We start from the raw sequence: 130,383 nt of genomic DNA, 5'->3' as shown, positions 1-130,383 counted from the left end.
ACCCACATAGTCTAACTGCTGCTGTACTCGATTAGGCTTCCTTTTACTTTCTATAGGAAAAAGGGTTGATGTAAGTATTCAGGGGGTGGGGAGGACTTCCCTTGGTAATGCTGAGTTAGTATCTTTGTTTGCATAACTGAATGGCAAAATCCGACAATCACCAGTGAAGGCTGCTTGGCTGCAGTGATAAGGTTATTGACAAGAGTGTGTTTTATAAAATGCTGTAAAATTGCATGTGTCAAAGCAGACTGGCGATTTAGCCAGGGTCCACTTTGTCTCCTACTTAGTTCGAGCTGAGATGGCCCCTAGCCCGTTATCACTCTGCAAAGGATAAGCAGGTATGGATAATGGATAGATGGAGGCCAAATGGACACCTTTGAGATGAATTAGAACACTGACAGAGTGTCACCAAAGTATCGCCAAACATTGACGCCTAACCTCTTGGGGCTGAATGGGAACATACGCCTGCAGCCATGTGCCAAAATCTAAAAGCCTTACCAATAGAGTGGAGGCTGTAACATCATATTAATGTTGTGGTTTTGGAAAAATATGTCACATACTGCTGTAATGTTCAGATTTCCACATAATTGTGTGCCACGCAGTGGTGCTGCGTCTATACAGGAAAGAGTGCATATCCAACATTTATCCCAATTTGAAAACCAGACAAATGAACAAAAAGTACGAAGCGAAACTATGTTAATAAATACTGAAAATGAAAACACATTTTTCAAGGATATTTGACTTACTTGACATATGTTGACACTGGCAAACATGACGTTAATAGCAGCATTTAAGTGAACGAGGTTTGTTGAAATAAGAGGAGATATTGACTTAATTAGATTTTAGTTTTTGAACAATATGAAAAATGCCCATATCAAAAAAAAAATCTCGATTATGAATCGCTCTGCTGTGACTCAGCAGCAGCAGCATCATTCCTCTGGGCTTACTATAGTACTTACTGTAAGCTGTCTCCATTTCCTTGGAGGCACCTGAGTAATATGGAAATGCCAGTCATCCCAGCTCCTCTCTCTTGTGTGAGCTTCATATCAAAAGAAAATCACACTTCAGAGAAGCCATAGCATTAAACATCGGGGTTTCGGAAGAATTCATAACCCAATATGCATCTACTATGGGTGGACAATACTTTTTCGGCATTCTTCCACAGATGCTGCTAATATTATTCTTTATAAGGATTAGAATACAGTATCTAATCAGAGAACATCTTTTTAATAATGTTTTCTTGATCAAAATGCCAAATATGGCCCTAGAGAAAAGCATAGAGTATAAATACATTTATTTTTTAACCATTTTTCTTGAGTTCATGTAGACAGAACAAAAAGAACTATTACAATTGTGAATTTTTGTGAACTTTTGTGAAAAAAACAGTAGACACCCTATTTTTATTCAATGACTTCATTTACCTCATAACAACTTACAGTACAGCATGAAAAAGCAGATTACTAATTTATGCCATCTTTCCTGTAATCCCTTACCCTTCATTGACGTAACCCATATCCCCCAGGACCAGCTACTTTACGTACTACACTGCAGTTATTTCTCCAGAACCACAGTTCAAAGGACAAAAGCAGAAAAATCCCACCTATGCCATAACGTCTCCCTCTGATATTTCTCTAAAGGCATCTGTCATAATGATGCAATTTTAGCAGCAAGGCTGAAAATTAATGTCATTCATGAAAACAACTAAGCGTTTTATGGCTGGCTACATACCTTCATATACTGTATACATAATACAGCATGGAAACATGTTTTAGACCAGACTTTAAACTATAATTGTGTGTATGTTGTATGTTCTTTCAGGTATCTTGTACTTGACCTGGCGATAACTTTTCATCTAAAAATACGTAGAAGAGTGATTTTGCTGGTAAGAGTGGGTTTGGTCCCTCAGTGGGTCTTTCTGGCTTATTGATTTGTTTGGATGAGTCACCTCACTCACAGGACTGTGATGTTCTTTCATAAAGACAAAGAAAACGAAAAGAAAAGTTCACTTTTGTGGACCCAGAATTAAATCCTAACAATTTACTCCCGGCTCAGTGTTGACCAGCCATTGCTGTTGAAGCAGTGATTGCTTGTGATGGGAAGGTGATTTTAATGGTGACTAACTGTGGTAGGAGATGCAGTAAATGAAGCAGACTGCAGATCATCATACTTGTGGTTCAGACTTTCCTTATTGCTAAATGATTTCTCTTATGACCTCATGGAAATATTGCAGTTATTATATTTAGACTGAACCTTTACCAATCCTGTCCCATAGGACATGCATTCAGATGCTGTAATTTGCACATAGCAATTTTATTTTTATTGGAAACATTCAGTTCCACAGAAGGAAGTACATAGTGTGTGATGCTCATTAGAACAAAGAGGAACCATGAGTTAGGAAGCCAACCTCTGGTTTATATTCCATCTTATAACTTAGACAATGTTTACAGTTTCAAATGTGCAACCAAGGACACAATCATATGCTTAAAGGATGTGTTCACATGTGTGCTTTTGTCTGACAACAGTCTGGTAAACAGTGTACACTAAAAAAAAGCTTTCTGACTCTCACAGTTCCTCTTCTAACTTTCTGTCCACAAAGGGAACTCTTATTAAAGCTCTGTCAATGAAAGTGATTAGGGCCAACATCCACAGGCTATGCTCTGTGCAAAAATGTACTTACGTTAACAGAAAAAAGCAGAAAAGAGACACAAGAATACAAAACACATGTGAATGGAGAGAGAGAGATGCGAGGGCTTGTCGTATCTTGAGGGCTATCACAAAATTACCACAAATGAAAAACAATTGTTGATAATCAAACTACAGCGTTTGCAGATGATTCCCAATGACTTAACTGTTATGTTAAAATATAGTCCATGTTTTTTCCAATTCACTCATTTCTTAGGAACAATAGTTGATAAGACATGAGTGTGAGAAAGCTGGTTAATCTGGGATTACTAATGAACTTCTTTAGTATAACTCTGCCACTAGTTTCTCCAAAACTGTGGATGAGCTTACTTTGAATCTGTTCTCAAATCAGAGCCACCTTCTCCTTACTACAACATCACCTTTATTAACATTTTACATCCAACAGCTGCTCTTGTGGGGCCAGATCCTACAGGGATACAATCAATAATAAGAGTCCGACTGTAAGGGTTCCCTTCAATTTTCAGCTCTGTAGAAGGATTTCAGTGTGGTGTCGCAAGTCTAAACAAAATTGAATGCAGCATCAAGCCCTCGCGCATGACACCAAATCGGATGAAATTTTCCAATTAACATTTAATGACTATAACACCAGTGTTTTCAGTGTGGCTAGTTAGCATTTTCAATGTGCTTTGCTGGTCTTTATGTGAAAAGTACACAGTGAATCCAAAAATCCCAGTGTGTTTAGCATTGCTTTCCCTGGGGTCACTTGGATGTGCACATGTGTCATGAAATTCCATGGGATTTCAATTGGTTCCCATTTGTTTTATTGAGAATTGTTTCCTTCTTATCATATGTTCTGAATTTAGCCCGGTTTTGGCAGAAATATTCAAACTGGCACACTGGCATCCAATGAGGAAATGAGTAGATTAACAGCTTGTTTACTGAGCCAGGATTCACACCATGAATGCCTCCCTGGACACGTTTTACAACAAGTGGAAACAGTTGGAATTCATCAGATGTATTTCTTTGCACTGAGGGCACTGAGTTTGCTGTGTTTGTTAGGGATTTACTGTGTTTCCATGTTTGTTTCTAGGAATCAGTCATGTGAGGATTTGTTTTGTGATGTTTTATTTTTAACCCCTTTGAAAATAATGCGATTTTTTTGTAAGAAACCCACATGAATAAATGCAAAGACAACAAACAGCTTATAGTATTCATTATGCTCACTGCTACAAATGTGGTGGACAAAATATTGTAAACAATCCTTGTTTAACCGATTATAAATACTGTAAACAGCACTACAAATTCCAGCTTTCAATGCGAGCATAAAACTTTCTTGGGTTCTTGCAGTGCTGTTGTTTGGATACGATCAGTCGTATTTAGCGGGGGCAGGTTAACGAAGGGGCACAGGGCCGTGAGTCCAAGAGTTCAGGGGGTGGTCTGGGCCGGAGCCTCTGTATTTAGGGAGTGTAAATATTTCTTCTTTGCACTAACAGAGCTCAGTTAGGAGATGCCAAATAACAAAAAAAAAACCAAAATCAAAACATACAACAAAAGACACAAAATTACTACATAAATAGACACAAACAAACCCCCCAAAAAGATGAAAAACAGCCAGAAATAGATACACAATTTGACTAAAAATATCGTTACAGTCTCATTTGTATTTGTTTTGTGTCTTTTTTGATCTGGGGTCTTATAAAAGAGGTTCGGGAAATTTTCCTACCTTTGCCCAGAGGATTAATTTCTTATTATCCATCCATTGGTAGTTTGATGTATTTATAAACTCACAGCTTAGAAAGAGATAAAAAAAAATAAAAAAAACCTTGGAGGGAATTATAGGCATTTAGAATTCTAATCTGATGGACAAAACTATCCCATTTGATCTATTTTTATTTTCAAATTTAAATAAAACTACGTCTTATCATCAAAGTTGAGAGGGTAAATTTTTTAAAAAAATATATATATTTAGTGAAAAATTGGAAAAGTTAAAGCTACTGAAATTCACTTTTGTTTGTCTTATAATATGACAAAAACAGTTATGGTTTGCTGCATATTTACGCTTTTCCGTACTCACAGGATATAAATAAATCTTCCTGCTTTCTCACGCCTGTTTGCAATATTTATACACAGCAGTTCAAAGCTAGTTGCTCAGTTGTCATGGAGATGACTCTTGCTTTTTTAATTGTACAAACCATTAAGCTTGTACTGTGAAAACCTGAATCTTTATTTATGTCCTCTAGAACTTAATGGTCCTCTTTGTGGCCACAATTATGCTATATGCCAACATTTATTATTACTAATTTGTCTATAATAGTAATAGTAACCTATTATGGTAGAGACAAATTACTTTGTTTGCCTAAGCACAAATTGGCTTGCATGGTGTTAGTCAAGATATAGACTGAAACCTTGCTGTTCAGTGTTGGCCTTTGTAACTACTGAGAGACCCTGCAGCTCTGTGGCATATTTTCTCATGGTCGGTGATTGACTCATTAAACTTTAATGGTTCCACTGGATGTATGACCACACTCCCCCCCACCTTTTTGATCCTCAGCTGATGTGTCTTGGGCTATTGCTGTACTTTTGTCACTACAAGCCCAATTCCCAGCCAAGGAGACGATGAGAAACAGGCAAATTCTTTCCAGATGTTCCAACCAGTGGCCCTCACTTATCGGCAGAGGAGTCCAAAGAACAGGCGTAATTCCCCTTACTGCTATACAGTAGTGAGACCTGTCCCTGGTGTCCCTGATTATTGGTGGCGCAAATATATAGCTGCAGTATGTTTGTAGCCTCCAACACTGACCCTACAATTGAATTAAGACCATCCCATTATTTAAAGAGTTACTATTTATCCTATTTTCTTATCCCACTTCTGCTGGCAGGAAAGTGTGCATGATGCTTTCTCCAAATGAAAAAGATAATGGCGCTGTTTTAATGTGGATAAAGCTCTATATCCAAGTCATTTGAGAGGATTAAAGATAGATAAAGAAAAATAAGCAAACAAACCTAAAAACTACATTGAATTGTCGAGCAAAGATGACTGAAACGCTGAGGCTGAGAGTACAAAGCACAATTGCCGTCTACCCACACTCTAAACATTCATGTGGGAATTTTGCTCTTATATAAATCTCAATATACAGCTTTTTAAAACATTGTTGAAAGCATAGTTGACTTATTCATATCAAATGTTCTGATTTGAAATCTTTTAACTTGAAATTATGAGTTCAGTGAATTAAATATTGTGCGTTCACTTAATCATCAAAGAACCTGCTGGCTGCAGCCTTTCCTTGTAGAGCTTTTAAATTGACATAGACAATTGTCATTGTTTCTTTTTATAAATATGAAAATTGATTTCACGAGAATTTCCAAACCGTTCAAGCCTCGACGACCGTGTTTATCCTCCTCTTCATGGCAAAAATGTTGAAAATGGTGCAATCTGATTATGATTAATACACTAGCTACTAATGATTGTGGTTGTTTTGATCAACTTCTGCTTTCAAGGTAAAGAATGAATATGAATATTAGTTACCATTACCATTAACTCTAACTGCTTTTTTGCATATTTGGGTTGTGTATACAATTAACCTCGCTGTGCTTCCAGTACAGTGCAAACTAAATAACATATTTGTTCACAACTGAGTGACTGCACAATATTTTAAGAAATTTCAATTTTCTGTTCATGAAAACAGATTCCTCACAGAAAAAAGACATAGTTTAGGTCGGGATGTTCCAGAAAAGTATTTCTTGGGAGAGTTTCAAAGTGTTTCACATCTTTCCATTCTGCAATAACCCAACACAGCTGCTACTGGTTCCACTCTTTGGACACACTCCTCAACCCAGTTAAACCCCAGATAGCAAACCATCAGTCATTTTTGCATGACACCCATTCAGCTTAAATCAGCAGAACTCCCAAATTTACATGCCATGGTCAGTAGAATGGGGAAAAAAAACAAAAAAACTGAATGCCAAAAGCCAAAGTTACACCTCAAACATCACATAATGAAATATCCAAGTCTATTTCAGTCTCTGTTGTGAAATACAGAATTAAATGTATAACGTAAGCAAACATATCAGATCTCACTTTAATTCATCTGTTTCGCTATGCTAAACATTCATTATCAAATGTCACACTTGACTTTAGTAAATAATAGCCTGATATAATGTGTCATATTGTTGAATGTTTTTCTAGGCTTTTTCTTCTTGCAAAGTTTTGCTCGGAGAAGAAGAACAGGAACAAATTTACCGCTGCATGAAGAGATAACTCTGTTGACACCAGCTTCAGTAATTCCTGCATGTTTGACAGAATGCATAAACCCAGCTTGCATTGAATCATTTAAACCACCTGCCATAAAAGTGAAACATAAGCTTCCTTCATATCCTAATTGTATTGTGTATTGTGTCAAAGAGGCAAGAAAAACCTCAGGGAAGCTGTGCTGAACACAAAGGAATCAAACTGAAACCAGCCTTGAGGAGAAGACAACCAAGGAAGAAGGACAACCATAACATTACAAAAGAAGAGCCAGGATAGATTGACTACATCAGCCCTGTGTCTTTAATACCTGGGATGACGTCACCAAAAGAAGACACAGGACCCATTATGCACAGGAGCAACACCATGGAGACACAGTACGACATGGAGGTTAGATAGAAAGTTGACATTCATTGAAAAAATTTGCATGAGTAAAATTAATCATTAAACAAGTAGATGAAAACAGCTATGCGCCCCTCGAGCGGCGCTCTGTTTTAAGCAACCTAACTGTCCATAAAATAGCCTACAGAGAACATAAATAAAAACTACTCCACTCAAATATAATCAATAACAGCCCTGGCAATTCAATACAACTTTTTTTCATAATAAATCATCTGCTCAAAACTCAACCCCCCCCCCACTTGCAGCAATCTTACAAAGGAGCAGTGCAATAGTTTCATTGCACACTTCAGCACCAAGGTAGCACCAAGGTAGACACTATTATTCATCACCACTGTATGACATTAACTTTGTGTGTTCTTTCTCCACCAGTTGTCCCTTTCTGCAGGTGTCCCCGCTTTGGAGCTGTGTTTCCAGTGTGCAGCTACTGGTCCTACCAACCTGCTCAATATTTTGTTGTTACTTTTTTTTTTTCCCTTTCTCCACTTTCCACTCACCCCAACCGGTCAAGGCAGATGGCCACCCACCCTGAGCCTGGTTCAGCTGGAGGTTTCTTCAGTAAAAGGGAGTTTTTCCTCTCAAGTGTTGCCTTGAGTCTTCTCTATATATCTTTATAGTCTTGACTTTATTCTGTAAATTGCCCTGAGATTACTTTGTTGTGAATTGGCACTATATAAAGTTAGTTTGCACTGAATAGATACCCATGACATTTCAACTGACCCCTGATATGGCCCATCATCAACTCAACAAGTTCACTTGTGCAGTACTTTAGTTTATGATCAAATACTAGCAGAATCAGACTGAATGATGTGCAGTGAATGTACTTTGATATTTTTAAAACAACTTAATTTCAGTGTTTTAGCATGTTTATAAATGTTTGATTTGTGATGAATAGTGTATTAAACAATTTTCTTTTACCTAATTGGAAATAAAACCACTGAAAGTATCATTTAACGTGTTTATTTTCATGTATTACATTCACTTTTTTTCATACATTAGGGAATTAGAAATGTTCACTATTTAACGGCAACTGATTAATACACTCCTTGATAATTTTTTACTTCTAATGAAAAAGGCACATTGAAGCTAGTTAAATGTGCATTATCACAATATACTGATCATAAGCTAAGTTAAAGGCTAGTATATGCCAAAAGTCAAGAAAGGTGAAGTAACAGGTTTATGCCTAACAAAAAACTATTTACTAATTTTATACTTTCTTTTTATATTACATTTTACATTTTATGCGCCCTAACTGAGTTGACAATTAGAAAAATGCACGTAACCATGACAGCAGCCAGTTTGAATGTTGAACTCCTCAGATCGTACCTCTTTGCCGTTGACAAGCATATTATTTCAAGACAAATGTCACCATCTTGTGGTTACCACTTGTCACAACACAACATGGCTTCTTCGCCTCACAGAAATGCCTCGTAAACCAACCTTTTACACAAAACGAATCTGCCCATTGGTCAATAGAGGTAGTCGTCAACCCAAACTCGTTTCTGATTAGTGCGTTGGGAACCTATCAGTCAGCATGCTTATCTGTACATCCTTAGCGTTAGCTTTGTGGTAGTGATCTGACTCTTACAATCAACAGGTTTGTTTAGAAGTTATTACTGTAAATTACTATACTTAACAGAAATTACACGCATGAATTGACGAGTTAGAATATGACAATAGTGCATATTTGTTTTGTATGACGTTCAAAGTTATGTACTCACCTCATCTTAGATTTTCTTTTAGCATTTGCTAATTAGCATTAAGTTAGCTGGATTACCGTTTGTTTTTACGTAACGTCTCCTACACGCTAGTTGGAAGAGCAGCAATCTTTGAACCGAGCCGAATCTTGCAAATTAGATTTGGCAGTAAAAAACATGTGGCGACAGTCCCCGCTGTGGTCGACGCGGCTACAAATCCTGTTTAAATGTGGCGGCTTGCATCATTTGTAAAGTGACGACGTGGGAGGCGCAGCACGGAAGCTAGGTAATGTTGCTAGGCAACAAATACTTCGAAATGGAAGCTTTACATTACCATGGGCAAAACGTAGGTTTTCTTAAAATACTGCAATAGTAGGTGTATTGTGTGCTGCATAAAAGCGCTAAATCTTTTAATGTTTATGTATTTCTGCACATTAGCAAATTTGTTTAGCATACTGTACAATTTGTACCGTCAGTTACCATGGTAACATTCCACAAGAAAAAACTGCTACATCTATATATATGTATATATACAACGCACAGTAGCGTAAGTAAACTTGGATGTGTTCGTTTCTGTGCATGTTAATTGAATCAAAATCGGTGTGTGTGTATGAATGGAAAGCGTACACGCTTTGTCAAACCTTTGCGCTAAATGACGTCCGGGTGTAAGGTACGGTCAAAAAACTGAGAGTCCACGTAGCTTAGCTTTTCCTGACGTAGACCTTTAGCTAAATGACAACTGTGTTTACTGTCACCTTATGCCACGTTTAAGTAACTAACAAGCTTGGCCCTCCATAGGGCTACATGATCTAAAGCTTCGTCACTTTATGTTACTGTGTGAGGAACAACATTCGTGCTACTTTGCGGTACGATTTTAATCCGCTTTGCCCGCTTTATTTTTAGGAATGGGAGAGACTCCTGCGGTGATCCTCCAGCACCAAATTAGTAGCAGGTAGTGGCAGTGCAAGGGCAATGTTGTGCTGCTCTGTACAATGAAGAAAATATTCAGCTTTACAAAGAAAAAGAAGCACTCGTTTGGGACCCCTGACAGTGGAAGTGTTCTTTCTGTTGGCTATGAATTGAAAGAAAAGGACCTTGGGAAGGTTCACAAGGCTGCTTCAGTAGGTGATTTGGCAAAGTTGAAGCATCTTGCTAAAAAGAATGACCTCAATCAACTTGACAAAGAGAACAGGTAAGTGGGGTTGAAACACTTGCTCCTTTAATGCTGCAGCATCTTTCAAACGTTCATTGCTTTTTCTGCTTCATCTTTGTAATGCTGTCCATTTCAGTGGTTTAATAAAATGTCATAATCTCTTACCTCCTCTCACTTTTCCACAGTTTTCATGCGCAGTTCAGTGTATGTTAGTCAAGGAAGCAAATTAACTCTGTTAACTACTACTTATAGGGTATAGTTACAGTCATTCTTTGTTTAATGCATTAGTTGATTAAAATAAAAAAGCAAACTGCCAGCTGTTTTAAGAACAACGTAAAATATACGCAACACTCCAGGGTTATTTCTACTTATGTTTCAATGTAGGATCCAGTTACCATTTACAATTAGTGTATGTCAGATGTAACTGAGTCGTGTAAGTGGAGAACTTTAGGTAATTTGCACAACACCTTTTAAAGGGGGAAAAATAGGTGTTGAACTTCTGTGTCTTCGAAATATTTCAACAACCAAGATTTATTGACCCATTTTAAAATTAAAGCCATAAACGTTCTAAAACACTTAAATAAACATTATGCAGTATTCAAAACAATGTTGCATACCAGTAACTAGCATACTAGGTATTTCCTAAAGAAATTAAGAGATTTTGAAACAGTTAGTGAAACTATTATTTATGGTGATATTACCTTTGAATGTGCTTATTTTTAGTTGCTAGCTTCATCTGCTAGATAAATGAAAGGTTACATAATTAAAACTATTGTGATTAACCCTGGAACCCATTGTATATATCATGAATACAATGTGTCAGGTTCTGCACTAAAATTAGGGAAATTTGAAAACATTGTGTTGTTTGTATGGAAAAACTAGCAAATCAAGGCATGTGTTAAAATAGCTGTAAAAAATAGCTCTGTGCAAGTGTTTAGAAAGAACAAGAAAGCTTTTATTTGAGAAACTCTACTATTCTGTTACAGGACTGCACTTCATATTGCTTGTGCTAGTGGACATGTTGAGGTGGTCCAATTCCTCGTTGAGAACAAAGCCAAGCTTAACTTATGTGACAATCAAAATAGATCCGCCTTAATGAAGGTAATCTTGGTTGATGCCACTGCAAGACAATGTGAAGTTTGCTGTTTTTCTCCTACATTGTTTTAAGACTTGTTTTAGCATTTATGTCAATTCTTCACTATGTCAGGCAGTACAGGGCCAGCATGAGTACTGTGCAAGTATACTGCTGGAGAATAACGCTGAGCCTAACCTGGTGGACATCAATGGCAATACAGCCCTACATTTAGCAGCCAACATCCCATCCATCTCCACTGCTGTCCTCCTGTTGCAGCGTGAGGCTGCGATCAATGCACCAAACAAGGTGATTTGGGGTTTTTGTTTATGAGTACACAATTTCTCAGCCTCAGGCCAAATATGCAAACTACTGTCATATTACTAAATGTTTTGGAATTGTCGGCACAATCAGCTAAGACACCTTGGGTTTTGATAGCATATGGAATATGTTGCTATACGAAATATTTCAACAAAAATCAATGAATAGCAATAAATAAATATAGTTATGTAGGACCTCTTAATGACTTCTGGTTTTACACCACAATGGTATTGTGCACTGCACATGGTAAAGTACACGAAAATAGAACAGAGCCATTAATAATATTTAAATTATGTAATGATGTACAGATTTGTGCCTTTACTTAGAAAAAATATGTATTGTGCTTATTAAATTCCTAAATAGATCTCACATGCTACGTAATGTGTGTCTGCAGGCTACAGTAAATAAGATATTCAAAAATAAAATACAAAGATCTCAGCTGTTGTTGTTGGTCGGGGGTTTATTTTTAGGAGGGATTTACCCCTTTGACTGTGGCAGTCCGTGAGGACCATATTGACATGGCTGAGTTTCTCCTAAAGGAGGGTGCTGATGTGAATTATAGGGACCAAGACCAAAGGTTGGTGCTAAACAATGACACGTTTTTGGTACATGGTTAATAATTTGAATGTTGCACAATTAAATTTAATCAGGTTTCTGTGATTGATTTTTAACTTAGGTCTCCGTTGATGATAGCTGCTGGCAATGGACAAATTTGCATGTTACGACTTCTCTTGCGGTTTGATGCAGATATTACACTAAAGGACACCAAAGGGTGGTCAGCTGATGATTATGCAGTGACGAATGGGCATCATCCGTGAGTTATCTCCTTGCACTTGTTTTCCTACAGTTGTATTTTTTTGTAATTTACTAACTACCAGAGCTAAAAATTTAGCAATTTAATTTGTTTTGAGGTTTATTTTGTTTATCTATATGAAAATCTTAATGTTTGTTGTTGTTTTTATTGACTTCTGCCTTCTGTAAGTTTTTTTTGGCGCCTAACTACTTTTGCATACTTTCAGCAAGAAACACCATTCAAACTTCAAAACGTTTAGTTTATAAAGGACATTAATGTGTGTATACGGCTTTTTTAATGTTTTATACTTTTTTTTAGAGTTTTATACTTTTTAAAATTTGCTTTGATAATATAATCAATGACATAATCTCTGACGGCACACAATTAGTAAATAAGGAAGCAACATTTTGTTTCTGCTATTTAAGCAAAAGCAAAACTTTCAGCTATTTCAGCTATTTTAAGCCTTTTTCAGCTTTGCATGGAAATTCAGTGCTTTTTCTTTTTGAAAATGCTTTTTCTAGTTTTAAGTTGTTTCTTTAAAATTGTATCCTTTGCAATTATTGCAATTATTTTTAAGTGTTTCGACTCTCTTGTAGGTGTTCCCTCCTGATCATTGAGCATGGCACCCAGATGAATGATGGGTCCTCTCTGTTACATCCGGGTCTGAGCAAAAAGAAAAAAAAAAACCTGTTGGGTAGCCCTTCCCAAGATGCTGAAGTAGGATTTTCTTTGGGAGGCCCGGCCACTGACAAAGATGGTTAGAAAGTTATGTTTTCAATACTATTAAATGAAAGTTGTGTGAGGACATTATTATTGTTGTCTGTTCATTATTGACTTTGGTTATTCCATTTATTCCTCATGCATTACCTCTTGACTGGATCTAGAGCATGGAGAAAATGAAGCAGGGGGAGGTATTACCTTGCTTAGATGAGCTTTGTTTAAAGAAATCAGTCAGAGGCTGAAAACTGTTTGTCATTTAAGATCATAAGTGATTATGATAATGTTTGCTTTCTATCTACACCTGTTTTCAGGAAAGCACATTTTTATGCTGCTTACATTGTAAGCACCATAACTTGTGTTCTTTTTAAGTTTAGATGTGCTTAATATCTTGATGTTTGTCAGTTTTAATATGAAAATATGACACGTACATTTTCGAGGTTAAGTGTTAAGTGTAAAACTTCTGTTTTATTGCAGATTTTGAAGACAATTCTCAGTCCGAGTCACTCAGTCGGTGAGCACAATCTTTGTGTTGCTGCTGCAACTTACCGTCACAATAAACTTCCCAGCTGAAACTTTTGTTTTTCCTCAGGGTTTCTAAAAGTGTTGCAGATGAATGGCCTTCGTCAGAAAATGAAGATGAATCAATTTTAATTGAAAAGGTTTGTAATAGTTTTTTTAGTGTTTTTTTTGTGTGTTTTTGCTTTATCCAAAACTCTGTTCTGACCAATATTTGATGTGCTGACTTTCAGAAACGACAAAAAGTAAACCTAAAGAAAATGATTGCATTTAAAAAGGGAGAAGGTAATGAGAAACTTTTAGCTTAATTCACCTCTTAGTGTTTCTCCATACTTGATGATTGTAATCTTTTATCCCCCATCTGCCCTGTAGCATCTGTAATGCCTGACAGATCCCTGAGTGGTACAGAATCTGAGCCAGAGAGTGAGAATAGAGACCAGAGATTTCCATCCCTCCTAAAAGCTTTACCACCCAGCAAAGCTCTGCAGCACCCAGTAGATCCTTTTTCCTCCCTATCCAAAACACATCAGATGACATCCACTCCTCTTCCAACCTATAGAGAGGTATAATATTTGTGTTGAAATTGTGTCATTGCATTTCTATGACGTCTTTCTTTCCTTCTTCTCTCTTTTATTAACGCTTAACACAAGGAGACAGCACAGCTGAGCAGGGGAGTAGCAGACACTCAGGACAGATTTCAAGCTGTAAAGAAGGATTAGGCTCCCATGTGGGAAGCCCGGAAGCAGAGGATGAAGTTGGAGGAGAAGAAGAAGAAGAGGAGGAGGATGGAGGAGAAGAAGAAGAGGAGGAGGATGGAGAAGAAGAAGAAGAAGATGAGGAGGACGGAGAAGAAGAAGATGAGGAGGAGGAGGATGAAGAAGAGGAGGAAGAGGAAACTGATGAAGATGATGATGAGGAAGAAGAGGAAAGTGAAGAGGAAGATTGTATAGAGGATGATGAAGAGATTGACTTTGAGGAGGAAGATAATTATAATAGTGTGGCTTCTGTTGAGGCCAGTTCCACTGATTGTGAACCTATAAAAAAGGGTAGTGGTGCCCTTGAAGTTATCGAAAGGGCTGATTCTCAAAATGTACCTACTACTGTCTTCTCTTGCAACAGTGGATCTAATATTGATAATGTAGATGCTTCAGAGAAAGACGCCATAACAGAGACTCAAAATAGTGACGTTGTTTGCCCAGCTGGAAGTTATTTATTTCCTGCAACATTAAATGTCAAGGAGGATTGTGTCGTTTCAGCCATTAGAGTAGAGTCAAAATTTTCTGATGAAGATGACAGCGTTGGGAGGGAATGCACATGGTCACCAGACCGAAACATAGATCCCAGCCTGGGTGCAGCACAAGGCCCCATACCATTCATGCCTTGCACAGGGATTAATTCACCTGGGAAGGTTAAGGAGGAAGATTTGGAAAGCGAGGAGGAGGATGCTAACTCCTGGAGCAATAAACAAAACAGTGGTGAAACGGTGTGGAATGACAGTGATGAAGAAGAGGACAATCAAATAGAGGGATTTTGTCCCACAGTCTATGCTAATCGAATAAATGTGTTACCTGAGGCTGAAAGTAGAGATAGTGTTCATGTAGTTGATTGTAAATCAAAAAAAGAGACATTTAGAGACAAGAAACAAAAGTCCTCATGGGACTCCTCATTAGAGGACAGTAACACTGATTTAACCAATGAAGATGATGTTAACAGAGAAACTGTTGATCAAAAAATGAATGTTCAAGCATTGGATTTACAATTTGAATCATCACATGAAAACCAGCAGGACACCTCATGGGATTCATCAGAAGTTGTGAACCAAATGACAGAAAAGCTTAAATCATCTTTAGGATTATGCTCACCTAGGTCTCCTCGATCAAAAAACAAACTAGATCAAGCAACAGTAGATGAACCAGAGTGGGATTCTTCATCTGAAAATAATGACGAAAATGATAATGGCTCTAAAGATGAAGTGGTGTCACCAGTTTCCAAAGCCAGTGTTGTAACAGCAAATCGGACAAGAGAGCGGCAGTGTCCAGATGGTTCCTGTGAAGATGAAGATGAAGATATTGAGAGAGAGCCAAATAATCCTTTCCCTGCAGTATTGCTAGCACCTGAGGATGAAAAAGCCAGAAACCAAATACTTGTTAACAGTGATGTTGAATCTGAAAGTCCAATATCAAAAATGGGTGGAAAATTTGAGTCAGAAAATGAGAAAGGTTCTGATAGTAGTTGGGATGATGAAGATGAAAGTTATGAGTCAGGAAAGCAAAAAACAAAGAATATAGTTGTAGACTGTAACGATGTCTTGAAGAAAGAAGCTGGACCAGGTGATAATAATGGAGATGAAGACACTGAAAATGAGGCTGTAGAGTATAACAGGCCAGAGGAAGACATCCCGGTTGGCGTTAAGAAAGACGGTCCCAGCAGACACATTGAGACAAGTGAAGACTCTGACAGCAAGGACCAAAAGCTGCAGTACGATTTTGTCAGTGCCAAAGCGTCGGTTGTACGAGATTCAGATAACACTGAAGAGCCTAAGGATAAATTAACCGCATCGACTACACTTAAAAGTATAAGTACAGTCATTTCTCAGCCAAGAGTTTCATCCGATGACCATGATGAAGAACCGAATCAGGAAGTGATTTGTTGTAGCCCACCTACTAAAGATCTCACTGCACGTGAAGGCCTTGATCCAGACGGCTCCTTATTTTCATGTGAAGCTATACCTCAGACTGACATAGATGATGTGGATTTAAAGTCTCCTGATGAGGCAGAGGGCATAGGCATGACAAGCCAAGAGCAACCAGACCTTGAAGGGCATGTTAATGAGGTGAAATGGGGGTAGAACAGATTATAGTTGTATTGCGGTTGCTCAAAGAAGCCTCTGTAAACACCGTAGCTGTGCCAACACTTTCAAAACACCCCATTCATTTATTCAGATGCTTGTTTCAATTTGCCTGCTGCTATGCAGCTCATCACAGACGCCATGTCAAAATAAAAATATATAACCATAAGTGCATTTTGTTTGTTTGTTTGTTTTTTACCCAGAAACAAGACTCCTCTGAGGGCGAGGATGATGATGATGATGAGGAAATAGAGGATGTGAGAGATGTGGGGGAAGGTGGCATCTCCGATCATTACAATCAGCCTGAAGAAGGTAGAGACTCTCTTGACACCGCATCACCTGTTCATGAGACGGAAGTCTTTAAAGACAAGAAAAGAGGTAATAGGCAAATCATTTTCTTTGACGACATGGATTTTATGCGATACAATATGGCTTTGCCCTACACATGCATGCTAATTTGCAACAACTGCACATTCCTGAATAATTACTTTTGAAAACAGATATGCTAGCCCATATTTAATGACATTGTAAAATGTTCATTTTGAAATGATCTTTGATCAAACCTAATTGGGAAGTGACTGCATCATTACAGTTTTATTTCTAAATTATCTATATCTGCTGCCCTGTGTAAGAAATTCTACCCAGTTTTCAGTGTTTCTTGTCCAGTTTTTCAGTTTAATTCATCTACACCTGTTGAATAGATTTTCTGTCTGAGCTGGGTCTAGAGAAGGGCGAGGAAGAGCAGGATTCTTGGGACTCGGAGGTAAATTAAGGACAAAATTGGCAATGCCACATAGGTTGCCATTGTTGCCCAAACCTTTCTCACAGACTGATTTTCTCTTTAAGACCCATTCTGAAAACCCCAGCATGCCATATGAAGAGAAACAGCATTTGCATACACGGGCTCAAGATGAGATGATCACTGTCACAGAAGATAATAAAGAAAGTGGGTCTATTTTATTTATTTCTCTTCTTTCTTTCTTTTTTTTTTTTTTATTTTTTAAGTTATAATTGGCAGCAATCATTCCAGGCACCATTTCATGCTGCAGAAATAGTGCAACCTTACCTGATAGTGCTTGGGTGTTTTGAAAGCATTCAGTTAAATTTTTCTGTTTTCATTCAAAATAATATGTTATTGTAATGCGGTATCTTGCAGTGTATCTGTCAATTAAAACCACCTTTCCGATGTAAAATTTCTTTTCTAGACTTGTTTTATATTCCCTCTTTTTTGAGAGGGGGAGGCAATAGGATGACAGTTCTAGAGCCTCGGTGGAGTGTAGGCAGGACAAGATGCAGCCAGGGAGAGGGTATGCAATGTCTTGACTCATAGGTTTGAGGAACAGCATGTTAACTGTTCAAAAAGCCTGACCATCGTTTCATGTTCACAAAAAGAGAAAGCATGCAGCGTACACCTCTCCATCATGCCTGCTACATTCAAACCGTTGTTCTGTTTGGGTATTTTTGTTTGTTTGTTTGTTAGTTTCCTTTCTTATTTTAACTCAAGGTTCCACAGGTTCTTATTACCTTTCATGGATTTTGTGTGTGTTGCCTCAAATTCTGTGAAAAAGTGACTACGGTTTTTCTTAGCTTTCTTGGCTGATTCGGAACTTGTATCCAAGTAAAACCACAAGACAGAATTTAATGCTTGTCCTGCCTAACCATGTATCTTCATGCTTATTAATCATGAGCTTATTTGCATGGGAATGCATCCAGGTTCATCAGAATTCTTTTTTTCTAAACAAAAAAGTAAAAAAAAAAAAAAAAAAAAGTATTGTCTAAAATATAACAGACATTTCTTCTTGCAGCTGAAAACAACAATAATGATGATAATGGAGGCAAACCTGTTTCTAAAGATGATATGGTACAGAAAGAGGTAGGCTTAGCAACGAAATGGCTTAGATGAGACATTTTGGTCTGTTTGAATCAATGTCATAGCAATGTTCTTTCTCTACTAGACTGAGAGAACAAAATGGGAACCACTTAGTGTTATGAGCAAACTTGAAGGGGATAACAACCAGAAATCTGGTAAATAGAACATTATTTAATGTCATAATTCTAAACGCTGGAGAAGTTACAATATTTCAAGCAGGGCTATTTGTCTTGAACATGACACTGTTCTTTTTTAACAGACTTAATGGAGGAGCTTGGTCTAGGTGATGTTGATGATCTTGAGGGTAAGCTGACATATATTTTAACTTCTGGTAGATTTCTGTAAATAGATCAGTAACCACTTGTGTTAAAAGGCTGAAACCCACCAGCATTATTCAAACTTCATGTTCACATACTTAGAAGCTACTTGATTGAAGTGCTATATCTGTTTGAAATACTGACTTTTCTGCCTTTGGGTATGTTGTCTGTCATCACACTTTTTGAAGCTCATAAGGCAGGTTAGTAGACATGAATGATTACATTAGAACTTTACGCACTGTTTCTGTACAACCTCCTTTAAAATCCTAGTTTGACAGACTGCTGTGCGGCAGTATAGTGGATATCCCAAACTAAACTAGCCTCTTATGTTCACAAAGCTCATTGTCAAATTGTGCTCACTGACCCATATCTTTTTGGATTAATTACATAGATGCATCAGACTGGGACTCAGCAAGTACCACTAGTAAGAGAACCCTGCCTGGCTGCAAAATGGCTGCCTCCCCTGGATTTGAGGAGCTACCAGAAAACTCTAATTCCCCTGTTAAGGAACAGGATGAATGCATTGCTCCAGAAGCACCCCTGAAACCTCAAAGGTTCCTCAGCTCTGACAAGAAACTGCCCAGTACACCCCCTCATGATTTGCCTCATCCTCAACCACGAGCAAGAAAGGTGTTGCTTCAGAAACCAGACAGTGAAGAAGGTAAATGTAGAAAGATTGTCAGTGCTCTTATTTACATTGACCGTGCATAGTTACAGTGTACCTTTCTTCCAAAAGATGTGAACATGTAATTTTCTGTTTTTCTCTTTGAATTGCCATTATTCAGAATCTGATTGGGAACCAGACAATTCAACATCCTATAATAAAACAAAAACTGACAATCATCTGCAACAAATAGCTGATATTCATGCAACTAAACCAGGTTAGGCTCGTTAGCCTTTATATAAAAGTATTTTTGTGTACACCTACCACATGCTCTAGACAAAGTCTCCCTGTCTCCTTCGTAGGTTCCCCTGAACTCTCATCGATGGCAAGAGACAGTAAAAGTAACATAGAGACTGACAATCAGCAACAAAAGGTGAGAAATATCCAGAGATTATAGTTACTATCATATTATTACCATATGTTTATGGTAAATTTGGTTAATTTTGCTTGTGGTCAGTTGTGCTGATTTACATAATGAAACAGGTTAGGTAATTTGCTAGCATCATACTGCAAATACGGAGTGATATGGATGTGAAATATCATACTTTTACATAATTCATAATCATTTTCATTTTACTCAAAATCAAAATTAGGATTTTCCATTGTTGTCTTTTCTGTTTTGTATTTTTCCTGTCCACTCATGCCATCAAAAAAAGAAATATGATGCAGTAGACACATGTGAGTTAGATAAGCTATGCTCGTCTGGCCATGCGGACTCTGGCAGTGGAGAAAAGGATAACGATGTAAGAGATCAATGCAGTCCAGAAGGAGGTGAAGCTGGGGATAACGCACCATGGGAGAAATGTTACGAGAAGCTCTGGGTAGAGGTTGAGAAAAGGGAGGTAAAAGCCACCTTCAAGAATGTTGCATGTGAATTAAAGGAGAAATTTGGCGAACTGTGCAAATCAAGCCTTCCTGCCAAAGATGTCACTGAAGAGCAACAGGCCACAGCTGAATCTACTTCTGCAGAAGAAGACTCAAGTGATGAAGAAGCAGGGGAAATCATTGTGCGCCCCACAACCAGAGCAAGGAGTACTGTCCTTCTCACGATACCTGAGCAGAGGGAGTCTGGATTAGAAGACTCTGAGTCAACTGACAACTCTGTGTGTGAAGACAGGTCACAGGTTAGTGGATCCCGGGCTTGTAAGAGAAATAATTATCGGGAACCAGATGAACTCACTGGTGTAGGGCTGGAGGAGAGTAGTTCTTCACCTCACCACACTACAGCCGAGAGACAGAGCAACGTGGATCATGCTACCAAAGTAATTACTAATGTTCAAACAACATCCATGTCTGGTGTTGACTGTGGCTCATTCTTTAAAAATGAGCCCAATCTTGCGCTGTTTCCCAAACAACGGATGGACCCTATGTGGAAAGATACCATGTCTGATCTAGATGAGTCTGAGAAGAACAATGTGTGTCCAGAAGAGGATCCTGAGGAATGTTACGCGTCTAGCCTCAGCAAATTAAGAAGACATTCAGCATATGCCCCTGGTGTCTCTGATGAAGAGCTAGAAGAGGACAAGGAAAGACTTAAACTTGAGGTAGGGATGCTGAAGGTTGTCTTCCTGGATTTGGAGAAAGAAAAGACCCAACTCCAGAAAAAGGTAGAAGATGGCCGCCTCTCCTATAGTCCCTTTTAGATTGCATCTCTTCCTCTTTTTCTTCTTTTATTCATGAACTCCAAACTGGCCATAAATAGGATCTCATGTCTCTGTTTATTAGACAGTTATGTACAATGTCTAAATACGTCTGTTCCATATAAGCCTCGATCCCGCATGTCTCTCCTTATAGTTTCACGTAAACCGCCTTAATGATATCTTCCATTTAACTAACATTTTTACGTGCATTTGAACTCAGAAAGACTTGTACTGCCATTCTTGATTTTGCACCATAACTACACAAAGGTCTGTGATGTAATTTAGAGGTGACTTTCATTTTGCATGGATTTGCATGTATCTTTACACTGAATATTGCTGTTATATAAGTTCTCTCTTTCAAGGTAATGTGGTGTGAAGAATGCACTAAGAATGGCCTTTTTTTTGCCCTTAAATAGTGCTGCTGTGATGGTTATGACATGTTGATGTATTAAATGAATCTTTTCCTAAAGTTAGTCTTTTAAAAATTCCCTGATTTCATCCACTTTCTCTGTTTGCACCTTTGACTGCATTGTAAATATAATTTGAATTTGGAATTCAGTTTGAGTTTTTGATTATTAATACATTGGCAACAGTTTTAAAAAAGTGTTTTTACTTTATTATATGGATTATTGCATGCAGAATAATCAACATTTATTTTAATCCAAATTTAAAATGGAGATAAATGTGCAAAATATGAACAGCTGTTCCTAAGCAACTTTTTGGCTACATACAGTATAATTTGTTAGACATGAATTAAAAGGCGACCATTATTCTATCGTATACATTTTATTGATATCATAATATTGTAGTTTTAGAATTGAAAAGATCTCTGCTAGAATAGTATCTTCGTAGTCTGTAGTTTTTAATGTTTGCTACAACATTCCAGTGAATGGAATCATATCCCTGTAAGTGAAAAAATTTATATAGAACAACAAATAGAGAAACCACACTAAGGTGTTAGGTCTCTGTAGGGAAGGGTGATGATAAATTATGTATGGTGAAGTAGCTGCCCCAACACGCATCTTACAAGGCTGGCTCCAACAGCTTAGGGAGTTTTTTTTGTCAAGTCCAATTATTAAATGTTTGCCCTTGTCTTTTCAGTTTGGCCAAGAGACAACAAAAACTGCAATGCAGGTGGAAAAATCCAGTGCTTTATGGGATACTGCTGCTACAGCATTTGAAGAAGTAGGTACGGAGAAACCTGAGACCAGTTTAGGATTCCTGTCAAGTCAAGCTTGTGCAGTTCAGCAGGAGCCGCCGCCTGCAGCCATCAAAAGGCAAGAATTATTTGACTTTTGCATATATTTAGGCCATTATATTTGTCAATTGTAAACCATTGCTTTTATGTTTTTAAAACATCCACAATCCTCATCTAGATAAGACATTACAGTCCTTGCGATAGCTCAATTTAATTTTCAGGGACACCTTCAATAGCTCAGTCTAAATTTCTGATTTCTGAACTGATTTCATTTAACAAACTTTTTCAACAATGCCTCCAATGACCCCAAATTATATCTGTCACAACTCATTGACTGTCAGGTTTATTGCTCTCCATAGCACCAGCGTGACACCAGTGCAATTACATCTCCCACTCCAGCAGACCTACAATAGCAACAAACAGGAGGGAAAAGCTGTAGAGGGGAACTTACAAATGGAGCTGGTCAGAGGGGCCCAGCAAGGCCGAGCCCCTCAGACCAACACCCTTGTTAATGGAGATCCCCTCTCTGTGTTTGACGATAGCACTTTAAGTGAAGTGTCGGATGATGAAGGAAGGTATATATATATATATATATATATATATATATGCAGTATGCAAATTATTTGTATCAATACCTCTATGACACTAACCCATAAAGTGTGTTTAGACTGAATACAAAGTGATTTCTACAGGAAGCACGATTACACATCAGTTGAAAAGTGAAAGACTGAGTGGATGTGAGAGCAAATTAAGGTTATAAACTTACGGACCTGAGTAAAGAAAAAGAGACACAAGAGAAAGTTTTTTTGTAAGTTCTAAGATGACAGTCCAGCTTTCAAATTCACTTGTCAAAAATAAATTGGAAATTAACTTTGCATTCAGTGTAAAACAACCTTTAAAAATAATGGTGGTGGGTGAACATTTTGATAGATATTTATTATCCCCCCACCCCCGCATAGTTGCTTGACTAACCATTGGTTTTCAAAAAATGGGATAGTATACTGCATTATACCATTATACTGCTCTTTTATGCAACTCACCTACCATGAGTCTATGTGGCCTATAATTCTGTTTTTCTGCCCTGCATTTTTTTTAAAATAAGGTTGCCAACCAGTGGACAACAGAAAATCGAGGTAAAGCACAAATTCTCTCAGTGACTGGATGGGCTTAAGGTTGAGTACACAATATAGAATGAGAATGGGAATAATCTTAGGACCTCCGTTGAAATTTAGAACCCTGACGAAGTGGAGTTGGCAGAAGACCTTGATGAACTTACTCAGTCATCAGATACGGCCACAGATGACACGGACTCTCCCACTTCAGGCTATCGTCATGCTTCCCTCCTTATTCAGAAGCTAGATTCGGCCACTTTAGGTAGTGGTTCAAATGCTTATATGCTCATAATCCATCTTTCTCATTAACTGGTGATATCCAGAGCTCTGCTGTAGACTCCAACATATTATTGTATTTTTCAAAGACTCTAGAAGCATGGTGAAGTTGCAGAACATTTTCCATGAATACGAACGCTCCATCCAAAAGGCCAGGAGTCGCCATGGTTACCTGTCAGACAAGGCTAGCCAACTGGAAATGGAGAGGACCGAGTTGAGGGCCTCCCTTGAGGAAGTTAAAGATGTTAAGTCTGCCTTGGAGCGCAACCAGTTGGAATTACAAACTGAAGTCACAAACCTAAAGTAAGAACTGTGTATTTTATAAATAAAGTTACTTTTTTTTTTTAACTTATCGACTGTCCTTTTTTTATATGTCACTTGGCAAAGATTTCAGCTAAAACAGGAGCAGGAAAATCGCCGAAATGCCACCATGATGTACAACTCTTCCAAAGATAAGCTACGGAGGTCGGAGGAGCAGCATCAATTAGAGGTTCAGGAGAAACAGAAGGTGGAGCTCACCCTCAGGAACCTGGAGCTGGAGATGAGAACACTGGTCAACAACATGAAACAGGTACACTGTTCATAAAACTTTTTTATAAACAATGAACTTTTTTCTTTTAAACAAACTTTTACAATTTTTTTTAATGCCGTTTTTGTTGTATTGGTGTCGGTTATCATGTATGTTTACTTGCATTAATAATCCTGGGCCCAGCAGTGACTGAGGATGTAGAGAGATGGTACTTGACTTTGTCCAGTTGTTGTTTGATGTGTACATGATTGAAATGGTAGTGGGTTATATGTTAACATCCAGCTTGAAGAAGATAACAGAGAGGCGCAGAGGCTGCTGGCTCAGGAACGCAGTGCACGGACCCTGCAGGAGAATTTGCTCAGTAGCCATCTCCGTAAACAGCAGGAGATAGAGGAGGAGAACAAAAGAAATATGAGCAAAAGCAATGAGGTAATCCTAGTATTCATTGTTTTATAACATATAGTTTAGAGGTTTTAACAGTTTGTATCAGTTAATGTGTGTCTCTTCAGAAGTGTTAGGAAATGAACAAAAACACTTGATATATTTACAGTGATTTATAATATGTGTTGCAAATAGAAAGTGTTTATTTATCTATATTGTCTCCATATGAAAATGCCTTTTCATGTCCAAATTCTCATGCAAATCTTGCATATCTTTCTATCATAGGCCTTGTCTCAGCTCACCGAGGCCAGTGACAGGGAGAAGGAATTGCTCCAGCACACATACACCTTACAGGAGCAGCTGACCATCCTGAGGACAGACCTCGAGCGTTCACAGGCCAACAGCAGTCTCAAAGAGAGCCACATTCTGGAGGAGAACGAGGCCCTCAAAGAGCAGCTGGAAGATGCTCGGCGAGATCTCAAACTTAACAGCGAAGCCTTGACCCAAACTGTCTTCAACTGCAACAACCAGGTGACTGCTCTGAAGTCTGAGCTGACTATAGTAACAACCCGCCTGGAAAATGAACGGCATACACGTGAAACACTGGAGGCAGAGGTCGAGTCCACTCGCACTCGCATGACTGGAGCCTTAAAGGAGGCTGAGCGATGCCTGGCAGCTCACTCGGATACAGAAAAATCTCTTTTCCGAGAGAAAGAGGAACATCAGCGTCTTAAAGACAGACTCACAGGTTTGTAGTGGTGGGAATGTGTTCTAAGCTAAATATTGCAATACCTCAAGCGTGCCCAACCAGGGTGCGTTGCATGAAAGTGATTTATCAAACAAGCACAACATCTCTATGTGTCATTTATAAAATGTTCTTATTTGTGCATTTCCATTCCAATAGTTGAGTTTAACATTAGCTGTTGCTGTATTTCAGTCAATTGTCATTATTCCATCGGCCTCTTACTACAATTTTCAGTTTTGAAAACAAAAGGGCCTCATGCAAGAACCACTCGTATGAACAGATTTTCTTATGTTTCAAATATTGTCTTAGGTACGAACAAAATTCACAAGTGGTCCAAACCTGTTATACCACTCATGAATGGACAGACTACTATCCCACGTGGGCGGGCAATTAATTTGGCGTTTAAACCTAACATAGAAATTAATTAAATGAATGCACAGCACTGGCTATATGAAACAAACGTAATGCTAAGTTATGCTAAAGTCTTTACACCACACCACTCTTTGATTGTGTGAGCTGCCCTGTGTTTTCTTTGACTTTTTTCCTTAGTGGGGCTTTGTTTGTATCTGGTATTGCCTTTATTTCTACAGGTGAATCAGCCAGTCAGCGTGAGGCAGTCAGCAACCTATCCCAGAAGCTTGCTAAGGCAGAGGCTCATGCAAACAGTATGGAGAATGAGGTCCATCGGGTCACACTACAACTTACAGAGAAAGGATTGCTGCTGGATGTCCTACAGCGTGAGAAGGACCAGTCACTTGCACGTATTAAGGAGCTGGAAACAGCTCTGCATACTGAGAAGGAGATGGTTAGTCGTGCCGGAGCTCGCCAAGAGACCACACAGGAACGGCTAGCCCAAGCCCAGAGCGAGGCCATGTTATTACGGCAACAGCTAGAGGAAGCCCAAAACAAAGGTGCTGCAAAGGACCATGCTGTGACAGATGCCCAAGAACGCTTTAGTGACATTCTGTCCAAGCTCCGCTCTGACTGTGAAGAGAGGGTGCAGCTTGTGGAGGAAAGAAATAAGGAGCTTGCCAGTAATGCTGCAGATCTCCGAGATCAGATCTACAAGTTAGAGGAAGAAAAGAGGGAAAGAGAGGTAGGAAAAAGGCTCTGCAGGCAAAGAGGATCGTCTAACCTCTTCCTTTAGATCCACTTTAGCTTCCTCTTAAAAAAATCTCACTTTATTTTTCACCAACCGCTGTTTTCTCTGGATTCTGTTTGAGCACAGATTAGTCTGAGGCAGCTGCAGCAGGAGCTTGCTGACTCACTCAAGAAGCTGTCAATGAGTGAAGCTTCCCTTGAGGTCAACACACGCTATCGTAATGACCTGGAGGAAGAGAAGGTTCGGTTCCTCAAAGACCTGGACAGGATTAAAGGAAAGGTATGAGTATGGAATGGTGCCACCTTGTGGCAACAAATACTCACCACATGTCCTATACTAGATGTGCTAATGTTTATAAAGCACTTTAAGTTATACAGAAATTAAGTGGCTTATTAGTAAAACTTTTAGGTGGACCCCCTCCCTTCCTGTCCATTGGGAACATCGTTAATTGTTGATAAGGTGGATGCTCTGTCTTTGTCTTACAGCTGCAGGAAAGCGAAGATCAGTTTGTGCAGGCTGAGAGACGTATTAACAATCTAAAGAACAGTTTGGATGAAAGGGAAAAGGAACTTAGCACTGCTGCTCAGAAACTCCAGGAGGCACTGTCTGCTTCAGCAACCTGTGATACCACCATCAAACAGCTGGAGGAAGCTGTGCAGAGGTATTCATAAACATATACTGTTTACACACACTTAGGATTGAAAGAGCAATCAAATTATTTTAAATGCCATATAAAAAAAAAATATATATTTTAAATTGTATATAAATTTAAAGGCTTGTAACATAAGTCAATACAGCACAATGTTTTCAGTGTGCTAAAACCTACAGTGTTGACATGTTATGATAGTGTATAAATGTGTGATACAGTTTCAATATAATTTTGCGTTAGACTGGAGATAGAGAATGCCAGACTGGAAGCTGCTGCAAAACAACAGTCTAACAAAATCGAGGCTCTTCAGAAAGGGGCTCAGGAAGCTGCGATGGTGAGTTTGGGGAGGCCTTTTTTTTAGTAGTTTTATGACTAAAAATGTAAATCTAATATTTTGCTATCAAGTCGGTAGAATCCCTTGTGATGACAAATAATTGATTTTACATTATGAAGGTTTTATTACATTTTTAAGATATCCAATCTTTTTCCAGCTATCTGACTGCTCACCTGGAGGAGGGGTTGGTATTGTAGATGTAGGCCTAGTTTCTCCGTGTGCTTGTTTTATTTCTATTTCTATTTATATTTATTTCTATTTTCTTTTTTTGTGTTCGTTCGTTTTAAATAAATTGACTGAAATCAAACAATCATACTGTGTGTATTTACAAAATGAAATGCACTTGGGTCTGCGGGCTTTTTGTGTAAGCTTTTTCAAATAGTTATAAAATTGTAAAAAATGAATATTCGATTGTTTAAAAAGCAGCACTACCTCTGCTGTCGGCTGTGCTGCACTGAATGCACTGCATGAGGGGGAGGAGTGACAAAATGTCACTTTCAGGGTTTGAAATAAGAGAAGAACATTTTTATATATTTTTTTTGTTGTTGTTGATTAATCTATCGATTATTTTTCAATGAATCGATTAATCTATCAATTATTTCCCCATTAGGCTCTATTTATTTTTCTAATATCATACAATAATATAATATAGTAACAATTAAGTTACTAAAAATATTAATTCATGGATCATTTATATTTCAATAAAATAAATTAAAATATGCGATGCAAGGAATTATTCCTACCCCCCAAAATAGGCCGGTCTTAACTGGTAATCGCTTTTTATACTAATATAAAGTCCCCCCGCAATATAATTAAAGCAAGAGCTTGTTCCGTTCAAGTTAAATGAATGTGCTGCAGTTTACTTAAGTTTCTCTACTTTAACAGCAAAAATATCAGTTTGACTTAAAATTCATAATTCGTATTATCAGCAGATTTCGAGTTTAACTTCGTAGTCACAATTACATATCAATCTTTAGTCTATTCAGCTCTGTTTTAGGGCAAAGCAGTGAAATGCTGACATTGTGCTTTGTTTTAAGAAAAACGACTCACTCCAAAATAAGCGGTTAACCAACGAGCTGGTTGTGGTGAACATATGAAGGTGGATCAGGAACTGCGGGCAGAGCTGAAATTATTGCTTTTCATCACATTTCTGATCGTTTACCGAGTGTTTTGATAACTTCCTCTTATAGATTGTTAATTTGCAGAGAGTTTTTTACGCTGGAACCCGAACGAGCACTGATGTTGTCCGGTCGAGTTACGGAGTAACTTTGCCTTTCCCTGAGCTGTCTGCTTCCTCTCTGCTGCAGACAGGGACACTTGGCTGAGCTCCGTCCTCGCTCAGACTCAGAGAAAAGAAGCTGCCACACAAGTTTATTTGCGCACGTTTTGTAAATCAACCTATGTTTGTAATCGATTAGGTCGACGTGTCACCTCAACTTTAAAAAAGATCCAATTATACTATAACCAATAATTAAAAGGGTGGTTAATTTGTAATGATCTTTTTTCTCTGGTTAAAAGCCATTGCAAACTTTACCTGTGTCTGTAATAATTGTTCTGGCAGGGAAAGATTAATAAAATCAAAGAAATCAATTAATTAGATATGATTTTAAAAAAAAATAGAAGTTTGCCGTTTGGATTTTCTGATAAACCTATCTGAGAGCTCTGTCCAGTAGATGTCTGCTGTAATTCATCCTGGCAAAGGCAGTTTGACTGATCTCCATCTGTCCTGGTGACAGACAGATGCACAGACTATGTTCATAAGGATTTAGATGATGAGAGAGGTTGGATTTGGTGTATGGATCCAATAAAATCTCAGCTCTGTAGCACTTACACATCTCACTTTCAATTTGAATTCCCAATACAGTCAGAAGTCACGCAGTCACTGGGGTGGGCAGTGTTTAGTATGTCGTTGTTTACAGGGAACCAATGCAATGGTGGGGGCAGGCATAGTGCGCAAAATAAATATTTGAATATTATAACCAAATGTCATTGTTGGCCAATTCTGACAGCCATAGGTTTGACATCTAGGTTATAGGTTCCAGACATACAGAGGAAGTAACGACTTGGCAGTTTGAATTCTGCTTGGTAATGTCTAAATGTTTTTTTTTTCCTTGAAGGCCAATCTTGATGTGTGGGGTCTTTTACTGTGGTCTTTCTCAACTTGCATGATGCATGTTAATTCCTTCCTTAATTCCTTCTAAAGTGTCCTCTGAACTTTTTTACCTGAAACGCAAAATAAGACAAGTGCAGCAGAGACAGAAACACCCTCATTAAAACACTCTCTGTACAATGTTTTTCCTATTTGTTTAGGTTAGAGGTCGTTTAGAGGACTTGGTTACACATCTCCAAAGCAGCAAGATGACTTTAGAAGACCAGCTTAGTAGAGAGGTTGGTGGCATATTTTGGTTCCTCGCTAAGTAAAACTATTTTGTGCTATTTTGTTGTCTGTGTAGTAGACCAGTCTCTGCAGGCAGGTACTAAATTTGAGTACCCAGAAATACGAAAGAAAAAACAAGCTGATGATTGTGACAGCGATACAACATTTTTGTCTTTATTCCTCTTTAACTGACTTTAACTTACACTTTCAGTAAAACTTGCAAAAATCTATCTTCTCCAAAACTGACAGAAACATAGATCAGTTTAAACAAATGACCGAAGTGGCCGCATATCGTTGGTATAAAACATTTGGTCACTGCCAACATAATTATTATAAAATTTCACTAACTTGTAATAATAATTAATAATTTAGGGGCTTGTCTTTGTCCTTTCTTAGGTCCAGAAACAAAACATGCTGTCCCACACAGCCCAGGACTCTCAGGCCTTGTGGGAGGAGGAACTAAAGAGTCGCTCTAAGTTAGGACTGCGCCTGGCAGAGCTTGAAAAAGAGAAAGAAGAACTTAACACCCAGGTGATCACTATAATTCTGTTATCTGACGAATTAAATAGGCAGCCCGCCCTATAATATGCTCCACTACGACTGGGATCTCTAGAGTTATTGACTTATTGCTTGTTTTCCAGATGGAAATAGAAAAGAAGAAAGCCAAGAAAATTGCGGAGCAGAAGAAAGCCATAGACTCACGGTTGAACCAAGAGATGCAAAGAAACACTGAGCTTCAGAAAGAAATGTACAGGTGACTCTTAACGTCCTCCTTGCAACCTCCTCACCTTTGGCAGTACCTCATCCAACTATTTAGAGACAACTCTTATCCAATAGAACGCAGTCTTTCCTGGCTTTGTGGCTGTGCGACACCTGTGTCCATATCAGGCGTAAAGGTGTATTTAACATGTTATTAGCAATACTCATATGCACACAGTCCGTGTGTTTGTTTAGTGTTTTTTTGTATGTTCTATTAATTATGGCTGATTTTGTCTTTATTTGCTAATGAACCTTATTTTGTTGTATGCATACGTATGCATATGTGTTTTAGGCTGCGAACTCTGTTGAAGACTGCAAAGAAGAAACTCCGTGACCAGGAAACTGGTGGAGCGGAGTTTGGCTCTCCATTGAACAGTCTACGCATGGACCTTGGCCGACACAGCCTTGCTGAGGGAGCCAGAATGAAAGAAAAGGTTTGTGTTTTTTACGTGGTGCTGGTGTTTCATTATAAACCATGAATACATCACTGCCCGTAACAAAATCTGTCTTTAGATTCCATGCAGCCTTTGCTTAAAAGGTTTCTTTTGTCGTTTTTGTGTATTCAGGTAGACGATCTGCAGGTGCAGCTGGAAAAGGAAGCGTGCCGTCGCAGCCAGCTAGAGATGGCTAATGGGGAGCTTAAGGATCAGCTGGCCTCCCTGAAGAGCTTGAGTCACAGCAATGACCTCTTGGAGAGGAGTAAGAGGCAACTGGAGGAGGAGGTGCTGGACCTGAGACGACGAATGGAGGCTGCTCAGATGGAGCAGAGCCAGGTGGAGCAGTATCGCCGTGATGCAGATGAAAGGGTCCGTCAGGAGTTGCAACAGAAACTGGAACAGGTCAACCTATTCCTGCAGGTAACTTTTTCAGTAGAGATACTGGATATATAGACCTAAAAAAACAAAAAACAATTTAAATTCATAGTTCTATTAAATGAAGGTAGATGTACTATATCCCTAAGACATAAGCTACAAGTATGATTTTATCTCTGTGTATACACAGTGGTGTGTAGTAACAGTGTAATAAAAGAAAGAGATTTAATTTAGGTCTGTCTGTTTACAGTCCCAGGCAGCATCCCAGGAGGCACTAGATCAGATTAAGGCAGCAAATGAGGCCAACCTGCGCTCCCAGCTGGAACAGAAGATCCGTGAGCTGGAGGGGGAACTGGGTCGAGCCCGCAGCACCCAGCAGGACAGCCTCAACCAACGAGATTCCACACGCACCGAGCTGGAGCAATACCGCCAACTCTACACTGAGGAGCTGCGCCTACGCAAGTCCCTGGCTGCTAAACTGGAGAGGTCAGAAGGCCATCATCAAATGCCGTTTTAGCCGCATGTTGAATATTGAATATATTCTATCTAAATATTTCTAGACGGCACATGCAATATGTTGGTGGTCCGGCAGCAGTAATTAGCTTCGTCCTGTTCACAGGGCCAACAGTCGTCTTGCAGAAGCCAATTCCAAGCTGCTCAATGAGCGCAGTAGGTCTTTTATGACCAGCACCATCACTAATAGTGGCCTTGCTGGGCCCTTCCTGGAACTGGGCACAGCAAATTATGGGGCCACACTGGGGCCCCTCAACAGGAGCCTTGGCATGGGGTTATCCCTTAGCCCTGTGACTGAGGGACAGAGCAGCAGGGTTGAGGACTATCTGGCCAAGGTCTGTACTGTCATTAAATGATTTTTTTTTATTACAGAGCAATATTTCTATGTAGTTTATTTTTTGATGTGGGGGGGTTGTGGACATTTTTTATTTTCCTATAGTATCATGGATTTTAGCATTGTTATTGTGCAACTGCTGGTGGCAGGCATTTTGTTCAAAGATTTTGCTTAGGTAGGAAGAACTGAAGCAACATTTGTTTGCTTCTACCCCTTGAGCCACATACAACGTGTGAGCTTTTTAGACAATGTCATCACTTCCAAATCCCAATGACAAACAGCATTGTGATTTGCATATAGAAGCCACGTGATCAGTTTAACAGTACAAGGTGTGCAAAAAGACTGATTTCAAGCAACAGTGAATTAGAAGATTACATTTTAGAACTAGATTATCATGTGTAGATTATCAGCGATTTGATGAGAGGCAAGATTGTTGAGAAGGAGGATTTTGGCAACTTTGTTGGATTCCCAAATGAATCGAAAACTAAGAGCTGTTACCCCCGTCTTTAGCCAGGGGTAAAGATTGACGGTTCCGATTGATTACAACGTCATTACAGTGAAAGAAAATAAACCAATAAACCAAAATTTTCAATAATAATAATAATTTTTATAATACACTGCCACTTAGCTTTTTTCTGTACCATTTATGTTAAACTGCCAAACATTAGTTTTTGTTCTCTATTTGTTTTTTGGTTTATTTAGCTTTCCAGCATTTTTAATTTCCTGCTTCTATCTGCTACAGAGACTGAAACGGAGGTTTTAGTGAGCATTACATTTTTGTCAGGTTTTTCAGAAACCCTCAGGGTAAGGAAGCTGTTTTCAAACAATCTTCAGTTTTTAGAAAATTTTTAACGGGATGCTTTAGGGCCTCATGGGATAACAGGGAAGCAAACTTGTCACCCTTTGGTGAAAAACCAAAGTGATCACATGTGGTTTGTTTAAATCCACAATAAAAAAAACCAACATCAACAAATTGAAAAAAACGTAAAAACCTAAAAAGCTTATGTCACAGCAGTTTCAGATTCTCCTACTTAAAATTGTCCAACGGTGAAACGTTGGGCCTTGACTTCATATGTTGTTGCTTCATTAACTAAGAAAGTAAGTCTGTGTGACCCTCCTCTTTTCATTTTTTAAAGACTTCTAGAGTTGCTACTTCTTTTTCATTCCGCCTCTAGTCTAGATGGAAGTGGGACTTCTAACTTGTCTTCTATTTCTTACTCTTTTAGCTTCTAGCTCAAAAGTCTGTCTCTCATCTCTCTTCTCTTCAGCCTGACACATAACCAGGTGTGTAGACGGTTTTTAGCTCAGTGTCTGATTGGCTGCTCTTTCTTTCACTCTTCTGCTGGACCTATACTTTTGGCTCTGTTCACACGCAAACCACAATATTTCACACAGTAGAAAAACAGATTTTGGATGGTTTTGGGAGTTTACCAGCAAATGTTCAGGTGACTCTATGAAATTTCAGTTGATGGAAAAATAAATGAAAATTGTTACACTGATTATGAAAAGAGTTCTCTGGAAAGGGACATGAAAGGGAAAGTATTTACACATAACATATACTCAAACCTGACATAACACATGTTATACTGTAACCTTTATTGGCAAAATCTATAAAAATAAGCCCAGATTGCACGAAATGTCAACGTCAGGATATAAAGCCATATAAAATACCATCATATAAAATAAAATAATTAAAAACCTTAGGTTTTGCATAGGGTGGTTAGTTAACTGATTAGTACACCAACTAAAAACTCACTGTCTCCATGCTCTGAAGACTGGAGGAGTAGAAATTACATGGCCTACACATGGCCTCTTAATAATAATTACTATTAAAGAGCCACACCTACCAATTTCCTCTTTGTAGTTCTACATGCCTCGTGATTCTTAAAAAGCATTTATCCTAATTTAACTGCATTTTGTACCCTTTAAGTCACACACACGTGACCTCAGGTAACTATATTTGTACCATGTTTTTGCCACTTGCACTAAGCTTTAAATGGGAACATCAGATAAGCTGTACAAACTAAACTAAAGCAGATCTCGCATGCTTGGCATGTCCTGCTGTGTTTCACACAACAGTTCAAGTTTTCTTGCAGTGTTTTTACACTTTTCAAATTTTCATTGAAATGTCTCATTTCAAATATGTTTACTATAGTGTTGTGTTTGGTGGTTAAAGTTCACCTCTGCATCTTTGCTCTTTTAAACCATATGCTTTTCAGTTGAAGATACATGAAACTACGGCTTTCCTTTTTTTCCAGATGCAGAGTGAGTTAGATAGAAACATATCAAAGGAATTAAACAATGGTGAGTCCACAAATATGGCTGGATGTATCAGAAAACCCTCACAGTTCGTTAAAATTCCTAATGAAATGCATTGTAGCCGTCTGTGACTTGTAGCCACTGTTTCAATGTGTGGTCTCTCTCTCTCTCTCTCTCTCTCTCTCTCTCTCTCTCTCTCTCTCTCTCACTCTCTCACTCTCTCACTCTCACTCTCACTCTCACTCTCTCTCTCTCTCTGGTCCTCAGCCACAGCAGAGCTGGATGTGGCATCTGCCCGTTGTTCCCCAGTTGGCTCTGCCTCGAAGGTGGAGCTGGATCCCGTCAGTAGGGCGACACAGCAGTACTTGGAGGTATTAAAGAAGAACAAAATGATCTGAGGACACATCACAGTTGCTCACAATCGTTTGTTTGTTTGTTTGTTTCACACTTTACATACTGACAATAATGACTCTAAGGCCAAAGCTGCCACCCATGCTATGTCACGTAACACACAGCACAGCTTTTTTAGACACAATACTGCTATTTTATCCAAGAAAGCCAAACATCATGCACATTGCACTTAACCACTCAGGAGCAAAGGGCATAAGATTACTGGTAGGTACTGTACAGTGAGAGAAAACCTTCAGAGTATTTGTTCCTACTCATTAATTCAATCAAATCCCTTTTATAACTGTGGTTTGGATTTTTGTTTATGAATATTTGTGTTGCTGTATTTGAATTTGGTTTATAAGTATTTGATGTCTGTCAAAAGTAGCCATGATATTACATTTGGTACGTGCCATCAAATATTGCAATATATGTCTTTTTTTTTTTCTTTTTTTTTTTTAGAATAGTGAGTCATGTGTTTCTGATTATTTATTTATTTTTCATGAACATGAATATACTTGAATAAGACAAGCTGGAGCAATCTATAGCCAGTGAAACAGGGTGACTACATTTCAGCCTTTGCATAGTTTACTTTTTAGGTCATTAAAAAGTAATAGATATTTTTCCTGTTTATTATTCATAAATACTGTAACAAAATATATATATAGTGAACCTTTATGACAACTGTACATTAGACAAGCCTCAAGTGCTGTAAATAAAACAGTGAAAAATCCTCATTTCGAGTGAGATGCTGATGTTTGGATAAGTGGACATGAGAAACCTGAGGTGAACAGTGCCACCGTTCTGTATGTCATCACTGCTATAACTCTGAAGGTCCCACTGTTTTTAATAGATTGTAAAGACGAAGAATAACTGCCAGAAATAACAGTTACGTGGACATAAATGTGCGTATGACTTTTGATTAATATGCGTCAAATTTCATATTTTTGCAACTTAATGTCAGTGGTACATATATCATTAATGAAGTATAAACATGAGTTGTAGGTGAGGGGGCCTGGTGGCTCAGTGGTAGAGATCCAACCGACCAGGTGTGTGAATAGTAGCTCTGGCTGCCCCAAGATTATTAAGTTTAAATCAAAGGACATATATTGACAAAGTCTACCATTAGACTAAGATTTTATTTTTTTTTAAATGAAATTCTTCTCTAAATAGCACGTTAAACAAACATGCAGAAGACGCATTGCACTAGATAGAAATGCTAAATGTTATTACAACTGTGATTCTACCTCACGTAAAGCAACAAATCATTATAACGTTAGAGACTGCAATGTTGCGACATGCAGGTTTAGTTATTGCACTTATACTGTACTGAATTTGTTTCCAATTCTAGGTATCTTATATTAAACATCGTAATGCAGCTTGCCATCAATAATTCATGCACAGCCATTTTTAACTCAGCCCTTATTAGCTATGTTTTGATGTATTTTGCTTTACTGCTCCCCCTCACACTCCCAAACTCATGAAACTTGATGGTATGCGCTGGTTTAGAAACCGGTCCCCTCACTTATTAAAATGAGACAATGTGTTTATGATTGCCCCCCTCTGGTGTGTCTCGCTTCCCTTTGATCTGTCTTCTTCGCATCAGCCTCAAATGTTAGATATTCAAATCTAGTTACATTTATTTTTGTTTCCTTTACAGTAGATGGGCACATCTGACAGACTGACTATTAGGTGTTATTATTTCCCCTTTATTCAATAGACGCCACTTCATACACTACACATAAACCTTGTTTTGATTGAGGAGGTTACAACCATTGTCATAAAGCTTGGAGGGAGGCAAGAATACAAATAGACAGATTCAGAGTAAAGAAGTGTTGAAAGGATTGTTTTTGAAAAGCAACCCAGGTTTTAAACAAACTACTTTTCACCGGGTCATCCTCCATCTGTGATGCCCAGTCGTCTTTATCTCAGTCTGCTTGTCCAACAACTGTTAGGAAAAACTGAGTGTCAGTTTGATGTGGTCTTCAACTGAACAGGCAATTTAATTTATAAACCCTCCTTATTAGGACACGTGCAAATGCATCTCTCAAAATTTGGCTAATGCCCAAATGAAGACCTGACTAGAAAATACAGAAATCGTTGACCAGAAATGCAAATCTGTATTTTCAGATTTTGCTCCTTCTCATTCTGATGTTCCTGATTGGTTTTTTTTTGTTTGTTTTTTAGAGTTTGGATTTTGCAGCAAAGCAGCAAAAAGATGATATTTGCTCTTTATTCCGCACTTCTACTTTATATTACTGCGTGGTCCCGACACATGCAGGAGACTGAATTCACTCCGGGCTGTTTGTGGAAGTAGACTCTGGGTAAAGGGTATAACAAATTGAGGGGGACAAGTGGAACAAACCTGAGTGTTTGTTTGTTGCTGTATGCTTGCCGTGCTCTAAATTAAATGTCAGCGCTGTTCCTTGTCACTAGCAGAATCCAAATGTGTTGTGGGCAAAAAGGATACTTAAATTCGATTTACTCGCTCTAACATGATTAAAATGAGCCACTTGGCTCGACCAGACAGATTGACAGCATTTTCTTTACGGCCACTTTGTTTTATTTTTGGCTGTTTACACTGCCGCTATGCTGTCATCTTGCACACTGACTTTGAAGGAGCCAGCTTCGATCTTCCAAGATCTGGAGAGAATAAGCATTCTTTTATGTTGTAACCGCTTTATATGACAAATATAAAAAGGATTCAAGAGAGAGCTGACAAGTTTTGTGTCGCCCTGGTACTCAGCTGCAAAGAAGGAGAAGTCAAACCTGCAATCTTATAACATGAGAAGCCGTACAAGACGGAACAAAGATGTAGACCCCTCTCTCGTTTAGGGTCATGCTGGGTCAAAGTCATTAAATACAAATTCATGTACACACAAATGGCATTTCAGTGGATTAGAGCTTCTATTTTGAATGCACTGTTGCTTGTAGCTCTTTCTGTGCCGTTTGTTCTCGTTCAATCGGTTGTGCATTAATGTGAGCAGGGAAAAAAATAGCAGTGTACTAAAAGTCTCACTCTGGCATTAATTCTTCACCATGGCTACGTATAGACATGGACGCAGAAATGTGACACCCTTCAAAAAGAAGAAGAATCTACAAGTTTTCTCTTAAATAACTTGAAATTGCCGAAATAAAAGGAAAAACTTATTTCAGATTTATTTTTTTATTTTTTATTTTTTATTTTTTTGGTATCTTGGAACGGTACCAAGAGCTCTTTGACCTTAACCAGACAAAACAAATGTCTTAATATTTCAAATGGTCTCCAAATCTCTTCTGAAACATGACCATCACGTTTAATCACGCATTTATTCTTCCTCTTCATGGCATGGATTCAGCAAGAATGTGAATATTCCTATTACCTAAATGTAAAGCTAATCCTGAAGTGCTTTATCTGGGGCAAAAGAAGTGTTGCTTTTACTAAAGAATAGACAGAACTCGTCACAACATTGGTGAACACAAAGATGGTAGACTGGTAGGGTCAACAACACGATATGTGGTTACAAGCATCATTTTGGGGCTGATGAAATTTTTAATGACAATTAAAAATCAGTCCTCCGGTTGCATCTCAGCTGCGATGGCAGATCTCACAGCATTCCAGACAAAACTCGAGACACTCGGTGGGCTCGCAGCAGGATTGGAACAGGACTGAGTGGCAATGAGCGTGACAGCTGAGCTCCTCCACGGGCGCCTCCTCGATGGCCGAACAGCAGCGGGCGCAGGCACCACAGCAGAAGGAGCAAAGGGCATTAAGGCAGGGGGAGCAGGCCTCCAACAGACCCAGGACCAGCGCGGAGCACTGGCACCACAGGCAAGCAAGCAGCAGCTGATACCAGGAGTCTATGGGCGTCAGAGTGGAGAAAAAGGAAGTAAGTGATTTTTGCAACAAATGCATTTGAGGTCATGAAAGGACAGTTGTATGTTCTAAAAGGCTGTCAGACAAAAGCCCATCGAAAAACGGGATTAACGACTCTATTAACCGTAAATTAATCTCTTGCATGTTTGTTTGTTGTGCCACCGGGAACTTAAAAGAGAAACTGCTCTGCTGCAGTGATCAAGTGTGATTGTGTGTACTTAATCACAGAGCTTTGTTCCGTCCTCGAGGGAAAATAAGAAAAAGGCCACAGAGGCTCCCAGTGATGAACAACAACCACGGAAGAAGCTGTCAAAAGATAATTGCTCTCCTACCCAAATTAGGTGCAGATGAAATTGCATATCTTTAACCCCACCGGTGAGTTACAGTGCATCCCTCGCAATCCTAACCACTGTGTTATTACCCGGCTACTGTTTTCATCCTCACAAGGACAAGATATTGCGTGAGCTCATGCAAATCGAGCTGTTTTATCCTGTTTACTCAAGGTAGTGAATGAAAAGGAGATGGCAGGTTTCCCTGGGGAGTGGGGTTCAGCATTTTCCTGCTTAGCCGCTCAAATTATACACCCCCCACACTTAGCTTATGCTAATAACCTGTGCGTGGATGAAAAAGGAGCATTATGTGTGGCCACTGTATTGATTTAATGCATAACTTCATAGAGATAACAACATGGAGACAATAATAAACAAGGAGTGGACCCCCACACGCTTTGATAAAATTGGAAAGAAGTGCAGCAGTTTAAAAGTTCTCGAGGCAAAAACTTTTTTAGAGGCGCAGAAAGATTGTGGTAACAAGAAAACAATGCATGTTTAATGTTTTTCTATTCTTGATAAGTGCATGGTGGGAATCTCTTACTGACAGAAATCTACTCCTGTCTCAGTGAGTAGACTTGATGGACTTGAGGTTCAGTCCATTAAAGAGTCACATGAACACCGAAGGAGGTCCTACTTTTCTTGTGTTTGGACTGGCCATTGAAAGCTCTTGACTGAAATCCCTTTCGAGGGGAAGATGGGGCCAAAAATCCATCGTTGCTCCATGCAAAAATGTTTTCTAAAATGCATCTTAAATCGTCTGAGTTTATTCAGTCGAGTGGATATCTTCCAATGTTGTAATCTTTTTGGTATAAAATGTCCTCTGTGTTTTTCCGCTGACTGTGTGAAGAGTTGCACTGAGGGACAGTAAGAAAAAAGGAATTTCTAACATAAAAATTGGGCCGTTTTGAAACATGTCCATGCCGTCGGACTAACGGAAAGTTGAGACTTTTTTTTTGTCTTCAGCTAAACTTTAAAGTAGTTCTTTGGATTCTGGCCCCATCACTACCACGGAAGGCATCTTTCGGAGGTATCTGCATCAAGAGCAAGAATAATTAGGACAAGTTAATCCTGTTTCATTGTTCAAATAGAACAACATTTTTTTAACATTTGTGAACAGACCCTTTATCCATTTTGTATGTTGTTGCATTGGTTATTATTGTTGTAAAATTAATATTTCAATTTAATAAATACTCAGATTGCATTGGCAGCTGCTTGGCTGCCTCCCCCAGTGAGCACAACAGAGCAGCAGTGTCTGTGGAAATGTATCCGGAGTTTTGCAGACACGCAGCAGCAAGAGTAACCTGGTTTCTCATCGGCCTCAGACCTCGGATTTTAAGTGTATGTTGACAGAAAATGCAACTTTTTGACTTTTCTCTCTCTTTCTGCGTGTGTGTTCGTGTCGCAGCACGGTGACAGCACAGGGGGAGAGAAAGGAAAGGCCACAGCCAGCGGACCTTCTAGTTGTGTGACCCATTGTAAGATCCTGAGAATGACAATTTATCCTGTTCTCCATTTTAGATCAAACAGCCAGAGCCATTTAAAGTGACGCTATTGTAGTTACCACTGGTTGTCGTAGCAGGTTGTTTTGAGTCGGCCACACTGCCCCTGCTCCTGCTGCTCTTCATTCTACTACTGTGGACAGACGAGCTGGAGCCCTGCAGTCGGCTCACACTTGGTGGGAGGGTGGGGACTTTGTGGTCTGGGACAATGAGGCCAGATTGTGGGCAGGTGGGCTTCCCGGGGTCACACTGAGGTTCCTTAAATCCTGCTCTCTCCTGTGAGGTGTCTTCTGAAGGACCAGCAGCAGCCAGGGGCTGAGCTGGGAGACAAACACACATACAAAACTGGAAACACTGGACAATTACTGTAAAACGAGAAAGGTCTGGAGGTCTGCGAGCGCTCAAAGCAGTCAAAGCCCTTTGTGTCACAACATACTGTATAACTTTGGTCACTGTATTGTTTGCTGTGCATGTCTCAGGATTTCCACCTACTGCTGATGAGGCCTGCAGGGATGGCATTTCCTCTGCTCACAGGGTCACGTGCTGAAAGGGTTTCCTGTGCTGCTCTTACTGAACCTTCAAACACATCAAAACAAAGTGTAGTCAGCTGGAAAAAAAAAGAACTGACCAAATGCTTCTGTTTAGGTGTTTGTTTGGCAATTGAGCAGCAGTTCAACAGTACAAATAAAGACACTTGTTATCTATGGAAAGGGTCTGTCTTTCCATCTGTGCAGGCTTTCATTGATGTTTCATTGGCTTCTGAGTATGACAGTTTTGCAATATATTTCAGCTATCGCGTATACAACTGTCAGATCATTAGTACTTGCCTTTAGCCAGGTTGCTCTGTTCTTCCGTCACGTCTGCAGATAAATGTTCCCTGGGTAACATGGCTGATAGTCATGACCGCTCAGGGTCTTTGTTACACGCTGTTTAACTTAAACGCTTCATCTTCATCCTCGCCTTCTCTCCACACTGAGAGGTCAGGAAACCTCCAGCAACAGCAACACCCAACATGCCGGCCTGAGTCACCGTGCAGGAGAATGTGAGCTGTTCGCCTGTGTGTGTGTGTGTGGTTTGTTATTGTTCTGGCATTTAAAAATTCCCCTTCCCAGCCGATGGACGAGGCCTTTCTGGTGACTTCTCTTTTCTGCTTTTAGTCAGCTAACACGATGGAGACACATGCCCCACTGTTGTGTTAACCGAATGCAAACTCTCCGTCTTCTGCCCACATGAAAACACACCCGTACAGACCTGGCAAAGTTTAAATACTTAAATGCAATAATTTAGTTGTTGTTCTTTAATCACGTTTTATTTCTATATCATGCCAAACATTTAAAGATTGTATAAATATATAAAACATAAAAATAATATTAAGAAATTTTATGTGAAAACATAATAAAAGACATCAGTTATTTTATATATTTATATATACTTTTTCAATTATGTCTGTTTCATATTAATAAACTTATTCTTTGTCCATTGCTTAGACTGTTTAAATTGATTATTACAACCTCCCAAAACCAAATAAAACCATTAATAATTAATTGCCACCAGGATCATTTCAATATTTGCTTGTGGTAATAAATAAATGATAAAGTGACTGAAGACACTGAGGAAATCATCATCATTACACGTTGCTGAGAAGATGAACATAAACCGGCCCTTTTGCAGAGGCTGTTGACTAAGTTCTGTCAAAAGCGCTGCGTTGAAAAGCATGTTGACTTGCTCGCCTCACTGGGGGTATATGGCACATCAAAGCAACACATAAGTGAAGCTGTTGAAGTTGTCTAGCACCGTGCTAACTTTCAGTGAGCAAACATGCTGCACGGAGAGGCAATCAGAAGAAAATGTCATCCAATGGGCTGACAGCGAATCAAAGGAACCCCCGAGAGGCAACAGAGAACATAAAGCTAACTCGTTATCAGCGCAGACAATTACTGACATTAGTGAAAACACAGAGCTGAAAAATCTAAGGACTTTGTTCTGTCTTTGGTTGTGAAGTCAACGGTAGCAGCTTCACTTCACAGTGTTTATCAGTGGATGAGGCGACGTGGTGCAGTTGGCACCATGGATTTTTATTGCTGGTTTCTTATCTTAAACATTGGTGTGGTTAATTAAACAGCAACAACAATCTAATGGAATCCGATACGGAAGCTCTGACATGAATTCTGTTTTTACAAGGTTATAATCTGTCGGTTTCCAATGATTTGGCCATTTTATGTATTTTAATCAGGGTGATCAAAACATTAGAACCACCTCCAAGTACTCTCCAGAATCACTACATCACTTACTATGATGTCAAAAAGAAATACACTGTAGAATGATCATCTTTCTTAGAATTTCAACTTAAAAAACTGATTATAAATTAAGAGTTAATGGCAGAGCTGCTGTTATTAGAGTGCACATTGTACTAATGAAGCGCCAAGTGAGTGTATGACACAAATTACTCAATAAACACTCAAAACTACACATCGAAGCAGATTTATGGACGAATATAATTGAAACTTCATATAATGTAAATTGATTTGGAGAGAACACCAAAAATCTAAAGCAAAAAACTACTTATCAAATATAATGGAAGGTTATTGGGATGTGATGTGTTGGTTGTATTGATAACCAGCGGCATTGTCCAAGCTGAACCTTATATTTCTCAGCCAAGATGTCCTTCAGGTATTGTAAGACTGTGTTTTTCAAGTTTACATGTATTTACATCCATCCATCCATTTTCTCTAACCACTTATCTTGTTCACGGTGGGGAGGGGGGGCGAGGGGGGGGCAGGAAGCGGGTTAAACTTTGGACAGGTCCAGTTACTTGTTGCTCCCATCCAATACACCCAACATACTGTACAGTTTCACAGGGGTAACTATATCACATTAGTGGCAAATTGGTTAAGTACAGGCAAAGCATAGGAGAAAAATTTTTTATGAGCTTTATGAGTTTATAAGCAATACAAAAATAATAACTTTTCATATATTCATCATGGTTTCACAGTAATAAATGAAACAGGTTTAAATGGGTTTAGATACATTTATTGGAACAATACGTGTTGGTAATACAACTACGGACACACAACATCTTCATCGTAAATACAGATTGTTTTTACACAAAAGAAACAACTAATATTTAGAATTATTTCAGAGGAAACGGGACAAATAAGATGCACAGATGACATACAACTGCTTATGTAAAAAAACATAAATAGTATAAAAGCCAAACCAGGAAACTAAATCTGAAAAATACACGTGTTTTTATGGTGAAAACACAGAAAAGACGTGATGTACGATGTAATATGGGAATTACTGTCACTGTGCCTTATTCTATTATTTGTAGATGACCACCACAGATAAAACATTAATTGTCGATGTCATAACAATGATGTCATAATTATAATTTACTTTGACTTGAAAATTGTTTGCTTAAAAAGTCCAACTGTACTTTTAACTTTGTACATTTACGGTATGACTTGAGTTTTTACCTCTATGTTTGCTATTTTCTTGGTAAAGTCTCCCTTGAAAAAACATATTGATAACCAAGGATCAAATGAAACTAAACTGTAAATGCTAAATCTTTTATTTTCTTGTCAGAACTGTAAACTTTTTCACTTAAAAAAAGGCTTCAGCTAGATCAAATAGTTGTGGGTCAGCACAGATAACTAGAAGTAAAGTTTTTTTCCTTTTGCCATATAAACCACAGATAGCACCTTATTTCACTTCCTTGTACTTTGTGTTAAGAATGGCAAGAGAAAAAAAACACTCTGTTGCACAATTTTACTGTTTATGAACCATATAATATAATAATGAATAATCAATATTTTGAATTGCTAACTCTTTACGTTTATTTGATCAAATATTAAATTTTGGTAAAGTTGGCAGCGCATGACATACAGTAAGACACATCAATGAAGGGAGTACTGTAAGTACTGTAAACGGTAAGTCCTATATCCCTGAATGTCCAGTGAATGCTTGCTTAACTGCCTCATAATTGATTATTTGTAGTCTGGAGATCTTCCACTGTCAAGGGTCATTCAAGGTCGAACAAGTGCTCTTCGTCATTTGTAGTCATGTCACGCTGCAGAGCAGCTGGTTTTATTGTCGCTGTCAGAGGCTCTTGGTCGTTTGGAATCGGCGCCTCGTCTTTAAGGGGAAGAGTCCTGCAATTCAATAAGAACAACAAGTCAATAAGTTATTGCAGCAAACCAATCATTTCTTTCAGAATTTACAATGAGCACAACTCACTCCTTGACTTGCAAAGATACATATTGGCTACAGTGGCTGTTGCTGTTTGTTGCTTTGTTCTCCAGTATTTCACTTCTGGAGCTTCTGCAAAGGCTTTCTTTCTTGAATCCTGGTAGTGATGCCTCAGCCAGTGTCGTCTGCCAAGAGGATTGTTCACAAATTTCTCTATAACCGCAGTTTAAACTTATAGTAATAGAGCACTATATGCTACATACTCGAACACGTCCTCTTACCTGTAAATTGTTATTCAGAACGGTTCCAAAAGCCAGACTGGGGGACACATTTTTCATCAGTGATGGACTCCTGAATAATAGCAAAGGTTACAGATTTAAGTCATGTCTAATTCATAGCAGGCAAAGCAACATCTTGTACTTTACATATCCAACAAATGACAGCATGGAACATGGCTTGAGGAAAATGAACTGATCAAAGACATGATCAGCACAGGACCTTGTCCTACAGCTTTGAAACTGTCACCAGTTCTTCCAATAATATTCATAAGTTTATTATTACTATAGGCCGAAAGGACAACAACATGACTATTATAATACTCGGAACAGATTTGTACAATGTTTAAGATACAATTACGCACCTATTTTGGTACTTTTACAGGACAAGGTCCATACAGGGAACCGACTAGAAGTTTCATTTTTGATGATGACAGTGGTGTCGACTAAAACCCAAACATTTCTCGTGTGGCCGTGATTAACGTTGAAACAGTTCTGACCTATCGATGCATGGACTCCATAAGATTTTTGGAGGTGTCACGATTTATCAGACCAGACCACCTTCTTCAATTGCTCCATGGTCTGATACTCATGTTTTCTTTTACATTATGTGGACAGCTGGTTGTATGTGTTTATCTAGGGAAGAAATGGGACCAGGATTTTGGCGGTGGACAGGGGTCAGTATGGATACTCTGAACAGCCTGCAGCCAGGCAAATTTGTGTGTTCTGATACCTGTTGATCATAGCCAGCATTACATTTTTCAGCAGTTTGTGCAAACATAGCTCTTCTGATGCGCTACCTTTCCCTCCCCACACACACGAGTGAGCCTTGTGTGCCTTGTTGCTGGTTCACCAGCAGTCCTTCCTTAGATCACTTCTGGTAGGTACCAACAACTGCATACTGAGAACATCCCTCTAGACCTGCCATTTTGTTGAAACTCAGACCCAGTCATCTAGCCATCACAGTTTGGCCTTTGCCAAGTTTTTTTTTTTTTTTTGTCCTTTCGGCTTATCCAGTGAGTTCAGGGTCGCCACAGTGGATCATTTTGTCCGCATGTTCATTTGGCACCGTTTTACGCCGGATGCCCCTCCTGTTCCAATGCTCCCCAATTTCTACTGGGCTTGGGAGCAGCACTGCACAGCTGGGAAGGAGGATGGGCAGTTGGGGGTTCAGTGTCTTGCCCAGAGACACTTCGGGAGGAACGGGGTGCGAAACTCCAGCCCTATGGTTGGAGTCTGGTCAGTCTACCAAACCTACCAACTGAGCCACTGTCGTCCCATTGGCAGCACTCAACCAGCTTTGCCAAGTTATGTTTGCCCAATTTTCCTGTTTTAACACATTAACTTCAAGAACTGACTGGCTCTGCCTAATATAAAGAAAATACGAATTATTCACTTTACTTTAGTGTTGTGGCTGATCAGTGTATGTAGATACCCCAATACCAGTGCTGCGATAATCAGGAAGAGATCTACTGTACCCTGTGATCTTCTGGGACCTCCTCCTCTGGTATTCCACCTCATCAACTGTCCACACTGCGCCTTTTACATTCTCCACACGCACAAAACACTTGTGCAGGCTCAGGTTGTGTCGCACTGCGTTCTGATTCAGAGAAAATCGGAATGATGGAGATATTACTAAAAAATACCACCTGCATCAGTCAGAGATAAGGGAATTAATTAGCCGCGGCTGAGATACCTTCCAAGTGGCAGCATTACGTCTGAAGTAAGCAAACGTCCGCGTAAACCAGTTGTAAATCTCATTGAGTGTAAGTTGCGTATCTGAAGCCTCCATAATGGCCTGTAGACGGAAAGGAAATGAAGACAGTGTAGCACATTACAGGATCATCTTAAATTCCTAACTGACCGACAGACACTGAAACTCTTATTCAGTTTCACTGTTTAACATTTTCGTACACATGCTGCCTCTGTGAGATTAAACGCAATCATCTGATCTATAAAATGTGAGCGAAAATCCCATTGCCTAAACTATTTAAACAGCTTTTTTTCCTATCATCCCTCCAAGGCCAGAGGTATTTACAGATGGCAAATATTTATATTTAAGGTAATTTTTAGCATTCTTCCTTGAAATGGTACTCAATTAACGTACTTAAAGCCAAAGTATGTAAGATATTTCAGATATTATTCCATTAAAGATCGTGAAGAGGTGCTGTTGACTCCTCCTCTAACACAGACTGACAGAACTGCACTGGCAGCAGTGCAGAGGTATTTGCTTCAAAAGGGTTTTGAGTCAGGCTCACCTTTCTAGCCAATTACAGAAGAAGAAGTCCTGTGCTATGCATCACATGCTACCTAGTGTATATCCATGAGACGCCACAGGTTTTGATATAGCAACAATATTTGACTCTCTGGGTGAACTGAGTTTGAGTCTCATACTACAGCTAGCTTGAACCCCAAAAGTTGCATATTATAATTTCACCAAACATCAACAATGAAAATTGTTGCCAATTAATCATTACTTGTTTCAGTTGTGGAGGGGTGATTCAAATGAAGGAGTTCAAATGGAAACTTAAATGAACACAGAAAAGGGGCAACAGAGAAGAATAAAATGTTCAAATAGGGACTAGTTGAGCAAAAGATAGAATTGAGAGAACATTGCAAAGTAGAAACACATAAATGCTAAAATGGAAATTAAAAGGTGATGATATAATTTATCAAAGATATACATCTAAGTTATACATCTAAGTTTAGTTCTAAATTGGCCAGAGGCATGAAAATGGGTGTCGATGATTGACCCCAGAATAGACTGGTGACCTCTCTAGAGAGTTTAACAGCTGGGATAAGCATGGATGGATAATATGGTATATGGTAAATGGTCTGCACTTACATTTTATCTATTGGCACTTAAATCACTTTACACTGCTTATTATTCACCCATTCACACTCACAGTCACAGTCACACTCACACACCGATGGGGGAGCTGCTATGCAGCTGGCCAACGCTCATCAGGAGCAACTAAGTTGGGGTTCACTGTCTTGCTCAAACACTTCAACGTGTGACCAGAGGAGCCGTGGATTGAACCAACAACTGCGAGATTGGAGAACAACCGCTCTACCTTCCTATATACACCTGTGCACAAGATTTCCAAGATCTTCTATTCCGTATAAGTCATTGATAGTACCTGTCTTATCAGTGTTGCATAGGTGAATGGTGGTCTGATATCTGTGTTTTTGTAGAGTTCATATTCATTCTCTGAAACAAAAAAAAAAAATACAAAATCAGTGGAGCGTGGAGTACAATATGTAACGTGCAAACATGTATTTATTTGCTATGTGAATATGATGCACTTATTTCAGTATTAGTTTTACCTGAAGACAGCGAGTAGACTAAAGGGTGGTGACGACGTCTTATGGCCCCTGCACATGATGAATGAGGGGGCGAATCTTCCTCGCACCCCTGTGATGAAATACTGACAGGGGGTAGAAGCTGAGGGGACACCTGGGCCGAGTCCAACGGGCTCAGCGAGGGCAGGCTGCTCATGAGGGCGACTGAACTGAGCTGTGGGCAACATGAGCAGAGGAGCGAGTTAACAAAGGACTGAGCAGAATGAAAAGCAGAGGGAGATATTCAACAGAGTGTAACAGAGCGATTTGATTCGCCTTTTCAGAGGTGATTCCACTAATCTAGCAATAGGTAGAAAGCCAATTATTGTTAATTATAGGGTGAAATTGTTTGGTGAGTGTTGTGATTATGGTGCAGTATTTTGCAAGATTAACAAATGATTAGCTTCCACATTATCAGAGCATGTCGGCTGTCTGAAAATACAATGGGAGCCATCTGATGTCAATAGCTGTGCACTGAACGGAAAGAAAGTTCTGAAAGTTTTAGGGTTCAAGTAAAAAGCCGCACTATGTTCAGACTTTTTTTAGGAAATACGTTTGTGATTGAATATTTCTTTGAGCAGCTTCAAATGCCTCTGCCCTTCATTCATGCAGGGGTACCCAACCCTATTTTTTGGGGGGTTTTAAGAAAATGCCAACATGTGTTTGCAACTCATCCAACTGTGAAAGTGCTACCAAGCCAGCAGTTTCTTCATCAGTGCTAGAGAAGATGAGGTTGCACTCCATCGTGTTTAGTTTTTTTTTTTTTTCACTCTCCACCCTACATTTGGAGTTTTGCTTACAGATCTGAAATGCTGTGCAGTTTACGGCTCATTTACCCTGTCTCTGTTGTTCACGGAGCTATTACTGAACACTAGCTACCTGTAGACCATGTGGGTCAGCAGCCGTGTCAGACTGTGGTGAATGAAGACACAAGGGTGCAGAGAGCAAGTGAGCTTCTGTAGATGGCAAGTGCAGGTGAGCCATCATTGCTTGCAGTCGCTCCTGTTCTTTGCAGAGCTGTTAGAGGAGATGAAGGGAGGGAGAGGACATCAGAATGAATGGTGTCACATCAAAAAACACATTATAAAAATTGTGGGCTGTGGAAAAACGTTTTGCAAAACACTGTTTCCTTAGGACACGTTTGCATGGACATAACCACACATTCAAGCAGTAGTTCTAACTTTTGCAGTGGACAACTTCTTTGACTTTTACAATACCTGAAGCTTAAGTTGCTGAACCACCTGCATCTGGACTCTGCACTGAGCTGTACTTCTGTCATCCAGAGTGTGTTCACTGCCTATGTGCCTGAAACACACAAACACACACACAGATGCATTAAGGCCGCGAAAAATCTGTTCATTATTATGTATAAAAAATAAAACAAACTACAAACATTTTAAAGCTACATTCCAAGCTTACAGGGGGTGAGATTATATACATTTGAGAATATATTGAGTTTAATATCCCTTTAAATTATAAACATAAAGGTGCAAAGAGTAAGAAAGTTAAATGTATTAAATGTATTAGGATGAAGTTAAAACCTACTCAATGAACTGGCTGAAGTTTTCACAGACTGATTCACACCCCGGCCAATTACACACACCGTGACCGTAGAGAACGTGTGTGGCAGCGCAATCAGCTTTGCCAGTGCTGAACAAGGAGAAACGCAAGGAGAATCAAACTATTGTTGCGCGTAAAAACCACAGTAGCCATACGACACAAAGCATTGCGGGAGCAAATAAAACAGACATGGGAGTGTTTTGCTTTGTTAGTGTCTCAGGTAGCAAATAATGACAGAGACAGGTGGAAAGGACCACTGGAAAATCATTGGAAAACTGTCATTTTGCAAACAAAAACAAAATGCATCATCCCAAAGGGAATAAAAAGAAAAATGTCTCCTCCCCCCCCCCCACACACACACAGTACATTGAAGAAAAATGTCTACAGATGACGAGTCTTTGATGTGTACGAAAAGGCAGCATCATTTGTGTTCTGGCAATGTGCTTGCAGCAAAGGCCGACAGATCTTACCATTCTGCCCTGCGAGGAGAACACTGCTGGTCACCGTTTTTTGGCATTGCAGTGTTCGCAGAAGAGTCACGATCACCCTTCATTGTTGTTTTATCTTCCGTCAGTCCGTTTATGAGCACTTTCCATATCTGCTGCATATCTGCATGGCCAAAACCAACTAACACATAAAGAGTCGCACAGTGCGTGGTTAATGTCTACGTCCGAAAACGTTGGTGTCGATCAATCAACCCTTAGAATCAGTTATAAATGTGTGAAGCGAGACCTTCGTAAGTATTAATAGTATAGTTTCAGTTTACACACTTTACGCACTTGATGAAAACATCAAATTCACACAGTTCACTTATTCCCACCTAAACTTGAGAAACTGAAAGAGCAATTTTTTTCTTATTCACTTTTCAGTCTCTTCCCTGTAATCCAGGAACACAGCTAGAATATGAGTAAGGATGCTTTCAACTTCTAGGTTTCTCTTTCATCATTGTCACTTTGATTAAATGCGAACTTCACCATGAGCACATCTTCCTGCTTGCAGGTCTCTGTGGCATTTGGTAATTGTGTGTCCTTGTACTATGATATAGCATAAATAGCAAACCTACAGCCGATTCAATCGAAAATTAGAAGCCGTACTCTGAATTAGAACAGTTAAAACATTGATAGTGAAATGAAATGAAACAGCCGTCGTCACCAATGGTACGAACAGATGCTGCTCCAAAGATGAAGGCGAATAAAACAAATGTGAAACCTAGTTGATATATGAAAAGAGAAGTGACCTGGAGAGATGGCAGGGGAGGACAGGACTGGTCTCTGCACCCGGAAGAGCTGCTGCTGCTGCTGCTGCCGTTGGAGCTGTAGAAGCTGCTGGAATAACAGCTGCTGAGCAGGTACCTGAAGGACAGAAGGACAAAACAAGATTTTTCACAGCCAGCTGAGTTTGTATTCACTTCCAACTTCAGGCTATAACTTCTGCTAGATGCCCTGAGATGAAATCATTGGCACATACTGCGTTTGCAGACTGCCATGAACACAGTTCTGCGGCTACTACGGCAGTTTCTTTGTTTTTGCCGTTTCTAGATCACAATATCACAGAAATTCGCAGAAATTGTTCCCCGTATCTAACATAGATATACTAAACTTGCAAATCAGTTAAAAACTGGTAAAGTAACTAAACAACCATGTTAAATACCTGCTTACCTCTTTTGTTTTCTTGCTGGGTTGCTGTTGAAGCAATTGCAAGTGAACTTGTTGTTGTTGCTTCTTGTAAATTTCTTTCAGAGTTTGCTTGAAAAACGATAAAATATTATTATTATTATATAGACATTTACTCCATAGACAACAACTCACGGTGCAACATGCAACACAGTAGAATACACTAAAATTTCCATCGATGAAAAGAGTTCTGGCACCATGATTTTAAACATGGTACCACGATAACTCTATGGTGAAGGTAAGTTTACACGATGGTGGACAACAAAGTTACTAAAAATGACATTATAAGAATTTAAAAACACACAGTAGTAGACTAGACTTTTAGTCTAGTAGGTGACATTATCAAACAATACATAACTAAATGTTTAATTTTGGAACAGCAGACTAGTTTTTCCAGACAAAACACTTCGCTAATTATATGTTTCTTTTTATGTGTGTTTTAAAATTTAACGGTAGCAGATCTTGTCTAAGCTAGTTAGCTTGCTTTAACTCCCTAATTCGTTTAATCGTAAAGTATTCTGAATCTTGAATATTTGCATATTAATTGTTGGCTAAGTATCATAGCATACTTGGCTAATTTATATCTTTGATAGCCTTGCATGCAGTTGAATGCTAAGCTAAGACTAAGCAACTTAAGTACTTTTTTAGTCCAGAAAATGACAAACATACGTTTTGTTTTGTTTTTTGCATAGGATCAGCTAAAAAACACAGATTATAAATGGCACATGTCCTGGTGTTGCACAAATACCTGCTGGAGCAAAAGGGCTTGCTTCTGGTGGATCACTGCCTGCAGCTGGTTGGGGGAGAGAAGCTGCTGCACCTGCTGAGGAGCCATCATTGCCAGAAACACCTACAACAAGGAGAACGACACAGTGACACAGATCTGCAGTCTGCTGAGGGACGTTAAGAGGACAAGTGTGCGAGACAGAAGGCAAGTGTCGGGTGTTAAAACAATATTAACCACCTAATGGGAATCTTTCCAATCCAATTACAAAACAGTGCAGCCGACCTTTTGTGAACATCATCATGCTGGATTGTGTCAGTGACACTAAATGAGATGGGAGATGGGCAGACCAGTTAATTAGCAACACAATTACATGCTTGTTGTGAATCCTAATAGAAAGGTATGGGTATTAATAAAGGCAAACACTCACAGAATAATAACTGATGTGCAGTGTAACTGATTGAGTGACAAATAGCAGGGTGATTGTCTCATATTGTATTCAAACAGGCAGCAGAAATTGCCGTGACAGTATTAGAAAACAACAAAAGGCACTTGGAGATGTACCACATTAGACAATACTCAAACAAATACTAGTTCTAACAATTGATTGTTGGGGGAGAATTCATTTTAGGATTTTATTATCATATCATTTTATTATTGCAGTTTGTTATCTGAACAATTTAGTCCACTTTTTTTTTTTTCAGATTGGGATTGTGTCCTTTTTCTGGGCCACATGTGTCCAAGTGTGTGCAAAGGCTGTAAACTAAAATTCATAGGTCATAGGTCTCAGTGACGCCTTATGTACACGTTAATAAGATGGCGTAGCAGCTTATGGGATGTAAAATAAAAAGAACACATCAGGCCCCTCAAGTTTGTCATTTTTGTTGTCGGTCCTTTGAGACAATACCTTCCGTGTTTTACAGATAACACAACTAGAGAGTTGAAAAGAGAAGAAACAGGTTCAAGACTTTATGTTGCTTATGTAAATGTCTGACCCGATTGTATGTGCGTGATTTGATCTTAATTTATGCTGAAACCACTTACTAGTTTGTCAACACAATATTTACCGACAATTACTTCAACAACTTGTACAATTAAGTATTTAACCAGGCATTTTTTTTTTTTTTTAATTTTGGGAATTGATGCTTTTCCCTTTTTTACGAATAAAAACAAATTATAACTAATTGGACTTTCAACTGTGCCACATTTCCAAGGTGGACTACAGAAAACAGAGACAGTAACATGATATTGTGGACACAAGAATGGCACAGAAAAAGCAGTGATGAAAAATTGGAAAATGTTTAATATTTATTCAATGATTTACTGTAGTTCTGGACAGAATTCTCTAATAATTTTCTTGTAATTTTGTCAAAAGGAAGAGAAACCCGTTTAAACTAACAGAGTTTGTGCGCCAGCTTTTACCAAATGTTCACCTGTCAATGTAAAAATGTCCCATCCACCACATATCTCCCAAATCTTATCTAACATCAACACAATGGGACCTAAGAGGTGTGATTAAGTTTTGCATTTCAAATAACAAAAATACAGACCAGAAGTAGCAATCATGAGAAACAAAGGTGTAGTGATTACTCTGAGTTTGAATGTTCTTAGCATGCAGTTGTAAAGCCGACAGTAGCATACAGCTGATTTCATGATCGTGCTCCATAAATCACTGAAGCATCTATGGTGTGAGTGCTCGATGCATTCTGATCTTCTCTTTTATTATTCAAGAAAAGCCATGACTAATGTTCTTTATTTGTAGCATTTTTAGAGTTTGCATGTTGAAAAACTTTGATATCACACACCATTATTATGCAAGATGGGAATCACACTCTGCCAAAAAAGCTAATATTGCAATGGTGGCTTTATAATGTTGTCCCTCACTATAGTCCCTAATCTTCACAGTACCATTGTTTTGTTTTTGGTTGTTTTGTTTTGTTTTTTGTAATTTTATTAAAAGTCTGTAATCCTACTAATTGAGTGCCACTGCTGAAGTACAGGTTTAGAAAGTGAACTAAGAGTAAAGAACAAAACACACCTGACAAAGAATGAACTGGAGGAAATCATTATCTTGGTTGTTACATTGATCCCTTGAATTAAGGGATTACCAGGGATGGAAGCGCAACAGACAGCCATAAAATGATGTCAGGCCATGCTTATTTGCCTTTCCTTTGCATGTGTTTGGCCTCGGTCCGTGGAAACTGTGGACAATTCATCCCTGCCTGTGACTCACAAACTAATAATGAAGGACAAACAGAGTTCTGCGCGTCAACTCCCAGCTCAGATCAGATCTCATATGAAATCCCTGCCACTGTCAACAGAGCTGCTGGCTCTGGGTTCGGTGTCCTGTCAGAAGACGTCCACCATGGCGCTGACGTGCTGTATTTCTCTTGACATCTGTTTGCCCAAGACTGTTCTATTTCCCGCTTATGAAGTGGAGGAGGAAGAGACGGAGGAATGAAGAGGAGGAGGATAGAGATACCTGTTTATGGTGAAGACTCTGCCAGTTTTCCCCACTCACTCCACTGCAGGAGTCCCCATTAGCTACTCTCTCTCCTGCACTGTTGTCTGTGTGACTGAGGAGGCTGCTGGCTGGAGTTTGACGAGCTGCTGTGGGACTGAGAGGAGACTCAGGCATCCCAGCTCAGGTCCTAAGAGAAAACAATCAACATGAAATGAGCAGTTAGTTAGCAGAGACACTGGGATTCTCAACAGCGCTTCTAAATTTCAACTTTGTGTGGTTTAGCTCTAAAAACTCGGCAAGACAGAAAGTTAACTTGGTGTAAAGTAAGTACGTAAGGTAAAGAGGAGATGCGGTTAAACTATTTCACGTGATAATATAAATAAGCCATGCAAGGTTTTAAATTAAATACATTTCTATTAATGCAATATGCAAGTTTACGGACCAGGTAAACCTAATTAAACCTCAACTTTCCTGTAAGAATTTGAAACTGAAAAAAGAATTCAGCATAGTTTGTATAAAAAAAAATAAATAAATCACATTTCTGGCCTGTTTATTTAAAGCACAAATACCATTAAGTGGTTTACAGTAACTCAAATGAGGACATGTCTAAACAAAAGGTCGGAAATAAACACGACAGTTGCAGCATGACTTTTAATCCCAATAATATCAGATGATCACAACTAAAATCTGTGTTATTTTATGTGCAGGCAATGAAATTCCATCTATAGTCAAGAATTGCCGAAAGCCAACTTTTTATTACAAGTCTAATGTATGTTATAGCAATTGTAAGTTATAAAAAAAGATCCTGCTGCGCCGTAAAACACAACTCCTTACCTCTAAAACTGTGCACAAATAGAGTTAAACTTTTAGGTATTTACTGCCAAAAGCATGCAGGAAGCATCGGATCACATAAACACCTCTGACAAATGTATTTCTGTCTGAATTGTATTTGAGAGCTACGTACCGTTAAGAAGAGCAATCAAATTCAGAGCAGCCAAGGAAGGTTGATGTCTCCAAGTCATGCAGTTTGGAGTGAGAATGGGAGAGAACTGATGGATCTGTGTGTCTACCTGAGGGGGAGGAGTCGCAGTAGCAGCCACTAAATTAGACTGTGGGAATAGCAGTTTCAACTGGGATATGGGATATAACAACAACAACAAAAATATATTTACCAATCAGCGAGCGACCTAGAGAGAAATTTTATTTTAATCTTGAGACAGTTCAAAGGTGGCAGCTGGTAAGTGCCTCCACAATTGTAGTTGTCTGTATTTTTTAAAAAAGGCCTACAAACTTACACTAATCAACAAACTTCATGTTTTCTGTACATTGCAGCACTGCAAACATATAATATATGTTGTATCGTGATAAGTGAAAAGAAACGTTATTTCCAGCTGCTTGTTTAGCAGATGTATTTTGTTGGCACTCTTTGTTGATATTCATAGACCGTCTGCAATCAAATAACTAAGCAAAAAATAAGAAAAAACTAAACAAAGTGCCTCAAAACAAGCATCATTTCTTGTCTTTTATTATTAAACCAAAGGACTGTTTTCTTTGAGAAAAGACAAGTATAGTTGTCTGTGACTTTATTTAGATATGCTGTATCTAAGCGTTTTGAACCACAAAACAAGCTCAGTAGCTACACAACTGTCAAACTGTTATCAAAGAGCTATTTACAGTGCGCTCTGCACTTTTATATGAACAGCATCTCAGTGCATCTATTAAAAACAAAAGGTTTAAATTTGGGCTGTTGTTAAATACACAGTGCAAAAGTTCAACCCAGCTAACTGAAAAAAAAACCACCTTAAATGACTCTGGTTTAATAAACTATGTACAGAACATTTACTCACACTCACCTTTTCGTGTTTTGCATTCTGTTGCACTCTTTTCTTAAATGTTTTTAAAAATGTATTTTGAGCATGTCATCTCTGTCATACTGCGTATGGTGGAGGCGCATTACAGACCCTAGGTGCATAATGAAGGAGGAGCAGGCACAACAAAGACCAAGGAGACACACTATGAGGACTTATTATCTTCTGGTGAGATGAGAGGGGTATCAAGGTAATGAACAAAATCCTTGAGTACATAATTAGACATTTTACATTCCTCTGTGTTTCTTCCTTGCCATCATATAAAATGAAGAACAATAATGCAGCCCTTTACATGTTAAAGTATTTACACCCTTACAATCTCAATAGGCGTTGTACATTTTCATATGATCCGTTTATGCAAGTGACAGCTGAGCAGTGATGGCAAGTTCCTCTCGCTGTCATAGCACACAATGTCTTAAAACAGGACAGATCTGAGAGCAGTTAATGATTGAATTGCCAATTGTTACCAAGGTAATTTTCTGCCACCTACTGGATTTGAATTTACCCGTCCTTCGGGTATTCTGTATATGCAGGAAAGCATCTCCACGTGGTCTCCACCTTGTCCTGCTTTTCATTATAATGCCTCAAAGCAGATCAGAAGTAAAATGAACAGCTGAGCAGGGTGAAGGCATCATTACCTCTTTGATAGCTGGAGACATACAGCAGCAACCATGAAACCAGACGGGGTGAACAGGTGGAGTCACCGACCTGATGTCATTTGACTCGGCCTTTCACTACTGGGCCCTTCTTCCCCCAGCTGTGCAGTCTGGAGGCCAGGGGTTGAATGTTGTGCTGTCTTCCAGCTGTAGCCAAACCATATGACCCACATGGTTGGCTGTCAGGAAAATAGCAATGTGTGATCCAGCTGGGGCAGCCTACATTTACGCTCCATGGTTGATAGTGATCCTTAGCCCAGTCAAAACGATTCATCTGATACCTTTGTAGTTCCAGCAGAATATACTGGGGCTGCATCCAACCTAAAGATCGACTCTCGGAGAGCCTTCTCAGGAAGCAACTGCTATCCCTGCAAACATGACCCTCTCCCACTTTGTCATATCGCGGCCTCACAAACCTCTCTCTGACCTTTCTGTACAGCCTGAAGTTCACCTGCTGAAAGTCTCTTAGGTGATCTTGCTGGACACAACAGTAATGGCCCCGACCCTCCTCACAGTGGCCCACCTTCACAAAGCAGTCATTCACAGACAGGTTGTGTCGGACGCTGTTATTCCAGCCTGGGCCCCGACTCCCGAGGTAGGGAAACTGCCCCTCCATTGCTTTGTAGATAGACGCTAAGTTAAGCTTCTGCGAAGGGGAGGATAGGATGACTTTGGAAATTAGGGCAATGTAGGAGAGCGAGGACTTTCGAACGCGCAGTGTGTCGTCAGAGAGGTTTGTTGAGGAACTCATCATACTGTCTGGAAGTTGGGTGGGTTTGGTGTGGAAGCTCTCATAGATATTGATAGTGTCTGCCTCTGTTGCAGTTCTTTTTCTGCTGTTCCCTGTCTTAGATGCATTTTGTAAAGTCACATCTGGCTTTTTCCTCTTCCATGTTTGAGTTACCCACGAGATGCTCTTCCGTTCTCTGTATTCGTTGTTTTTTAATCTGATTTACAAGTATCCTGTCTGTATCAAATCCCACATCCTCCAACTTTTACATGCTTTTATATTGTTTGGTTCCAATTCTGAGAAGAGAAGGGTTCACCGTTCCTCGGTCAAGACAAACATCATCACTCACTGTTAAAATATGTATTTTATTTACTCAGTAAGATTAGGACGGTATTTCTTTGTTCATGAGTTAGAATCGACATGCCATTTTGTCACAGCTCCGAGATAAACACAGGAAACGCTACCAGCATAATGCATAACTGTAAACTGTATAGTTCTAACATTCACAGATAAAGGTTGACATATGATAAGAACGTACAAATAATAAGCCTTTGTAGAATGGCTATTGCACCATCTGATGTTCGGTAGCCTAAACAATATGCAAAGGCTACTTGTTCAATTTCCGACCTCACACTACCTGTTGTGGGCAAAAAGCAACTACAGTAAACAGAAATAGCTGCCATGGTAAACCAAATGCCTATTGTGAAGTTGCATTGTGACTCTACAGGGGGTGATGAGTGCAATTACACAAGAGAGATATACTGAAAGCCTTTGCAGTAAGGAGATTAGATAATTACTATTCTATATTATAGATTTTATCAGAAAAGTGCTCTGCCTCTAAGATGATGATCAGTTCTCCTGCTGAGCTTAGACTACAGCACATAGTTTAAGTCCCTTCTGGCCTATTTATAGTGTTGGCCCTTGCAACAATGTCCTCTGTAACTCGACTCCATCTGTTAAGTCAGAGCATGTTGAATGTCAGTTGCCAGAAGCAGAAGTGCTGCAGTTCATGTCCCGCTGATTCTCTCACAGCCAGCCCCATGGAGTGTGTGGGACAAGCAAGAACTTCTGAGGCCTGTAACCTCTTAGATGTACCAGGACTCACCTCCTTGGATGTGGATGATGATGAGGGTGAGGTGGGCTTCGGTATCAGGCCCAAATCTTCTCCTCTCCCCCGGAGAAAGAGCTCTGTCACTGACGACGACTCTGAGCCCGAACCACCCCTGTGCGGCTCCAGGAGAGTGTCCTTTGCAGACGCTAAAGGCCTCAGTCTGGTGCAAGTAAAGGAATTTGAAACATGGGATGAACCTAAGCTGCCCGGGTATGACTTCTCTGAGATTGAGGGTAAATGCACAGATAAATACTTCCTATCTCTTCACACTTTCTCCCTTCCATTGTCTACTGATGAGCTGTTCATCAAAGTCCAGGACCAGAAAGTGGAACTGGAGACAATCAAGTTACTTCCCGGGACCACAACAATTAAAGGAGTGATTCGTGTCCTCAACATCTCGTTCAGTAAGACTGTGTTTGTTCGAACCACTTTGGATGGGTGGTGCAGCCATTTTGACTTACTGGCAGAGTACATCCCAGGTTCCAGTGATGGACTGATGGATAGTTTCTCATTTAAGGTCACCTTAGTGCCTCCATTCGGGGAGCAGGGAGCCAGAGTTGACTTTTGTCTGCGATATGAGACCCCTGTGGGGACATTCTGGGCCAATAATAACAACAGGAACTACGTGCTCTTCTGTCACCGCGGAATGAAAGACCAGAAAGAAAAACCACAGAAAGAAAATGTGAACAAGAAAAGCTGCCTTAAGCCTGTCAGGTGATGATGACAATAATATTTTATTGCTGACTAAATAATATGATGAATTGACCAAATTGCAGGAAAGTGCAGGCATTGCACAACCGATCCAGTTTGTTTAGGAATGAGAACTAACTACACATATGCACATCACACACTGATAAACAGCATGACTGAATGTATCGCAACATTGTTCCCTAATGTGCTTTGTTGAATGGTATTAGTCACACGAGACAGACACATATTAATTAGGTCTGACAAATGACAATTTTATCCATTCACAGTCAGAACCTCACTGTAGAAAACATTTCAGCCGTGGAAGCTTCATCTCAGGAAAACATTTCAACAGGTGAATATTTATTTGCTCATTTTGAAATGACGAAAATAATTGTAAAATTGATGACATAGCTGTTATAGCGCGGCAGCAATACAAATATAAATAGTCTTTCTTTCTCTTTTGTCAAATGACAGTTGTGTTAACGCAGGAAGAGGAGAGGAATACTGTGAAAAGCAAGCAAATAATTGAAAATCAGGCAGAAACATCAGAGGAGCGTGAACAGAAATTACAGGTGAGCACTAGTATAATTTTTGTTAGCACACAAACTAAGACACAGCTTTCTGGTCTACTAATACAGGTTGGCTACAGGTTGTTTAAAAAAATCTTAAAATGTTTTTCATTTTTTCTCTGGAAAAAATGTCTTAAAAAAGTTGTAAGAATAATGATTATTCATTATGCATGTTGAAGATGTTTCAGACTTTGGACAGTAGAGATCACGGGAGTGGAATCAAACATGCACCTAAGTCTTGTCATTATACCTAATTTTATTGCAACTCTAATTCACAGCTGTGAAACATTTTATAGTTTTTCTTATGGTTTCTAAATGCCATATAGTCATGTTCCAAAAACAATTCAATTTGCAGTATGTAATGATCAGCCATAACGTTAATACCACGTGGTGATATGGGGTTATAGGCTAACCACTTCTCAGCACATGAAGTGATTAAAATCATCTCTATCTTTAGAACTTTTATGTTCATGTGATATCTAAAGTAGAAGCAAAAGTTTTGAATCAGTAAAGGTGTCCTTTAAGTTAAATGAAGATAATCTGCTTAGTACTTTAACTTGAATTAAGGTTTTTAGGCCGACCCTTTCACTTTTATTTGAGTATTGAGTACGTCTGCAAACAGCTTTTTACATTTTGCTGTGTATGGGACTGTGGTGTGGCAGGCTGCTCAAAGTGGCCAAGCCGACCGTTGTCCATGACATTATTAAGACAACCAGTGTTACTGTTGTTGCTGATTGATTGACATTTGCTTGGAACACATTTGCTTTTGCAGATTATGTTAGATATTGTTCCTAGTAAGGGGATAACTAATTTAGCCAGTCAGATTTACAGTATATCTCAGTCCTTTTCATCAAAAACTGCGATTTTAGATTAGCTTTCATTAATTACTAGCTATGAAAGAGAGTTTAAAAGCACTATAGTGTGTCTAGACGTTAGAGAGGGAATAGAAAAGTCCACATAACCTACGCTGCACTTTCTGAGAATGTCACATGACAGAAGCTTGAGTAGCACCAGCATAACACCCTGTGCACTTAACGAACACTTAGTTCATGCTGTTAACACCTCCTCAGCGTCTCATATTTTCTCATGCATATGGATATGTTTTAATAGTATTGGAAAAATTTCTATTTATTCAGAAATGCTGTCACATAGTAACATGCTTCAATTGAAACATGGTGCTATGTGACATACAACTTTAGCTGTCATCAGACTCCAATTTAGCTGAAATTAATCTGCCCCTATTGTTGATGGACAGGCTGAGAAAGAACAGAACAGCAGCCGAAGAAGTCGCAGAAGGGCTACACGAATGGCTCGGTTGAGCGATGATTTCGCTCAAAGATATGGAGAAGCAGATGACACTGGAAGAGGTGCAGCATCCCCAGAAGCAAAGCATGCGGTAAAAGAAGAAAACCGAGTGGAAAAGCCCATAGAATTGCAGTCATTTTCTGAGGCGAGCAGGGAGTCAGAGGGTGTTCAGTTTGTTTCTGAAACTGTGGAAAAATGCACTGAACTCCTCGCTGATGTTATAAATGATACGTTACAGGCACACAACTGCACATCTGCCAGCGTGCCAGAGAAACCTGAGAGCAGTGATTTGGCTGACTCTGCCAATTTAACAGGAGGAGAGAGCACCACAGATATCCCAGACAACCCACTGCATTCAAATGAAGAACCTGCTTCTGCAGAAAGCCAAAACATCAACAAGTCCGTCTCTAAGGCTGACGGAAAAAATCTGAAGCACGTTGCAATTGATGAATGTATTAGCAGCATTGCATCTGATCCAGCTGACAATGTTATTTCGGCTGTGAGTAGCAAAAGCCTTGTTAGCCAGGCCAACAGCTTCACTTTTGGAACTGTGGTGGCTCCACTCTATCATCAGCTGTTTGGCAGAGTGGGAAGTGAAAATCCGAATTTAGATAACAGGGTAAATCCTGTATGGGCTACAATGAATGTCAGAGACTTAACACAAAGTTATTATCACACTAAAATAAGTGAGAATAGCAGCACTGTTGTAGCAGATACTGGAGGTAATGATGAAAGGGTTCAGGAAAATGACATTGAGAGTCAAGAATCAAACCAGGAACAGTCAGATACTGTTGTTGAAGAAAAAGAAGAAAAACAAGAAGGAGAAGAAGAAGAAGACGAAGAAGAGACAAGTTTTAATGTGATGGAAAATGACACTCTCCAGGATCCAGTTGAAATTCTGCCTCAGAGATACACAAATTCATTTCAACTTAAACCTAAATCTGGAGATACAGAAGCACAGCCACATATTGAAAACATTTTGAATATGGAGCTAGGGAATGCTCTAGTACGCAAAGAGAGTTTGTATTCCCATGAGGAAGCACAGGCAGACAACGTGACCTTTGACCTCCAAAGCCAAGATGTAGGAGAAACACCACATGCTCAGCTGTCAGAGCACAAGTGTTTGCAAACGGAAATGATTTCCCATGAAACCCCTGCACAGATTCAAACTGAAGAAGTCATAGTGAGTGGAGAAAATGTCTTTAAAAGTGTAGAAGAGGCAATCACAGAAAATGCAATTGGCAAAACAGTGATTATATCACCATCCAGTGTCATTTCAGAGGAGAATAAACCAAAAGACCTTCTACATGATTTGAATTCTGACCCCCCTGAAAATTTATTTACAAAAGAAAGTGCAAATTGCTACATTTCTTGTGGCAAAACCGTAGATGAAAACAATTTCTCAACATACGAGACATCACTGGGAACTCAGGATGAAACCAATGATGGGGAACAACAAAACAAGTTGAAGAACAATTTGAATGAAGATGAAGCAAAACAGTCATTTGAGGCTGGTGAGGAATTAACTGATTCTATGACAAATGCAAATCAAACATGTGGTGACATTGGTGACATGGAATTAAAAAATGAACAACTAATTGTTTCACAGAAAGAAAAGCATTGTGAAATAGAAGCAGCTGTTTCAAGAGAAGAGGATTTTAGTTTTGCAGAAGCCACTAATGTGAAAAACTTAATCGTGGTTAAAGAGGAGAAAAATAATATTTTAACTGATGAAACTTATGAAAAGGAAAGCAAGGCAATTTATTTAAAAGACACTGAAGCAGGGGGAGGCAAAGGGGAACAGCTGGGGGACGCAGGGATAGAGACTGAAAATAGACATACAAAGTTGAGCGGAAAGGAAAAACCAGATGAAGCACGGATAGAGGAGATTACAGATCCAGGAAAGAAAGAAAATAAGACAGAGGATGCAGATGCTCTAGAGGTCGAGCATAGTATTGGAGAGGAAAACACTGCGCATATTGTGGCTGGCAAAAACCGGGATGCTGAGAAGAAATTTGAATATGTTGAAACCACACAGATGGAAACGATAGCTGGGGAGGATGAGACTGAAGTAGAGAAAATAGAGGAGCAAGAGGAGAAAGAAAAACACTTTATGGAGATGGAAGAGGTCACTAGTCAAAAGACAAATGCTGAAAAAAAAGAGGACCTAGAGGCAAGAGAGAAAATAAAAATAGGCCTAAAAGCGGGTGTGGTCCGGGAGGATCAGAACGAGAAAGGAAAAGATGAGAAGCGGAATTACAAGGACGAAATACTAGTTGAAGCAGGAGAGGCAGAGATTGTAGATGCAGTCTCTGAGGGCATGACATTAGAGGGCATTGAAGATGAAGTGGGGGGGTTTCAAGAGAGACTAGACATTGCACAGAATGTGCTTGAGGATGGTTTATTTGCTCTGGTGAACAATTTGAAGGTCAGAGACATTGAAAATACAGGAGAAGGGCAACACGCACACATCCCAACGGAAATGCATTTTTACAAAGAGGAGGATTTAGAATGCAACAAGAAAGTTACACATGACCGATCAAAAGCCAAGAACGAATATGCTGCTGTAGAGGGATGTTTGTCCATTTCAACAGGTGAACCTGAAAGTGACCAAACAAGCCACAGTAGTGCTTCAGCAGAGTCTGACTCAGACGATGAGGTGGAGCTGTACATGCACTGTCTGAAGGCCGCTCACACCGGGAGACAGCCCAGTAATGAACGGAACAAAGACGCAGCGTCTGCCGTGAGCAAAAGGCCGTCTGTAAGCCGGAGCAAACATGTGTCCACACCTATGCCTCCCATCAGTGAGTGTCTAGATGAGGAACAACACCTCAGTTGCCTTCAGGGCAATAATGAAGACATAGAGAGAACAGATATCCGACCCTCAGGTACAACTTTCCCAGGTGGTCAGGACCACATCACTAGAAATATTGCATGGTGGAAAAAAACAATTTCTTGTAGCAATATCTCAAAAATATTGTTATGTGCCCTCTTGTTAGTGGTATTTTTAGTAGCGGCGTACCATTATGATTTCCTTGCCTGTTTCGGGCTCTACTTGGTGTCAGTGGTTTGGCTCTGTCGTCAAGGAGAGACACAGCCAGTTAAGCACAACAACAGATTAGACTGAAATAAACTGTGAAAACTTGGCGGGACTTCTGAGGTTTATGAGAGTAGAAGATGTTAACTTGATACCCACAGGGGTCTTTAGGTGTAGAAACTTTCTTTATCTGCTGGCATTTGATATTTCTATTACTGCCTAAACAAACAATAAGAATAAAAATAAAAATCCAAGAACAGTGACTAGTAATGGGCATTGATTTCATGCATGTATCACACATATCACTATAAATGCTGTATATTCCCTATGGGAGAATGTTAACTCTCTGTTGTTAAGAGTATGGCCAATTCTTCTTTATGCTTTGCTGTGCATAAAACGTATTGTTGACTCAACCAACAGGCTGTGGACCATCTCATACTGATCAGTTCTTCGAGTGTTAGTGTATTTTATTAAGTCTACATATAAGTCGTCCGTGTGCTGTGCCAATAGCGCCAATTCACAACAAAGTCATCACAAGGCACTTTACAGGATATAGTTAAGACTATTAAGATGTATGTGTGTATAAATGCCACCTATAACTTGTGTAGGTTACCTGTATGGATTGAATAAATTGTACAAAACACAATCACCCTGTCCAGTGAAATTTTTACACATTTATTGTGTTCAGAAAATGCCTTGTGGACTAAGAATTGGGTTTAATGCTAATGCAGACAACATCTTCAAATACAGAGGGCAGACTGAATTTTGATTTATGTGCTTACAAATAAGCAGCTGGGTTTTTTTGCTTCGAACTTATTTACCTCCAAAAGCCTGAAGGTTGGAAACAGATCACTGAACCTGTGAAGATGAATAACTTCAGGGATGTCTTATAACCTGAAACTGTACAAAAAGACAGAAACCAGATTTGGACCTGACGGTTTGGATGCTTACTGGTGTTTCTGGTATGTTAAAATGTATTTTATCTTGGGCTGCATTCTCATCCAGTCAGTGGTGTTATTATCAGCAGTTATCAGTTTGAAACTATGTTTGGCATCAAGCTAAAAACACAAATATTGGCCAGTTATTTCATACTGTTTATATGTTGATGTACTTTAGTGCAGCTGGAAAGAACAAGCAGCTCTTGGTACAGAATAGAAACCAACAGATATAAAGGATTGTTCCTCATCTTATTCTGTCCTGCTTCTCTTATCTTTCTCTGAGAAAGAGTGACAGGGTTTTTCCAGGATAAAGTTGTTCCCAATGGAGTGGAGACAGACCTTGAGCCAAGTCCACATGCAATTCTGAGATGTTGTCTTTAGTGTCAGTCAACAGGAATTTTAATGAAACAGACTGTTCTTCTGACAACTTTCATTGTTTGTACTAGTTAACTGTAATTTTGTATCAGAGCAGGTAAACAAAGAAGGAGATATACCACATAGTTCCTTCTTCCTTTTGGAGCTTTGGCGTTTAGGTGTGTTTTGAAATGGTCACAGCTGCAGCAATGTGCTTGCCAGGGGATTCCAGAAGAGTTTGCTGTGAGGATTACCACTTTCTTTTGCCAGATGAATATTTTTAGCCACCCAAAGGCAGAAACAATTTGTGAAATCTGTTGATATGATTTTATGTAAACTGGGAGTGTAATCCTGCAATCTAACGTTGTTTGGCTATTGTTTTAGACAGAAGCGCAAGATACTTTCATGATACAATCAAAGAAACAGAAATTGAAAATATTGAAATAAATGTCAGTTTAATAATGGAACTCTTATGTAAGACCTCACAGAATGAAGCTCCATTAATACAAATGAGCATTAGTATGATGTACCTGCGGCTAAATAAACAACAATAACCAATGTGTACCATGTACTATTTTGAGTAGAGAGAACAGCAGTTTTGTTCTTTCAAGGGATTTAAAAGAATGTATAACTACATCCTCGACAACAGCTTCTAACATAAACATTGTTTTAACACTGAAGTCAACTTCAACACAAACTATAAAAACAATTTTTGTGTTTTCACTGGTCACACATTAACTCCCGTCGATCATATTTTTTTTTTTTTTGACAATGTAGACAAAACTGTACTTTATAGACGTATTAAGAATTTTAAGGTCCCTGGAGCATGGAAACCATTAGGTGGCACTGTGTACACAGCCACTACAAGCCAAACTGAATGCTCAAAATGTAATATAATATTTGATCATATATGAAATGATCATTACAAGCTTATAATGTAACAAGCTCATAAACACATTTTGTAATGAAAATCTTTCTCCATTTTGTTATTTAAGTGCTTTTAGTTTTTTATATTCACTGCAGTACGTTTATGAGGTCCTTTGTATACCTCTTTACTTATTTCACAGTTTTTGTACAACATGCTCCTGAAGGCACTACGTCAAATTCTGAAATGATTACACTTATAGTTAATATAGCTAGTAATAGTCCGACTTTTCTCATAAACTGCAGAATTGTAAAAAAAAAAAATTCTATGTTTGCAGGTTATAATTTTCCCAAATGTTTTGACAAAGGTAGCCTATTTTTTAATTAGCCTATCTGAGTGAAAGGCTGGCCATCGTGTACACTTCCAGAGTGTTTTGAATGTTTTAGAATTTGGTTATTTAAAAAAAAATGCATTCTCTTTTCCTGAACCCATGAACATAATTTGCATTAGCATCACATTAATCGCAATATAATTTATCAGGTCAAGTTCATCTCCTCACAATTCCCACATTGTGCAGGGCAAAACATCATGTCCATGTCCAGTCACACTCTCTTGAATCTATTGTGCAGACTGCATCCCAATTCTGGGTCTAATCAGATTATCTCCCTTTGCTGAGCCAGTCAGTCAAAGGTCCTTTCTGTGTTGTTGTGTCTGTGCCAAAACGCTGTACATTGTACTGAACACTTTTATGTGCGTGTTTCTGGACTAAGCTTATTGTTCTGAATATGTGTTATTATATATTAAGCACTATTTAAAGTATGACATAAGTTACTTTGTTATATGAAAATTTTAGCTTATATATAAACATAATTATATAATAAATGACTTTAAAAATCCTTTAAACATGGTATTTCTATATCACGTCATGTGGTTTTGTTTCATCAAATAAACTCTGTTTAAATATGTACAGATGTTTACAACGGAAGGCCTTTAATGCCTTAGGGAGGCAGAAGTAGACCACATGACAAAGGATATTTTTAAATGATTGTTTCACATAGCCATGTAGCCTACATAGACCATATTGTATGGGATTGCATAATGGATAAAATAATTTACAAATAAAAAGCATTATACTAATATAAAAAATATATGCATAAGTCATTAGGCGTTGAGACAACTGAGCCAGTTAGCTGCGAGTTGTGGAATCTTCAAGACGCCCTTAAACGCATCACGACTTGCGAGCTGGCCCAGCTACGGTCCCGGTTTTCTGATTGGACGACAGGCTGTCAGTTTTGAAGCGTGTGTGTCAAAGTCAACCAATCAGCGTGCGTGTTGTTGACCGGTGTACCGGTTCGCCGGTCGGGTTGCAGCTTGGAAAAAGGGGAAGCAACTGGCTGAGGCAGCATCGGCGGCGCAGTGCTATGGACCCTAGGGACAATGTCGAGACAGGGGAGACAGAATACCACCCGGAGGATTTTTATGTGCTGATCCCAGCTGAAGCACCGTGCAAGAAGGAGCAGGAGAAGCTGTCAGGGGTCGTCAAAAACGTCCACAGAAAACTGCGTAGGAAATACAGAGAGGGTAAGGAGCCTCAGTGGGCCCCTCTGTTTTTTGTTTCCGAGCAGGCAACACTGAACCTTAGCTCACACAAACTAAATTAAAAACTTTCCGTTAACAGTTGTCTCCTTAAACAGAACTTAATCTCCTCGCTAACGCTCCTGTTTTAGCGCTAGTTAACTTAGCTGTTGTGGAGACAGACAGGAGTCGACACTAGTGAGGGTTGCGTTCACCAAGCAAGGCCTTTAAAGCTACTTAACATTACATACACAGCAAATGTCCCTGCTGTTTATTCCAAACGTGCACCGTAAACAAGTATTATCTCTTGTCCAAGACCAGTGTACTGACAGCCATTTACTTAATAGTTCACTAATGAGCGGCATTAGCTAAGGTTCTCTTTTCACAATGGCCCTTTATTGCCTCTTTATCCATTAATCACTAATGCGGATTTTTAAGACGCAAATACCTGTATTACGCTCCTGGAGCTGATCATATGCATTGTTAGAGTTTACAAACTTGCATGGATTGGAATACTTTACATCTCCTAGGGGAAAATATCAACTTGGCACAGAAGTGTGGCTAAAATGCATTGTAGTACGGATAGTTATGTGAAAAACGAATAGAGGGAAACTGTTTGCAGTTAAAATAACGGATTAATTGGCAATCACTCTTTCTTTTTTTAAAAACCTGAAAAATACTACGTAGTACCTCGAATGCAAAAATCCCGTTAATCCACTGCTGCTTTGTAATGACCACATGTCTCTGCATGTTTTTAGACAAAGCTGACTGACTGCACTGTGTTATACATTTGAAAGTTATAAACGCGCAAAATGTACGGCAAGGCATATTGTTTGCCATTTGATATTTTTTTTTTTTGGACCTTGTGATCAGCGCTGTTTTGCAGCACTGACCACAATGGCCAAATACAACTAGTGATATTAAAAGGATATTTGCCTTGGTATAAACAGTGTCATAAAATGTCTGTATGTGGACCTTTTGGCTGCTTCTTGTTGTTTCATTTTTTGTACATGGTACAGAATGGCAAGACATGTGCTTTATTAGTCAAGTGTTTGCACTTTGGCTAATGACAATAAAAATAAATATATCAATCACAAAGGTCCAACAAGGTCATCTGGGCCACCATCTGTAAGAGGAAGGCGAGAAGGTGTCCCCTGCAAACAGTAGTGTACAGTATTCCCTATTTGTTGCTTAAAGAATTAAGTTAAAGTCCAAATAGACACTCCAACACTTTTGTGGCCGATTGTCTCGTGCTTTTGTGATTTGTGGAAGTGTCAAAGAGCCAAAAATTAATCGCTTGGTGGGGGGGGGGGGGATACTCCCTTTCTATGAGACAAAATCAACACCTGCAGTGTTTATCACCTCATTTGTCTTCACTTAATAAAACAAGCCTCAAACAATTTGCAAATAAAATGATCAAGACCATAATAAACCTTTCCGGATGCAAACATGCAAAACTGTATGAACATCCATTCTCACGTGATTGTGCTGCAGTGATTGAGCAATAAAGAGATGTATTAGGGTTTTTTTCCACAAGACTTATTGTGTATGTGTGTTGTTAGGCATTTGTCTGCCCTTAGAGCCAAAACCTCCCCTTGTTTCTTATTATGAATCAGTCTGGATAAGAGTATGATGTAAAATGGGAAGTTTGGAAAAACCCTTTCACAGCACACAAGCACTGATGTATGACATCTAAGTGTCAGAATGCACAACGTCTTCCTTGCACAAAGAAGAAACTTAAGATTTCTGACATTTGCATCAGAGGGTTATAATACAGCCATGAACAGACAAATGGAAAGAGTTTGTAGTTTAAAGTACATACCCTCAATGCTAAAGTGCACTGAACCTAAAGAAGTGGCTACAGTATCTTTGATGTTCTTGACATTTTACTCAATTTCACTTTCTCTCCTAGTGGAGTCTGTGTAGGAGGACAGCACGAAAAGGCAAATTCAAAACAGCAGGTGTAAAACCTTTATCTCGAGTAAAGAAAGCTCTGTAGCAGATGAAAAACTCAACAGTTTATACGCCATAGAAAGCATTTGACTTTGCCACTATAAAAGCCAAAGATGGCTTATTTGGGTTGTGTTCATAAATGTGCATCTGACATGTCCACATCCACTCTTCTCCAATTTAAAACAGCACAAAGAAACACATTTTTAAATAAAAAAGTTCCACTAACAGAGTACCCTAATTTTTAAATAACAGTCTGGAAATCAAGGCGTGAACATGTTAGGTTTTATTATTTGTCGTGTTAGCTCTGCCCTACCTTTCCACCTTAAAAACAGGTCTTTTACCATGATGTAAGATCTATTCATGTTGTTAATAAATGTTTGATCAGGGGGGGAAAAAAAAAAAAAAGAAATCAGAGACTAGTTTGTTGTTTTGGAGACTGGAGCAACACACATTAGTTGTCCTGTTGGCAGACCTCATGATTGGTTAATAAGTAAAGCATGATCTGCTCGGCTCTGCATTGAATCACAGTAGTCATACTTTTTAGAGCGTTGCTGTTTACCGCTACGGCTCTTGTTGTCCTTTCATTTCTGCAAATCTGTTCCTCCCTCTGCCTTGTCAGGGTACTTGCCTATGCTACAGGCTGAAAACTTCTGGACAGCTATTTATATGAAAAGAGAATTTCGTGGAAATTATTATAACTGAAAATGGCAATTTGGGGTTGATTTTTACAGAAATGGTTCTGTGTTGGCAGAAAAGAAATGTAGCAATAGTAAATGCAGTAGTAAATGTCGGCCAAGCTTTTTCAGCAGGTTTTTCTAAAGTCTAATTGGATGACTGAAGCTGGCAAGTGAGTAGCAAAAGTTGGCTATTTGTAGATAGACGTGTCAAGCTAAAAGAAGACAGAAATAGGACTTGCCTTAGGACTCTTTTGTTTAATTGTATTGTTATTTCACATCTTTTTCAGTGGGCGACTTTGAGAAGATCTGGCGAGAACACTGTGAGGATGAGCAGACGCTGAGTGAGTACGCTCTTGCCATGAAGCATCTTGCCGACAACCACTGGAACAAAAACTGTGAAGGAGAGGGGCGCATTGACTGGTGTCGCAGGTACAGCTGACTTCAAATGTCTTTCACCTGTAGTACTGTATTAAAAGGCCACATCTAAGCCTGCAGGGCACGCCTCTGCCACATGTCATTGTCCCTTTCACAGTACGGCTTTGAGTGTTGTTTCTGCTTCCACAGTGTCTGTCAAGAGTATTTTTTGGATGGTGGGATGAAAAGAATGTTAGAAAAGGATGAAAAAAGTGCCAGGCTTGCCACGGGGCTGACTGGGGTATCTGTAAATGCCCAACCATACAACACCATCCCCAGGTAGGACTTTTTGCTGACAAGTCCTTTGTTAAAGAAGTTCTTAGAGTAAGAACTTCTGTAACAAATGTAGATCCTGGAATTGTCTGCTCCAAATGTGTAATGCATACCATTTTCTGTTCATTTTTATTTCAGGGACTTTGCTCAATGAATCAGTATCACTGTCAAAATGTTGGTGTAAGCCAGAAGGCCCCATTTTAGGTGTTGTCCATTGGCCAAAGTGTTGAGCAGTAATTTGAATAGAAGAAACATGCAACATGTGAGAATCATGGCAAGCAAGACAATACAGCAGTTCAATTAGATATAAGGCCTAAAACGTTACGTGCTTTGGAAGAATAGAAACATATACAGACAGCTAACGCATGACATAATAAAGTGAAGGATCCCCATACAGTTAAAACAACATTACCAGTGTTTCAGTTGTCTTTGATTGTTGTAGTCAAACAAGTGTACAATCAAAACATCTTCTTTATATATTCACCATTGTAATTATTCCGTTTATATTTAGTGTGAATTAGGTGACACACAGTAGGCAGGGTTTTTCTGTATTCAGCCTGATGAGATAGTCCAGATACATTTTTTTTTTTTCTTGGTTTCATTTCCTATAAATTTACTTCTTCTTCTGTCGTAAACACATACTATATGCTTAGTAAATCTCTATAGACCCAAATGATGAACTTGGGATGTATTTGCTATAATTCAGATTCCAAAGCCCTACTAGTAACCACTACAATATGCAGTGTAAATTACACACAGTGTAGAAACGTTGAATTCTTAAACAGATTTAAGACTTGGAATTACCAGGGCCTTGCTGCTAAGGGACATAATGTAATGTTTGACTCCAAGATCATATTGTGCTAAATTAACTTGCATGGAAATATTCACTAAATGTAATTTAGCAAATAAATGAAACCTTCTTCAGGGACTTTTGGCAGAACAATTTGTGTTACAGTTCAATCATTTGTGCACATTTGTTTTACAGTTCAATCTCCCAGATGGGTAAAATGCGGCTTCTTGACGTGGGAAGCTGCTTCAACCCTTTCTTAAAGTTTGATGAATTCCTTACAGTTGGTATTGACATCATGCCTGCGGTTGAGGTACGAGTGCTTATTGATTCAGCTCACTTTTTGCTGACAAGTCCTTGTTAACACAAATAAATGCTTGAGGTTTTGCTGCTTGCTGTTTGCTGCCTCGGTGCTAGCATTACAAAGGAAAGTGACTCATGCTGGGCTATCAGTGTTGTGGTTAGACAATCTGAACAAATTCAGCAGAAAGCAGAACAAAAAGTGCTACAGATTATGCAGCTGCAAGTAATGACACTAGTAAGGCAACATTGGAAATAGGTTCAGTAGCTCATATTTAAAAGCAAGCTTCTGCCTATTCTCTTCTCCAGAGTGTGTACAAGTGTGACTTCCTCAACCTTCAGCTCCAGCAACCTCTCCAGCTAGCAGGTGATGCGGTAGAGGCATTCCTCCGCCAGCTCCACAACCCCATCGACGCTCTGCCTGCTCAGCTTTTCCACGTGGTGGTTTTCTCCCTGCTCCTTTCCTACTTCCCCTCACCATACCAGCGCTGGATCTGCTGCAAGAAGGCTCACGAGCTGCTGGAGCTGCACGGCCTGCTGCTCATCATCACACCCGACTCCTCCCACCAAAACCGCCACGCTCTCATGATGCGCAGCTGGCGTGTTGCGGTCGAGTCACTGGGCTTTAAGCGCTACAAATACATCAAGTATTCTCACATGCATCTCATCGCCTTCCGTAAGGTGTCCGTGGCCACTACCAGCGACCTGGTGTCACGCAACTACCCCGAGATGCTCTACATCCCTCAGGACTTCCACTCCAATGAAGAGGAAGATTGTGCTGACGTGCCCATGCAGGTGCGCTCTGAATTCGAGGATGAGCAGCTGGCTTGGGGCTTCACAGAGCTACCTGACACACCCTATGATTCAGATTCTGGGGAGAGCCAGAGCAGCTCAGTGCCTGGCTTTCAAGAGCTAGAGGACCCCATTCTGCTTCAGAGCTAAGGCTAACGCAGCTGCTTCCTCCACCACCACCCCTTTCTCTCCTTCTCTGTATGTAACTGCTGCGCTGCCAAATTTAACCTGCTGCATTCTTCTACGGCTTCTCCCACCTTCTCCTCAAAACATTGCAGTTTGCACAGTGTGAAAGAGAGAAGCTTTACAGATTATTTTCTACCCACACTCCAATGAGAGTACACACACATACACGCCCACACTAAGATAGATATATTTTGATAAATAGCTAGGTTTTTTAAGAGTTGGAAATTGAAAGCCCTTTAGATATCTCACCTCCCTGCTCCCCGATTTCCATACCATCTTCTGGTCAGCTCTTTATAAAAAAAAGTCATCTTGTCGATGTCCTGTACTCAGTCTCCATTTGAATAAGCTAGAGTGGCAGGCTGCTTAGTACAAAAGCCAAAAACAGCTACCTGAGCAGTCTGATGTGTTTGATTGCACTTGAGAGACTGAGGCGGAGCGACTGGACTTGGTACGCTTGCTTTTGTCACCGTTGTGCAGCTAGACTTTCTGAAAATTCTTCTTGTGCATTTAGTTTTCATGGAAAAAAAAAAGAAGTTTTGAAATATACAGTATATATTCTCAAAAATCAAAACATTGGTGTTGTCAAGTGTAAAGTGTGACAATGCCATTTTAACCTGGCATCCTCTGAATGATTTGTGTATCTTTTACAAGAAAGTGGTATTTGTAGCATTTTAAAGATTTTCAAAACCATACAGTAGGAGTGTTACTAGGTATACTAATGTGAAACTGTAACTGTGTTTACTCATTGTGCATCAAGGTACGAGTGTCTTAAAGTAGGTATCACAATTTTTTTTTTTCCTCTGAAAAAAAAAAAGTTCTCAAATATTAATACTAAATTATCTGCAGTTAGATCTATATCAGATGGACTTTACAGCACCAGTATCCTTTGACACAATTTTATATGTGACAATACAGGAAGTACTCTGCCTCCAAACAAAGATTCATATCTGAGCTCCTTACAGTCAGACAAAGTCACCTTGGCAGAAGAGGTTTGCACTAATTTATTTATGTTTTGTCATACAGGATTCTGATATAGAATTTAGCAATATCAAGTACTACTAGACCTAAAAATGATCTAGGAGGTGAGGTTTTAGCTAAAGACACTACCAGGTGAAATGTTGGTGTGTGTTACTGCCTGGACAGGCTGTGTGTGCGGTTGTGGTTAGGTTTGTCAGTGTGAATGAAGGAATGAATTGGCAAATTATTAATTTTTTTTTTTTTCTTCTGTGGCACTTTATCCTGGTCACAAAAATGTAATTATTTTCTTATAATGACAGGTTTACAACCAGCATGATGGGCCCATAAAATAGTACCTGTAAATCTAAGGTGCCTTCTTTGTTAACAAGTATGTTGCAAGATACAAGTATGTTTGGCCAAACAGTACATCCAAACTGACTCATTCTACTCTTTCATTTAAACATTTCCAGTGTTGGTATAATGCAATGTGTTATTGCCATGTCACTCTCCAGTGAATGCACATCTTTAATTTTTTTTTTCTGATATCTTCTTTATCCAAACAGGGGAAAAAAAAACACACATTCAGTCTTTAAAGAAATGTATTTTGTGATTAATTGGGTGCATTTGTCTTCCAGTGTTTATTTAGGCCCATATGCATGAAATGGTTCATCTTCAATATCAACATTTTCATCAGTGCAGAACAATGTGTGCTTATAGTATGGTTGTAGTTCCCTTTTATAAATGAATGTAAAAGTAAAGCGTCGCTGTGTGTTTTTGTTTGTGTTGTATCTTTATGTTTGAACACTCAATTCTGCTAGTTTTACTGCCTATGTTAAGAAGGGGCATTGTGACTCGGTAGACGTGCATTTAACAGGGTCATGACTAACAGGTCTTTACATAAATAATGTTTGTAATATCAGTACCAGGTAAAGCTTTACACTTACATTACACATAATGGGGAATTTTACAGAACCTTCAATTGTTGTTGGAATGGGGATTTCTCACCCCTGTAGTCACAACCGGCAAAGGCTCTGTTCCAGGACAACCATGACCTCTCAAATCCCCTAGTTTGCCCTATTGGTAATCCACTATTATGATATGCAGTTAAATGAAAAAATTGTAAGACAGGTGAGGGGTAAACCATGCCTTAATATTTATGGCAAAATAAATAAACAAGAGTCACATTTTGATGCCTTTTAGAGGTATGTATGTAACACGCACTTGGAGGAAATGTGCGTGTTGCGCTTTTAGCGGTGGCGAAAGAGTTTTGATCCTCGTTATTTGCCGTCGTCGAAGCCATGGCGACCGTCATCTGACTAAACTTCGGCGAGACAAACTTTTGGAACTGATATTCTTTTCGAACTCTTGACAGCTGCTTTCACTATATGTAGTCGTGCACGTTTTGAAACCGCACGTGACAATAGCTGAAGAGAGGACAAGCACAGTCGATAAACAAAATGTAAGTGTTTAGGCCGTGACCGGTGCAAAGATGCTGAGCTAACATTAGCCAAGCTAACGCTAGCAACTTTCAGCAAGTTAGCTAGCTAAACTAAGTTTCCGCGTCGCGGGATTTTAAATGGCGTGAAAGAAAACCGACTGCACGCCAACAAAGCGACTGTTTGGGATCGGGTGTTCAGGATTCCAAATCAAAATGTGTCGTTTTCTGCGCTACTGCGTCAGCCACTTCCTTCACGCAGCAATGACCCGGCTGGAAGAAGTCAACGGAGAGGTGAGCATGCGGTCGTCTGTCCGGTGGCTGGGCTACCTGTCCAGTGTCAACTTGCTAATCGCCCTGTGCCTGGGACTCTATACCCGATGGGAGAGGACCGAAGAGTCCACTCTTCTCGTCATTTTTGTTTTGGCTCTGTTTGTCCTCGGAATAGCAAGTATACTTTACTACTACTTTAGCATGGAGAGGATCAGTCTCTGCCTTTTGCACCTGTGGTTCGGCTTTCTGCTGGGTCTGCTCTGCTTCCTCAACAGTCCCGCCGTACAGAGCGACGTAAAGGAGCAGGCGGCCAACTACATGTTGCTGGCCAGTCTGGCCCTGAGGACACTTTGGGCGCTGGTGGAGAGACTGCTGGGAAGTGCCAGGTACCGTGCTGCCTTCCTCACCTCGGCAGAACGACTGGAGCTGGCGGGATTTGCCATCGCCAGCACGGCCCTGCTCATCCAGAAGTCCATGAGCGTGATGGTGCTTGTGGTGGCGCTGGCTACGGTCATGGTGGCTCTCCGGATGAAAGCGGTCCTGGCCCTTACCAACTTGGTTTGTTTTGCCTTGGTCACTGCTGCGGTGTTTTTCAAATCTCTGAACATCACCACCAACCCGTCCGCCCTCGCCTGTTTCTTTAGCCAGCTCATCTGTGACCCTCTGCTGGATGTCTATTTCAGTGGTCTCTCTGTAACCGAGCGTTGGCAGCCCTTTCTGGTTTGGCGAGGCCTGTGGCGCCGGCTGTCTCTCCTGCCTCTGCTGATGGTGGAGGTCACCTTCATCGTCCTTGCTGCTCACAAGGTAACAGACCTGGACCAGTGGTACTTTATGATCCCAATCTTTGTGGTGTGCGCGCTCTTCTGGTCCATCTGCCACATGGTGTTTGTCATCACTGTGTGGGGCTTTCACACCAAGCTCACTGACTGCCAGAGGCTGTGCTCGTCTCAGGGATCAGGAATCAGTGGATTGGACAAAGTCATGGCCTCAAAGGGAATGAGACACTTCTGCCTCATCTCTGAACGCTTGGTGCTATTCACACTGGTATCGAGTGTTGCTCTGGCTGCGTTTTGTTGGCAGGTAAGAGCCACTAGACAACATTTGCACGCTGCACAATGCCATATGCATATGATCTGATTGATGTGAGCATACAAATATATAATATATATATTATATATATAAGAGTTGTAAAAATGTACACTAAAACACGGTTTTCTTAGATCTGTAGCTAATGATTGCTTCCAGGTTTCCAGCTAAACTTGTCAATCATTTGACTGTTTAGTCTATTAACTGTGAAACTAGTGGGAAATGTGCACCAAAACTTCCCAGATCCTCAATAGTTTAAACAAACATTTTCACCTACAATTATATAGAAAAGACAAGGACAGCAAACCACCAGTTCATGTTTCTAAAAGTGGTGAATGGATGGTGTTTTTCCTGATAAATGATTTGAATTCATTTGCATCAGCACTAAGCTGCTACTCTTGTTCTTATCCACTTTACTTCATTGAGCAGAATTGTAGCACAACGTGTGTCATTTGTGTCACAGAGCGTTTCTTGTCAATCAGTGTCCCATTGACTTATACCAATGTGCTCTGCAGGACTCAAGCAGCATCTTTTTGAGCATGTTTTTACTTGTCCTGCCTCTGGAGTCTCTCTTCCACGGGCTTTTCCACGAGCTCGGAAACAGCCTGGGAGGAACTTGCGTGGGCTACGCAGTGGTCATCCCCACCAATTACTGCAGGTACAATTGGCCGAGTAATAAACAATAACCGGTTGATAATTAATGTAGGAGCTAAATACCAAAGCATTCCCCAGCTTTAAAATAACATTTTGTGTTATTTCTGATATTTTTAAAATGCATTTTGCCAAACACAAATACATTCTGTTCTGTCTTAATTCTTATATACAGGTGATTCACATTTTAAAATGGCTAGAAAAGACCTACAATGACATGTTAGAAGGCAGGGCAGGTTTTTTCTGCAATAAGTTTCAGGAGAATATTTAAAAACGAAGGCACTGGGAGGCCGCTGGACTGGATGAATATTCTCTGACGTGTGCTGCATGATTCCCCAAACAAACTTCGTTTTATTTGTGTTTTCCTGTAGTCCCGACGGTCAGCCCATCCTGCTGCCTCCAGACCAGGTGCAGGAGCTAAACAAACGCTCTACGGGCATGTTGAACAATGTGCAGCGCTTCTTTGCCCAACACCTAATTGAGACATTCGGCTGCGACTATTCCACCAGTGGGGTGACTCTGGAAGCTCTGCAGGCAAAGGTCAAATCTTTCTTGGAGCTTCGCACTGCAGATGGGCCTCGTCATGACACCTACATTATCTTCTACAGTGGACACACACACAGAAGTGGAGAGTGGGCGCTGGCAGGTGAGAGTCAATGCATCCGACCTTTTTTACTTATGAAAAATGTATAGCTTAGGGGAGCAGACTTTATTGAATAATCAATGTCTTATACAAATAGTCAAGCTTGATTAGGTTCGTTATAGTGAGGCCATTAGATGCTCAATAGTTTGTGCAACTTGCGAGTTTAACGTTGCTGTATTTTCTATGAAATTGTAAAGATTTCTTTTGTGACCATTGCTGAGTTAAAAGCAACATTTCCAAGTAGAGGACCAAAGACATAATGTGTTTTTGTAGGGCCACCTCAGAAGTAAGCGTCTCGCTGGTTCCCTGGACAAAAAGTCAATGGTCACATGGCTTCAATTCACCGGCACAAAAAAATTCTGAATTGTAATTTAGTCCTATGACCTCTTCCGCAAAAAACGTTGCTGTTAAAGTTACCTGTCATAGGTATCGATTCGAGTATAACCACAACAAAGCTGTAAAGGCACCGTAGTTTCATTTAGCCACTTGTTAGCAATAAACACATCAGTCAATGCAAAATACAACTTTTTGAAAAAAAATCCAATGACCAAATGTTATTTCTTTAGCCATAAACTATTAAAAACGCAGTATTTTCCTCAGAATTCATACGACATTAAGACAACATCAAGTCTAATAAAATCTTTGGTTTGGTTTGAACTTTGCGGCTCCCATAACTAGGATGAACTAAAATAAATAGCAAATAGGTCTGGCGAATTTTTTATTTTTTATTTTTTGCCTTAAATACTACTAGTTTCTTTGCCCTAGTTAATTAGCTGTCGTTTGCTTTTACAGTTTAAAAAAATGGTGGTCAAAGAGTAAGAATTCTCAAATAGGATGTGAAAAACACAGATTGCCTAATGTTTACTGCGGAAAACAAGGCCACAATTAGCCTTATCATGAATATGTCCTAAATAGTCAGATAAGAACTATCTACAGTCATAAAGAATTTTTCATATTTTTCTTCCTACATGATTTTTATGTGATCACTCTTTGACCCTTACACACACTTTTTATGTTTAAAATGGTAGGGCAGTCATCCACAAACCACAGGGTCAGTGGTTCGATCCCTGGTCCAGGCTATATGTCAAGGTGTCTCTGGGCCAGCCACTGATCCCCCAGCAGCCCATTCCCATCCCCAGCTGTGCAGTGCAATTAGAACAAGTAGAATTTGGGGAGGGTTGCGTCAGGAAGGGCATCCGGGGTAAAAACTGTGCCAAATCAACATGCGGGCAATGATCCGCACCCTGAAATCACGGGATAAGCCGAAAGGACAAAAAAAAAAGAAAAAAGAACATGGGTGTAATCACTTAAGTAGAAATAAAGGTTAATTTTCTCATGTAGTTCCTGGGCAGACTAGCCTTAAAATCTGACCTTCTTGTCTACTAATGTTTACACTGTTTTTCTGTATGATATGTGATGGTCGGTCCCCCTCATCAGGAGGAGACACTCTTCGCCTGGATCAGATCTTAGACTGGTGGAGGGAAAAGAACGGCAGCTTTTGTTCGCGCCTTATTCTGGTGCTTGACTGCGACAACTCATTGCCGTGGGTGAAGCAGGTTAGGAGGGTGGAGGGTCAGCATGTGGCAGTGCAGGGAGCAACGCTCGCCAGGATGTCTGACGTGGAGCTGCAGGACCCCCCCCAGCTCGGAGACTTCACCTCTCAGTGGGTGGAGTATAATTGCAACTCCAACAACAAAATCCAGTGGTCAGAGAGGGGCAGGTCAGTGTCCGCGGACTATGGCATCTCTAAAAACTGGAGCGACTACAAGCTGCACCTGCCAACAGGAAATGATGTCACAAGTCACTGGAGTATGTACTTCCCTCGGATGACCTACCCAATGGTCCATTTGGCTTTGTGGTGCGGTGGCCTGAATCTGCTGTGGATCTGCAGTGTCTGTCTGCGATGTCTAAAGAGAATCAAGCTCAACTGGTTTCCACCAGCGATACTGGACACTGGTCAGGGCTTCAAACTGGTCAGATCTTAGAAATATACGTACAGGGCTGTTTTTATTTCTAAAATGTCGCAAAAATGATTTTCTAAAAGTCACAAAGTTTTTGGACTGTGAAAACAGGCAGCTATTGGAATGTAAACCCATTGCTTGCCAGAATCCTTTTAGTTACTGAAAAACTAATCACATAGTTACTGATCGGGTCATTTTACAAATTTGTCTTTTGTTAGTAACAGTTTTTATATTCTTTGGAAGTTGTTCTATAAACGTGTCTTTATGTCTACATCTTAACATCCCTGTCAAACATACTATAGATGTTTTCACTATTTTGCACATTTTTGCATCGTGTTGAAATTTGAATTGCGTTTCACCTCGAAGTTACAGACGTTCACATAGTGCCTTTTAAGGTTACCAAAGAACATGACTTTAGCTAGGCTCATCTTTTCAACTGTCAAACCAAAGGGGCCATAGGATATTTTCAAAGGCCGATCTCAGGCATAAACTTGACACCAAGCAGTCTGTTTCTAGAACTAATTTTTGATAACTTTTGACAGTGAAATTATTCCCATATGCTCCTTTCCTACACCCAGCAGTTTGTTATGCTATGAAGGGCACTGTTTAAAAAAAACTCCAGCTGCTTCAGATTTATTAGAAAGATTTATTTTTTATTTTTTTTAACTGTACTAATGAGTGCACTACAAGCAGAGATGTGTCAGAAGATTTATCTTTTAATAAATTCCAAGAATTAAAGGCAGCATTTAGCAAGATGGGATAGATTCTTTTGAGACTTACTGCAGTTTATTGGTCTATGCAAGGTTACTCTGATCAGTGTGATGTGTTTAAAAGAAAGATGAATGAAACTATGCAATAAATGAGAAATGGCAATTTACTGAAGCATTTTATTTTCATATTAAAAACAATTATGGTCTGCACTTTTTGTGGAGCTGTTATCTGCCAAAAAACACCTGAAGGTTTCCTGTAAAGAACTATTTAATTAGTGTTATTTACATACAAAACTGAGGATTCACAACTGTTAATGTGTTTTTGGTTAGTACTGTTTAGAGCATTTCTACATTTTAACCCAAGTACATCTTTACTCTTCATTTACTATAATTTTTTTATGCAACCATGGTTTAACAGTGATAACCAATGTGACTCACACTGAACAAAAAAATGAATGCAGGACTGTCCCTTTTAGGTTTATCTTGTTATACCCGATTAACTACCAACTGAGTGGATATTGAAATACGTTCACCAAGATGAGTGACCTTTTTTTTTGCATGTTCAAATAACAGGAAGTTTTTGCACCTCGTAATCTACTCGGAGAGGTTTGTGGTTAAAGCCACTATAACAAAGACACTTGAAGCCAGGAACTGAACCACCAGTGCTATGATCGCAACCTGCTTTACCACCTGAGCTTCTAGACACCCAGTGATGTGGGAAATGGTGAAAGCACATGGGAATTGTACTACTGCAATAACATGTCATTTTGGCGAAATGTTAGTGGGACGAGAAATTTGGGGAAGAAGAGAAAAAAAAAGGCTAAACAACGTTACTGCACATCCAAGTGGGTCACATCATCTTAATGCAAACAAACAAAAACACAAAGTACATCATCCTACGAATCAATTCAGCTGTTTTATGGATTCACAGATTAAACATTGTAATTCTTCACAATGAGATCTGTTAAAAATGGAACAGATTGATCAGTTCAGGGTTTAAGGTGATTTTATTGAAAACATTACAAAATTTGGTGGTGCAGCAGCATATTTAAGTTTTATGATCTTTAATATGTTCACAAGTACACAAACCAGGTTGCAATAATCACTGTCAAGGAGACAAGAGCACAGAGCAGATGTTAACAGAATATCTGCTGCCCCCATGCGGCTGCAGGTCAAACTACACCAAACCTTGACTCTAAAGGAAAAGGTGGGTCTAATTTTTGGACCATTTCCATTTTGTTCAACAGCTCATTAAATCTCAGTCTCTGAATTCACTACTCTGTCCTTTCAGAACACATGTGTACATTCATGACTTGGGTTGGTGCAAGTCGTTAGTGGGGCAAACAAATGCACTTGAACCAATCCATGTATGAACACAGGTAGATCCCCAGTCCTCGTCTAAAACACATTAATTTAAGAAGATAGGAATTGAACTTTGAACTTGTTGTCAAGCAACTGAATTAGCACAGCACGGGACAACGAGTACAGACTTGACATATCAGCTAAACATTGTGGGATCTAAAATTTGTACAACAATCTGTCTTCAAAAGAGAGGGTGATATATGCAACCAGATGCAGCCTGGATAACCGTGAGGATGAGCAGTTATGACTTTAGCATAGTGTTTGTGCCAAAATAAACTGGTGAATGATGACCAGACCCTCTTGTTTGAACAGCAGAATCCGTTGGATTATTCACAAGAAAATTACTTTAGCATCTTTAAACATCAATCTAATTTACAACAGAAGCTTTGGAATCACAGATGTCGTCTACTTCATCATTAGCTATTTAGTATGTAGTTACTGGGACACACTGATAAAGCACAGGACAAAGACCTCTGGGACCAGTGCAAATGTTTAACCACACTGGAACCAAAGGGTGTTATTTTATTGTTTATTACAATTGTTTTTTTACTGTGTAAAGCTTAGTGTTGCATCGCTATAAAAAGGTTTCAAACATTTAACTAAAGCTGCACCTCATTACTGATTAATATACTGATCTACCTTTAAAAATGGTAGGATATAGTGAAAGTGGCCATTATAAATTCAATAGCATGATTTGTTGTCTTCATTTTGTCCCATTGGGTGGACAAATGATGTCACTTTATAGACTAGCTGCTAACACAGAAAATTCCAGATATTCGATTGAAATACAGTATGACTGAAAGGGATTCTGAAAAAGTTGATGAATTTTCTTTTTTCCAATAATCAACTTAAGTTGCTTTTGATTTTCTTATTTTAAAAAATGCTAAAGGTAAAACTTTAGACTATTTCACATATTACAGCGTTCAGTGTTACACTTGAGGTCTTTTATTTGTGAACAACCTTCAGCATCCAATTAGTGTGTCAGTTTGATCTTTAGAAGTCAGTTTACTTTTGTAACATATAAACTGTATGCTCACATGGTGCGACCCTGATGCACGTGAAACTAAGAGTTTGAATTTAAAAAAAAAAAAAAAAAAAAATCTAACTGAGGTTTTACAGCAGCTTGATAGGTTCTGTGTGGAATTTATGGCTTTAGCAAGGATGAGCTCTAAGCTTTGGCTAATTGCATGTGTCATATGGCAGCACCAACAAAGCTGGCGAAGTTGGTTTTCATCCCAAAACCACAACTAAAATCAACTGTCTTTCTGTTTCAAAATAAAGGTTGGTTCTCATTTTGTTTTGGCAAATTCAGGCACCAGAGGACATGAAGTTGTAATAAAATTTGAGAGATAAAAAACATTTGGCATAAAATTCATATTAATGATGTCACTGAATGTGCCAATGTGCCTGAATGTGTTGAGCCAAGCCTTTATTAAGGTAATAGCGGAGGAGCATCCAGATCTCTGTCATTTGTTACTGTGCTGCATCATGAGCAAACATGTCTCCGTCGGAAGGTAAGGGAGCACAGATTTCTGTGAATGTGATTGTCGTGGATGTAGGGTCTCATTTTACAAAAAGGAATTTCAGTACAATCTAGTGTTCGTAATTAGTTTAACAATTAGTGAAAACAAAACCCCGAACCTACATCCCAGGTGTCACCTATAGTATTAGCAGTTAAATAATAGAATATGGTACATCTTGATTTTTCTTTTTACAAACTCGTTCTTTTGAAGAACAAAGCCTGAGAGGTTTTACTCTGCTTTCTGTGACTGAGGAAAGGTCCCCCACCAGTAAGAAGGACCTTGAATCTCAGTGCTTTCAGAAATCAGAATCCTGAACTGTGAAGAATGATTTTCTTTCCACATGCGAACAAATGTCTCATGAACCTAGGATCAGAGTGATAATGATCAAAAACGCATGGTAATCAAAAGAAAGGATTTTGTAAAAATGCTTTTTTTTTTTTTTTTTTTTAAACTGTATGTAACAGAAATGTGTCATTATAAACTCAAGCTTCATTTCAACTGCTCCTTGGCCAAAATCCCAGTCGCGTACTGAAGATTGCATAGCAGTGGACGATAAACGGAATCCAGATTACACTCACTGCTCCCATGTACAGTTGGGTGCAAAAGTTTCAATCCCCCTATTATGAAATGTTAAAGAGTAAAACCATCAACATAATACACAATCAGCTCGTATAAATGTTCCTTCGTCAGAACTGAATGAAAGTTAAGTTTTAGTTAATTTGTCGAGTGTCACGTGAACTTCTGCATAATTTTACTAAAACAGTTTTTTTTAAAAACACATTTTTGTTACTTCTGATGATAAAAGGAACGTTTGTGCTAGCTGAACGTGCATAATTAATGTATTGGGGTTATGTTTGCACACCCTTACATGCGCTTTTAAAATAACGGATACAACGTTTTGCACCTAACTGTACTTTTTGCCTATTTAAACTGCTGTGACTGCACATCACAGAACAATGTTTCCCGACACTTGTTTTCTAAGACAAAGTGCAACTGAGAAAATCTCCTGTACCTCCCTGTTCACACACATTGGACATTCCACTACTTTACCTGTCAGTTATTCAACTTTTTTTCTTTTCTCATTACCTAACACCCAAAATAATCTATAAATAACACAAACATGTATTTTGTCATGTTAAGAATTCATCAAACATTCTTAAAAATAAAATGAGGTAAATCCCTGTAATGTGACAGTTACTAATGCACCAAATGAATATTGACCCTTTCACCTGTCGCCTGTGTTGAATGATTGATTGGTTCATGTAGGCACAGTCTACATTGCACATGTCCATCTGTTTTCCTCTACATGTCTTTTCTATCGTGACTCTCCTCCATTTTTGCCCCCCATCCAACCAAGCCCTTTCTCCTTCAACTGTTCCTGACCGGCTGGTTGTGACCCACGCTCTGACCTCATGTCTTCCTCTGACGCGGTGTCTCCGAGTTGTCATTCAGCTTGCTTCGCCCAGATGGGGTGGCTGTGCTGCCGTTGCCCAAAGGGCGGTCCCGGTCAGCAGGGGCTTCCTGTTTGCGTCTACGGGTCTCTTTGTAGCGTAGCGTAATGTCACTGCGAGAGGATCAAAGTGAAACAGACAACCTATTAATAGACATCAACCCTGGGAACAGCTAGATTCTGTTACTCTTTTACTGTTACTATTGTTCTGTACACTTTCTAAACAGCTGCAACATATGTTCCTTTCTATGTCTAACTTATCTATTAATATACTGGATTGTATTTTCTTTGACCTCATCATTTTAAGATGCTTATAGTGTTGGCAAAATCCCCCTTGAGTCTTCCAAAGGCTGATCAAAAGAAAAAAAAAAATCCTTCCTGAAAGGATTTTCTGTTATCCAGCGGAGGAAATGACAAGATACCGATTCATCTCATCACGTCATGGAACCTCCCCAATGTATCATACAGACGATGAAGAAACTACAGTTTTCTAAATGACGTGTGTGATGCTGATTACAGATATTAAATATTACTTTAATCCAGTTATTTAGGAAGTTTTCTAACAAATGTGCCTCGGTGCTGTGGTGCTGCTGCACTTAACACATGTTCAACACTGGTTATAAAAAAAAAAGTGCTCATATCATATTTTCAATCCAGTCATAAACTTTGCTTCATAGCAAGGTGCAAACTGTGATTTGGAGTTGTTTCCATGGGCAGTTTCCATTCACTCGCTTGACCTTCACGTTTCTGTACTTTCTCCCTTCTTTCTACCCATCACTAACTCTGAAATATCATGACACCTCTCCTAAAAATCAGAAAGTACTAACATTACTCAGACAAGTACAGCATTTGTTACAGTAGATGTGATTTAATTAGGTAATGTAGTGTGGATACGAATTTAGAGCTGTGGTGTTACTAACAAAGTATGGTGAAAATGTCATGTAGGATCCTTTTAGCCTCACGTAAAGACTCATTACTAACTACTTGTTTGTCAGGTTCCACTTGACATTTTCTATTAAGATGTTGTTTCCTTCCTGTAAAAACTGATTCACTCTGTTCTCAAAAAAAGTGTTCCATGCACTGTTGGTTCATATGTGGGGGGGTAATGTAAAGTATGAAAAGTGGCACTGTGTAGAAAGTGCAAGTTGGGTAGGTTATATAATAAATATTAATGAACCCTGTGAACTTAAAGCAGCGCGTGTCATTTGTACAGTTGTAGTGGCCACTATGTAAGAGGGTAAACACTTCCTAAATTTATGTGAAGGGAAATGCTTGAAGTAAGATGAAGAATTTCACCACAGCAGAAAAATGCAAAGTGACATGCAGGAAATGGATCAACGTGCAACGACATCTGATTGGTGAGAGGATCTCAAAGATCCTCTGAAGCCTATTATGGATCCAAACAGTGGCGTATTAGAAAATAAACACACAAGATTGTAGACTGCTGATAGGAGAGAGTGGACAGGGCCAAAGCACCTCTCTCCTACACCTACCTCACTGGACATGGACATTACTGCTGTGCATGAGCAGAAAGGAGTTGGGCAGAAGAAAGGAGAGGATGGTAGAGGCGTGGGAGGGGGAAAAAACAGACGAGAAGCTTAACATGGTTGGGCAGGGTTGTGCTTACAAGAAACACAACTCAACAGAAGGTGAATCAAGCCAAATGAAAACCAAAATCTTTCAATGCCCTAAAGCAAGAGGGGGAAAAAAGATACATTGAGTATGTTTGCTCACACACAGGGATCATAAAATGTAAAAAAAAAAAAAAAAACCCAAAAAACACAGAACTTACTTAAAACACAGTTACTTACTATTGGCTAATTATCAAAGGGCATTTAAAGTGCTACTGTGTTCTGCAAAGCCAGCTTTACTAGCTGAGCTTATTTTACTCTTATTATCTTATTTAAATCATATGCATGTTCAAGGTTCCTTTAAAAAAAAAAAAAAAAGTTTTGGGTAAAACGCCCCTTAATTTCTTTGGTGTGCCCTCATGTTTTTGTGCATTCTTTTGCATAGTGTGTGTAATCTGCCCTTACAGAGCAGGTGAAAGCTAAATCTGGATTATTAGATTTTACAGCTGCAAGTCATATTTGTTTTTTTATAAATAATGTTTGTCTTCTTTTGCATACATCTAGTAGCTTTGGAGCTAACTGATTCCTAGACCATCCCCATTCTTACTGGATAAAGAATCGCCACAGGGTCCAGGTGAAGATGAGGAGGATTCCTAATAACCAGCACTGCATGATGAAGAAGGGGATGGGCAGCATAATGGTGTTGGGGTCATACTTCACAACTATAAGGAACTCTGTCACTGTGATTGCTGCCACCAACCATGCCTGCTGACCAAGCTTCTTGTGGAACTTCCTGGTGAAAAGAGAAATATATACAAAACCGGTTATTTTGGAAAAGCAAAAATAGTTTACGGCAAAGATTGTGATGCGGGCAATACACAAATGCAAGCCACAATAAATAAAGCACTCAAGGTCTCTCTCTCTCTCTCTCTCTCTCTCTCAAGCATAAGTGCTTTCTTATAGTAGTCAGACAGATAAGTAGCTTACATTCAGGTAAGAACAGTTTAGCTGCCTTGAGAGTCTGTCAACATGAGTCTAACATACGGTGTATCTGTCTGTGGAAATGTCTACTTCCAATTTGACTTTCTCTGAATTGTCTGCATTGCACAACAACACACAGCTTTAACACACGATTTAATGTATCATCTACATGTGAAGTTGCTTATCATCCTTTTGTTTTTATTTGCTGCTGATATTTAAAAAGTCAGCAGCAAACACTACAATCAAACCTGGTTTGTATTTTAAACACGTGGTGCATTATGAGATATGAATGTGAGCATGTACTTTCTGCAGTAGGTCCAGTCCATTACATGCTGCTGCTACTCACGGGTCATCCATGAAGTCATAGATCTCCCTCATGGCTACGCCTCCAACATTGACGAAAAATACAAGGCGGAGCAGCACCAAGTAGTGTTCAGGAGGCATCCACAAAACAAACTTCAGGTAAAAGGTGTTCAGCTCTGCCAGGAGGAACTGGAAAGGGAAAAGATAACAGTTGAATTTGAGAGCCAACCTAAACAGAAGAGGACACACCTCACATCCTGCATAAATTCCATTATCATGTGGGCTGGTGTTTTATCAAGCTTCCATATTGTATTAGTAGCAAATAAATGTTAATAATAGTGAGATTAAATCTGTTGTCCGCTGTGGTTGTGAGGCAAATGTGGATGATAAAAAAAAAAAAAACAGAATAGGTCAAATGAAACAATGAGGTGTAATGTGTTTGCTTAGGATTTGTGGCAATAAGATTTGAATAACATCTGGGACTCATCCATTCGGATTTATGTTAGTTACATGTTAAATTTTCAATACTGTTTATTACATATTTTTGTAATCTAACCTAAGCTCCCCTTTTCAAGTCAGTAAAACAAACGAGAGTATTTCTCACCATAAAGATGATGCCTAATACAGCAAGCCAGCGTCGCAGGTTTGAAGCAGGTTTCCACTCAAACTTCACCCAGCTATATGGCGTGAACTGGAATGCTATACGTTTTATCTTTCCCCTGGAAGACGGGCAGCAGAGAGGCGGTTAGAGATGACAGTTCGTCAGCAAAACATTAGCCAATAGGAGTCCACGATCATGCTGCTGTGAGCAAATCACGCGACTAAGAGGAAATTAAAAGTTTGCTTGAACAACTAAAGGGTTAATGTCAGTGTGTGTACAGCTATTCACATACACACAGTTAAATGGTCAATTGATGTGTAAAATATTCTCTCAACAGTAAAGAACAGCACAACTTGTCAGTTTAATAAGTCGAATTAAAAAAATAAAATAAATAAAAAACACAGGATCTGCTGCGTTAGACGGGCAGAATGTGTTACATCGTACTTGTATGTAGGAATGTTCCACAGGCCCTGCCACTGGTAGGGTTTCATTGACAGCCAGGCGAGGGTCTTCATGCCACAGTAGATTCCCAGACCGTTACACAACAACACATCCATGATCCACTGGAGAGAAGACAGCAAAATAATGTATAGAAAGTGTCCTACACACAACCAGAATCCACCTACACAGATTTTCTTAGGACTGTATAAGACAGACTGTGCCTGACTGACATCCCTCTGTACTCTGGGAGGGACAGCGCACATTTGATCATTCGTTTTAAGTGTGGTGACCTCTGAAACACCCTTTTTCCAGAATAGTTTCTCTACTTTAGGGGATATATATGAACCACACATACACATTCTACATAAATAAATTAGAGGTTGTTAAGGTATCAACTGAAGTAACTATGCTTACTTTCTACTGACACAGATGGCTTCATATGTTTCTACAGTCAACAATTTATCTTATGATCTTTTATGTGCACATTTACACTCCGCTTTGTTGCTTTTGTGGTGTTACTGTGCTATTATAGCTGTTGCTTAGACTACCTACTGGCATTAACAAGGTTCTTATTAATCAAGTTGGTACTTAATTGCTTCCATGAATACAGATACCAGCATCGGATATTAGGTCTGATACTGCCCTTGAATACTCTATCCAGTGGTTAACAGGGATGCTCATAAAGATCATTTTAATCTGTGATATTTACGATCGACCGTGGCGACAACTGAGGAAAATCTAGATTAACTACAGGTTAACCTGAAGTTTTCTTTGTTTTGCAAAGTTAATATATCTCCATAATCCTCTGTAGCCTCTACAGTCCATGTTGTCGGTAACACTACATCCAGGATATCACCCAAATATGTGCTTTGTTCAGTGTTCATATCGGTACTCGGTGTTGGCAAGAATGAAAGTAGAAGTTTGTACTACTAGTACTACTACTAACTGTGGAAAAAGGTGGCATTGGGACATCCCTGATCACCAGCAGCTATTAGTGACTAGGATATTGCAAAGGTAAAGTGCTTTCTCAACACTTCCTCTAGGTCACAGTTACACACTCTAACCTTTCACTGGTCACTGCACTTTAGCGCGACAGCTCATAAAAACGTTATGTCACAGTGACATAAGTGGGAGTGAATTTAGTATATGGTGATAGGATAATACCATGATGTTAGCATGTCAGTTAGCTCATGTACAAAAATGATTGTCTGTGCAAAGAACAACAATCCTCTAATTTGGTTTACTTATACAGTCATACTACAGTCTGCTCACTCACTGCTCGCAATAATTTTATACTGCACGTTTCATTTATTTTATGCTTAACAATGCACGTTGGGACATTTTGACTTGAAGGCAGACCTGCTGAATTTCAGCTAAGCAAAGGAAAAGAGCCATTATATTTGTACATACGTGGTCCCACCAGCACTCTGAGAAATTTGGTAACTGGTGCTCCAGGCTGTATTCCAGGAACTCAAACATGACACTGATTATCATACACATCCACCAATCCCGGATCATCAGAGTCTAAGGGAGACAGAGGGCAAAGTGGAAGTCATCAAGATACCACTGAAAGAACATTCAGCATTTCATTGCTCTGAATGCAACAGAACAGAATGGTGATGTTGATCTGCTTCATAAAACAGCAGCCTGAATGTCCCTGAATCAGTCTATTGCAGATGTGACTAAAGGAATTTTAAAGAGCATCGTATTCAATAAATCGCTGTGGCGACCACTGAAGGAACAAGCCGAATGCTGTCGATCTTTCGAGCCAATAATAAAGCAAATACTGAGTTGAAATTGCAACTTTCACTTTTTTTTACAAAAAAGCTAACCTTCATTTGTTGATAAATTATAGAGTTTATTTCTTTTTTGTAACAACATAAACACTGTTGCTTTTTGATTATATCTTTGCAATCTCAAAGAGTCTGATTTATGTAAATGTCTTCCTCTTTTTAAATTCTTGGCATCTGTGAAATCACTGGCAAACAGCTATGACAAAAGGAGTGACTGACGCAAACAGGCTTTATTTTTTTATTTCACACATTCAGCTGCTTTCATGATGCAGCAGCTGAAAGTCCTTTTGTTTAGATTGAGCAGTTGGCAGTGACAGGTCAGTCTTTAAACAGATAGCAATGACATTACAGCAGAATCCAGTTACTTTATGCATCCTAGGTGTACAGTGTTCAGTCATATTTGGTGTGGTATGCAGCATGCTTCACACTTACCTTGATATACCACCCCAGGAAGTGAGCTGGGACAAAGCCATCCATCTTGTCCTGCAGAGACAAACAAATGCATTCTGTTTATCATATCAATTCAGTCATAATACAAAGTCATTTACAATATGCAGCCCACCTAGTACCACCTTGCAAAGGTTTAGCTTTGAAAAATAATTGATTATAGGACACTCTAATCAAATGCTGAACGTGAAAGGCATATTATATTGTCTCTGATGTAAGTAAATGGAGGAGGGTGGTTGAGTCATGCATTATGTTAAAGCGGTGGTTCTGGTGTTTTAGCCACCCTATTTAAAAATCAATTAAGAAAACCTCCCTCTGAACACAACGTACTCCACCACACACTACAATCCCAATGACAAAGAAATAGTAGAATTATCATCTTTCTGACAATTTCACCTTAAGAACCGAGAAATTACAATCTTGTAAAATTAGAATTTATGGCAGAGATGCTGTATTGAATTGCATTCAATTGTACAGGTGTACCTAATAAAGTGACCAGCGAGTGTACTTTTGTATTTGTATATACATTTATACAGTTGTCTCTGCCCATTAATTTAGCACATTTAGTTAACAGGAGCCCAAAATCTCCTACAACTAATAAAATAAAATAATTTCCAAATATGCCAGTTTGAACAAGCTTTTCACAAAGATGTGTTGATATTTAGTGGGGGAAGAGTCTGACCCAGTTTGAGAGGCGGCAAATCAGGCCAGCCTTAAAGATGTGAACGGGGTGAGGGTAGCGGCAGGCTGCTTCCCCAGGAGGGAAGAAGGCCTGGTTCTAACTGATGGGCTATAATCTGCCCCAGACAGTTCTCTGGAGCCAGTCAGCAGCCACGTTAACTGTGTGAGTCAGTGAGTGAGTACGAAAGGCAAAGATACAAAGGAATAGACAAGAGAGGACACTAATGTCAAAGGGAGAATGACAGTGTGAATGGATGAGGGAAAGAAATGGATAAACACCTATCTCGAGGAGTCTCTCCCTTTCGCTAAGTTGCAGAAAGATTTATACAAACTTATTTAGGTTGCCACAGTTTTTGAGCTCTGGGTGAAATTCCTTTTTAGTAATAACTGCAGGCGCTGCATTTCCCAATATCAATAGCCGGCCAGGGTCTGAAATATTTGCTGGAAAGTGGCCTGTTACAACACAGAGTTGATGCACTACTGAGACTGAGTCATAAAACTAGGACAAGGCTCCCCATTGCTTTTAAAGAAACATTTTCCAGGACATTATTAGTGACACAAGGCTTGTACATTAGATGGACTTTAAGCTCTTGACTGTCAGGTCCCTTAACGCCGTTTGCTGAAACAAGAACTGTAGATTTAAGACACCTGAGATGTCTAGAATTAATTTATATCTCTACACAAACTACCTGGATTGTGGACAACATTAAAATATCCTGTGTAATATTGTGTAGGTTCCACTAGAGCCACCAAATCTACACTTACCCATGGATGCATGGACCCCACGAGACCTCTGAAGGTGTCCTCTGGTATATGGGACAAAAATGTCAGCAGAAGATCCCTTTACCCTTGTAATTTGCTTAGGTGGGGCTTCCATGGCTCTACCTTCTTCCTCCTTTTAAAACATCGACTGTTCATTTGCTGCCTAATCTATCACACCTCTCGACAGGTGCAACTATATCAAAATACTGAATGTTACTCACATCACCTCAGTGGTTTAAATATCCTGGCTGAGCTGTGTTTTCAAAGCATACACTTTAATTTTTGACCCTAATGGTATGTACAGATTAATCGTATTATCAGTCATGGCTGCCTATAGGACTAACTTTTATTTTTCTTTTGAATCACATTTCTATTAGTACTATAACTGTATTATCCTAACTTTTAAAATGGAAAAGATGTAAGTTGTACTAAGTTTTGCTTTATGCATTGTTCCAAAATCAGTTTAAGCAGCAACTCGTGGATTTAACGTTCATTAGTGACCCATGTCAACTGGACTTCTTTTTCTTGGTTAGTGGTCCGTGGTGGTTAAAAACTAGAAGCTGCTGAATGCAAATGTACACTGTCATGATACTGGTCCTTTAAAAAAAAGGCACAGGTGAGGGCCGATACTGATTATCTGTATCCGCCCTAACCTCTGCTTAAAACCGCATATAACTGAAAAGATAGGGTGCACTAGAGATATTAATTAAAACACAATCAAATTATTAAAATAAACCGTCTCACCCAGATGTTGTGGAAGGGATCGGTGGTGTTGCCTGGGTCATACATGAGGCAGTTTCCCCCATAGTCACGCTCAGGGAGTGGTACCCCTAATTTGGGGTCAATGTACTTCATGAACTGTCGTCCATCATGCACCGTCTGGATAATATAGTTTAAAGGACAAGTACAGAAGCTGTCAATGCTTACTCTCTGTAAAACATTAAGACAACTAAGACCATAAGAAAAATGCTGTGGAAAATGCTAAAGACATTATTTTGTATTGTCAAATCTTCAAAACCTTCTCAAAAGCGTTTTTACAAACATGCTTATCAACCATGATGTACCAAAAGGAAAAAAAACAAAACTATACAGCACAAGAAAGGAAATTTCAATGTACTTTTGTTATCCCAGCATGTTACTTTCAACGCGTTTATATAAAATCTTTCTCTTAAATAAGAGATATAGGTCTCCAGCAAGTCAATTCCGTCTGTTTGTGAACCTGGAAGCTCTCTGTGTTCTTCATATTTTTTGAATAAAATGTTAATTTTTGGCATTAAATCTATTTTAATTCTATCACGAAGCTACAATTTTAATGTCCTTGCCTGAATAACAAAGATAGAGGATTTAAGTGGTTCTACTTTTTTAAATGTTCAGGCCTGATTAAAATAGTTTGCCAGCTGTAAAATGTTGCTATTAAAAGAAAAAGAAAAGAAAACTGCCTCAGTGATAGGAAATTTTATTAAAGCTAGATAGAGAGAAAAGAGGCTTCCTGCGTCCCACATGTAGAAGAAAGCAGAAAAAGCATTAGGGATTGGAGGGGAAATTTTGGCCAAAGTTTAGGGATAGTTTAAAGTTAAGCCTTCATGGACTCCACCAGATGGTTTTTCAGGATGTTGCTTTGGTTCCTGGACACTATACAATCCAAGATTTATATCTAGGGTCAGTGTGGACTTGTGGTGCCTTGCTCTCTGGGTCAGAGACCAAAATGCTGCACAGTAACAACAAAGAAACAGATGCGACATAATTAACTTTGTGAGAGCATTTGATCGCGTCATATTTTTGTTCTCCTCCAGCATATTTCTCTTTCTATACTAATGGCTTTATGCCAATCTGAATGTTTCAGTCAATCAAGGTTTCAACATCGTCAACACACCTACCTGGAAAAGGATGAAGATGAGGAACAGTTCATAGACGACAGTGACACAAAGCCAGAACCGCCAGTAAGCTACAAAGAGAGAGGCAGTGATGGAGTTGTAACAACAATTCACAGTAGTCATCAGCTAAAAGGAAATCTAGGAATTATTATGACTTTGACTGTAAATGTAATAGCTTGTAAATTAAAATTTCAGAGCTCAATCTGATGTGATTGATTGTGATCCAACAGAAGTTACCATATTTAAATCTGAAAATCTCACTGGGGTTTTTTTTCCCCAGGACATAAGCACATGAGTTAAAAAGGTACCATTAACTGAACCTACTTAGCTGGCTCAACAAGTCAGGGTATACTGTTTACTGAGTGCATTTACAAAAACGCCCTCCCCGTCCCCCTCCCCTCCCCCACTGCGTCTTCACTGCAAAAAAGGAGGGGAAAAGAAGGCAAACGTAATGCAACAGCAGTAGCACAAATTCCTGCCCAGCCACTTCACACCTCTAACAACCAACGACATTCAGAGCGTCTCCATCTGCCCACCACACCCTGTCATCGTGCTTACCTCTTTTCTTCCTTCTTTTCCCTAGCTGTTATGTGCTGGGTGTCAGATGAGACATTTGTTCTGCATGAATGATCTGGTTAAAAACCAAAATAGCAAACTATTACTATGAACTGTACTGCTTTAATACAAGCATCTCTTTGTAATGTGCAGGAGAAAGATCTGTCTGAATTGTGGTGCTTACACAAACAGATTCCAAAAGCTGGAGGAGGCCGCTATTCACTGTGAATGAGACCTGGTTTTAGAGCCCAGCTGCGCTCAGCTCGGCTTTAAAAAGAAACCAGCTACTCTGGAGGTGAAAGCTGACTTTAAACAAACGGAGGAAAAGCTGATGGGCTGGGTGTGCAGCCTCCTAACACTCTGTGTCTCGACATTACTGGTAACATTACTAGTAAGTGGGACTGTTTATATATAAACTCTATTGTCCATGTTGTTTGTAATTAAGGAACATGTCCCCCAGTGTAATGATGGGGCTCACTCTGTGTTCACAAAATCTAAGCAATGCTTCCAAAATAAGTCTGAGGTGGAGAAGAAAACAGATTCCTCTACTGCTGCATGTACTGATTAAGTGTGATCTGTGCGAACTGATCTGTTATGTTTGAAGCAACAATGGGCATTTAAGCCAGAAAAACAAAATCAGATTCTGAATTGACAGGCCTAAGTATTAGTAGACACAATTCAACATTGCTTTTAATGTCTTTTTTGGCTTTATTAACAATAACAGAAATCTAGAAAATATCTGACCTTTTTCCTTCAGGGGTTAATGCAGTGATGTTTATTTACTTGAATCTAATGCCTACAGTGTAAATGAGTGGTATAGTGTAGATAAGCAGGATTAAGATAATATAATAGCGCATCTTCTAATGCCTGCCCATTTTCTACATTAAAACAGAAGCTTAGTGAGCTTTTGTACGTGTATTTAGCTTTTAGCTGGGCTGAAAAAGCCCTGTTAGAGGGAAGGCAAAATTGTTAGAGGCTGGGCAACTCTTCCAACACTCAAGCTCTGCTCTTCCACCATGCTTGTTTTGTTTGTAGTGTGTACATTGAACGTGTCAATATCAAAACATATGACCGGAGAAATGATCATGATATTACTGCAAACAACACGATGTTTTGAGTTGAGATAATCCATTCCAGGAAAACACCACTGCTTCTTCTGCTACTTAAATGTCTCCTTTTATTTTGACAATTACATTCCGTATTGATTCTGAGCACTCACAGGATCTAAATATCATACTGAAAGCCAACATGAGATTCTCAAACGTTGCCATCGACCCAAGAGGTAACTGCTCTCAGGTTACTTACCCATCTACACAGGACGGCAGAGGAGAAATGATCAATGGACCATTAGAAAGGCTCAACACCTGCGCTTCAGCATGCTACCTTATATTACAGTAATGGAAGATGTATCTTTAATATCTCTGTTTGTAAACAAGTGCTTTTTAATGTTAAGGCCTGTCTGTGGATGAAATTCAACATTTACACGTCAGTTTGATGTATTATGCATTTTATTTAAAGTGAAATTAACATGAATGCCTTTTTTTTTTAAATCCTAGGCACCAGATAATAAATGGGAACAACCGTGAAAGGGAAAGAGAGAGTAAAATCAGAGGTGGGGTCTAGTTAATTAGGTAAAATTGTAGACATCCTAACAATTCAGATGCCAAAACTCAATAGCATTCAAAGAGAGAAAATATAGTTTTTGTTAATTGAGATATATGATGGTAGGATGGAAAAATGGGGAAAAAGTCCAGGTTTAGAAAACACTGGTTTGCTGATATAGATTTAGTCGTCTTACCTGGATGTGGTCTGGTGAATGGTCCATCTTTGGCTTGTGTCACTCCGAAACACAGGAAAACCAATATGCTGGCTATAATCCCCCTAATGGAGAGCAATTAAAAACACAAAAAATACAATTCATGTTATAATATTTTCCTTTTTTCTTCCCTGTGGGGAAAAAAAAAAGATCAATATTTGGTAAAGGTCCAGGATGTCAGTGGTCTAAACATAGGTACAAAGGGCAGGAAGAGGAGAGTAATGGGGTCTAATTTGATCTAATATGAATCTGGAGGCCTGTCTCGGCAGCTGACCATCACCAATTACTCATTACCTAATTTCCTCTGTGCCAATCTGTTTCCCCCAGGCTGTCGCTTTTAGTCTAAATTTATAAATAAGCAGGCCAAGTTTGGTCACTGACTGGACATACAATGAGATTACAGCTTGTGCCTGCCAAAAGTGTCTGACAGTGCTAATGTGTGTAGGTGGCAATGTGAGGGTGTGTGTGTGAACAAGTGAGAGTGAGCAATGTTTTTGAATGAGAGAGGAGGATGAGTGTATTTAACAGTGTGAAGGGGTAAGTGAAAGATATCCGAATTGTCTGCTTGAGTGTGCACCACTCTAGTGGGATGAAGCTCTTCTATTCCTTTGGCTGTTCCCTTTCAGGGGTCACCACAGTGAATCATCTGCCACCATCTAACCCTCTCCTCCTCTGTCACACCTACAGTCCACCTCACCACGGTCTTACAGCTCTCATACATGTCCTGCACCACTCTAACATACTTCTCTGTCGCTCCAGACTTCCTCATACAGTACCACAGCTCCTCTCTCGGCACCCTGTCATACGCTTTCTCTAAATCTACGAAGACACAATGCAACTCCCTCTGACTTTCTTTGTACTTCTCCATCATCATCCTCAAAGCAAATACTGCATCTGTTGTTGTCTTTCTAGGCATGAAACCATATTGCTGCTCACAAAATGTTCACCTCTGCCCTTAGCCAAGCTTCAACTACTCTTTCCCACAACTTCATTGTATGTAGTGGGAAGAAGCTCTAGTGTTTTTATTCTCCCGGCCTGCAATGACCACGGCGAATCCTGTTATGAGTCGTCCCGCTATCCTCAAAAACAACCTACAATCAATTACTCTTTGTAACACACACACACACTTAAAAGTAAAAGAAAGCCCTAAAAAAAAAAAAAAAAAAACAATTCTTCATAACAATTAATTAGAGATGCATTTTTTTCCCGTCCAGTAAAGCTGGGCAAGCTCCTGTATTAAGAAAGCGTCCAAACTGGATTTATAAGTCGATGGAGAGGAAATATAAACAAATGCCTTTCATTGACTACCTATGCGGCAAGGAGAATATCAGATGCCCAAATTCCCTCAACTAAGCACCATTCTACATTAACATTATCTCTTTATTAAGTTTAGATAGGACATTTATAAGGTTTGGCATTACCAGTGATGAGTTGTAACATTACAAGTAACTTAGGAAATTACCAAGTAGTGTAAAAAGTTAGACACAAAATTACAAATTGTTAGATTGTACAACTTTTGTTGTCACCAAAGATTGAATTGAAATCCAAGATGTAATATTCAAAGTCATTGCTGTTGCACATGTCACTGTTAGCATCTACTGAACATTCAGAGGCTGGAAATTACATTACATTGAGCAACAAGTGTTGCCCGTTTCCACTACTGACCCTCCCTAACTTTTCAGAAAAGTAATATAACAAGTAATGCAACGTTACTTTTAAAAACGAGTAATAGGTAAAGTAATAAGGCCAATTCAGACAGAGAAACCACTAATAAGTAAGACGATCAATTTTTTGAATAAAACACACAAAAAGCACGTTTGACAGTGAAACCACAACTGTGAGAGCCCTATACCGCCTTCACAAAACTGGGAAGTGAGCTACAAGATCACGGCCCAAGGTAGTCACAAAAATATAACTCATGGTTTGGGTCTGTCATTAGCCTCCTAATTAATAAGTTACACCAGTAAGCAATAAAAGAGCAGCAATGGCTACTGATTAAACAGTTAAATTAGGTGGTGGAAAAATTAAAAGTTAGGACAGCTTGAGGCTTACCTTAAAGTTAGGAGAGTTTAAGAATTACACATATCAGGAAGCTTGTGTAACGTGATGTTCCTATCATGGTTCGAATAGGCACTTTCACATATAATGGCTTTTTTGAGTGGGAAATCCCATTGTTTCCACCAAGCCCATAGGTATGAGTTGGAACACACATCCACTGGTAAATCAAAAGCCTAGTTTTTCTTTTTCAGCTCCCTTCTCGCCTCAACAGTCTGTTACAACGTCATCTTTGCTGCAGATGCTCCACCAATCTCTCACCAATCTGCCAATCATGCTCCATTTTACTCTCTCTTGTAAAAACAGACCGTGAGATAATTGAACATCTTCACTTGGGGTAGTAACTCACTCCTACAGTCATCAGATCAGTGTGTTTTAGTAACGTCATTTCCAACCAACACAATGGAGTCGAGTCAACCGAAGCAGCTCTCAAACACTTCATATTTGAAAATAGAATTATAACATGCCAACACTAAAAACAAGCTAAAGTAATTTTAAGTGTAGTAATGTAAGAAGGTATCACTTGGCACTAATAAGGGAAAATGGATCACACCCATGTCATGTCACATTTATCTAACTTATAGAAAATTTAATGTACTGCTTTGCATATTTCCCCAGTGTTCAAAGAGTAAGGATTAAAACAAACCTGTTAAATTTTAATCTAATCAAAAGGTGGCCTACAATTCATATGTTCACATGTTCTTCTTTTTGGTGGTCATGAGGTTTTTATTGTTTTACAAAATCTATGTGTAACTACATGTGGCCATAAACAAGGGCCACTAAGGCTTAGGGTGAAACTACTGAAGAAGGAACCAACTGAATCTAAAACTATAAATTGTGCAGCTCATGTCCATGACTGTGGATGTGTGGTTACATGCCAAATAGGGTAAATGTGATAACAGAGATTGTGCCTATTGGCTGGCTTTGTTATTTGACCTATTCATTTAGGTTTGAGTGACAAAGTGACATGACCCACAACAAACTACTACTTCTGCAATTGTCTTGTATTTACCTTAGGAAAATTCCATTAGTTTGTAGTGAGGTGATTACTTAGACATTCAGAACATTACTTGGACACGTGGTGGCTGTTAGTATATCTCAAACGGATGCGACTCCACATTCTAAAGCCAATTTTAAAATTAGGCTCAGACTTACTTGTGAAGCTATTAATAAAACAGCATTGTCTTGAAGTAAAATTGCTGCCAAACCCATGCATCAAAAATTCATTCAGTCATATCACAAAGCTCCAGTGGATAAAGTGGAGTTTTTCTGGGCTGCATACTGGGTCCTGCAGGGAAATGGAGGAAATGACAAACGCAGCCTACTGACCTCTTAGTGTTGTAGGCCGTGTCCTGGGGGGTCTCTTCCAACAGTGTGACGTAGACCAGAGCACAGGTCAGAATGAACAGCACTGTCACAGTATGTGCTCGCCTGGAGAGAAAGAAGCAGATGAAGGACAGATAAGTGGACATTAACTTTATTTCTGAAGTGGAAACTTAATTGAAAGCCGCTGATATTACTATCTGAAGTCACTAAGGGAGATCATTTAGCAATATTATCAGACTATGGTTTTAGCTGAAGACACATTGGTGATTGATAAACAAATTGTCTTTTAAAAAGAAGCTCAATGAGATAAATCAGATCAGTGTAATCTCATTTAGCTAACAATCACCTAAATGAGATAAAACACAAGCTGTAACTGATTTACATGGGAAACTGGGTTATGTCAGCTGAAAATGGTAACCAAGGGAATGCGACAGACAAAACAAAACTCACACAATTAGTTGTGCATTTTATGAGTCAGTTCAACATCTTCAGAAGTAGAATAGAAGTAAGAATTTGATTTTTAGTTTTTCGGGGGAACTGTCTGAGTAAGCGCCTTGAAAATCCTCCACATGTTGTATCTGGCCAGTTAAACACCTTGGTGAACAAGCTCAACTTGTGTTTAAAGGCCACTGTGTTGGCAGTAGCCACCACATAGCAGGGAACAAAGCTTGACCTTTGTTGTACTATAGTAGTTGAAATACATCCATGTCATGTTAGTTGTTTTTTTTAATTATTATTATTATTTTGCAAAAAACTGCCTAAAAGCAGAAACAAAAACACAAAACAAGAGGTGACTGAAGAGGTAAAAAAAAAAAACAAAAAACACACAGGCTTATACCAAGGACCTCCTCCAACTTGTGAACAACAAAATTCAATCAAACGAAACACAACTCATCAATTAAAGAACAAACAAAAATGGACATCTATTTAGAAATAGACACTAACATACAGCTCAAAGGAATGTTCGTTCATCACTTGGCAAGAAGCAGTGGCATTTAGAGGCCCGTCTCAGCAGCTGACAGCTTGAAGCATTTCCTTGCTAACAAGTAAACCTCAACTTTTAAACCTGTTATGTGGCAGGAGTGCATCTGGCAACATTGGATGATTTTGGTGCTTGTCAGGCTGAAGCTACACAGACAAAAGTACCATTAGGGGACTCAAAAGGATCAGACACCGGTCTTATTGTTTAAGGGTTTTTGTTTAAGAGCTTGTTTTATATTTAGATCACTGCTGTCACCCGTCAAACTAAACAACGTCAGTCCTTCCAACAGCCCTTTAGCTCAAAGTCTGAGTCACAGAGACGACATGTCAGGTGTCATTAGAATTTTCTGTTTGTTCCACCTCCTTATCCAACCTGTTTGGCAGGAGACACATGGGAGGGCCTGGCTTCTCTTTTGCCTGACAACCACACAAAACCGGGAGGGAAAAGACAGCGGAAATACCAGCCTAGAGTAACTGAGAAGCAGAGTAAGCTTTGAGCAAAATTTGCCACTAAGATTGAGATTGAGCATCCAAATAAAATAAGCTGCTGGTTGGAGCCAGTCCAAATACCAGAGGATAAGTAGAAATAGCCCAATGTAGTTCTGAGGTTGACTGTAGGCTGGAAAAAGGCTCAACGCGTAGGGTTTAGCACTGCAGTGAGCTAGAAAATTTGACTTCATTTAAAAAAAAAATAAAAAAAACATGATGGACTGTCACAGCCTCCATTTTCGTGACTTTTCAACTGCTCTTATGGCAACTAAACAATATTGGACCCCGTTGCTTTTGCAAGGTGTCCTGTATTAAAGACATCAGTAATCGAACTTCACACATCAGTGTCACAAATCTCTAAGAATTCAAATGTCTGTGCACAAAACTGTTTAGTGAAAACCAAGAGTAGTATGCCAGCAAAGAATTTGGTTTTACAAGTCTGTGCTCCCCACAACTATAGTCTATTAGCTAAACTTCTTTTCTGAGGAAAAAACAAATGAACGCTTTTACACTTCCAATCCGTGCTAATGCAGCAGGTTGCCTGACACGTGTTTGTCCTCTTTAACAACCATGATCAACAAACTAATAACAAAAAAAAAAAGTCAATAATTGTTTAATATGAAGACCTGTTGAAAAAAAGTGAATTTTATGGGGCCAAAAATGTGACACAATTCAGCATATTATTTGCTTTTTGTTTGTATCAAGTTATGCATGCGGTGCACGTAAATAACTAGCTCATGATTAACACGGTCAGTAGGTTTCCACAAGTTGACCACAAAGAGAAGAAGCAAACAAACAGCCCACAGAGTTAACCTTCATTATAATGCAAGCTGGGAGTGTCACCCGCTGTGAGGCCAAACTCCCTAAATGCAATCACATAAATTATAAGCTGCATTAACCAGGACATATTTAGTTTTGTGACTAAACTGACCTACTCTCCATTAAAATTGTGGTTTGGCAATATATTGAAAACCCTTCAACATACAGTACTACTTATAGGCTTAAGTTGAGTAGATAAATTTATCTCAGCATATTAGCTCATCTTAGTGCCTAGAGCGTTGAAACCTGGATGTCAAAGCTGTCGAAACTCTCATTTAGGTTTCTTTCTTCGAGGACCAAGCCAGTCTCCTCTGCTGCCAAGAATTGTGAACAGCTTAGCAGATTTTTTTCTGTGCCTTGCAATACACACAGACCAGAGATTTAGACACAATGCAGAGATGAATATATATACTCCTAGTCAGGCTAAATATTCCTGGAGCAATGGGTCGAGGGGCTTGTGTAGCAGTAAATTAAGGGCTGCTTGTCTCATGTCTACTGCTAAAACTGCACAGTGGACATGTCAACAGGCTTCCTCTCTCTCTTTTTGTGTGCATTTGTGTCATGTGTGCATAAAGAACCTACTCCTCCTTTTCTGCATGGACCTGTCTACAAGTCTGTCCTCTTTCTGCTGAAGGTGCAGGCTGCTATCCTCATGCCAAGTGCTTGGATAGAGAAAATGCAAGCATCCGCAGGACAGCCCAGGGAAATCTGCAGAGCACTGGCCAAAGTGTCACCTTGTGGAGTCATCTGAAGCCTCGGACACTCGGATTCCTTGCTCTCACTTAACCTTTTAAGGATTTTATCAAAACACACTTAAGCTTTAGCTTAAAATATATACTTCACTACACATTTAAGATTAGTTTGGATTATTGGAGGTCACCTGTCTTTCACTTCACCTTGAATCCTATTATCCACCATGCTGTCACAGAACACATGCATCTTTTGCAGCAGCTGTGTTTTTTAAGTATCTTCATGTAGGAACTGGCAAAACACCATCACTGTAGATAATGCAGCAAGCAGAATTTGACATTTACACTGCTGACATTGCCAGGACGGACTCACCAGAAAAATGTGTTTGTCCCGTCGTCATAGACTTCGCACTCCGTGTTTCTCCAGTGCAGACTTTCCCTGGCGATCTGCTTATTCACCTTGGCTGTCATCAGTGTGCCTTGATCTGGACAGTCTGCCTCGACTGAGCCGTTGATAACCTGCTCGGCGGCGGATGCCGCTGTGGCGCACTTGCCGGTGGCGTTGATCGCAGCCACGCCGCTTTTCTTCGACTCGGGCTTTGTCATGGCTTCACTGACCAACTGACCTCAGTGCTTTTTTACAAAAAAAATAAAATAAAAAATCCCCTTTGCGGTCTGGCTTATGCCTGGACTCTGCTCCCGTGTTCTGTCATCTGCGTCAGCCCCACCCGAGTGACTCTAAGCATCCTGGGGTGGTCGAAGAAAATGAATGTTAATAAGACAAGGGCGGGAGTGAGTAACCTGAAAATCACGTCCTAGTGACTCGTGAACACCGCCCAGCACCGATCACTGCACGAACCGTCCAATCCTGACATGCAGATTTGATATTTGACCAGCACTTCTCCGGCAACGCCTGCTTTAAAAACGCATTTTTACAGCATAAAAATGGGAGCAAGACTACGGTTTGTCACCATGACAGACTTTCCGAGTCCAACACTGTGCGGGTATTGAATTGATGGACATCTGGCATAACAAATCACAGTATCTGCACTGCGAAAGCCATTAGATGTTAGACAACTTGGCTAGCTGTCTTAGCCATTTGTAGCAGGGTTGGGTTTTTATTTTTTACCTTGTTTAAACGCTAAGGTCACCCACAAGCTTTGTTAAGAACTGACTGTCTTAAAACTGCCCTTAGTCGCAACCATGCTTGAAGTTGGAATTAATCATTATCCTGTAAACTGTCCGCTCGGTAGACAATGTGGGTCTCGTGGTTTAAGAAATGAGCTAACGTCACTTACCAGCTACATATACTAGGGATTGGTGCCTTCAGTCGGAAGGGGTTCAGGAGCTGCTAACGCGACATCTGTACAAAACGCCCGATGAGCGTTTTGTACGTCAAAAGAAAAACAACGTAGCAGCTGACCGATTCACGTTTCGCCTGGAGTCTGTCTGCACTCTAACGTTAACAATAACTGCTCGGGCACCACACACTTCCAGACAGACGCACGCATCACGTGGGCATGGCGGCTCTTTCAAGTCAACGGTGTTAATAAAATTGTTTCCGGTATGGTTCCTTTGCAACAAATGGTCCTCGTAAAGTCCCAATTTGAAAGTATTTTATTTTGAAATCACAAGCCCCAACTCGGAAGCCATACTTCTACAAAGCTTCAAAAAATTGGTGTTTTGACAGGCTGACCAGTCTGGCGGGTTTAACAGATAATCTTGTTTATTTGTTTGTTGTTAGTTATTGAGTCAACGTTTAAGTTTATGTATTCCAAAATAATAACTGGCGGCAAACAAAAATCTCACAACACTGCGCCGTTAAATGTGCTGCGATATATAGTTCATATAATAGGTACTAAACTCTGTCTTAATAATGTAGTTTGGGTGTTTTTATATGTCGTCACTTCCGTTTAGCGTACGCCACAAACGTTTTCTTCATACGTACGCAAAAAAGTGTAAATAAATAAACTGATGTTGTATTGGCAGAAAAAAGTATATTTTAATTAAATATTTATAATCGTTGGCATATAACGGACTTATTTTACGGACTTCCTGACAGACAGACGGCAGTTCGCAAGGCTATCGCGAAGCATGTCTCTGACTCGATGACGATCCCCCCCCAATCCCCCCCAATGCTGCGTTCCTTCTCCTCTGTTTTTCGCCCTGTACACCAACTGCTGCACATCTTGCCACCGGTCTGTCAAACTCCTGATGGAGACGAGTTGGCTTACAGGTGTGAGATGGACCGTCTGGCGTCATGGTGCTGCACGAACAACCTGCAGCTCAACGCTCTCAAGACCTTGGGATGATAGCGGATTTTTAGGAAAGACCCAGTCCGCCTCCCACTCCGTCATCCTCTGCAACACTCCAGTGATCTCTGTCAAGTCCTTCCGCTTCCTGGCCACCACAATCACCCAAGAGCTCAGTGGTAGCAGACTATCAGCTCCCTCACCATGAAGTAAGCTTCTTCCTTACTGCGGTCAGTCTGCTGCACAGCACCCAAATCCCCCCCAGATAAACCTTTATTTTATATTTTAGATTATGTGTATGCACCTGACACCAAGACAAATTCCAAGTACTGTTAAGTGTTTTTAACTGTGCCTGGCAATAAACAGGTTTCTGATTCTGACTCTGATATAATATGAAATGGTCACTTATGTTTCTTAGTGATATTTATGTATGTTTGAAAATGAGTATTAGAAAAAAATAGATCAGATAAATACACAGCTCAAAATTAGCTTTGGCTTCCCAGGTTGTAAAAGTTGCCATTAAAAACCTTTAAAATGTTTTTTATGCAACCTTCCTGTACTGGACTTTTAATTTAGTAGTCACGTAGAAAACTGGTTTGTCATCCAAATTCTTTGCAGTATTTCCAGAAGGCTTTAGAGAGGGGTTGACTTGAAAAGCTATAAACATAAAGTAGGAGGAGCACAAACACCAGCCAGTGTTTCACAGCGTGGGAGTCCAAGTGTTGACCTTAGTAGCCTACTGATCTACAAAGGCTGACATTATGTATTTACCCCAAAGCTATTAGCTAGTTACAGATTATAAAAACACTTTGAGCTTTCTTGTTCCTGTTCATCATCATAGCCTTGTTATTCAGTTGAAAATAACATTCATGGTTATTATAACATGGTTATTTTATTTGAGCCACAGAAAATCTAATTTCAGTTAGCCAGTTTGGTGTCAACTCCTCCAATGGTCCACAACAGCTCAATTTATCCTCCAGTGGAGCAAAACCCCCTGATTACAGCACACGGCTAAAATACCTTTATCTCTCTGGTAGAACCCGAGACTCCAGGTCAGAGATGAAATGAAAAAGGTTCTTCTGCACCTAAGTATTTCCGTACTCCACTGCATATCTCTGTGGCCCATTCATAGGTAGGTTGATTGGTTTAACATTCAAAGTTCATAATCTGTGATTCAATGGTAATTAAACAGCATAGCAATAGATACATTCATTAACTTGTGCTAATGCATCTATTAATTACTAAGTAGAAGCATTTTCTGTGTTCTTTTTTAACTATTGAATAAATGGTTTTTGTACCATACTGTATAGTGTTTTATTTTAAAATATATTCACGCAGTATAACACAGATCTTTATCCTTGTGTATTTATTTACTTTTTATATTTGTATACATCTTTATTTCACCAATGAATGTTGAACAAAAGTGAATTAAACTTGTACAGCGTCATAAAATACATTGCATTAAACATTATACACTGTTTCCTCTGTGGAGGAAATGACTTTACAGACACACATACATAATATAATGTCATTCATAAGCTACACGAAACAGTCAGACATGCATGAAATCACTAGAGTTGGATTTGCCAAACAATAGCTGTCTTCAAGCTCAAAGGCAACATGCAGTAAAAAATGTTTTATAGGTGTCATGTGGGATTGTAGGACAAACCAACCTGTGGTGAGGTCTGCAGCCCCTCTTTAATATCAAATGTTCAGGTGAGTTGTTCAGGTGAGTGGTTTAGGTGGGGTTGGTACGGGATAGCCACAGGCTGTAAATGGCTCTTTCAGTTAATGCTTTTATGGGTTAAAAAAAAAAAAAAACACCAAATTCCCATCACACTTTTCAGAATCATACAATTATTAAAATAAAAAAGAACACAGTCCAATGCAAAAGCGTGGAGAGTCTTGGTGTGAGTTAATCTATTTGTATGTTAGTGTTGTTAGTGGACCTTAAAATATTAGCTGATGCACTTCATTTGTTAGGAATTGGGTATTTGGTGTTTAAACTGACACCCGGGTTAAGTCCTAAAATACTTTGGTCTGCAAGCACTTTGATCACCACTAGAGGGAGGCAAAAGCCATCACATACACATAGGGGCTGTTTGATCGTTGTGATCATCAGATACTGTATGTGTGGCGTTACTCATAGCTCAAAAGAGCAAACTCTGAACTTGATTTTGTCACTTTAATTGTTTATAAACAAAAACCATTAAGAAAACAGTACTGAAATATAGCAAGTGCATTAGACGAGCCGTAAGGCGCCAGTGTTCTCAGAGAAATTCTGTCTTAGTCCTTTACAAGCAGTCCTCACCGCAGAACGGGTTGATCAAAAAACTATTTTCGTGTTTGTTTAGCTTAACTGCTTATCCCCTAGTGTTAATCAGTGCGGGTTTATTTTCAACATCATTGTAGACGAATCACACGTCTACCCTGACGTAGGGAGCATCACATGGTGAAGGGAGATCCCAGGGAACACCTGACCTTTGCGTATTAGGCAGGGGACGTGCTGACAAGTCCTCCTGGGAGGTCTCACACTTAGACTCCTGTGCCTCTGGCCTCACGCATCCTGACTTTCAACCATGGTCAAAACGTCTCATTTCACGTCCCCACACTGCAACGAATTACTTGATTTAAATTAGAGGTAATATAACATGATAAAACTGTTTTGAGTCAACGAACGGAACAGACCAGAGACCAGAGTGAAGAAAATATTGACAAACAACGAATAAATCCAACTTTATAGCCTCTGCATTACATCGTAGCACACTAAAGCATTTGTGCATTGATGAAATGTGTGTGCTGCTTTCTGCAGATAAGAATCAATATTTGCTGCTTGCGACCAATAAGTAGCAATAAGTAGCTGCTGGTGTCCACCACAGGGCGGCGACCTGCACCTATTATCCACTGCAAAGGCGTTGCCCTTCTCTCTGGGCAGAGTTTGCGTGCACTATGCAGTCGGTTTATGATTTCTTTTCTGTTATAATGAACGAAAAAAGAACGATGCAAAACCCAAACTGAAGAGCCCAGGCCATGTGTAGAGAACACACCTGTGGACACAGTGATCGCGTGATAGTTGGAACGATTCCTTCTCCACCTTTAGGCGTAAACGCTTAAGTGCTGCATAACAAAAAACAATACAGGTGTTTTTGCATTAAAATTAATTATGGCATTTACAGTGTATTAATTTATATTTTAGTCTGTTTTCGAGATTGTGGACTCGGGGTGGTGTAATCTACGACCTACCTGTGCAACAGAACTCTCTTACAAATTGTGCAATCGGTTGGAAAATTTCCAATGTATTAATAATTATAATGAAACACGTTTTGGTTTATTTATAGAGCTCAGACTTGATCAGCTGTGCTCATTAGGCTCAGACATTCAAACATTTCCCATGTCGTTCCCTGCCTCCCTGCTGTTTACTTTGCGTAAAACCAAATCATCTCTCTCTGGGCAAAAGCCCTGAGGCTACAGAGACGAGAAGCTCGCTGGTATTGTTATTGCTGTGAGTGGATGCGCGTGCGCGTGTGTTATGATCACGCGAGGGATCAAATATCGGATAATTCAATTTTAAGGGTAAACATGGTTGTACGTGCACTGATGTCATATAATACAATATCTAGGCTGTACGCTAATGATTCATTTATCGGACACAGACTTGTGCGTGCAGCAGGTATAGAAAGTCGTGTCCGATAAAGGATGGGGTCATTTGTATAACCAACCAGATTCACCCATAAATGTTGCTCCAACAGCTTCGCACTGACACTGGGGAAAGTCCGCTCAGCGTTTCCAGAGAGCTGACACCGGAGGAAAATTCAAACGCTGCGCCCGTCGTGCACAGATTGGGGAGGTGGGGGGTGGCGGAGGGGCAATCAGGTTGGGCTGGAGATGGGGTGTGTGTGTGAGTGTGTGTGTGTGCGTGCGTATGTGTAGCCTATGTGTGTTTAAAGAGGGTTGGTCTTAAGGCAACCAATGAGCTGGCTGGTCGGACCGACGACTTGTTGTGAGGTTATATACTCCACATCTCACCACAAAGGTACATTTAAACAGATCCCTGTGGAGTGGAGAGACACGACAGCGAGAGAAAGACCCCCCCCACACACCTGAGACACACCAACACCACCTGATATTCTCACAACAAGGATACATTTATCATATCGGGCCCTCTTGTATTAATAGTTTCGGAGCTTTTTGGAAGGTTACTGGAGATGTCTAACGTCCAGTTATCATGCAGCGCGCTGGAGAGGCTGGTGGCCAGGAGGACCTTCCCTCTCCACAGACGCACCAGCGTTTGTCGTAACCTCTTCGGACCGGTGGATCACGACGAACTGAGCCGGGATATGAAAGCCAAGATGCGGGAGATTTCCGAGCGAGACCAACAGAGATGGAACTTTAATTTTGAGACCAACACCCCGCTGAGTGGAGATTACGAGTGGGAAGAGGTTCCCGTGGATAACACCCCGGCGTTGTACCAAGACTCTGTACAGAACGGCAGGACGCCCGCAAATCAGATTCCCACCTCGGAGACCCCGGGTATGGATGTACTGGAGCGCCTGGCCGTGCCCGAGAGCAGCAGCACTCCCTGTCCGGTGGAGGTCAACCAGGAGAACCGCACAGACAAGCTCAACTCAGGCAGGGCGAGTCGTAGACAGGTCCCGTGTGTTAGACGCAAGAAGACGGCAACTACTGACAACAACACGCACATCACAGGTAAATATGGACCTTTTAGATGCGCTTTACATTAACTCTTGGCTTCAGAGTTGAAATCGTGAGAAATGGCTTCTCTGTCTTCTCGCCTCAGTATGATTTAGGTGAACTAACCCAGTCTTTCTTATTCCTTGACAGACTTCTTCGTAAAACGTAAGAGGCCCGCTGAGCGAAAACCTAATGATACGGGCCCGTGCCACCTCTCACTGTCTCCGATCCCCGTGGAACAGACTCCGCGAAAGAGGATCCGTTGAAGGTAAAAACATTTCTCACATTACCTAATCGTTTCAATAGTTAAATACGGGGTAACGGGACTTTGTTACTCCTCGAATGTGCGTAGAAATAATATTTATCAAGGGGGCCCTGTGTGTTTGCTGCTTCATAAAGAGTCATTTCAGATTTTATTGGGTTCCTTTAAAGAAAAAATGTATAAAGCCTAAAAGCGCAGACAGTCTTATCTGGGAGGGGGTGGGGAGAGTTTGTAGTGGTGAAATCGCAGTAGTAGTGATAGTAGTGGCTGTAGTAACACTAGTGGTTGGGGGAGGGGGGATGTGCGTCACGATGTGGCGGGAAAATGTTGGGTAAAGGATGACGCCGTCTGCTGAGGCTACGTCTCCTGTTTCCTCAGAAAGCTGACGCGCGTCGTTCGTCGGAATGGCTGTTCCTCGAATATCTGAGCTCATCTTTTATTTCTTTCCTCAGGTGTCGCTTCTGCACTATTCGCCTTGCCGCAGTTTTTGGATTTTAAGGTGAAGACGTTTCTCTCCGCCACTTGCAATCGCCGGAGAGGAGATGAAACGTAAGGGGGTGGGGGTAGGTGGGCTTGGGGTGGGGGGGATGGGGGGGGGATGGGGGGTTGCCTGTCGGGGTGAGAAGGAAGCACGACCGGCCGCCTTCTCTGGCCCGGTGCGTCCCGGCGGAGCGCAGCGCGGACACCGGAGCAGACTCTCAGGTTCGGTCCCGGTTTTTGGAGGGGAGGGGGGGCAGATGGACTTCTATCCAGTACAAATGTAGCATTCATTGTTGCTTTTGCATACAGCCACTCGACAGTGTTAAATGTTTTAACATCTGTGCAATCCTAAATTACTTTAAAAGAATTGTCTACACTGGCCAAAAGTGTACAGCTTTATTTAGACAATAGCCTATAAATGTTTATCTCTGTTCATTTCTGTTTTTTTTTCTGTAAATGTATATTTTTAAGACTATTCTAACTTATAATTTATTTATGTTCCTTTGTATTTGTTAAATGCCTTGTTGATTTAGCCAAAGGGCATATTTTTATTTTATTGTATTATTTACATTTTTTTTTATTGTGATGTTTTGCAATCATGTAGCTTCCCTGTATAGTTCACACTTGAAAAAATAGGTTTTCTTTGTGTTTCTGAGCCGTTTTTTTGTGTGTTTTCATACAAGTGACCTAATTGTGTCTTTCAAAAGATGAGAATAAAAAAATATTTTCCACTTCAACGTTAAGTCGGTTTGTTGGTCTTTTGTTTTTGGTTAACGTGTTTACTTTAGAATGTTTTGAAACTAGTCTTGAGTCAATTTAGTCATGAAAGTGAAACTGGGAAAAGAGACTCTCTCAGGTTTACTAATTTAGATGCCCAATAGGAACAAATGTTTTCTTGTAGGTTTACATTTTTGGATGTAGGTTTTTATAATAACACATACATTTGTTGTAGTCATCTAAATGTTGCTTCAAAGAAAAGAAAAAAAGCACAATAAACACTAAGGATCCACGCAGCGTTATTACAGGCCTTTATGACACCTCCCCCGGGCAGCCAGGTACATTACTTCTCACTGAACTCCGCCTGTATCTGTCTGCCCCTGTGGGCTCATATACCTTGCGGGGGGAAACGCATTCAGACGTGCAGCGTGGCAGCTGCGGGATATAGGCTGGGATTTAAAGGGCCTTTCGCCCCTCTAAAGAAGCAGCAGCTGCCTTTGGATCCCCGCTTTGTCCGTCATGAAGACACCCCCACATCCACCCGCACTCAACAAGCCCTCTAAAGACCCACTCACACACAGTGTTTACCCCGCCGTGGATACACCGGGCGTGGAGGCCACCTGCCAGAGCTGGAAAAAGAAAACTACTAGTCTTTGTAATAGTCTTCGTCTATTGAAACAAACCATTCAACACGTCATACTTGCAAGTTTACCCTTAATTGAAAGAAGCCAAATGCAGCAGTGTGTGAATGCGCCTGGGCCTGGACCGTCTGTCAGTGTGCAGAAAACCAATCATAATTCAGCATTTGAAGATTTTCCCCAAGCTTCTTCCACACAGCTCGCTGTGTTTGAATGCCTCTGACATTAATATTTTGATGAAATTTGAGACTTTTGATGGCCCGAGTGACTTTGTCAGCTCTATGCCAGCCATAAGCTCTGACGGGCTCGTTCTGATTTCCAACACAAAGCGCTCTCCGGCTCCATTCTTTCCTTTTTGTTGCCATATGGCAAATCCATGTAGACATAGCCAAGACCCATTCAGTCAGCCACAGAATGTCCTGCATCAGAGAACAAAAGACACTTTGTCTGGCTGCTCTATTGATACCAATAGGCGAAAAAAATATTATAATTAATCTATGGCTATATCCAGCTAATTAACGCCCATATGCCCACGGGGAGCTGCGAGGCCATTCAGAGAACTTTTAAATTCTCAATAGTTTACATGTTAAAGACAACAGCTGTTCGTGTGTTACTTTAATGAAGTCCCTTCTATATTGGATACTGGACACATTCAGGGGCTCAAGTCCCCCCTCTTAGAGTTAAAGGGGTCATCTTCCTTTATTTGTCTCTACAGCTGTGTAACTATCTAAAACTTGTCCCAATAAATAGAATTTAAAATAGCATTCGTTTTTTTCTAAGAGGTATTGAAATTGAGCCATTGTGGGAAAGGTCATAGGTTAAGGCCCGAAATGCAGCTCCTCTTTAAACGGGCAAACACTAACGTTTAATTGTATTTTATAGATAAATTAATTGAATCAGATTGGTGTGCACAGCAGGAATAAAAGATCACAAACTATATGAGCTGCTACAGTTTGATGTGGTTCAGGGCCTTCGCGTTGTGACTGCTTGCGGTCATACCCTTTAAATGGGCTCCACAGAAGATGCTGTACGACAATTATGACTTAATTCAGCCCTGCTGTATGTATGCTGGACATAAAGGAACGAGAAGACAGCTAACATGCAGATCTCGTTAACAAGCCCACTACAACAGAATATAATTAAACAAGCAGCTGCTGACAGAATCAGCCTCATGGGTCCCGCAGTCTCCCATTTGACCTTTAAACTGGCTCACATGCTCTCAGTCATCAGTGAAATTATTAGTTTTTTTTCTTTAATGTTTTAAACATCAAAACCTTAGGTTTAATTTCCACTTGTACCTTTCAAGACTGAGTTACTGCCACAGTATAAAAACGAAATGCTTCCTTTAAAAGATAATAAAAAACGTCTTCATTCTGTCAATGTAATGTTTGGTTTGATTTAAATTTCCACTTGAAGCCGTCTGCATTGTCAGAAAAGTGTGCGACAATTAAGCAGGATGGAAACGATTTTAATTTGAAAGGAAAAAAATTAAGTTCTTTCACAAAAAAACCAAAAACACACTGGAATAAATGAAATATTTGTAGTCCTACATCAGTCTATTTGATAATTTTATCAGTGTAATTATCAGTAAAAATTATCTTAGGTATTCTATGTTTAACTCGAGCATGGAGGCACACGTGTCCTCTAAACTTTCTAGCTTTAATAATCAATCATATTTACTACAAATCTGTTGAATTAAATGAAATATCCTACAAAATTCTGCGTCCTTTTTAATGTGAAGTGGCTAAACACGTTGACATTAAGCTCACACATTAAGGTTTATATAAATGTAACAACAAAAAAATATTATTTCGGAGAGAAAAAAAAACTCAAAACACAAAATTAACAGGGCAGTCTGCAAAGACTGCAATTAAATATAGAAAGGAGGAAAATCAGCCAAAGTGAATTAGCATTTTCCATGACCATCTGGCATCGGCGCAGGCGACAGGGAACAAAGGAGTGTTGGATGGAGAGGAGAGGCGAGTGTGCCATCGCATTGACCTGCAAATGAGGCTTTGTCACCGAGTTAAAGCTCCCTGACCCCCTTTACCCCCCCAACCTCAAAAAAGACTCCTTTTTTTAACCTATAGCGTGACGAATGGAGGCCTGAATTCAGGTTTGTTTACGTTTAAGAGTTGCAGACCGAAGTTGTCCAGGAACAGTGTAAACAATCAAATCCCGCGTGTCAGGTGGTTTAATTATGATCCGTAAACTCTGATTTTCTCTCAATCGAACGAGACACTCAAATATCTCTTACTTTCTACAATATGAATGAAGAAAATAGCGCTACTTGCCACGCTTTCAGTAAACATCAAAAACGACATCTAGCATCGTCTCATATCCTAATGGGCAAAAAAAATCACCCAAATACCCAGTTTACGTCGCCGTGACGTCATCAATACATGGCTGAGATTTATTCCAAAATGTATAGGAAAAATCGCATTAAAGCGGCACGTTGTTTTAAATTGTGCGTGCATGTCCCGCCCTAAAAGGCCTGTTACATGAAAGTGTCAGTGTCTGTTGGGGGGTGGGCTGCGCCCACGGTTGTTGGATTGTTGGACACCTGTGCGCCTCCCCCCCCTCCTCCACTTCAGAAGTGGAGTGCGCAGAGAGAGAGACCCACGTGTTTGCGTGAAGGTGATTGTATCCGGGGGGGAGAGTTGTGCTGTTTGTGTTTCTCTCTGTGTGTGTTTGTCACAATAAAAAAGGGGGAGTGTACAAGAGTTTAAGATCAAGCAGTAAAAATTCAAATATCCTGTCACAGGAACACAAATAAAAGCAAACGAAAGACGTGTTAAAGTGGAAGTGGCAGCTTCTCCTAAACTTGTGTCAAACATGAAGATGTTACAGAGATTTGAGATTCAGGATTCAGCAACTTTATTGATCCCATAGGGAAACGGTGTAATCTCCTTATAATAAATATTAGTTAGGAAACAGAACTTCAGTAATTCAATTTTAGGATAGCGCGGGAAGAGAGGAGCCTTTAACCAAAAGCCCCAAAATATTGCAGGTCAAGTTATTTTGGGGTTTTCCTCATTTATCTCTCTCTCTTTCTCTCCCGCTCGCTCTCACCTCTTTTACGCTTTCGTCTGGGCCTTTTCTCTTTACATCCACTCAGTATTCATGCCTGAGGATAACAAAGAGCTCGGCTCAATCCACGCAGGAGGCGGTGTGACAGGGAACTCGTGGCAGCTTTTCAAATATCTTCTTTTCTGTCTCCTCCTTTTCTTTGGGTCTCGACTTTGGTCTCGGTTGGAAAAGGAGAAGAGGAGGTGGCCTATGTTTGTGTGTGTGTGTGTGTGTGTGTGTGTGTGGGGGGGGGGTAATCAGCCTCCCCACCTCAATCTCTAATTCACTTTGCTCTCCCCACGCATCAAGGGGATCGGCTTTAATGTTGCACAGAAGAAATGCAGATCCTTTACAATGTTGCACAACGTGACGGAGCAAGCGGCTAAATGTCTGGTCTGGGCTCCTTCTGCACTGCACAAAATACTGCCTGCTGTGGTGGGAATTTGATTATTGTGGGCGTGTAAAAACTGACAAACAAAAAAACACCCTACGCAGGATAAAAATAACGGCTGACCACACGAAAGGGTGGTGCCAAAGGAGTTTCATGCCAAGAATTATGTATAATTAACAGTTTCAACAAATCATCTGACTAATGTTGAGCCATAAAATATTTTTAAACTTGTTGTTTAAAGAAATGGCTTCAAAATGCCTAATTTTGATTAAGCAAAATAAAGTCAACGGAGTTACACATCAAACCTCTTTAACTGCACAACCGCAGGCATGTTTACACTCAGCCACTGCAGGGTGCCCACATTAAAATAATACACAGCATATTATCTATTGAAAAATCAATTCAATCACGGTTTCATCACACACACACACACACACACACACACACACACACACACACACACACACACACACACACACACACACGCACACACACACACACACGCACAGCAGTGGTTTCTTTCTGCGTGTGAGGTGATTCACAGAAAATTCTCTGGTGATTAATACGTGTCACCCATCTGCATGTCAGGCGGCTCTTGAACCAAAGAAAAAGTATATTATTTCACCCAAGTCAAACACCATCTACTGATTATTCATGTCAGCAAGCATCCGAGCTGCTAAATTGTCCTAGAAAAAAGAAACGGATTTCTCTTTTGATTGATCCTGTAGCTGACCCTGAATTCTTACAAAATTCTGGGGTCATTACCATCAACATATGGTGTGTGTGTCTGTATGAGTGTTGTATTCCCACAGTGGACACACACACCAGTACAGAGAGTGATGCTATGTGATGACTGAATGCCTTCACAACAGAAAGGGAATTTCAGTGGATGGGATTTCAGTCTAACAGTAATAAGGTTCTGTGCAGCCACTTAAACTTGTTCAGCTTAAATATTAATTGCACATGTCCAAGGTTTTTCAGTTTTGTTATCATCACAATAACAAACACTTTAGGATTTCCAGTTTAGTGCTGTAAATCTATAAAGATAGGAAACCTAATAATTTTTAAATCTGGCAGTAGATGCATTTTTCGGCAGTCTGTGAGGACTGATTGCATGTCAGCGGTCAGACGAAATCACGTTGGGCCGAGCAGTCGCAGCAGCAGCTCACACTTGACCGCACAACAACCTACTGTGGCCCCTTTGAGCTTCACCCATACTGTACCTATCAAAAACTGCATAGCTTCACTCATGAGTGATGGCTTTACAACCATGGAGCCATATGCAGCTCTGCAGGAAGGGGCCTGCTTCATTGTTGCAGTAATTGGACAGAGAGGAGAGAAGAGGAGACACGGATAGTGTGATTACACTTGAGAAATGAGATCTAACTCTGTCCCAGCGCCAGTCCTGACAGGCAGAGTCCTCCACGTCCATTCTTCTGCCCTCTCCCTTTGTTTGGATCCTTTTTAGTCACTCTGAGCCAAACCTGTTCCCCTTCACATCACTTCTCGCACGGGATGTGAATCCTCTGTTGAACGGCTGCTGTGTCTGTTTTATCTGTCCATCCATCCATCTCTGACACCTCTCCTTCTTGCTCCTCTCCACCCTGTCCCTCTCTATTGGCAGAGCAGTTTTCTTCGCCTTCAATCATTTTGGCTCATAAAACTTGGGGAGGAGGGTGAGCAGGCTATGTTTTCAGGGCTGGCTACACTGCTATGGGTGCACTGACTTGGACTAATGCTATTCATGCCTCACATTTGCTCGCCAGGTCCTATGAAAAGGGATGGCCACAGCAACCTTTATGAAACACACAACAAAGGACCATCATTCATCAGGCAGCAGAGCACAGAGGAGTGGCAGAGTTTGGGTTCATCCTCCAAGCTCTTAGCTGCTTGCATTTACTATCATCATGTTAGGGCATCCTTGTCTTTTCAGTGGGATTGTAATCTTCTATTTTCCCGAAGATCACGGAGATCTATTTTGAAAACCCCCAAACTTGCATGTTAAAAAAAGTTAATCAGGAGACAAAATGTCAAAATGTTTCTTTTGTTGTTGTTTGATAGTTTAATCAGGCCTCAATCTGTTGGCTTCTATTGGTTCTATTGTGTGTATGTGTGAGTGCAACACACACAGGACTCTGCACTCTAGTTCAGCATCTGGTGGTGATATAGATTTATATCTGCACTCCCAGGTCACCATGCACGTATTACTCTTCACCTTTCATTGGCAGTTCCTGCACACAGGGCCAGAAGCTTTAGAGGCCTGTTGGCAGCTCACAACAATACCCAGAATGCAGCAGGGTTTTGTCAGCCTGTCCTAATTTGTGGCTGTGGTCCTGGGGGTTGAATTCAGCCACTGCTGGCTGCTTGACCTGCTGTATTCTGCTGGCGGATTAGCAACATCTTTTAGTCTCCACAATGGGCTGATATGCAGCCTGCAATTACACAGCAGGAAAGGCTTGCTTTGACACACACACACACGCACACTCATACACACGCATTTGTGCACAAATGTTTATGGATTGATAGATGGAAAGATGAAGAGTTGGCTGGGGAGAGAAAGAGAAGCAGGTGATGTAGCGGTAAGCTGCTCTGAACAGGACTTATAGAGATTTGCAGTAAAGGGAAACTGAAACTCCCAAAAAGTGTGTGTTTTGGGGCTTTAGTACTTACACAGTGGGTATTCAGCCCACATTGTGTACATGGAAATTAACGTATCAAGGAGCTGAGCAGCAACTTGGAGATGGCACAGTATCACATCAGAGCATGAGAATGCCAGCAGACACCCGGCAAAGAAAAAAAAAAAAAAGGCCAATTCAAATCAATCACAGGGTGTCATCTACAGGGTGTAATCATACATATATCCTGTGTCAAGAATTACGCTGAGACTCCCTCAACAAAGTTTACCTCTGGTTGCTGCTGTGATATTTAAGTAAAACTGAATGATCCGTTTATTTGGACTATTACTGGTCACCAGTGTAAAGTTTCTTGTGCAGTTTAATTAAGAGTCTAGACATAATTAACGTTATAACAACATATATGGATTGCAACTTATTGAACTCCCTAAGAGAAGTTTAAAAACGTGGAATATTTAAAAAATGACAAGTTTTTCAGAGTACGTCTAACTGCAGTTAAACAGGAGCATAATGTCAGCTGTGGCCCTGAAATGTTTCCAAAAAAAAAAAAAGAAGAAAAAAAGAAAGTCATCCTGAAAGGCACTGTTGCATTTTAAGAGTTGGACCCAAACCAGTGACTAAAGATGTGCCTCTGTTGTAAAGAGATGTGGGAATCTAAATTGCTCAAGTAGGAGAAACTGTGGAGTGATGTAAGACTGGCTTAGTTTTACTACTGTCATTCTGACCATTCAGAAAAGAGCTGTAATGATGTTAACCCTGTCATAAACTGCCATTTCCTTTTTTCCAATTTTCTCATCATTTGTGTGCAGTTTTTGTTGTCAGGTGTTTTTATTGGGTTTTTTTTTTGTCTCTTTTTTGTTATTTTCCTTCCATTTGTTATAGTTTTGTGTGTTTGTGGTCATTTTGTGTCTGTTTTTTTTTTTTTTTTTGGTTTGTGGTGGTTTTCTGGCTGTCGTGTGTCTGCTATTGGTCATTTTATGACAAAGTGTGGCCATTTTGTGGTCATTTTAAGTCATTCATGTCATGCAAAGGCTCAGGCTTAGGGGCTCATTGGTCTGTGCCCAGTACACCCTTTTTATTCTGGTAAAAAAAAAAGAAAATAAAGACAATGTACTTTTGAGTGGTTTTCACTGTTTTTCTTGCTTTTTAATTTTTTTATTGTAGATAGTACATGGCTTGCTTTTTCGGTTTAGGTCTGTTTTTTTTTTTTTAACCAAAGGTACTGGTAAGTGTAAGAGTTGGAGTTGGATGAAAAAGGTAAAGAACAAAACAAAAAAAACAGTTACTCAAGTACTACACTTTATTTATATAGTCACAAATTCACAACAAGGGCATTAAGGCACTTTACATTGTAAAGAAAACATTATACAGTTTACAGAAAAAAAACAACGAATCCCCTGTTGAGGAAGCACTAAGATGAGCGTGGAGAAAAATTTAGGGCCTGTTTAGGGCCTCTTTTTATTGGTGACCATCATCAAATATTCCCCCTATTAAACATCTCACATATTTACTTTTAGGAACCTGAGGCCCAGAAAGATACAAGGATCCTGTATTTTACAAAAACAAAGACAATAGAAAAGCCCCTGATATACTATATAACTTCACCATCTACAATAATTTAATGTGACTTGTGTGCAGATGCATTTTTTTAACAATTACTTGATATAATTTGTTGCATGATCATATATTAACAGGGAGCTAAGTACTTTTACTTTTGATTCATTATTAGCAAGACGTGTGCACTTTACCTTTATAAAAGTGTTTTTGTATTGGTACTTTTATGAAAGGAAGTGCTACTTGCACCACTGGAAGTGTAACTGTAGGAGCAGCATTCATTATAGCTGTGTTGTTATTTAGTTAAACATGTCCTCAGAACAGTACACACAGATGGATTTGCACTGTGTTGTTCCTCAGTAGAACAAAGAGCTGAACGTTGATACCAACAAACAGATATTCTGCAGGTCAAACACAGATCAGAATTGGCAGCGCAGCACAGCATCTTACAATGCACACAAAGCTTACAACGATGGGAATGGGGAAATTGGCAAATGTAACATGGTCCCCTGCCATCTTCCCCTCGCTCCCTCCCTCTGTTTAACAACAGATGCTATGTTCAACGAAGACACTGTCAGCTGCACAAGAATGGGCCAAAATTGCTGTCAACAATGATGGTGAACCAAAAAAAAAAAAAAAAAAAGAAAAAAATATTCTCAAAGTCAGCATCTGAGTTGACAATGACTAAACAGCGCCAGAGAGGAGGGCAGCGTACAAGTGTGCGCAAAGACCTCTCTCCAGGAATAGGACCTATCACTATGGAAACACGCCCCGACCCCTCCCCACTTCTATTACTATCGTATACACATACTCGCACACACTTGTCAGCTGCAGGCCAGGCGCTGTCTGAGCCCAGATGGTGGTGAACTGCATAACTCACTTATCTGTCTCTGGCCTCTAAAGGAATGCTTAGAGGCCTCTCCAATTCCCAGTGGACGTCACCAAAAAGAGAGAGAGGGGGAGAGGCACACCATCTGCTCTCAGATACCGTCGGCAACCCACTTTCCTGTCCGCCCCCCCGTATTCATGGTCCACTTTTACCTTCAACCTCACGAATCCTTCCTTGTGATCCCTGAGCTGTTCCTGGAGAGTCACTGGGGATGGTAGAGGCGTTCCTTTTAAATTGGAGCACTACGAACGTCCACCTTGTCATTTCACAACATCAACAGAACTTTTGCTTCCAGTTAACCAGATATCTAAAATTACTTCATAACATAACGGACAATGTATATTTTCTTTCCTTATTCAATTTTTACTGGCAACCAGGATGTAGATCAGTGGTACATTTTGGCTTATGGCATCTTAAAAATAAACTAAATATTCACAATTCAAACACACAGTTCATCATCTGAGATCAGGAGTAGAAAACCAGAATCAAAATTACTGCAGCCACAATACTGAAAAAAAAAAAAAAAGTGCAATACATTTTTATAAATAATTTTGTTTTGGCCTGAATCTTCCTTGTGCACCACTTTTGGTACAGTGTACTCCAACTTGTAAAAAAAAAAAACTATTCACAGAAATGTAAAAACCCAGTTTTTAGGTTTTAGGAACACAACTGTGCTGAGACACAAAACCAAATCAGAAAGAGGCCTTGCAAACTTTGTGAAGGAACAGTTAGAGCCAAGGGTCACTAGGTTCAGTCAATACAGCCGTCTGTAGAGGAATCTTCTCCTGCAGACTTTCCAGGATGACTGTATTTACGCCTCATTTTCCCCTTTAAACACACTGGAAAAATACGTTGCACATGCACAAAAGAAAGAAATGCTTTTTATTGTATTAGTGCAAGTCATATTAAGGTATATTTAAACTATTTTAGACGAGAAGGTTATCAGATGAAAGTTTTGCTGCTGGAAAGACATTTGAGGAACAGTGATGTAACAACTCTATATAAAGACATTTGAAAGCACTTAAAAGAGACGCAGTCAGCATCAGCAGGTTTTACCTTCATCAAGTTGCCAACTGTTTACTTTCACTCTTTAAGCCCCCGATTAAACAGCACACCCTTCTCCAGCTTGTTGAATATTGCTGCAGTGTTTAAAGAGGTGAAATCTGGCGAGTTCTCCACCACCCACTGAGTCAAGTGCTGCTCAGGTGTGTGTGTGTGTGTGTGTGTTCACCACATGTGCTTGCGTGTGCTTTTTGTGCATGCTGGTGTGTGGTCCAGTCCATGTAAGCATAATCAGATGATTTTTTTTTTGGCATTTTTTTTTCCCTGGTCGTGCACATGCCTGCATAATCACACGCAGAAAACAATAAATGTAGCGTTTCATGGGCAGTGAGACTGAACAAAAACGAAAGAGAGAGAGTGTGTGTGTGTTTGTGTGTGTGTCATTCAGTGAGCAAGATAAGGCAGTAGAGATGCACTTGTAGCAGTACTAGAAACCACAAATACAACCAAGCCCGTCTCTGTAAGAGGGTCAAAAGGGGCAGAAGTGCAACTTGAATCTACTGTTGTAGTAAAGTAAAAAAAATAGGGCAAGAAGTGGGCGAGTGAGCGAGGCAGTGATAAAGCAGAAAACGTGGTGCATGGGAAAAAACAAAAAAGGGCCCAATGCCACAGTGGTTTAAAATGCTAAGTGGAGAGTGTGGAGACAGTCCATCTATCAACACAGAACCATTCCAGCTGTTGTCCAGAACACAATCTTCATTTTGGTTTCACTCCTCCCATCAGTTCTTGGAAATCCTCTCCGTCTCTGTCAGCACACTGGTCATCAGTGCTGTTCTCTAGGATACAGGCGACATCCAGGCAGACGGTGACAAGCATGATGAATCTGAGTGTGACAGTTTGATTGCTGGTTTCAGAACGTTACCAGACACATGACAGCACAAGCCTGCACATATAGTCCGGAACTGTAGAAAGGCAAAGTGAGTGCAGAAGCAAACACCAGGATTTCCACCTTTAGATCTAACTAGATATTTATTTGATGGTTCATTTGTGCAGCTCTATCAAATGGGTAAAACAAACGTAACTATACATGACCACATCTGATACACCTATGTCTTTGTCTACCTTGGTGTAACCACGTACCACCATTTTGTCTTGTCTACACCTAAGTTAAACACCTACATATTTCAAAATGGTGAGCCAAACCAGATTAAGTGTGGTCAGAGAACGAGAGTAAACGTTTCTCACTCTGTCAATAAAAGACGGCGGGAGCATTAAAGGTTTAAAAAAAATGCACTTTAATATAAATTTCTTCTTTAATTTCAGACTGGTGTATGAAAAAAAAAAAGTTCCCATGCTTAACAGCAGGATAACTTCCAAATCCATGTGTTGTCAAGGCTTCACTGTTCTAGGTTCAACAAACTTTCCTTTGTTAGAAAAGGATTACGTCTGATAGATAAATGCTTACTAAAGTCTCAGGTCATGCCATAAGTCTTGAACAAGTCAGGACAAGCAATTCCATCATGTGGCCTCAGAGCACCACCAGCTCCGAGCAGCTTTTCGTCAGCCACCGACAAAACGTGTGGAACAAATGGCACCAGCCAAATGGAGAGTCAATAAGGTGAGGGGCCCTCTGTGAAGTGCACGTGTGTGTGTGTGTGTGTAGGGTCGGGTGTCTGAGTGTGCATGTGCGGGAGCGTGTGTGTGTTGATAAAGAGTGCCCAAGCAGACAGGACGTGGTGTGTGTGGATTTTGCAGAGTGAATGGCGATTGTGTATTTTCAATGGAGAAGGGGTGTCTCCCTGTGTGAGGGTGAATGTCGAAGCCCTCTGCATGTGAAGGAGTTTGTGTGTGTGTGTGTGCGCACGGGTGTGTGTGTGTGTGTCATAACAGGCCAGAATGGGTGAGAAAGAGCGGTCTGTTGGATCAAGTATGCCCCCATGTGACCGCTGTGAGAAGTAGAAGGTCGAGAAGGGAGGAAAACAGATATCTGGTGTCTTCCACACCATGAAGTATGATTCCAGCTTCACAAAAACATGTCTTTGCCTGATCAAATACAGATCATAATTATTTTAATTTGACTCCTATCAATCACATTGTTTCAGAAAGGATGATGGGCCATCGCAAGGTACCAGAACAACCTCAGTGCTCCACAGTATAGCTTAACCAAATCTTTGAAACATTTCTTGGAGAATGGATTATAGAAGTGTTTTCTCATTTCTCGTGTTTTGGTGATGATGAACCATCACAATGTGCCTATGTATCTATTCACAAGCTACCATTATCTGAGCAATGTGATTTCAGTGTTTCCACATGCTGGCAGGAAGCGCTGGAGACTGAATGACCAACCCGTGGATGACATGCCGTACAATGTGTCCCCATCAACACTGTGAGAGTCACAACACAACCATAAAAAAGTTTAATAAAACTGGAGTGAGACTAATTCGATGTTCTACTGTTAGATTGAATAATTTAGTGGATGATATGTTGTCTGGAAACATAATTTTAACATATGTATAATATGGTAATAGACAACATAATCTAGTTGCAGTTTGTTTGTTACTGACAACAGAGCTACTCAGTGTCCAGCGGGTGAGACTGTGGTTATACTCAGCACTTTCCAAGTATGAGTGTTTGCAAATAGTGTGAATGTGACCAGAGTCTTTCTGCGAAGGAGAGGTGGCTTCTCAGTTTGCTGAAACATAAAGGTTTCATTATGCATCCTTGCGCTGGTTAAGGTTTTGGTTTGGTTTGGGCACAAAAACTACTTGGTTAGGTCTCAGGAAACATTGTGGTTTGGATTAGAATGTGGAGAACGTTGGGAGCTAGAAAACCCATTATGGGCCTTAACAAACTGGGATTTTAAGCAGTGGTATCAATCTGCATTGTTCCATTCCTTCTGTTCTGTCACTATGAGCTGTGCAGAGTGATACCAACTTCACTGATTGGATGAATTGCCTGAAACAAAAGAATCTGACATCCTGCACATTGTTCCTTTTTCGTTCAAACAGCCGTCCATCATCACTCGGGGACATGGCGTAATTGTGTTCGGTGGCTGACAGTGGATCAGTTTTAATATTTAAACATTTCTAGTAAAAAAACAATGGCCTCCAAGAACACTAAGTTCAACTTGCAGCAAATTCTCAACATGTATGTTCCCTACAGTAAACTAGTGGTGGATAATGTTTCAGGTGACTTCTCTGTAGCAGAGTGGCGTGTTGACCATCTTTCCAATCCCTTTTACTCCGTCCAAAAGAACTTTTAGCCTTTTAACAAAGCATCTCCACGTAGAAGTATAGTGTTAAGGGTATAACGCCCCACATAGGACAGTGTCAGCCTCAAGAGAGACTCACAGGCAAAGTAAGCAAACAAAGCAACTGGGACTGAGCTTGTGTGTTTTTCTTTTGTTATAAAAAAAACAAACCGGCTGTTTTGTTTTGCTCTTTTTTATCAGATGGCTGTAATAAGCTGGATTCTGAGTAGGTCAGTAAGAAGGCCTTCTTGATCCGAGGGTGCTCTTATCGTTGGCAACAGAAAACTTCAAAATGAGCAAAAACAAACATTTTGAACCCGGGGAGCCGGCTGCTTTTATCTGCCTCCCTCACTGGGATTGTGGTTCTGTTTCGCCTGCTGTTAACTTTTATCTGTTCTTCTACCAAATTATTCATAATGGAATCAAACTTCCACTTGCTTCTTGCTTGCTGGGATAAAAAAAAAAAAAAATCTTTTATCTCCCCACAGTGTCACATCTGGGCAGGGATCTGACATCAGCGCAAAGTCCTGTGTCAGATGTGGCTCCCAATTAGCTAATGTGGTCAGTTCACTGACTCCCGCCCCCTTCCTTTTTTCCTTTAGAGCAGAATCAGAGAAACCTACATGAAAAGGCCACCGGCTGCTGGGTAGCAGAGCTAAAGTGTCAAAACTGTACTAATTGCACTTGGCTGCTCTTTACAAATGTATAAGTTGGTATCCCTCCTGGATTAGTGTTCACTGTGATCAAAGTCACAAATGAAGATGAGGTATTTGGTACAGCATGAGTGCAAAACAATCTGTGTGTGAAAGAGCAAGAAGAGAAAATGCAGGAAATGTTTCTATCAGATGAATTCTTTATGACTGTAACCATCATAAAGCTTGAAGAGTGAACATGGTGTCAACAAGCTGACCTCTCTTGCACGGGGTGTGTAAGAATGTGTTTCTTATCAACAAGTCAACACTTAATGCATGCACTGTTTCAACAACGTCCTGCCTAAAACAACAAGAAGGTGCCCATAAAAACACTGAAAGAGGTTTTTCTTGCTCTAATCTTTCCTCCTGTTCATACTGGCCTTGGAGAGATTGCTTGGTAAAGCCCTTTCAGTGGAAGTGATGGGGGGCCAAAATCGACAGACTTTGTTCAGTGCAAAACATGCATTCACGTGTATCTGAAGTTACAACAAGGATTAAGGAGTGTTTAAAGTCAACTAGATGTTGCTCAAAGTTAGTCTTTGTTGTGTTGTAAACCTCCCTCTTTGTAGTTGCCTCCGCTGTGTTGTAGAAACAAGTTGGAGGATATCCACTTAATGTCTTTTAGTGTCTTCAGATAAACTTTTTTAACGTTTTTGCCTGGAAACAAGATCATGGAATTTCACCCCCATCACTTAGACAAGATGCATCTTATGGAGGGATCTCTCAGGGCCGTGACACAGCAAATCGACACTAAAGAACTACAGTCGATGAACGTGAAGTGCTGCGTCGGCTCGCGTCGCCTTTTGTCTGCACCAACAAGTGGCGCTTGAACACATCACAAAGACAACAGTGTGCACAGCTTAGGAAGAGTAAGCAAAAGACTCTGGGTAATAAATATATATACATACTGGAAACATATGGACTGACCTATGCACACTGGTGGGTTGGGGTCACATTGAACTGAACAAAAACCTATTTAGTCCACGAGGGTATAGAGAGACCCTCTAGTCCAGTATACCAACCGCAGTTGTGCCAGAAAACTAAACTGGAGGCTTGTGGTGCACACGTGTAGGACATGTCTGCAAATCCATCCACAGTTGTAATATGAACAGAAGCATACGTGCACCATCAGTGTACGTGTTTGTCAGATTGCAAGCAGAAAGTATGATTTGGCCTTGATTGTGATAAAGAAATGGACCCAGGGGTATTTAATCACATTTCTTGAGATTCTTCTCGAAGCCTGAAGAAAAAAAAAAAAAGAGCGCTTGAGAGAGTTTTTGGAAATTTGAAAGCTTTGCATATCACAGTCGGTCACTGCAACTGTGGCCACTGATTGAGTTTGGGTCAGAGAAGATTTCATTTGGAAAGTACTTTCCAGCATCACTGCAGGATCACTGCTGCTGGACATCGAAAACATCTCCACTAAAAAGTGTGTGATTAGTGGCTCACCTACCAAATTGTTGTTGGTTGTAGTGCCTCACATGTCTTGTCTGGTTGTGTGGTCTTATACTGTTTGAAAAATATTTAATTTGTCCACAACAATCACTGGCAGCTCTGATTCTGGCAAAGATGACTTTGAAAAACTGTTTAGTCTTCTCTGTTTCTGTCTCACTCCCAGTTATCTTCAACATCAGTTTAAGGACTTAAAATACACTGCCGGCCATTTTCCAATCTATTCCTCCTCCTCCTTCTCCCACTCTTTCCCCTTATTGTTCCATTCATCCTTTCTTTTCCTCTTTCTCTGGTGCTTCCTATTCATTTTCCTTCCACTCCTTAGCCCCTTTCCTCTCTCCTCATCCTCCTGTAGCTACAGGACAGAAAACCCCTTCTACTGACTGTTGTTTTACTTTACTTTGTTTTCTTACTCTTTTCTGCTTCTCTTTCTTCCCCTTCTTTGTCTGTTTTGCATGTACGTCAGTTCTTCTGCATTTGGTGTTAATGTATTTTTGTTTCCCCTGTCCCTCTCTGTTCTTCCTCTTTTTCCATATCCCACGCCATCTTCTGTTCTTCTGCTTTTCTCTCTACTTTTTGGTCAGTCACACACTCTACTCGCTCTCTCCTTTCTATTTATTATCGCCAGCTCAGTAAAACAGAGGAGTCTTTTGGCACTGATCCACAGCAAACACTGATATCCAACCAGCCCCCCTCACAGCTCTCTTCTTCCACTGGCAGCTGTCCATAACTAAACACACAATGTAACAGTACACACACACACACACACATACACACACACTAAAGTGCCCAATGTCGCTGTTTGCTTGGCTGACATGTTCTACTATAATTGCAGCAGTCTGCACGGTACTCTACAGCCTGCAGCTGTGAACCTTTCCAAAGCTTAGACTGCAGCCAGCCAGAACCAACAACAAACTCTGGACTGGCAGAAAATAAACAGACACTTTTAATCTTTTAAATGGCTTCTCCTCCAGTCATTTTCATGACATGCAGTCTTCTGCGAAGAACACTGGCAGGGAAGGAGCAAGAGCATGTCACGCAACAGAAGCCATATATCTGATTCAAGACGTTGTTTACAGTAGGTGGGGAGATGATGATAATTATCCCACTGAATCATCAGAAGCAGAAACATCAGGAAACCGTTTTGTAGCTGACAGCAGTAGTAGCACCCTCATTAGGTTCCTTCTTTTTAAATGTACATTCACGCCCACTTCCCTCATCAAGGTTATTTTCATATTCTTGCATGTCACCGCTTGACACCACTTTTTTGCAAGTTGCCTTTGTTACCTTTGCTATTATTTTACAATTTCTGAGGGGTTTTGCTGCATAGATGTATTTTAACATAGCTTATTTTGTCATTACTTTATACACATTTTTTTTGGGGGGGGAACATACTTATTACTCATACTTATTATTATTACTCTTGACTGGAGGGATTTAAAATTGTCATCAATTTGTCTCCTGACTGGAAATGAGGGGAAACAGCATGCCCTGCTCTGTCCAAAACTAATACAAATCTGTATCCCTGCCAGGTTACTGTTATGTATCTGTTGTATGAGTTCGAAAATGCTTTTGAGCACACACAAAGAACAAATCGAGTCATTCATGTGATCACACATGAAGTACCTGTGTATTTTCCTGCAATACACCAGAGGTTATCCTTGACTACACTCGCAAGCTCCTTCCGAAGTTTCTGCTGTTTTTTCCAGCACCTGCACCCAAATGTGGTTGATGCACACTATCCATCATCTGAGTCACATGAAAAACATGTTTTTTTTTTCATAGACAAAGCCTGTTGCAACATGTTGACTCTGTAGAAAAAGGAACAAAACAGTATTTTGTAAGGTCATTGCAACAAATGTTTGTTGCAAAGATGAAACTTATATGTATCATAGAAAAAATGCCAATAAACTTTGCGCCTGTCTTATGTTGTAGTTGCTTATGTTCAATGTTCTTGACAATTCACAGTTAGAGTTTGTTTTATAAGTCTTCTGTCTCTATTTAATCAGTCATGGCAGTAGAAATATACACTTATAGCCAGTGTAAGAACGAAGTAAACACATTACTCAACACGTCCGTCAAACGTGTTGAGTTTGACTCAACAGCAGCCGTAATTAATTACATTACGTGTTACTCAGTTTTTCATACGCCACCCTCCTTCACATAATTTCCCGACTTTAAACACTCTCCTGGCTGCTTCCAGTCTTTCTGCCAAGCTAATGCTAGACGAAACATGCCCTGAGCCTCTCTACTGCCCGCACAGACAGGGAATTGATATAAATCTTTTATTATAGCCACCTTAACACAAGGTTAAAAAGCTGACGTGACCTCCCAAAATGCTGAAACTGCTGCGAAATCTACTGACATTAGTTGATCCAAAATCCCTAAAACTACTTATTACTGAAACTACTAATCACATTAGTGAGTAGCAAATCACTGCCAGTGCTCACAAATGTAAGTAATCTGCAAGCTCATCTACAGAAGTCTTTTGCTTAAAGGCATCTTCTGTAATTCCC

General features: G+C 39.9%; 8 protein-coding genes across 23 annotated transcripts; 5 read left to right on the top strand and 3 right to left on the bottom strand.

The window, feature by feature from the left end:
• The first annotated feature begins 8,809 nt into the window (after positions 1-8,809).
• si:ch211-272n13.3 (ankyrin repeat domain-containing protein 26) lies at positions 8,810-35,399 on the top strand. 13 transcript variants are annotated; one of them, XR_010914210.1, is made up of 46 exons: positions 8,810-9,271; positions 9,889-10,177; positions 11,125-11,239; positions 11,346-11,519; positions 12,002-12,108; positions 12,208-12,345; positions 12,921-13,081; positions 13,209-13,235; positions 13,519-13,555; positions 13,634-13,703; positions 13,794-13,845; positions 13,933-14,123; positions 16,612-16,786; positions 17,110-17,171; positions 17,255-17,354; positions 17,614-17,715; positions 18,214-18,281; positions 18,364-18,433; positions 18,538-18,582; positions 18,987-19,256; positions 19,381-19,476; positions 19,562-19,632; positions 19,916-20,866; positions 22,001-22,176; positions 22,457-22,672; positions 23,200-23,230; positions 23,330-23,471; positions 23,575-23,788; positions 23,873-24,056; positions 24,297-24,443; positions 24,681-25,143; positions 25,731-26,236; positions 26,369-26,521; positions 26,728-26,903; positions 27,132-27,225; positions 27,383-27,424; positions 29,536-29,613; positions 29,999-30,133; positions 30,244-30,356; positions 30,654-30,795; positions 30,928-31,218; positions 31,424-31,659; positions 31,793-32,021; positions 33,247-33,304; positions 34,279-34,324; positions 34,547-34,637. XR_010914210.1 is itself a non-coding variant. In XM_067501865.1 (45 exons), exons 2-45 carry the CDS (start codon positions 9,978-9,980, stop codon positions 34,675-34,677), a joined length of 7,164 nt encoding a protein of 2,387 aa, XP_067357966.1. In that variant the 5' UTR covers positions 8,810-9,271; positions 9,889-9,977; the 3' UTR covers positions 34,678-35,399. The 13 variants fall into 13 exon arrangements, 12 of the variants coding, with proteins under 12 accessions (XP_067357966.1, XP_067357962.1, XP_067357961.1 ...); XM_067501865.1 differs by lacking the exon at positions 33,247-33,304 and having other exon boundaries at positions 19,916-20,803; positions 34,547-35,399; XM_067501861.1 differs by lacking the exon at positions 33,247-33,304 and having other exon boundaries at positions 27,383-27,409; positions 34,547-35,399.
• Positions 35,400-37,870: 2,471 nt separating this feature from the next.
• LOC137126296 (myoD family inhibitor domain-containing protein-like) lies at positions 37,871-41,374 on the bottom strand. 2 transcript variants are annotated; one of them, XM_067502922.1, is made up of 4 exons: positions 41,181-41,374; positions 40,842-40,929; positions 40,416-40,673; positions 37,871-38,506 (listed from the first exon to the last, which is right to left on the bottom strand). In XM_067502922.1, the coding sequence occupies exons 2-4, from the start codon at positions 40,870-40,872 to the stop codon at positions 38,235-38,237; spliced, it is 561 nt and encodes a 186-aa protein (XP_067359023.1). In that variant the 5' UTR covers positions 40,873-40,929; positions 41,181-41,374; the 3' UTR covers positions 37,871-38,234. The 2 variants fall into 2 exon arrangements, with proteins under 2 accessions (XP_067359023.1, XP_067359022.1); XM_067502921.1 differs by having other exon boundaries at positions 37,873-38,506; positions 40,846-40,929; positions 41,181-41,373.
• Positions 41,375-43,373: 1,999 nt separating this feature from the next.
• Positions 43,374-55,648, bottom strand: LOC137126334 (forkhead box protein P2-like). The gene is made up of 16 exons (XM_067503002.1): positions 55,544-55,648; positions 54,598-54,766; positions 52,140-52,241; positions 51,377-51,463; positions 50,956-51,070; positions 50,189-50,345; positions 49,704-49,808; positions 49,376-49,463; positions 49,038-49,175; positions 48,144-48,333; positions 47,957-48,027; positions 46,513-46,614; positions 46,295-46,416; positions 44,823-44,892; positions 44,590-44,726; positions 43,374-44,504 (listed from the first exon to the last, which is right to left on the bottom strand). Exons 2-16 carry the CDS (start codon positions 54,751-54,753, stop codon positions 44,375-44,377), a joined length of 1,770 nt encoding a protein of 589 aa, XP_067359103.1. The 5' UTR covers positions 54,754-54,766; positions 55,544-55,648; the 3' UTR covers positions 43,374-44,374.
• A 2,902-nt stretch (positions 55,649-58,550) lies between these two features.
• ppp1r3ab (protein phosphatase 1, regulatory subunit 3Ab) lies at positions 58,551-65,203 on the top strand. 2 transcript variants are annotated; one of them, XM_067499869.1, is made up of 5 exons: positions 58,551-59,658; positions 59,922-59,986; positions 60,109-60,206; positions 61,459-61,599; positions 61,747-65,203. In XM_067499869.1, exons 1-5 carry the CDS (start codon positions 58,763-58,765, stop codon positions 64,633-64,635), a joined length of 4,089 nt encoding a protein of 1,362 aa, XP_067355970.1. In that variant the 5' UTR covers positions 58,551-58,762; the 3' UTR covers positions 64,636-65,203. The 2 variants fall into 2 exon arrangements, with proteins under 2 accessions (XP_067355970.1, XP_067355969.1); XM_067499868.1 differs by having other exon boundaries at positions 61,459-65,203.
• A 2,831-nt stretch (positions 65,204-68,034) lies between these two features.
• On the top strand, positions 68,035-75,374 carry bmt2 (base methyltransferase of 25S rRNA 2 homolog). Of its 2 annotated transcripts, none has more exons than XM_067499873.1 (5): positions 68,035-68,283; positions 71,195-71,336; positions 71,472-71,600; positions 72,580-72,694; positions 72,991-75,374. In XM_067499873.1, the coding sequence occupies exons 1-5, from the start codon at positions 68,124-68,126 to the stop codon at positions 73,621-73,623; spliced, it is 1,179 nt and encodes a 392-aa protein (XP_067355974.1). In that variant the 5' UTR covers positions 68,035-68,123; the 3' UTR covers positions 73,624-75,374. The 2 variants fall into 2 exon arrangements, with proteins under 2 accessions (XP_067355974.1, XP_067355975.1); XM_067499874.1 differs by lacking the exon at positions 68,035-68,283 and adding an exon at positions 70,742-71,077.
• Positions 75,375-75,908: 534 nt separating this feature from the next.
• On the top strand, positions 75,909-81,585 carry tmem168b (transmembrane protein 168b). Its single transcript, XM_067499870.1, has 4 exons — positions 75,909-77,404; positions 77,926-78,068; positions 78,433-78,707; positions 80,142-81,585. Exons 1-4 carry the CDS (start codon positions 76,268-76,270, stop codon positions 80,687-80,689), a joined length of 2,103 nt encoding a protein of 700 aa, XP_067355971.1. The 5' UTR covers positions 75,909-76,267; the 3' UTR covers positions 80,690-81,585.
• A 778-nt stretch (positions 81,586-82,363) lies between these two features.
• Positions 82,364-106,015, bottom strand: ptdss2 (phosphatidylserine synthase 2). The gene is made up of 13 exons (XM_067499872.1): positions 105,193-106,015; positions 104,268-104,641; positions 100,920-101,021; positions 97,518-97,600; positions 95,168-95,235; positions 94,035-94,169; positions 91,833-91,883; positions 91,018-91,131; positions 89,611-89,729; positions 89,170-89,284; positions 88,609-88,754; positions 87,889-88,074; positions 82,364-85,824 (listed from the first exon to the last, which is right to left on the bottom strand). Exons 2-13 carry the CDS (start codon positions 104,498-104,500, stop codon positions 85,671-85,673), a joined length of 1,506 nt encoding a protein of 501 aa, XP_067355973.1. The 5' UTR covers positions 104,501-104,641; positions 105,193-106,015; the 3' UTR covers positions 82,364-85,670.
• A 4,129-nt stretch (positions 106,016-110,144) lies between these two features.
• On the top strand, positions 110,145-112,323 carry LOC137126153 (cyclin-dependent kinase inhibitor 1C-like). Its single transcript, XM_067502638.1, has 3 exons — positions 110,145-110,853; positions 110,989-111,106; positions 111,553-112,323. Exons 1-2 carry the CDS (start codon positions 110,352-110,354, stop codon positions 111,102-111,104), a joined length of 618 nt encoding a protein of 205 aa, XP_067358739.1. The 5' UTR covers positions 110,145-110,351; the 3' UTR covers positions 111,105-111,106; positions 111,553-112,323.
• The last annotated feature ends 18,060 nt before the right edge of the window (positions 112,324-130,383 follow it).

The sequence above is a fragment of the Channa argus genome, chromosome 4 (genome assembly GCF_033026475.1).
Source record: "Channa argus isolate prfri chromosome 4, Channa argus male v1.0, whole genome shotgun sequence".
Classification (NCBI taxonomy): domain Eukaryota; kingdom Metazoa; phylum Chordata; class Actinopteri; order Anabantiformes; family Channidae; genus Channa; species Channa argus.
This window is presented reverse-complemented; position numbering and strand designations above follow the sequence as displayed.

Coding starts and splice junctions, on each gene's coding strand:
- LOC137126153 (XM_067502638.1), top strand. CDS start 110,352: ATGTCTAACGTCCAGTTATCATGCAGCGCGCTGGAGAGGCTGGTGGCC. Junction 110,854..110,988: donor CAACAACACGCACATCACAG/GTAAATATGGAC, acceptor ATTCCTTGACAG/ACTTCTTCGTAAAACGTAAG.
- ppp1r3ab (XM_067499868.1), top strand. CDS start 58,763: ATGTCCTCTGTAACTCGACTCCATCTGTTAAGTCAGAGCATGTTGAAT. Junction 59,987..60,108: donor TCAGGAAAACATTTCAACAG/GTGAATATTTAT, acceptor GTCAAATGACAG/TTGTGTTAACGCAGGAAGAG. Junction 60,207..61,458: donor AGCGTGAACAGAAATTACAG/GTGAGCACTAGT, acceptor GTTGATGGACAG/GCTGAGAAAGAACAGAACAG.
- ptdss2 (XM_067499872.1), bottom strand. CDS start 104,500: ATGACAAAGCCCGAGTCGAAGAAAAGCGGCGTGGCTGCGATCAACGCC. Junction 95,236..97,517: donor ATTCACCAGACCACATCCAG/GTAAGACGACTA, acceptor CTCTCTTTGTAG/CTTACTGGCGGTTCTGGCTT. Junction 91,132..91,832: donor TCCTGGGGTGGTATATCAAG/GTAAGTGTGAAG, acceptor TGTCTCCCTTAG/ACTCTGATGATCCGGGATTG.
- LOC137126296 (XM_067502921.1), bottom strand. CDS start 41,241: ATGTTACCCAGGGAACATTTATCTGCAGACGTGACGGAAGAACAGAGC. Junction 40,930..41,180: donor ACAGAGCAACCTGGCTAAAG/GCAAGTACTAAT, acceptor ATGTGTTTGAAG/GTTCAGTAAGAGCAGCACAG. Junction 38,507..40,415: donor ACCTGCTACGACAACCAGTG/GTAACTACAATA, acceptor TGACGCCCATAG/ACTCCTGGTATCAGCTGCTG.
- bmt2 (XM_067499873.1), top strand. CDS start 68,124: ATGGACCCTAGGGACAATGTCGAGACAGGGGAGACAGAATACCACCCG. Junction 71,337..71,471: donor CGCATTGACTGGTGTCGCAG/GTACAGCTGACT, acceptor CTGCTTCCACAG/TGTCTGTCAAGAGTATTTTT. Junction 71,601..72,579: donor CCATACAACACCATCCCCAG/GTAGGACTTTTT, acceptor TTTGTTTTACAG/TTCAATCTCCCAGATGGGTA.
- tmem168b (XM_067499870.1), top strand. CDS start 76,268: ATGTGTCGTTTTCTGCGCTACTGCGTCAGCCACTTCCTTCACGCAGCA. Junction 78,069..78,432: donor ATCCCCACCAATTACTGCAG/GTACAATTGGCC, acceptor GTTTTCCTGTAG/TCCCGACGGTCAGCCCATCC. Junction 78,708..80,141: donor TGGAGAGTGGGCGCTGGCAG/GTGAGAGTCAAT, acceptor CCCCCTCATCAG/GAGGAGACACTCTTCGCCTG.
- si:ch211-272n13.3 (XM_067501857.1), top strand. CDS start 9,978: ATGAAGAAAATATTCAGCTTTACAAAGAAAAAGAAGCACTCGTTTGGG. Junction 11,240..11,345: donor ATAGATCCGCCTTAATGAAG/GTAATCTTGGTT, acceptor TCACTATGTCAG/GCAGTACAGGGCCAGCATGA. Junction 31,660..31,792: donor CTGGCTGCTAAACTGGAGAG/GTCAGAAGGCCA, acceptor TCCTGTTCACAG/GGCCAACAGTCGTCTTGCAG.
- LOC137126334 (XM_067503002.1), bottom strand. CDS start 54,753: ATGCCTGAGTCTCCTCTCAGTCCCACAGCAGCTCGTCAAACTCCAGCC. Junction 50,346..50,955: donor CTCCCCTGCCATCTCTCCAG/GTCACTTCTCTT, acceptor TTTATGTGTTAG/TTGGTTTTGGCCATGCAGAT. Junction 49,464..49,703: donor AACTTCAGCCAGTTCATTGA/GTAGGTTTTAAC, acceptor TGTGTGTTTCAG/GCACATAGGCAGTGAACACA.